Source organism: Miniopterus natalensis, chromosome 17 (genome assembly GCF_054644295.1).
Source record: "Miniopterus natalensis isolate mMinNat1 chromosome 17, mMinNat1.hap1, whole genome shotgun sequence".
In the NCBI taxonomy this organism is placed as follows: Eukaryota; Metazoa; Chordata; class Mammalia; order Chiroptera; family Miniopteridae; genus Miniopterus; species Miniopterus natalensis.
In genome coordinates, this window is record NC_142097.1 from 21282196 (window position 1) to 21418191 (window position 135996).

The following is a 135996-nucleotide window of genomic DNA, read 5'->3' on the forward strand; positions in this document are numbered from 1 at the left end:
TGCAGCCTCATCTCCAGCTTTCTGATCTAAGTTGCCCACCGGTAACTTCGAGCTCTTTGTGATTCCTATATAGACTCACTCTGTGCCTTAACTTCGACCATTCCTTCTACCTGAAATACCCCCTCCTTTTTCTTGGGAAATTTTTGCTCACCATTGAGACTCGGCATGAGCATTACCTGCTTCAGGAAGCCTTTCCTGACACCCACCAGGCTGGGCTAGATGTCCCTCCATGTGTTCCCATTGCCATCTGCTGTGTGCCTGCGCCTGTCATTGCATTACTGTATTGTATTGTAATTTTCTGACTACTTGTCTCTTTCCCTTCAGTAGACTGTAAGCTCCTCAAGGGACTGCATCTTCTTCCTCAGTGTACCCCCAGCGCCCAGCACAGGGCCCAACACCCAGCAGACCCAATGCATGCTCCAAGAATGCTGTGTTATAAGAGCCTGCAGTTCTCTGGAGTGTGACAGGACACTGTGAAGCCAAGACCTTACTCATCCAGAAAGCCTCAACCTGCCATCAATCTCGGGGTTTTGAGGCTTTTTATTGGGTGTGCATATAAGTGATTGTTACATCTTTTTGTCTTAACTATTTTGTCTGATATTAATATTACATGTTTTGTATTGACCTGGATATCTCTTTTTACCCTTTATTTTCAACGTTTCTGTATAATTTTGTTTTGTCTGTTTTAGTCACTATATAGTTGGATCTTTTAAAATCCATCTGATTGTCTGTGTTTTAATAGGTGGACTTAACCTATTCATGTCTGTTGTGATTAATGATATATTAATATTTCAACTTATCTCTGCCACCTTAACTTGTGTTTCATTTTATACTTACTGTCCTTTTTCTTTGTTTCTTTTTTCTTTCTCTCCTTAACCTTTTATTAGAGCAATCAGGTTTTCTATTTTTCCCTTTTTACCCTCCTGGTTTAAAAACTCTGAATTTGTGTTTCTATTCTTATAATTAGTTACCCTTAACTTTTAACATTCACATATAGCTATATTTTTTCTAATGAAGTGTAAACATTTTGATATGTAAATTCCATTAAAGGCAAGGTTCTTATCACTCTCTACCAATGGAACAACCACTGCACCCTTCTTCCTTATGTATATTGTCTAGAACTTAGTGTTTTAAAATGGTTTAAACAATTTTTTTTAACATTCAATTGTTAATTAAATTGACTAGCATTTATATTGATTCCTGTGCCTACCATTGTTTCTTACATCCCATTTCTTCTCTGGTTTACTTTTCTGCTTGCCAAAGCACATCCTTCAGTGGTTCTTTCTTTTTTTCTCTCCTTTTTTTTTTTTAACTTTTTTATTGAATTTATTGGGGTGATATTTTCAGTGGTTCTTTCAATGAAGGTAGTGCCATCTTTCCTAGAACTCTTGTTTGTATGTGTATAGTATGTGAGTTTCTTTTTAATTGTTTTAAGAAAATGAAATGATCTGTTAAAGCTAATCAAGTTAAAAATCATAACACCCCAGGAGCATGTACTAGTGTAAGTCCACTAGAAATCTGACCAATTTTTTGCTGATTCAGCCCTTACTGATGACACTCCTCATTTTTAGTTCTTGTGCCTCCACAAGCTAAGAAATTATTACTAACAGTGAGTAGGTCCTGTGGGTAAAATAAGGATAGTAATATCCACATGGGTAGTAATACTGCTCAATTCCTGGTTGTTCCAGGTACCTCTGCCAACAGGCTTTTATTCTATAAAGGAACTGAGGATCCTTGAGTCCCACAGGAAAGGGCCAGGCATTTCCTAGCTTTATCCCTAACCCCATGTTAGATGCTCTAGTTGTATAAATTGGCCTGATCTGTTTCTGCAGGTAACATCTTGGAAGCTTAGTTTCTTCATCTGTAAAATGGGAACAATATTACCAACCTCACAGGGTTGCTGGGAGGTTCATCAGTAATGTAGATAAAGCACCTAGCACATACACAGCACATAGAAGACGTTTGATGACTGGTCGTGGTTTTTACAGTCCATGGCCCTCAGGAGACACTCATTGAACACTTGTTGAATGAGTACAGGAGCCTACTACAAAAGGTTTCATTGAGGAGATAGGTCTAAAGGATAGGTGAGATCTGGACAACTGTTAATAAAGAAAGAAGGCACTCTCTATGGGAGCAACAGGGTAGCAAAGGAAAAGAATCTGAGGCCCGCCCATTGCTGCCCATGTTCAGGCCAGAGAAAGGAGCAGCCTGGCTGGAACAGAAGCTGGGCTAGAGGTTTGGGGAGGGCAGGCAGGGCTGAAAGGGAGCCAGGGCTGAGCGTGCATGGGGATCTCTGTCTGCCTAGCCAGACGACTGTTTTGCAAGGCCAGCTCGCTCTGCCTGGCACTGGCCCTTGGTTCCCCTTCCTGCACAGCCCCTTGTTTTTGAGAGGCACAGGCTGGCCCCGTGTGGCCTAGTGGCCAGGCAAACTGGGGCTTAAAAGAGGAAGCATCAGAATAAGATTGGTTTTCAACTAATATCTTATTAAGGAAGTTGAGTCATTCTACTTCTGCTCTTTGTCCCCGCTGGGCATTCAGAGAAGGACAGATTTTACTTCCAGATGAAATAGTCATGAGAGGGATTTGCCCTGGTCTGCCCTGGCCCCTCAGTGGACATTTTCTTTTTCCTTTTTTTTTTTTCTTTTTTCTTCTTGTTGTTAATCCTTACCCAAGGATATTTTTCCATTGATTTTTAGAGAGTGGAAGGGAGGGAGAGGGGGAGAGAGAGAGAAACATCAATGTGAGAGAGACACAGAAATTGGTTGCCTCCCACGCACGCCCCAACCAGGGCCGGGGATCTAACTTGCAATCCAGGTATGTGCCCTTGACAGGAATCGAACCCAAGACCCTTCAGTTCACGGGCCAACACTCTAACCTCTGAGCTACACCAGCCAGCGCCTCAGTGGACATTTTCAAGATGACTCTGTAAGATGGAGATTTTTATCTCTTTATATACAGAGAACCAAGAGCTCAGTGTGTTGAATGGCTTAAGTAAGGCTTGACACCTTGTTGATATGGTGCTGAAACAGAGAAGTCCCATTGTCCTTGTGGTGGCATTTATGGGCCTGGTGAAGGGTAAGGGAGTGAACTTGCATTTTGCATCTTCTATTGGCCAAGCAAACCAGTTGGCATTTCTGTACTCTACCTCATTCAGTCCTCAAAATAATTCCAAAGACGCTAAGAAACTGGGTGGCCTGCTTAAGCTTGAGCATGCAGGCTCAGGAGGCAGCAGGATGGGGTCAGCCCTGCCTCTGCAACCTGTGACTGTGACTGTTTCGGTAGGCTACTGAGCTTCTCTAAGCTTCAGTCTTCACATCTGAAACTGAAATTAATAATGGTAGGTGCTCAGTAAATACTGGCAATTATTATTCTGAATTGGAGTCATCCGGCCCTCAAATAATCCCAAAAAATCGGTGGCATTTTGGGAACTAGAAGGAACCTCAAAAGATTTCCTAGGCCACTGGTTTGCACACTCTTTTCCTTGGAGACCTAGGATTCTGCAGAGGTCCTTGTTGGGTGAAGAGAAGGGAGGTATGTAGGACCCTTGCCCACCTTTAGCAGAGCCACTTTCTAATGTGAGTTACATATCAGTTGCTTGCTTCTAGTTCTTTTATATATTGGGAGCTGAGGTATGATTTCATTTGAGAAAAATGGTCCCACTGTTTTTTTTTTAAAAAGTTGCCAAGGCTAAAACCCTTATCTTCTGGTTCCTAGTCTGGTGTTTTTACCGTACTTATTAAAACAGGGAAGTGAAATATGATACATTTAAGAGAGGCTATCAACGCTGAAGATAAAATTTAAAACATTATTTTTGTACCCTCCAATTAATAAAAAATGTATTTAAACTATACCCCATTCCTGTCTCAGAATCCTAGGAACAGAAATTTTGCTGTTGAGAAAACATTGCTATCATAGCCTTAGACTTGAACTGTCCAATAGAACTTTCTGCAGTTTTAATTTTCATTGATTTAAATGTAACTAGCTACATGTGGCTAGTGGCTGCCATGGCATCAGAATCATCCAGAGAACTTGTCAAGGGTACACATTCTGGGCCCACTGCCCAGTGACTGGTTCAGTAAGTCTAGGGTGAATGCATTTTAAGAACTCATCTGATTATTGTAACTTGCAGTCAGGTTGCAAATGGCTGCATTAGCTGGGTGCCCTCTTCCTTGGGGTGGGAGAGCAGAGCCAGCATCAGGTATTTAGCCCTGGTCTTGATCTTCTGGGGTATTACAGCAACCTTCTGGGGCATGTAAGACCCTTGGAGAATGTGATAAAAGCTATGGGAAAAGATACAAACTGTATATAGTTTCTTGGGCTCACAGACCATCCTGAAGCCATCCTTGAACCCACGTTGAGAACTTCTCACCTTGCATGGAAGACCTTTACTATCTGGTAAGGGACCCAGGTTTGAGTCTCAGGGTCCAAGAGCCTTGTCTACAGCAAACTTGTCTTACAGATCTGCCCAAGGTTTGATCTAGTATCATCCCAGTCAGTCCTACCCCCAGACCTCCCCAGGAGCTCATCGAGGCCCCAGAGAAGAGAGAACAGGCAGTGTACATGCATCAGGCCCTAGAAGAATACTGAATGAATTCCACCCCCTTCCCCTCCGCTTTTGTTTTCATGGCCTTGAGGGTGAGCTGAGTGGATCTGGCTATTGCTGCTGCTCGCATACATCCTCAGCTCTGACAGAGCAGAGGCCTGAAGGCATCTGAGGCGTGAGTGGAGCTGGGGAGAGAGTCCAGGCTGAGTAATGGGTCAGGATTTTGACCTGCCTTCAAAGGCAGAGCCATAACTGCTCCCACTGAGTCCTCACTCTCCATGAGCTGCAGGAGAGAGAAGAGGCAGCAGAGCTGTGGAACTATGAGCTGGGGTGACGAGCCAGAAACCAAAACCCAGGGCAGGGAAGGCCACCTGGCTAGCAGTCCCAGGCTTAATGCAGAACCTGTTTTTGTAGACCAGACCAGTATAGAAGTGGGGAAGGAGCATGTGTGGGTGAGAGAGAGAGAGAGAGAGAGAGAGAGAGAGAGAGAGAGAGAGAGAGAGAGAGAGAGAGAGTGTGTGTGTGTGTGTGTGTGTGTGTGTGTGTGTGTGTGTGTGTGTAAAAAAGCTGTTAGGCCAAAGTGTCCTGAGAATAGCCTCTTGAACTTGGAGTCTGTCCGTGAGGGCCTGAGTCATGGTCATGTGGCACGGGAAAGCCAGCCACAAGAGAGCTGTACAGTTCCCAGGCCGTGATTTCGTGCCCTGGGAGGTGAGGGTCAGCCTGTTTTCCCCGTGCCCTTCACAGGTTCAGCTGCCAGCTGCTGGGTTAGCTTCTCAACAGCCTTCTCGTTCCTCTCCGCCTGCCAGGCTGTTGGTTGAGTCACCAGGGAACTGCAGAGGCCCTGAGCTCGGCTGCCTCCGCCTCAGCTTCTCGGGGCAGGGGAGCTTGATGTGCTCATGGAGGGAGGATCAGGGTGCCTGGCCAGTGACGCTCCTAACCACTAAGGTGAAAGGATGGCTGCTGGTGGTGAGAGCTCTAGCTCAGGATGAGCCATGTTAGGCAGAGACGGGCTCTCTGAGCCCCAGCACAGCTAGATCTCTAACAGCTGGGTGCCCTCAGCACAACCATTGACCACTTGGCCTCATTTCTCTTACTCATCAGATGAATTCTCTCTTCATCGCCCACATTCAGGATCATCCTGTCTCAGAAGACCATCCTCTGATTCCGTCATTCAGTCAACATCGATTGTCTCCTCTGTGCCTCTCTGTGCTATACCCCATGGGCACCAACCCTCCCTGACCAGGGAGGACTATGAGTTCCCCCCTCATGTTTGCCTATAACCCAGGATACTTGGGGAGTGGGCAGCACAGCCGACAGCCTGGGATTCTAGGTCCTGGCCCTGCTCTGTCACACAGTCTGGGTGACCTTGGGGAAGTCACTGCCAAATTAGACCTCAGTTTCTTCAAGTGAAAATGAAGAGGTTAAAACAGTACTATGGAAGTTCCTGTAAGCAGACGTCTTAAGACTGTTAGGTTTGGAGGTTTGGGTTGTTTTTAGGATCTTAATTCCCCTGGTAAAGAACCTGAGGAAAGTAGGAGGTACTGTAGCCCTAGATTAATTCCTTTTTGGAGGCTGCAGGGGTTAAGGAGGTGTGGGTGGGAAAAAGGTGTGGTTACAAGGAAAACAGCCTGCCTTGGAGGGCTTTCACCTAATTGAAGCTAGAACACCCCTTGGACTTCTTAAGTCATCAAGTACAATGAGGTCACCCATTCAGCTTCCTCAGTGTCTAGCCTTCAGGACCAAACCCAGGCATGCATGCTGAAAGCTGGAGCCACTCTGAGTTCAAAGCTAGGAGGCCCTTGAAGGCACAGATGTGAGGATCAAATTAGTGACCAACACACCCATCCCCCTCACCCCACCCCAGTCAGACTGGCTCAGTCTTTGTTAGCCACTGTGGTGAGGAAGACTCAGTAGGAAGGTATCAGCCTGATGTTTCCCAGCTTCCGACTGTCTCATTTTAGCTGGATAGGGCGATAGGCCAGAGGCGTTAGAGGTTTGGCATCGTTCACAGGGTCTGTCTTTCTGCCCAAAGAGTAAATGGAGGCAGGATCCAGGACGAGCTACAGCAGGGAAGACTGCATCTGTTAGTAACAGCGTTAAGACCTGAGAGCACTCATTACAGACCTATTTGCATCTGGTGCCTCCTCAGGCTTTATCTACAGCAAGTCAAGACCCCATTCCTTGGGAGTTCACAGCCCCAGTCTTTAAAAAGTTCCCAAATGGTCACAGTGTCAGGATGGTACTGTTGTGTTTCAGGGCTGCTGGTGATGTAACCCAGAGAGGTGAATTCTTGTGCTCTGTCCTCATATTTCTAGAGATGTAGGTTGGTGTTGGAGGCTCTAATGTAAATTCCACTACTAATGTGCCTGAAAAAAAAATGATACCTAGGAGAGGTTTTCAGCAAATGAGCTTGGACATTACAGAGGGAAGGATGTCAGTTTTTACTGGAGAACCACAGATGTTTCTTGGGACAGAAGCCAAGTGCTGGTGCTGCCATTTGCATGTTGAGTTTTAGACATTGTAAGATCCCATATGTACATACACATATGCATACATACACATGCCCATGCACACATGCATACATATATTTACCTCCTGCTAGGGAACAAAGCTTTATTCTCTCCTGTTGGAGAAAGCCACTGCGGACAGTGTAGACATGTCCTCTAAGAAGACAAGGCTTGAGCAGTCAATGCAGTGACTAATGGTTTTGGAATATAGGATCCACCACCCTGTTCTGGGCAAGCAAAGTTTGCCATAAAACAAACAACCGAAGATTCAGCCATTATTTATAAAAGCAAGAAAGAACCAACCCAGATGTTTGTGCCACGGCTGTCTGGCGGGGGTGGGCTGGAAGCCTCGTTGGGCAGAGTGGAGGAGTCTGTCTGTGGTGGTGTGCTGGTAGGGCTGGGGGCTCACAGCTCATGCGACCAGCGTAGATGCTGAGAGGTAGACTTCTTTGCCACTTGGGACATTTGGAGGATAAGCGCATGTGACCTAAAGAGGCAGAGCCATTTCCCCCTGCTTTCCTCCCACCCAAGCCTGGCCGGGGCCCCTTGGGGTCTGTGAGTGACCCGCTCTGTGTTTGGTCTCTCCCTCAGGGTGAGCGTGAGCCTGGGAGATGGCAGTGATGGAAATGGCCTGCCCAGGCGCTCCTGGCTCGACAGTCGGGCAGCAGAAGGAGCTCGCCAAAGCCAAGGAGAAGACACAGGCAATGGGCAAGAAGCAAAGCTCCGTCCACAAGCTTGAGGCCGTGGAGAAGAGCCCCGTGTTCTGCGGGAAGTGGGAGATCCTGAACGACGTGATTACCAAAGGCACAGCCAAGGAAGGCTCTGAGGGAGGGCCAGCCGCCATCTCCATCATTGCCCAGGCTGAATGTAAGGGACCCCAGGTTGGGAGGGGTATTAGCAGAGAGGGCAGGTGGGTGGGCCTATAGGTGGGTGCAGTCCTTCTGCAAGGGTGGCTGGTGCAGGTGAGGGAGGTCAGGGTGACCATTCTGTGTGATTCTCACAAGATACAACTGAGGGGTTAAGCTAATAGTGAGTGTGGCGTGGCAGCTATCACAGTGCAGGGGAGCGAGACATAAGGGGGAAGAAGCGGCAAGTGGAGGCTTTTGCTCACTATAATCAGAGCAGGGAGGGGAGCTGGAAGGCAGGAAATCATGGGCTCCACAGACCCTGGAGACTCTCTGCAGGATTGTCAGGCAGGCCCTTAGCCTTCCATTGTGACCTTGGGCAGCCTGAGCATCTCTGGAGAGGCCCCAGGCAGGAAAGGCCAGGTCTCCTGGAAAGCCCCTCTGGGGCTTGTTCTCTTCCATCCCAGGGTGGCCCCACCCCAAAGAATGAACACCTGCTCTTGGTCCTGCTGGGCAAGTTGACGGGCCATGGGCTGCTGCAGGGTGAGGCCTGGCCTGGTGCTTTTTGCTTCCACTTACAATACCTCCAAAGGACTTGAAATGATGGCTCCCACCAGAGCCTGAGAAACTCCCTGGAGAGCTGGGTTGGACCGGGAGTCTCCTCTCTCCTCCACCCACCCTCCCTCCAACCCAGGAGGTTTCTTGGGGCAGAGACAGACAGCTGGCGATGACATCTTCCCACATATACACATCCTTCCCCTCATCTCCCACTGCCTTCTGTCTGGTTTTTGAGGAGAGATGAGAGAATAAAAATTGATGTGGAGTCACATAACATAATAATATACACGTAAGCGCACATATACATATATATGTAAATATATAATAGCTTACATTTATTGAGCTGTTATATGTGCCAAGCACTGTGTTGAGGGTTTTGTATAGTTTATTTCACTTAAGCTTCACAGTAAGTGAAATGAGGTGGGCACCCTGTGACCTCATATTATAGGCATGCCCTCTGCTCGTGACCCTTAAACTGGGAGTGTAGGGTGAGACAGTCAGTGAGAGGAGCAGGCGTGGGGAAGGAGGTGAGCCACTGATGCAGAGGGAGGTGGTCTGCAGGGGCGGAGGAGGAGGGGTCTGTAGAGCGCCTCTCTCCTAAGAGCTGAACTCCCTTTCCCCATCTTCTCCCTTCTGCTTGTACAACCCCTTTTCCTTCACTTAAAAGGTGAGAATAGCCAGGAGTTCAGCCCCACCTTTTCGGAACGGATTTTCATCGCTGGGTCGAAACAGTACAGGTAAGGAGGTGAGCCTGAGTGGGACACAGGGAACTGAGCCAGCGTCTTCCCGCCCCCAGCTGCTCGCCCAGGCCGCTCCCCGGTGACCCCTGGCTCCCTCCTTCAGCACCTGCGGCGCAGCCCTTGGAACCCGCCCAGGCTTTCCTGGCTGAGCTGCTCTCTCAGCCAAATAAGCTTTTCAAAAGCTTTTCACAGCCTGTGGATGACTGCCTCTGGGTCACATCAGCTTGACATTTTATTTCTGTTCTCCTTGGAGTCCTTGCTGCTCCCCCTCGTTTCCCTTCAATAGGGAGGTGCAGGAATAGGAGTCACTTTTTCGCTGGTGTGTGACCGTAAGTGCAGGCCCAGAGGGGCTGCTCTAACTGTGGGAGAAACCTGCAGTGTCTTTTCTTCTGTGAGACACACCCTGGAGGGGTGAGGGTTTGGAAATTTGGACAGACTGATAGCTCTGTGGCCCTGTAGGAAGGAGGCCAAGCCAAGCTCAGGCTGTTCCCAGGCTCCCCATCCCCAAAGATGACTTTTGGCAACTGAAAGTTGAACCTGGAAACAACTTCCTCCTCTACCACCAGGCGGACTTTTTATCATTGGAATTTGGAAACTGCTACTGATAAAGGTTGTGGGGAAGGCTGCTGCCCTTGAACCCAGAAATGCTCAGTGTTTGGTCAAATTCCATACACTGCCCCCAGTGCCTTTTGCCCAGGGGAGAGGGTTTCTGATGGACCCACTTCTATCAGCTGTCTGAGAAGCATGTAGGCCTCTAGCAGCCCCCCCAGGACTAAGGGGAGTCTGTCCCCTTTGTGGGAGGGTGGCTGAAGCCGTGGTCTGCTCCACAGCTGTTTGGCAGCGGCACTTTGAGAAACTGTTGTCAGTGCCTTAATACCGGGCAGGGCAAGAGCCAGTGAGATTCACGGTGGTGGGAGCCTCAGGCCATCAGAGAGGCCAGGCTCTCCTAGTCCCCAGTCACCAGCCCAGGCAAGATGTCTTTGTTTCTGTGGCTTCTCACGTTCCCATGACTACCAGGCATCAGAGGTGACCAGTCTCGACTGTCCCTTTTTCTGGAGGTGACAGAAACAAACTTGTCAGCTAGAGCTAAGAATGCCCACCATGAAGTATGACCCTCCAAGTCACACGCCACCTTCTGGGACCTCCAGGAACTGTCCACTTTGCAGAGCAGGGAGAGGAGTGTGTGTCCAGAGGAGCATCCTGTCACAATAGTAATATTGTTTATTGGAAGCTTACCTTTGGGGCCGGGCACCGAGGTAGGCTTTTTAAATGGGTGGTTTCCTTAAACCTCTCCATCTGCATGGCAAAAAATACTACACCCATTTTATAAATGAGAAAATTGAGGTTCCTGGGGGTTTAGGAATGTTTCCAAGTTCATACAAGTACCAAGTAAGCTGGGATTTGTCTATGACTCTAACTGCAGTTACCTAAGCAGTTGACTCCTCGTGCTCAAAATGCGTATCTGTCCCCTTTTTGACAGCCAGTCTGAGAGCCTTGACCAAATCCCCAACAATGTGGCCCATGCAACTGAGGGCAAAATGGCCCGCGTGTGTTGGAAGGGGAAGCGTCGCAGCAAAGCCCGGAAGAAACGCAAGAAGAAGAGCTCAAAGTCACTGGCTCAGGCAGGAGTGGCCTTGGCCAGACCCCTCCCCAGAACCCCTGAGCAGGAGAGCTGCACGGTCCCTGTGCAGGTGAGACCCGCCATCATCCCCAGAACCGGCTCATGGGCCTTTGGGACAGCGCCTGTGCTTTGGCCCTGGCCCTATATCCTAACGTTAACCTGTGCTTTCCCCACAGGAGGACGAGTCCCCACTTGGCACCCCATATATTAGAAGTGCCCCCCAGTTCACCAATCCTCTGAAGGAGCCAGACCTTGGCCAACTCTGTTTTAAGAAACTTGGGGAGGGCCTACGGCCAGCACTGCCTCGATCGGAACTCCACAAACTGATCAGCCCCTTGCAATGTCTAAACCACGTGTGGAAACTCCACTACCCCCAGGATGCAGGCCCCTTGCCCCAGCTTGCTCACCCCTTCCCCTACAACAGACTCCCCCATCCCTTCCCATTCCACCCTCTCCAGCCCTGGAAACCTCATCCCCTAGAGTCCTTCCTGGGCAAATTGGCCTGTGTAGATAGCCATCAGCCCCTGCCTGGCCCTCCCCTGGGCAAACTAGCCTGTATAGACAGTCAGAAGCCCCTGCCTGGCCCACCCCTGGAGCCCAGCTGCCCACTTCGTGGCACTCATGAGAAGTTTTCTGTGGAGGAGTACCTGGTGCATGCTCTGCAAGGCAGCGTAAGCTCCGGCCAGGCCCATAGCCTGGCCAGCCTGGCCAAGACCTGGTCGGCAGGAGGCTCCAGGCCCCAGAAGCCCAGCCCCAAAACTGAGGACAGCGAGGGAGTCCTGCTTACTGAGGTAAGTAATCCCCCAAACACACATGCACATGCCACTACCACGCCACCACCAAGTCCAGGGTCAAGGGCAGCAGCTGGGAATTGGGGGGGGGGGGGGGAGACCTGCTATGGCAGAAGGGGCATTGCTGGAAACCTGCCAGACTCACTCTCTAGTTCCCACCCTTTAGGGGGATGGTTTTCTCTCTTTATCAAAATCACTCATGCATGTGATAAAAAAAAAAAAATGAAATCATAGCAAATAGCTTATCACTGATGAAAAGTAGTAGTCTCCCATTCAACCTCCAGGCTCACTTTTGTGCCTTTCTAGCTATTTCTATTTTTAGTTCTGGTTGGTTACCTCATTATTGCTGAATTGTGTATGTGTGTGTGTGTGTGTGTGTGTGTGAGAGAGAGAGAGAGAGAGAGAGACAGAGACAGAGAGAGAGACAGAGACAGAGAGAATAATACATATGCTCAGAAATAGAAATAAGCAAATACCATCTTCAGAAGCTACCCCATGACCCCCGATGTGAAACATGATTTTGCCCTCCTTCACTACTCCCTTTCTTTCCCCTTCTCCTCTAGTTCTCTAACTAGATGACTTTCAACTTCAAATGACTTTCACACACTTAAGTTTCTGGGATTTGTCCCATCCATCTTTCATGTTATCCCTCAGCCCTGCCCCCTGTGCTGTCCTTCCCTTTCTACCACCTGTTAGCTCCCGAGTTACATTTTCTCATTGTCAAGGTTGTTAACAGTTCTGTTTCTGTCCCACATCCACAAGTCTGGGGGTTTTTCATCACAAGGGCCAGCTTGCCTCGGGCAGCACATGAGGTCCTCCTTCGCCTTCACTTTATTCCCATGACTCCCTCTCTGGGTCCTGCCCTCCCAACCCCCAGGTCGATGGTGTCTTTGCTTGTGAGGGCTCAGTCCCAACAAGCCGGCAAGGCCCGCCAGCTAGAGGGCCTTCCTGTTACTCTTTGTCCCTCTGTGGCCCTGGCCACTGAAACTGGCCTCTCTCCTGCCAACTCCAGAAACTGAAGCCGGTGGATTATGAGTACCGGGAGGAGGTCCACTGGGCCACGCACAAGCCCTGCCTGGGTAGAGGCTCCTTCGGAGAGGTACACAGGATGGAGGACAAGCAGACTGGCTTCCAGTGTGCTGTCAAAAAGGTATGCCAAAAATAGTGTCAGAGCTCCAGGGGCTGGAGAGGGAGGCCGGGCAGCCTTTGCACTCCCTCTGCTTTCCTTTAAGGTAGTCACAGGGCGGCGTGGGTCTAACTTGCTAATGGAGCCTGGCTCTCCCAGCTGCACTGGGTCAGTCTCAGTCACCTGTTCCAGCCTAGGACTTGTACTTGGTATGTTTGTACGTGAGAGCGAATCTGAGAGCATGCATGTGGCCTGGGCCACTCCTCGTGCCATGGCCAGGGCAGGTAAACCTAGAAGATGGGTGGATCACCATTACATTCATGTGGGACTGAAACCCCTAACCACATAGTGGGGCCACTCCGCACCTGGCCTAAAGGTAATCGCGACAGCAATAGCCTCTGCCTGAGGCCATGCATGTAGGGAGTCAGATCTGGTTTGACTTTGGGCTCTGCCTCCTGTCGCTTAGGTATAATAGGTCCTGGGAGGTGGACATTATGAGGAAATGAGACTTAGCAAGAGACCCAGGCTTGTCTGACTAGAGTCTGCCTTTGAACCACTTTTTAGGGAGGGTGGGGAGGAGGACTGGTGGTCCTAGGATTTCAGTTAGAGACACAGGCATGATTCAACTCTCCACTCCCTCATCTCACCGATGTTAGAACTGGAGACCAGAGAGTCATGTGCCTTCCCCAAAGCCACACAGCTGGGCCTGGAACTGAGGCCTCCTTCTGTCAAATCACACACAGGCCCACCAGCCTCACATTCACAGACCTGGGAAGTGTCAGCCCTGTTCCCCTTCTGCCACCTCTTCTCCTCCTTCCGGCTCTCAGCTCACCTTGACTGGAAGCCACCTTGTCTGTGGCCCAAGGCCAGCATCCAAGACCTCTAAAGCCAGAAATCAGAAACATGTTTGCAGGCCATTTTCTTGGCCTGTTGGCAAGGTGAAATAAACTACCTCAGAGATGGACCTTGTTTTCAAGCGGCTTTTGTCAAGGATTCTGATCCCCAAATGAAAAGAAACCAAATAGCCAGACCAGGCCCCGTGCAGAGTGGACATCAGCTCTGCTGCTGTCATGGGTGCCTGTGGCTTTAAGGGGTGAAGATTCAGATTGTGATGTTAATGAACCTGACTTCCCTGGCTCGTCCATGGGACAGGGCGTTAAATTCTAGAGTCTGAGCCTCGGGCGATGGGACAAGAGAGGGGACTATCCACAGGTATTACCCCAAACTTCAGACATACTGTGTCAAATAAGCAAGGTCTACCCTCACCAACCCCCACTGACCAAAACATGTGCGGAGTTCTTGCCAGCGTGGGTCACCATCTTCCACTGGGATGCCAAGGCCACGTGCCTGACCCCCTCGGCTGCAGCTCCCTCCCCAGGCCATCGGAGAAGGCTCAGCTGTCCCTCCTGAGAGGGTGTGAAGTGTCCTGGAGATGAATGGCCAGTGCTGGGAGCTTAGTCACTGGGCTTCTCAGCTGTTCGCCTGCTGAGGCTCTCAGAGTCCCAGGCAACAAGGTAAACAACCCGAATATAGCAGAAGAGGACACATACCCCGTTTCTCACCTCCCCGAGGCAGTCAGGACGGCTCCCACCCATCCACTCAGCACTCCTGCTTCTGCTGGAGCCCACCAGAGCACCCACTCTCCGAACTCTCCTGCTGCCCAAGGCCTCAGTGGGGATGGCTTGCTGGCAGCCCACACAGCTGTCCTTGACCAGGCAGACAGCCCTTCCTTTCTCTCCTTTCTCTCGAGGGGAGGGGGTAGGGCAGGCAGCGGGATCCTTTAGGATGTTCATCTGAAAGATCTGAGAATCAGTTCCCTGCTAAGGGAGTAGGATGGGGGTGTCAGGGATCAGAGGTCAGGCTGCACATAGGGTCAGAGCAAGTCTGTGCACCCTCCAGTGCTCCCCGGGGAGGATCCAGTACCTAGCGAGGACAGCACTTCCTTGGTTCTCGTTCTAGAACATCCATGGCCCCAGGTTAGATACTGCTTGGTCATGAGTCCGGGTTTAATGTAGAGTTTTTGGGTTTTGGTTTTTAAGGTTTTGTTTGATCTTACTGTTAATTGCAAATAAATACAGGTTTATTATAAAAGAATTCAGATGATAGCCAAAAAGCCACAGCCTCCCTGTTCCCTGGCCCCACTCTCAGAGGCAACTAGTCTTTGACATAAATCTTTTTAGACTTGTTATGCATATAAAAACATGTAGTTCTTTCCTTTATTTAAATGAGATTGTACCCTAGAGATTGTTCTGTACCATGTCTTTTTCATGTAATAGTATATCATGGACAGATTTCCTTACTGGTGCGTGGGTATCAGCAGATGAATAGGAACCGTGAACTCGCGCGCGCATGTGATAGATGGATGGATGCGCACACGTTTATGATGGGGAAGGGTTCGTGTCATTAATCAGATTTTCAAAGGAGTCTGTGGCCCAAAGAGAGTTAAGAACCATTCTTTTGAGAACATCTGGCTCAAGCATGGAGTTCTGGGAGCCTCCTTTTGACTCTGCCGCTGATCTGCGATAGCCTGGCCTTGGCCAAGTAAATATCACCTCACGGGCTATTGTAAGATGCAAACCATGATTAGCAAGTGCATAGAACAGTGCCTGGCGTGTGTAAAGTGTGCATTAAATATTAAATATTAAATATTAGTTCTCATTAACGTCATCATCCAAGCCAGCCCCTCACTTTCAGATGAGGACACTGAAGTCCAGAGAGGGGAGGTGGGCCACATGGGCAGCTGGCCTGGGCTCACAGCCTGTGTGTTCTCCCCCACCCGGCTCACTCGGGACAGCCCTTCCAGCTTGCTCCCCCTGAGCTGGCATAGATTTCTAAAGCATCTTGTGTTTTGAAGAGTCTCCTTCAGCCTCCTTGGGTTAGGTGGGCTGGAATGTCTTTAAAAGTTAAAGCAGAGATTCCCAAACTTTCTTGGTTCACAGCTCTTAATGTCTCAGTAATTTTTTGATGGCCCCCGGGCCAAAACAAGTACCTAACAATTCCATTTCTTAAGTAATTAGGTCCAATAATGTCTTTATCCTAACAACTTAGTAGCCATTTGAATAAAAATACGTATAAGTTGAAATTTTTTTCTTCTGTTCTTACCATAATTACTAATGGGATGTGGTCATTGTTGGGTACTGCACGACTTCACAAACTTCAAAAGCAGATTCAACACCATCACCTTTGTTTCCTGCTTCACATGTTCCCCCTGAAGCTTGTGTCACGGCAACCCCCAAGAACCTAGTTTCATAAAGATATAGCATCAAAAGGCATGCTATGCAATCTAGTGTTGAAAGTGAACTGTCTCAAACTAGCAGTCTATGCGGTGTCCAGCAACTGTACATCACTGCTGTAACCCTCAAAAGTAAAAATATCCTGACATGCCCTTCTGAGTTCTCTGTGATGCCCCAAGGTGCTTCGGCTAACAGTTTGGGAAGCAGTGAGGTTACAGACGTTTGCTAATACAAGTCCCATTGGTGAATTAGTTCCAACTCAGGTTCAGAGCTGGAAACACTGACAGAGTCAAAGTTCATGCGAGTTGATTAACAAAACCAGATATTCTTTATGTAACCAGAAGAGAGACATTTTCCACTGATAGGCAAACGTCCAAAAACCCCACATCGTCAGAGCTCCTGTTTGCCAAGTCAGCAGGTCTCCAAAGAAAACTGCCAGGACCTGACTGATTTTTTCCAGGCTGGTTTTGCTACCCCTCGCGCCCCCTGGTGGTACTTCTCAAGGCAAACGTGAGCGCCCCACGGAAAGGAGAGCAAGTCCATTTAAGAAGTCTAAGCATTTCTTTTCATAAGCTGCTCTTATCTGAGCTGGAGGGAGGAGGTGGGAAGCTAGCATTTCCTGAGCACCCACTGGTTGCTGGGCCCGGTGCCGGGTATCATCCCTCCAAATCCTCACTCTGCCCAGGAGCAGATGCCTGTTCCCACCTTTCCCTTATGGAAACACATAGCTTAGGGGAACTGATCTACCTTCAGAAGTAGCTGAGCCAGGGCCTCTGCCCAGGATGTTTGTATCCAGGGTCTGTTTCTTCCTGCCACAGCATACGGGTCCCTGCAGAAAGGAGTGGGTGTTCTCAGGCCTGGGAGGGTCCTTGGCCAAACCCCTCCCCAGAAGCCTTTCCTGTGCCCAGATGCTAGGGAAACAGCTGCAAACAGAGTAAACAACAGTGCGCTGTCTACATGGACATTTTAGTCCTCAGAGGAAAAAGACAATCATGAGGTCAGAGGAGTGCTGAGGATTCGGTCGCACTGACAGTCAGAATCTTGGCAGATAAGTCAGAAATCCAGCATCTGAAGATTAGTTATGGGTGTTGATAAATGAGAGGTCCTGTGTCCTAGAAATTGCCCAGTCATTTGTGCTGGGGTAAAAAAAAAAATCTGTGTTTGGCAAATTTGAGGGTGGACAGCCTGCCAGGAGCCTGGATAAGAATCGCAAGTTTTTGTGTTTTCGTGCATGTCAGCCCTGCAGAACTTTAATCAAGTCCTGGGAGTTGCCCCTCACCCCAAGGGTACACAGTTTAGTTTCTGAGGGTCCCATAGGTGCACCAGGCCATCTGGCCTCAGAATTGTCACTGGGAACATCAACGGTCTCTGTGCAGGGAGCACCAGGGGTCCTGGCAGGATGATAGGGAGCCAGCCCTGGTCCCTCACCCTGACTCTCAGCCACCTCTGGGCCTTTCAGGTGCGAGTCGAAATGTTTCGGGCAGAGGAGTTGATGTCATGTGCAGGACTGACTTCACCCAGAATCGTCCCTTTGTATGGAGCAGTGAAGGAAGGTCCTTGGGTCAATATCTTCATGGAACTGCTAGAAGGTAAGGAGCCAGGTCCCACTCTTTCTCCCTCAAAATTCAAAGCCAAGGGTTTCCCCAAGTCTTGCGCAGGTTGACCTTGGTCCCCACTCAATCCATTTTTAACCTCTTGACCCTGTGACATTGGCAGGAAAGGCCTGCTTTTCCACCACCTGCCCTTCGAGGGCCCTTGCCCCTGGCTTGGAGGCCTGGAAGAGCCCCATGTAAAGACTGGCCATTCGTCTCCTAGGTGGCTCGCTGGGCCAGCTCATAAAGCAGACGGGCTGTCTGCCGGAGGACCGAGCCCTGTACTACCTGGGCCAGGCCCTGGAAGGGCTGGAATACCTCCATACCCGAAGGATTCTACACGGCGATGTCAAAGGTGAGCCCTGGTCCCCAGCAGGCTTCTTTCTCTCCCCATCCTGCCTGATTTCCTCCCCAATCTGCAGGGGCTCCCTGGTCCTCTCCAGGGGCAGGACCTGAGTAAGGCTGACAGGGCTGTGCCAGTGGGAAAGGGAAGTGTTCTCTAAGCCCTCAGCCTGGCACTATAGTTCCAGTGGGCACCGAGAACTACAGATTGAGCTCCTACACACTGGTGACCACTGGCGGAGGGTGGGGGCAGCAGTGCTAAGTGGCAGCATCCCCAAGAGTAAACTCTGCTCCTGTCCCCTAACTCTTGGAACTCCTACCGGCTGCCTGCCTCGAGCCTGAACTGATACCCTCCTCCCTTCCTCCATGACTAATGAAACTAATCAGAAGCAGCAGCTGCCACATAGGGTCAGCCAGAAAATTGCGTCACTGGAGGTCCAGGCTGGGCTGGGGCCTGACGTGACTCACCTGTTCCTCTTCTTCCCTGGGGTGGCCTGGCAGCTGACAACGTGCTCCTGTCCAATGATGGGAGCCGTGCAGCCCTCTGTGACTTTGGCCATGCTGTGTGCCTTCGACCTGATGGCCTGGGGAATTCCTTGCTCACAGGTAAGCTGCCCCACACTGCCCCTCCCCACGATGACAATGGCCAGTAGCCTTATAAGCGTTAGCCCTGTGCCTTCTCCTGTACCTTTCATAACAGCAATCAGAGACGTGAGCACTTTAAGTCCACCAACATACTGCATTCCCGCAACAACCCTAGAGTAGAATAAGGCTTTTGTTGTCAGGCTTAAATGCAATAATGCATGTCAGCTGCTTGTTTCTGATGTTCCCTTTGCACAGAGAAGAATGGAAAGACTGCATGCCTCACCCTAGGTCCCAGGTCTTCCAGGAGCTCCCATGGCTCTATCGCTCTTGTCTGGCCTCTCTGGGGGAGCTGTGCTCCCAGCCTGTGACCTCAGCCTTTCCCCCCACCTCTGAGAGTACAGTTTCCGGAGGCACAAAGGCCTGGACTATGTAGCTGGAGAAATATCTGGTTTTAACTTATATTTTTCTGATTATGAAAATAATCCACACCCATTGTAAGATATTTTGCAACTACAGAGTTAAGTGGTACAGAAGGGGAGGAAAAAAGGAATTCTCACCATTCCTCTTGCCCAAAAAGATAATCGTGAATATTTTAGATAATTCCTTCCAAGTCTTTTTGGTCTTTTTCTGTACATAGTTAAGGCCATTATAACCCAGTTTTGTGCCCTGGTTTTTTCATTTATAGCATTAAGCATAAAATGGTTTCATTTTGACCACTGGAGAAACCACCTTTTGGAAGTACTTACTTGTAGTTAAAGGACTCTGATGGTGATTCTAAAGATACAGATTGAACATGGACGCCTGCCCTCCACTCTAATATAACTTGTTGTTTTCTTATTACAAAAACAATTTTTTTTTCTAATACGTTTGCAAAAGTAGGGCTAAGCAAAAATAAAAACTATACATCACCAGAAAAAAATACTGTTTGCATCTGGTATCAATCCTTCTAGTCTTTTATGCACATAAGTTTTCTTGTTTGTTTGCTTTTTCACTTACTAAAATTTCAGGAACATGATATCATTAATTTGTCTTCTACAACCTAATTTTCAATGTCTAGGTCCTTCCCCATTTTTTTTTTTAAATATACCTTTACTGATTTCAGAGAGAGGAAGGGAAAGGGAGAGAGAAAGAGATGGAAACATCAATAATGAGAGAGTCATTGATTGGCTGCCTCCTGCACACCCCCCACTGGGGATCAAGCCTGAAACCTGGGCATGTGCCCTGTGAATGGAACTGTGATCTCCTGGATCATAGGTCAATGCTCAACCTCTGAGCCATGCCAGCCAGGCCCTTCCCATTTTTAAAAAGCACTTTAAGGATTTAGTCCAAAGGGCAGAGTGCATATTTGAATGATGTATTCTTTGTACCAGTCCCCAGCAGAACCCCTGACGTAGCTCCTCCCCAGCAGGTTTGATATGGAGGCTTTATCTATTTAAAAGCTCTTTAACAAAGACAAATTTAAGGCATCTCAGGAATGGACTGGGTGATCACTGCCGGAGCTCTTGCCTATCAGAGGTCTCAGGTGACTTTCCTGTCTCCCTCACCTCCTCAGGGGACTACATCCCTGGCACAGAGACCCACATGGCTCCTGAGGTAGTGATGGGCAAGCCCTGTGATGCCAAGGTGGACGTGTGGAGCAGCTGCTGCATGATGCTGCATATGCTCAACGGCTGCCACCCTTGGACCCAGTACTTCCGAGGACCGCTTTGCCTCAAGGTCAGTGTCAGCACCTGAGACAGCTGGGCCGCAGGGCCCTGGCTGTAGGCTTGAGGTGGCCTTGCATTTTGGCTGCTCTTCAGTGGTAGATGGGAGCAAGGAACAGGAAGAAGTCTCATCATAAATATGGGATCCTGACTAAAATATGTGTCCCCCAAATCTGAAGGTTCCTGGCAGGTCAGAGCTCTCCTACGTCCACACCCTGGGCAACTTCTGCCTGCCTCTGAACAGGCCGGGCCTGGAGGTCATGGCGTCTTGCTGCCTGGTTCTGACCTGTCCTATCTGACCCCTTTTCTTGGAAAAGTCTCAGCCCTCACTCTACTCCAGGCCGCTCCAGTCATGACCAACCCCAGCACAGCAGGGTGGGGTGAGTGGGGAGAAGCAAGAACAGAAAGCTGGGTGCTTGGATATGAGGGGAGGCAGGCCTCACATGTTGCTTTTTGACCCCCAGATTGCCAGCGAGCCTCCGCCTGTGAGGGAGATCCCACCTTCCTGCGCCCCTCTCACAGCCCAGGCCATTGAGGAGGGGCTGAGGAAAGAGCCTGACCACCGAGCATCTGCAATAGAGCTGGGGGGGAAGGTCAGCCTGGCGCTGCAGCATGGTAAGAGCCCTGAGCTGGCTGGAGGGACAAGAGAGGCTGCGGGGTAGCGTAGTGGTCAGGAGCAAGGTACTCAACCTGCGAGAGCCTTGGCTTCCCCACGTAGAGCATTTGAGTGGGGAAAATCCAAAAGTTAGTAGCACTAGGTACTGGTGGGGATGTGGGACAGGAGCTCTTAGGCTCTGCTGAGGGCACCTGGTAGCACTTGGGCAGACATCTACAGACCCGTGAGCCACACTCCACTCGGGGGTATGCCGCCAAAGGAATTCTCACCAGATCCCTAAGGGGACACTCTGAGGACACACACTGCAGCATCATTTGTGGGAGAGGAGTTGGGTGCAGTCGTGTGTCCCTCCCTGGGAGGGGGAGAGGCCAAAGGTCGGGGATGCCCCATGGAGCACCACACAGCAGTTAAGACAATTCCATGTTCACAGAGAAACTTGGTTGGTTAAAACTGTAGTACTGGGTGAAAGACCAACAGAGAGGATAAAGCACGATGCCTTTTTTGTAAATTAAAATATCGATAAATAAAAACAAACACTTTGTAAGAACAAGACCAAACCCGAAATCACGCATTAAATGTAATGGAATGTTCCAGGGTTGGGGGATGGGGCAGGGGAAAGGCAGTGGTTATGGAAATGAGAGGGGGTAAAGCCCTGGCCAGTTTGGCTCAGTGGTCAGAGCATCAGCCCACAGACTGAAGGGTCCCGGGTTCGATTCCGGACAAGGACACGTACCTGGTTGCAGGCTCGATCCCCAGCCCTGGTCAGGGTGCATGCAGGAGGCAACCAATTGTGTTTCTCTCTCTCTCTCTCTGTCTCTCCCTCCCTTCCACTCTGAAAAGCAATGGAAAAAATATCCTCAGTTGAGGATAAAAAAAGAGGGGGTAAATAAAACAGGAGAGGGACCTTGCATAGCCCCTGACCCCAAACATAGACAGACATTGTAAAGATGGCCTGGGGGCGGAACTGCCCCCCCAACCCCAACCCCAACTCCAGAGAAATGGTGCCTGGGGAAGCCTGGCTGGAAAGGAAGGAGTAAGAGAGACAGAGGGTCAGGGAGGCCAGTTGAGCTGGGAACTCTTGAGTTGGTGTTACCCCAGAACGGTTTTTAAATCTTCTCTTGACTGTTAATATTAATAAAGTCCTTCTCTTGAGCCAGTTCGGTCACTTTTAAATCCGCTACTGTTACCTAGGAAGAAAACGGAATAAAACCCAGAAATATTGTCTTATTCCCATTATAGGAGGCTACCTAATGGAAGAGGCCTCCTCTGGAGACCACACACTGCCCTCCTAAAGTGTGTCCCTTAGTGAGGCAAGAGCCCTCCCTCCCTGCTCAGGAAAGGCCACCTGGCCTGGCCTAGAATGTGCTGGCCTGTGTCCACTTCACCACGTGTGCTCTCTGTTTTATAGTGGGAGGTCTGAAGAGCCCTTGGAGGGGAGAGTATAAAGAGCCAAGACATCTGCCGTCACACCAAGCCCATCCACCGCCAAGCCCGGCCCACTCTCACCAGATCCTTCAAGCCCAGCCGAGGGAGCTCTCACCAGGGACCCCAGGGACCCAGCCAGCTGAGGACAAAACAGGCGGGGCCCCCAAGCTCCAACCTCCTCTACCTCCAGATCCCCCAGAGCGAAACAAGTGTCCAAGCCTGAACTGGGCCAAGGAGGAGTCTGGGATGTGGGAACCCTTGCCTCTGTCCTCCCTGGACCCAGCCCCCACCAAAAACCCCAGCTCACCAGAGCGGAAGGCGACCTTCCCGGAGCAGGAACTGCAGCAGCTGGAAATAGGTATGGGTGCTGTGGCCTCTGGATCCCTGGGCTCAAGCCTGGGCCCCACCACAGCCTTGGATTCCTCCTCTTTCTAGCCAGTGTGGGTTCTCTTCCAGCCCCTTCCCCATAGATCAGCTCCTACAGTCTGTGCAGGAAGACCCCTGACAGCACAGGCGGACCCCTCCCAGTCTTCCACAGCCATCTTCTGCTTCTTTCTGCAGAATTATTTCTGAATAGTCTGTCCCAGCCATTTTCTCTGGAGGAACAGGAGCAAATTCTCTCGTGCCTCAGCATCGACAGCCTCTCCCTGTCAGATGACAGTGAAAAGGTGAGTCAGCAGTGGACTAGGCGCCAGGGCACAGAGCAGGTGGCTTTGTGTCCAGTTGGTGAATGGGCTGTGTGCAAGTAGTGGGTAAAGAAAGAGAGGGTCATGGGATCACCCCTTCCTTCCTGGGGGGGTCTCACTGGGGCAGGGGGTCTTGGTTTCTCAGAGTGAAACAGTCCATCTCCAGCACAGCTGGGCATTAGGGAATGGTTTGGCTACTGGGGATGGTGGGGAAGGAGGCTTGGGTCTTGGTCCCCATAAAAATACTCCTCACCCTCTTCCAGCACAGGGGCCCCTCATAACCTCAGCCCCCTCCTTAGCCCCAAAAGTGCCCAGTGGAGCCATGCGCCAGCCTAGGACAAGAGCAGTTGCTCACCACAGGGGAGGGCCCAGGGCCCCTTTGCCCCAAAGCAGACCAAGGCCAGAGATGGTGCCCTAAACCCAGGGCCCTGAGTCTGTGCCCACCCTTGTTGTTTCAGAACCCGTCAAAGGCCTCTCAGAGCTCACGGGACACCCTGAGTTCTGGCGTACACTCATGGGGCAGCCAGGCCGAGGCTTGCAGCTCCAGCTGGAACATGGTGCTGGCCCGGGGACGGCCCACTGACACGCCAAGCTATTTCAACGGTACAGCCCAACACCCACCTGCTCAGCAGCCCCAGCACCTGATCCACCTGGGACTAGGGAGCCTGAAAGGTTTCTGTCTCCCTTCCCCTGGCACATGGAGAAGGGAGAGGAAGGCACCTGGCACCCAGAACTTGAAGTATTTGGCCATTTAGTCAGTTTATAGCAAAGGCCCTGATCGCCCTTTCCTGGTGGGGCAGAGGGACCATTGCCCCTCGTGGGCTGCTGATGGAGTCTCAGAAGTCAAGAGTCAAGAGTCTTGGCCTAGAGTCAGGAAGCTGATCAGTGAATGTCTTCTGAAGGGAAGAGGAAGAACAGGACCCCATGAGCATTGAAATCAAGAGCTCAGCAACAAGTGTGCTGGGACCCTTCTCTGGGATTTGAAGTCAGAATTGGAGAAAGAACACATATAGAACTTAGTTTTCACGGTTGGCTGCATAAGTTATGTTGTGATTTCAGTAGAATGAGGGTTTCATCAGCTCACAGTTCCCTGGCTGGCCCTCCCCAGGGCCAGTGTGACTCATGGCATCAAGCCCACACTGCCTGGCCAGGGGCCTCTCCAGCTCAGGGAACATTACAGTCTAAGTTGCCTGCAGTCTAATTTAAGAATCTTTGTTTCCAGTTCCTTTCTGCTTTGCATGCACGCTGGAATACTACTTCCCTATAGAAGCCAACCTTAGCTCTTTGCTTTGTGTAGACCAGATTCTGGAGTTGACGGAAAATGGCCAGGAAAACCTAGCAGGTGTATAACCTTAGGGCCAGTCATCTGTGCAGCTTCCTCATAGCCAACCTGCTTCCCTCTACTTAGGGCTCCTTAGGGAGCCAACAGCCGCTTTCCTGACTCACACCTTGCTTGCCTTCTAGGTGTGAAAGTCCAAATACAGTCTCTCAATGGTGAACACCTGCACATCCGGGAGTTCCACCGAGTCAAGGTGGGAGACATCGCAACTGGCATCAGCAGCCAGGTAAGGGGCAGGTACACACTTAGGGGCAGAGTTCCAGAAGCCAGTGCATCTCGCCCAGCCCTCCTAGGGAAAAGCTTCTGAATAAGTAGAAATGGCCCTGTAGAGAACAGTTGGCCTTGGCTGTCCCCCAGGGTCTCAGGATAAGACTGACAGTGGTGATTGAGGGGTTCTCAGGACCCACACTTGTACCAGGTGAAAGGCTGGTAGTAGTGCCCTCAGGGCTGACTGCTTCACTGGAGGGAGGCAGCTCCCAGTGCTGGAGGAGACTGGCAGCTTTATACTTCTAGGTAGCTCCTGAGACCAAGGCCACTGTCTCAGGCCCATTGCTTTGCTCTGCCCCAGATCCCAGCTGCAGCCTTCAGCTTGGTGACCAAGGACGGGCAGCCTGTGCGCTACGACATGGAGGTGCCAGACTCGGGCATCGACCTGCAGTGTACCCTGGCCCCAGATGGCAGCTTCGCCTGGAGCTGGAGGGTCAAGCATGGCCAGCTGGAGAACAGGCCCTAACCCAGCCTTCCACCACCGGCTCCACTCAGCCAGAAGCAGCCTTCCTTCTCAGTGCTCAATGCTGCTGCGGAGACACAAGCTCAGGCTGCTCCCAGGGATCTCAGCAGTGGGACCAAGGGCAAAGTGGGTGCCAGCAAAATGCCCCCTAGGATTTCCCACTGGTGTCCTGCCTGGCCCACCAAGAGAACACCCTGTGCCCACGTGAGGAGAAGGAAGGCAAGAGGCCTCTTCCCACGGGGAACAGAGAGGGTCTTCTCTGCCCTGGTCCAAACAACCAAACAAGCTGGCCTGACCCCTTTGGATCAGTGACCACTTGCTGGCAGTCAGGGGAGAACAGTTTCTGGCCCAGTCAGGGATGGGTGGGCAAGCCCCTCGGCCTCTAGGCAGGAATGAGGGTGTTGAGTGTCTAAAGACCCATACCCAGGTCCAGTACAGGGCCAGGTAGGCAGAAGGTGTGCCCGCCTTTGGGTAAACAGGGGGCCCTCTGACCCCGTTGCCTGGCCTTGCCTGGCCATTGAACCCTTTTTAGACCTAGGAACTCTTCAGACAGAGTCAGGGAGGGAGGAATGCCTGACCAGGAAGTCTCCCTGGGATAATACACCACACTTTAAGGTGTTGCATCGTAGGTCCTGCGCTGAACTCAGCAGCTTCAGCCAAGGACCAAAGAAGGTGTTTAAGTGATACGGTTCTCAGTCCCCAAGCAAGTGGCCTTTTGCTGCTGGCCACCAGTCTTCCCCAGAGCAGCAGGCACTGGGCCCCAGCTACAGGCCCAGCACCGCCCCTGACTAGCTGGCACTCAGTTCCCTCTAGTCTGTGAAAGTGAGGGGTGAGTGACAGGACCTTCCTGATAGGAACTGTCTTAGGACAAGGCATGATAGATGGAAAAGAGAGCAGCAGATGTAGGTGCTGCTGTTACTCGAGCCACAGCTTTCAACATCTTACACACCAGCTTCCCAAAACACAGCTCAGGCGTCATGCCCACACTGACCCCACCCTGCCCCCGGTCATGGGGCACTGCCAGCTGCACTTTGCACTCTGATGACCTCAAAGCACTTTCATGGCTGCCCTCCAGAAGGGTAGGTCACTGGTTCTGCATGAGCACAAGCAGACTAGGAGATGGGGTGAAGGGATCAAGTCTTGACCTGTCTCCACATATGTGATCCCTTCACGCCTCCAGATTTAAGATGAGCCTCCCCCACCCAGTTCCTCTCCATTGTCCCAGTCTTCATGGGGGAAGCTTATCAGGACTCATGTAGCATTAATCAACTGTGAATCATTGGGGGTTGAGGGGCCTGCTAGTCTCAGCCCCTGGGGAAAGGGGGTATCCCCTGAGATTCCTCCTTGGGAAAAGTTTGTCCCTATGTCTTGCCAAGGTGCTCTCTGTCCAGCTATCTACATGGAGCCATACCACTCCCCAGGGAGAGACCCCGGTCCCCAACACATGAAGAACTGCAGCCTTGGTACTGCAAAGTTCAAGATATAGAGAACTCTGTAAGCAATAAAGTTGAAGTGATGATACATATTTAGGCCATGGCTGTTTCCACTCTTGTCTGTTGCTTGCAGAAACTTGGATCCTAACAGCTGCCACCCTGTGCCCTCATGGTGGGATCTTGTCAAGTCTTCCCCTTGTTTAGGGCAAGGGCGGTTTTCAGCCCTTGAGTGGGGCTGCTTTTCCCACCACTCCCAGTAGGTACTTCCAGTCCTGCCTCTGAGCTATCCATTCAGACCAGTTAGGCAAGATGCCCCACCTGGTGGCAGCAGGGAAATCCCTGCCATACACTGCCAGGCGGAGGGGAGGAATAAGTTGATGAAGAAAAGGCCCGGGCACTGACCAGGGCATGAATAGCTGGGGCATACCACATGCCCAGAACAAAGACTGCCCCACCCACTGCTCCTGTCCCTGGGGCCAGGTTTCCAGAGAACTGAACTGGGGGTAGGTCTGGACTCCCAGCCCTTCCAGGCAGCTCCTGAGGGCCTGCATGTGATCAGGGGTGACTTGGTGGTCATGGGACAGGGGCCTGTCTGAGGGTGGATGCCACCAGCACCCAGGGTGCCTTGTCTCATCTGGCTCCACACCCCCTGAAGCTGTGCACAAGAGTGTGTGTGCGGGGACATACCTGCACACCTTGGGGTAAAGACCGAAGGTCCAGTGGGTTCTTGGAGGGGTCCTGGGTACACGGAAAGGGCAGCAGCCTTGTGCCAGTGTGCCCAGGACAGGTGCAAGGGCCAGTCCAGGAGACTCCAGGCTTACCCGCTCTGCAGTCCCGCTGCCCTGGGCCTGCTGCAGAGGAGCAGAGCCGCCCGAGGTCTCCAGAGGAGCCTCTGGCTGCTGAACAAGGGGGGGGGGCCATCTTCTCCGGAGGTCGCCCCCCAAAGGCCGCTCCTACCCACGCGCCGGAAATCCTGAAAGCTGTCCCCTGCTCGGTAGGACTCGCGGCTGGGATGTCACAGAGGCAGCGACATCACAGGCGCAGCGCCCACAGCATCTCCACCTCCCACGCACAGTCCCCAGCCAAAGAGCACAGCGGAGGCGGAGGGGCAGCAGCCACCAGCCCTCCCCCCGCCTCCCCGACAGAGCCTCCTCGGTCGCCTCCTCGGTCTGCATGGGGGTGACAGGTGGGAGCGGGCGCGCGGCGGGGCGGGGCGGGGCGGGGCTCGGAGGGACGACCAGGCGCGAACGGGGCGGGCAAAGTGAAAGTGAGGGGCGGGGCGCGGAGGGGGCAGTGTTGGCCCCGGGTCCCTGCCCCTGCTAGTCGAGCCCGGGGCTCTGGAGGAAGGGCGACCCCTCCCCGTCCCGCGGGGGTGGGGCGGCTGCTGCCCCAACTCCCACAGCCCTGGCCCCGCGCGGTGCGGCAGCGTGCGTGTGCACCGGCACCCACGCACACCTTGGGGTTAATTTAAGGCCGCAGATTCGGAGGGCTCTTTCCCAGGGGTCCTAAGAGCAGTAACCTTGTGCCCAGGAAAGGACTCATGAATTATCCAAACCGCTGACACCGCTAAAATCACGTCCAGCTGTCCCTGGAGGATGCGTGGAACTTTTGCAGAAAGCAAAAAGGAATCCACTTCAACAAACGTTTAATGAGCACCTCCTTTGTGCTTTGCGCTCTTCTCTGTACCAAGGAGGAAAGATGTTTGCCCCTCAGGACCCTGAGTCTCCCAGTTTCGAATAATCGGGACTCAGATCCCCAATGAAATCAAGACTTTTCTCTCAGGACCCTCTCTCCCAGGAAGACCATGGGCCAGCATTAAAAAATGTACCAAAACCAACAACCAGAGAGCAGCTCCTCTCCTTTCCCAAATCTGTTGGGTAGCAAATTTATGCAGACACTTTAAGTCATTCCTGAAACATTTATTGCACCCCCTTCTGGGTTTATTCTTATGCTAGCTAGACCCTGGGTCTGAAGAGTTGACTAAAAGTTATAATGTAGGCCAGCAAAAGCATCAGCCTCTGGGCCCACCTCCAGCTCCTGGGTCTAAGGAGCGCCAGGAGGAGGTATTGCTGCAGCTACCTTCTTGCCTTCAGCACCTGACCCTTCCCAGTACCCGGGATGACAAGGCTGCTACCAGGGGCCAGGAATGGTCAGGGTTGAGCCCCAACTAAGCCGAGGGCTCAGGCTCTTCAAATCTCCCAGGCCCACCCCACTGAAGAAATGAGAGGTGGCTTGGCCCTAAGTAAAGTCACAGTGTATGTATCCAACTTGCCCTTTTCCCTGACCAACAATGACTTATACTGGATATTTTCCAAGTGTGACTAAGTTGCAAAGGTTACTCTAATGAAAGATAAAGATACCAGGAAGCATAAAGGCATTGCATTTATTTTTGGATAAAGACTGCACAAAACTGTACCCAGGCGAAAAACAGTTATTCGGTTGAGTGATAAAAGCAAGCATTGCTACTGACAATGGGAAACAGTTGAATTCACCCGAAGACAAAACTACTTTGATAAATCTAAGTGTTATGAATGTGGGTGAAGAAATAGAAAGTGGCAATAAGGGGAAGACCCTGCTCTTGAGAGCCTTGGTCAGGCCAGAGCTTTCCAGCAAGCCAAAACCAACAAAATAATGGAAACCAGTTCAGGAGGCCCCTGCACATCTGGTGATTCAAAACACCCAAGGATTAAGAGAAGCACATTTTTCAGTGATGAGCAAGAACTTAGTGATTAAAACTATATTATGTAACTATCGTTAAAATTTTGTTTTAAATCTTGGAGCACCGAGTTCAGTTGGAACTAAAGATTACTTTTAGAATTTAAGCATAAGAATACTTACAAATAATTTTTTCCTATAAAGTAGTTCATAGGAAATTGAAAAGAAATCTTAAAGTATCATGTTTCTCTCTTGCCTTAGCAGAGTATTAAAAAATCAAGATTTGCTAATAACCAGTAATCTTGAAAAGTTTATTTGAAAAAAAGAAAACAATACTATTATAGTAATACTATTGTCATTCCAAGAAGTAAGATACATATTTAAAAGATTTGTTTGAGAGTTCATTATAAAAGTTTATTCATGTCTGATTAGTTTACATGAGGACTTTTCAAATAAATTTCATCTGTAAAATAACTTCATAAAGACTATGAAAAGTTGAATGATTTATTGTTATTAGAGGTTAATAAAATTTTCAAGAGAATTTTGGTTTAAAAAAAATTTTAAATGTGCATTGGACAGCTAGGTATGTCATAGATGGCACTGGAAATTTGAGTTGGACTTTCATGTATGTCTAGGATTTTGCCAGAAAAGAAACTCTGGGTATTGGAAATCGCATGTGCAAAGGCACTGAGGCATAAAAGGGCCTGCCATGCACTGGAGTTTCTTGGGCTTGGAGCAAGGCAAGGAGCTAGATACTAAGAGATTTTTTAAAAAGAAGGAAACAGAGATCAGATCAGGCAAGATATTTGAGGTCACCCTAGAGTCAGGATGTGACCAGAGGCAACTGTGATGCAGCAGACTCACTCTGGGGTCATTGAAAAAACCAAGATGGAGGGAAATATGGTTGCAATGGTTCCGCTAGAGGCCTAAAGAGATTTCAGAAAACAAAGTGGTTAGCATCATGGGGTTTGGAGTTTAGTCAGGTCTGTGTTCAGATCCTGGCACTGCTCTTATAACTGTGTGACCTTGTGCAAGTTTCCTCATCTGTGAGAGGAGAGTCATGACCACTTGTGCATAGGGTGACCGAAGATTGAATGTGTGCAAAGCACTCAGCACTGAGTAAGTCCTGGATTTGCGCTGACTTTGGTGTTGAGAGATGAGAAGAGGCAGTGGGGGTGGAAAAGGGGTTGTGCATAAGGTCAGCATCAGCAGGAGGAAAATCAGAAATTGGGAAGTGAGAGAAGATCACAAATTACCCAGGCTTCTAATTTGGGTGATAGGATGAAGGATGAACCAGAGAGAGGGGAGAGAGAGTTATAAAGAGATGAGAGATTGGACAGGAATATAGGTCAGACATGCAGAACGACATTGGCCACTCTATTCTGGGCCCACAGAATAGGATAAACCGCAGGGTTTAGCCGCGGGGGGATAAGGAATTCATTTCTTTGCACAGACTTTTGCTGAGCATCCCCTTGTGCCATACTCTGTGCAGGGAATCGGAGATGCAAACTGAGCAACCCACCCTACCCACCTCTAATTGAGGGTCAGCAAGAGGCCATGCACTCAGATCCAGGTCTACAGCGGTGGGGTGGGGTGACTGGAAGAGGAGCCCCCAGACCAGGGCCATGAGATGGAGCCTGGAAAACCTCTAGGAAGAAGTGAGCCCTGAACATCACCACCATAGGGAACAAGGGAATTCCAGAGAGAGGCGACAGCTCAGGCTCTGACGAGGGAACCGTGGTGTTTTGGACAAGGTGAAGCTGAGGGCCCCTTAGGGAGAATACCTAACCGGTGACTGCAGTTTAAGTCTAGAGCTCAGAAGCGGGAAAAGGAAATAGAGATTAGCGGGTCTCCGGTGGTTGTGGCCAAAGACTTGAAAACTCCAGGGGGCCAGGGACTATGTGTGTCATCACTGTGTCCTCAGTCCTTAGCACAGTGCCTGGCTCATAGCTCAGGCTCAGTATTTTAACTTTATTAAATATGTGCATGTGGTTAACTAGTACTGAAGAGCTTATTCAGTGATGAAAAGCAGGAGTCCCCTGCACCACACCCCGTCTCCGTCCTCAGAGGAACCGCGGTTTGGTTGGAACTGGTTTTTCTGCCCACTGACCACCTTATCACTCTACCAGCTCTCAGGCCCTGTCTTGGTTTATCAGTTCAAGACGTTACCACCATCCTGCTCCAATAGCCCCACCCTCCCCCACCTTCCCAGCAGTGCTTTTAGATCTGCAGATACCTTGGTAAGTTTAACATATTTATGTCTTTGTTTTTCATTAACTTTAGGCAGTATATTTTGACATCCACATAGTAAGATGAAGTTCTTAGTGCCCCTCCATTCCCTTCAGCTTTCTTCCCTGCCTTTCACCTCCAAGACTCTAGCCTGTATTTTTATTTTTTAAATATCAAGGTTGGCAGCATTTCCAATTGTCCCATACCCATAATTATGTTTTCTAAATTTTGTCTATGTGTTGATCCTAAAAATTGAAAGTTAATAACCAGGGTTTACATTATTGTGACTACATAACTACTGTTTACTGCAGAGCCAGGAAAGTTACCATGATTACCTTTCCTTTCTCATATAGCTTTTTTGTGTTTCCTGGAGTTTCTAGTTGCCTTTTCCTTGTACTCTTTTGTTTTATCAAAGCCTTGGCTTTCTTTAAACTCTACATCTAATCCACTACTCTATCAGGTTTTCTTTACTTCAGATGGTCCAGGGTCCATCTTCTTACAACTATGCGAACTGGTCGCAGGTCTCTATATACAAATAACATCCTGGGACTCAGCTGCTTTCCTGGGGAGGGGGCGAGGGGGAGATACACAATTTCCTTCCTGGCTCTCTTGTTTTACACCTTAATTTTGCTTAATCCCCCCCCCCCCCCAAAAGAAGTACATTTTCTGAGTCTTTTCACATCTGAAATGCTAGTTTGGCTCAAAATACAATTCTAGGTTAAAAACTGTTTTCTTCAGAATTTTAAAGACAACCGTTGCTGCTAACTCTGTCCAGTGCGATTCCCCTCCCCCCGTAGTAGGTGACTGGTTTTCGGACTTTGGAAGCATTTAGGAATTCTTTACTCCTGGCGCAATGAACTTTCACAGCAAGGATCTTTTGATGTCTATTTCTGGGCATTCGGTGAACCCTTTTAAGTCAATGACATTCTTAAGCTAGAGAAATTTTCTTCTGTCTGTTCTTTAGTCTTTCTGGGTTTCCTTTCTAGAATTGGACTTCCGATTGATCCTTTTTTCTCACATTGTCTTGATATTTTGTTTCCACTTTCTAGGAAGATTCTCGAAAGTGTTTTATATTCCAGTTCTATTTACCAAAAAGTTCTTTCTCTAATTTCTTTTTTTTTTTTTAATATATCTTTATTGATCTCAGAGAGAGGAAAGGAGAGGGAGAGAGAGAGAAACATCAAAGATGAGAGAGTCATTGATCAGCTGCCTCCTGCACGCCCCCGACTGGGGATCGAGCCCGCAACCCGGGCATGTGCCCTGACCAGGAATCAAACCCCAATCACCTGGATCCTAGGTCGATGCTCAACCGCTAAGTCACACCCAGCTGGGCTCTAATTCTTTCTTAATTGCTTTCTGGATGCAATTTTATATTATTGAATATTTTCATCTCTGAACCTCTGAAGATGAGTAGCGTTTTCTTTAAGCTCCCTTCTGTTTTCCAAGTTATTCCAGAGTCGCCTTTTCTCTTGGTCTGTCACTTGCATGTTGGCAGTTTCTTCAAATGTCTGGTGATGCTCGGCTGTCTGTGTTTAAGAGTGAAATCATAAAAAGCTGACTGGGAGCCTGTGACGGCAGGGCTTATACCTGGCAGGTGTCACTTTATGGTGATCAGGCAGGAGCAGGACACATCTCTGGTTCAAGAAGATCAACAAAATTGATCAATTTCTAGCCAAAGTGAACAGGAACAAAAAGAAAAATGACCGAAATTATCAGTATGAGGAATGAAAGAGGTAACATCACTACAGACTCTACAGATAAGAAAACGATAATAAGGAAGTATTACAAACAACGAATGCCAATAAATTCAACAACTTAGATGAAATGGGCAAATTCCTTCTAAAAAATGCAAACTTCAAAAGCTCACTCAAGAAGAAGTAGATATTCTGGAGATAGTGGTGGTGGTGGCTGCACAAAAATGTGAATGTACTTAATGCCATGAATTGTATACTTAAAAATAGTTTAGATGGGCAACTTTATGTTATGTATATTTACCATGATAAAAAAGAAGAAATAGGCTGAGTAGCTCTGTATCTATTTTTTAAAGTTGAATTTGTGATTAATCTTCTCCAAGGAAACTCCAGGCCCAGGTTCACAAGCTTCACTTGTGAATTCTACCAAAAGAAGAAATAATACCAATTTTACACAAACTCAGAAAATTAAAGAGGGAATACTTCTCAAGTCATTCTATGAGGCCAGCATTGCTCTAATATCAAAACCTGACAAAGACATTACAAGGAAAGAAAATTACATACTAGTATACCTCGTGAACATATGTAAAAATTCTAAAAAAAGAAAAATAGATAATACATCATGGTGAAATGAAGTTTATTCCAGGAAAGCAAGAGTGGTTTAAAAATCACTTTTTAAAAATCAATGTATTTCACCAAAAAAAAAGAATTAACAGAATAACATATGTCAGTATTCATATGTTAACGTATAACATGTTCTATATAATATATAATATGTTACACCAGAATATAAAATAAAAACTATATGATCATCTCAATAATCAGAAAAAGCATCAGACAAAATCCAACATCCCTTCCTAATTAAAAGCTAAGTAAACTAGGAATAGAAGGGATCATTGTCAACCCGATCAAAGGCACCTGTGAGAAAAACGACAGCTAACATCATATTTGATGGTAACATCACGAATGCTTTCCCCCCACACTCAGGATCAAAGCAAGGATGGCCGCTCTCCACTCTATTCAGCATTGTACTGGAGATTGTTCTCCATGCAATAAGGCAAGAAAAGGAAATAAAGAGACACCAGGTGGGAAAGGAAGAAAAGTAAGGCTGTCTTGAGTTATACACATTGTTTATTTAGAAAACGTTATGGAAGCTATGAAAAAAGCACACACCTAGAACCAAAAGGATTTTAGGACAGTTGCAAGATACAAGATCAGTACATTTCTGTATACTAGCAACCAGCAATTGGAAACTGAAGTTATTTCTCATACTACAGAATGTCACAGAAGCCCCAAGTTGAGTCAACCTCAGACTTTTGCTTTCAACCCCCAGTGCTGCTGTGAGGTCCACATCATAATCGTTTCACCTCCTATCCACACTCAGTTGCTGTTCGTGGAAGGGTTAAGGCTGGGGGGTGTTGATTCAATTGCCAGGGAAACTTTGTAAACAAGAAAGGAAGGTTGTGGGGTCAGAGGTCTGGGAGGAGCAGTGCCTGGGCAGATGGAGTTGGAGATGAAGAGAGAAGTAGGGAGGAAGTCAAGGGAGCGTGGAGGGTTCTGAAGAGACCACTTAGCTGCCCCTGGGAGCTTGCCCATGGTGGCACACCCAGCCAGTCAGCTAATCCCATGGCCCAGGCTGAACTACTCACCCAAATCCTAGTCCCAAGACCAGCCATGCAGGGATCCACCTCAGCCTCTGCATCTCTGGGAAGAGGCCACAGCACATTCCAATCCTTCTGATATAATCCTGGGAGCAATTTTTCTCAGCCAGAGCCAAGGTTGTCACTTTCTGACACACTCCCAGCTCACGGGGACCCAACTTGCCCATTGCCATGATGACCTCACCATGGGGAGGTCCACTACCCTGGGGAGCAAAGGATGGGACAGCCTGGTGCCTCCCATCCCCAGAGGATGAAAAAAAACTTCTGCAGTAAAAAATACAAGCCTCCAGGGAGGGACCTGGGGTGGGGGGAGCTGCCCCAAGGAGTCGGTCTCCTCTGTGGAGGGATACCAGAGCTCATAAATCACCAGATCCGTGTCAGCATCAGCTCAGAACAAGCACCTGGGTTGAGAACCTGGGCCCAGAGTCGGGGATGGATGATCCCAGGGTGTGATGAGGTGAGAAGCCAGGGAAAGAGAGATGGGCTTCAGGATAAGAGGGGCTGGGGTTAGGTTGAGTGGCAGATCTGCAGCCTGGCAGGAGAGAGTGGAGAAAGGGACAGAGGAGCAGGAATGGAGGGAGATGGGGAAGGACCCCGCACAGTTCCAGGCTTCTGGGTAGGAGAGCATGCAGGGCAGGGCATTGAGTTTCCCACCTGCTGCTCCCCTGCCCTCACCTCCTTCTCCCTGCCAGGTGCCAATGGATTTCCCTGCTGTAGCAAGGATTCGGTGGACATAATGGAGACACAGTGAGAACCAGTCCCCCATCATCGGAGGACCTCTCCCCCACCTTCCAGGACCACCAACCCTTACCCCCTGCCACCACTGCCAAGTTTTCATGTACTCCCCCAACCCAGGATCTCCCTCCATCTTGCCTGTTTTCAAAATCTCCCCAAGGGTAGTATCCAGGCCAAAAGGTCATGGCGGGGGTGGGGGGTACCGCCCCCTCCAGCTTCTGCCTCCAGTCATCAACCTTGGGGGGACTAAGGGGTAGTGGGGCACACCAGGGATGTGGATGGGGCCTGGCCCTTAGCTCCAGCTTGCTCTAAGGACAGAGCTGTCCAAGTTGGGGGTGGGCAGGTTCCTAAGGAAGGAGAGGAGGTCTAGGCCCAGGTCGCATGGCTGAGCACTGAAGGCAAGGGGCCGAGATGGCAGCACACTGCTGTCAAAACTGAGGGGACCCCGCGCACGCGCGCACACACACACCCCTCTGCTTTCCACATCTGCCAAGCTGGGACTGAGCAGGTTAGGGGGCAGGCAGTGCCCTGGGCTTCTCCTTCCATGAGGAGCCACCTCCTGAGCACTGGTTCTCCAGGTGACCTGCATCAGCTCACTGGAATGCTTAGTTAAAACGAAGAGTCCTAGGCCTCGCCTCCAACCATCTAAGGGGGAGAGGGGCAGCGTGGCAAGCTCTCCAGGCACTTTCTAAACTCACTGAAGTTTGAGAACACAACTCCAGAATTCCTGGTGGAAGCAGGGACAGCCAGGGGAGTGGACAAGGCAGGGGGCCAGTTGCTGTATAAGGCAGGGGGGCCTTGTGGGCCCCAGACATCCCTTTCCCCCTAAAGCCATCCCACCAGCCCCATGGAGCCCTGTCACCCACTCTGTCTCCTCCTGCCTTAGGACTGACATGAACCAGCACCAGTTCCAGGGCACACAGGAATGGCCCCAGCCTACGCAGGAGGAAGATGAACAGGAGGTAGCAGTGGGGGGGCCCCCTCTTAAGGAGAGGCGGTGGGGGAGGGGCGGGGGCAGGGCTCCTGGAGGCCCATCTTCCCTAAATTCTGACTAGCCCCTGCCCTTGACAGCCTTGGGGCCCTAGTACCAGACCAGCGTTGGCCTGCTCACACACACCTGCTCACGCGCCTCCCTGCCCCAGGCAGGTCTCTGCAGAGGCAAGTGCGGGGGAGGAAGTGAGCAGAGCGTGGGCAGGGAGCAGAGCAGGGAATGAGTCCCAGGGAGGGCCTGAGGGGCAGGGGCCTCCTCAGCTTTCAGTTGAAAACTTTTCAGCTGGAGAATGAATTGCTAGAGCTGGATCCCCCACAAAAAATGGACGGGGACCTAGACACAGAACTGAACCAGGAGACCATCGCTGTGCCGCCGCTGGAGTGCTGCTCCATCCTCAAGTCTGACACCAAACTGGACTCCAACTTGAAGGCCTGCAATGAAGACCTGGAGGAACAGAAGTGCAAGGAACAGTCCATCCAGCCCCCCACAAAGGGGCAGCAGGACACCCACCAGCCGAGTTCGAGGCTGAACTCCATCCACCCAAGTTTCACCGACGAGGAACAAGTGTCCCCCACCCATCGCTCCATCCTTGTGCAGACTTCCAAGCACCTCTTCTGGGCAGACAAGCGCGTCCAGGCCTCAGAACACAGCCTGCTGCAATGGAACACCAGCAGGCAGCCTGGCAAGCATGGCACAGGTAAGACCACCAACCACCTGAGACTGGAGTCAGTCCCCAAGGACACCCCGTGCTCCGAGAAGCAGCTCCAGTGCCCCAGCACCCAGCCAGAGCTTTCAGACACAGGCTCCCCGCAGCCGCCAAGCACCCACTCGCCCTCCAATCTCCCACCAGCTATCGGCCTAGAAGATCTGATCAACCTCGCATCTTCCTTGGCCATAGCCTCCTCCAGCAACAGGGACTTGCCCAATTTGGGGAACATAATAAAACCTCCACCCCAGAAGGCCGAGGAGCCTTCCACGGTGCCGGTGGTGGAGAGTGCCTCCCCGCCGCCTGCCAAGGAGGAAGCAGAGCAGGAAAAGCTCTGTGAGTTGCTAGGGAAGCCACCAGAAAAACCACTGGAAGCCGGGGAGCCGCAGAAAGCTTGCAAGCAGGAAGACAAGAACTTCCTTCACCCTTACTTTGACTTTAGCAAGCCGGGGCTCCAGAAGACTGCCCTTGAAGGGAAAGTAAAGTTTTTCTCCACCTCGGCCAGGCCCTCTCCACCGAAAGGAGACAACATCAAGTAAGTGAGGTCGGCACACAGCTCCCCATGAGAGAAGGCTGGGTGGGGGGGCGAGTGCACTCCCCACACAGTTGGGTGAGGGTGGGGAACAGTAGAATGGGGGGCTGGGTGGGGGATGGGGTGGATTTTGCTGGCTCAACCTCAGTGACCTCATAAAGGCTGCCGGAAACAAGGTTCCAGTGGGCTGAGGTGGAGTGCCAAGGCCAGGGCTGCAGGAGGCCTGGGGACCTTGGAGAGTGAGCACTCCAGGGCTCAGGCAGGGCCCTGGGTTCAAAATGGGAAGGGCCATTCTAGCATTAGGAAGCTTCTCACCCAGAGGCCAGGTGACCTCTGCCTCATCGGAAATGCTCAGGCCAGTGTCTGCCCTGCCGAGAACCTAATGGCTCCGACCCATCGAGTGGCAAAACAGGGGACATGGTTCTCCAGCACCCCTTGCTGCTTCCTAGTGATGAATGGACACAACAATGTCAGCTGCCCAATCAGTGTGCAGCAGGAATAGGCCCTCTTACCCCAGTGTCCTCCTCAGAGTGGCCTCTGGACTCATCCCTCTTCTGTGACCCTCCCACTGAGGCCCAAGTGACACTCTCTCTTTTGCATTGCAGCTCAGTGCCGGGAACCAAGAAACAGAATCCGTTATTGCTGAAAATCCATTTTAAGCTGTTGCCCCAGCCTGCCCCCAGAAAAATGACTAAACAAAGCCAATAAAGGCTCCAGTGCTGGCTCCCAGCTCAGACATTTTGTGCAGAAGTTCCTGAACCAGTGAGCTCACCTGGCTGCGAAGTCCTAATCTCAGTTTTTTAGGGATGCCACCTCATTTTTTAGCTATTCCAGTCCCACCTGCTCACTCCCCACAGGGAGTTCCACTTCACTCACACCATTCTAGCCTCCATATCATCAACAGACTCAGGACTGGTCTTGGGGAGGCCTCAGTGCCCTCTCTGAGGCTTCAGTTTCTTAGATCATAAAATAGGGCTTCCTCTTGGCCTGAAGCCAGGGACACATTGGGATCATCTGAAGAGAGTCTCCTGGGGGTGGGGCTGGGCAGGCAAGAAGGCGACTCTGAAGGGAGTTCTTCCTTCCTTCTTCTCTCCATGGGGAAGGCCTGGCATGGGGAAGGGACAGTGTCCAGGGGCTTGAAGGAGGGAAATAATGAAGCTGAAAGATTGGCCCTCCAGGAGGCCACAGCCTTGAGTTGGAGGTACCACAAAATGTAGGGGAGAGCCATGTGTAATAGTGCATGCAACACACACACACCATGAGCTGACAGGCACTCACATAACACATCCACACAAAGACAGAGGAAGCACGATGCACACATGCCAGTGTGGCTCAGCGGTTGAGCCTCGACCTAGGATCCAGGAGATCGTGGTTCGATTCCTGGTCAGGGCACATGCCCGGGTTGAGGGAGTCGATTCCCAGTTGGGGGCATGCAAGAGGCAGCCGATCAGTGACTCTTATCATTGATGTTTCTATCTCTCTCTCCCTCTCCCTTCCTCTCTCTAAAATCAATAAAAACATTTAAAAAGAAACCCCTTTGACATTTGGGGAACCCAATGCCCCCCAAAGATCATGCCTTGATATTGGCAGAGGTCCCTCAAAACAGAAGCATTTTATTCATCAGTAATTTTCTGTGCCTGCTACATGCCATGTGCCAGCAGGGCTCCTACAGCCTCAAAGCACTGTAGCTCCAGAGCCAGACTGCCAGAGTTCAAAGCCCAGGATTGCACCTACTGGTGGTGTGACCTTGGACATAAGTTTTGAATGTTATTCATACAGACATGTCCAAACATGAGTTTTGGACATGAGAATTGAATGGGCACTAAACAAGTTCCAACACACAGCAGCCACTGTTGTTCTTTATATTAAAAATTATAATGCCCAGGGGGTTGGAGTGACCCAATCCTCAGTCCCATCTGAGCTACAGTGGACAGATCTCAGGGTTACTATGTATGCAGTTCACCTTGTTGCCTGCCCCTCTTCCTGCCCCCAGCATTCCAGGATATCTTCAAACTGTTCCGCTCCAGCCCAATAGGCACTGTGGACATGCGCAGCATGAAAGCTGCCCTGTGCACCATGGGTATCCAGCCCATAGATGTGTGAGGCGCTGCAGCAGGCAGACTTGGATGGTGGGTGCCCCCATCTCTGCCCTCTCATCTTCTCCCACCTCTAGCCCACAGAATCCCTGGCCTAGTCTATTTTAAAGTTTCCTCTTCCAGGAAGTCTGCCCTGATCAATATGCCTATCCCATAGCCTCCAAATATTTCTGCTGTGTTAATCTTCAGCCTTACTTGGTGCTTCCCCAGGGCAAGGGCTATTTCTCCTCCACTCAACCAGGGCTGACACTTGGCTAGAGGCAGGACTGGCTTCTCTAATGCCTAGAACTTCTGGCAAGCCCCTAGTATAGGCCTTCTGCACAGCACCCCCTCCTGTCTCTTCCCAGGTGACGGAATTATAAGCTTCAAAGACCTCCTGGGTATCTTCACAGACAGCTACCACCTCGCTCAGTGCTTGGGTGAGTGGCAGGGCCTGTGGGGCAAGATGGGCCTGGCTTGAGGGAGGCTCCTCCTTTCCCTCCCCTGTGTTCTTTGACACCAGGCCAGGTGAGGAAGCAGGGTCTGTGACCCCCAAGGCCTGCAGACCCTGTACTTAGAGACCCTGTTCAAGCTGATGAGGCAGGGCTTTGTGCCCTACAAGCAGGAGGGATGAGGTAGGTGGGCACAACTATATCCGGCTACAGGGCCCAGGATGGGTTCCTTAATGTTCCTGCCCCAGAGATGGGAGCCCTGAATTCTGGGCCTGTTTCCTGGGCCCTAAAACGGCCCAAGGCCAGAAACAAGTGGCTTCCTGTCCAGCTTTGGTTTCCCCACCTGTGAGATGGAGAGGAGCGGTGGAGGCGGTGTCTGAGGCGGCTGCTCCACTTTTCTCCTTCAAGCTGCTACTCCTAGAAGCAGCGGGCTCTGCGGCTGAGCCCAGGCTGCGGGGCGCGCGGTCGCCGGGGCCTCACCTCGTCCTGCCTGGCCCAGCGGCTCAGCGGCCTTCCCAGCACGGAGCCCGCACGCTCGCCGCACAGAGCGTCCCTTGGTGGGGCTGGGAGGACCCGCGGGAAAGCGGGACTCTCACTCAGGACCCGCTCTCAGGACTGGCCCTCCTTCCCCTCGCACGGACTTTCCCACCCTAGGTTCGCGCAGCGCCTACTCGCAGATGCCCAACCTGGCCGCGCGGACGGACGTGGCCCGAGCACAAGAGTCCGACTTCCCAAGACCTACCCCTCCCACCACCCCAAGCTCGGGGCTGCCCCGGGGCCTGCAGCGGAGGTGAAAGGCGGCGGGGGAAGGGAGGGAGGCGGGGCCGACGAGTGGGGGCGGGCCCTGCAGATAAGGGGCGGACCATGCTAGGGGCGGGGAGGGGAGGGAGGAGGGGAGGGGAGGGGAGGAGGGGAGGAGAAGGGGAGGGGGGGGAGGGAGGGAAGGGGGAGGGGAGAACAAGGGCGGGGCAGACAGATGGGATGTGACAAGCCAGGGCGGGACGGGGGGGGGGGGGCAGGCAAAGAAGAGTGGGAGCAGGACTCCGAGAAATGGGGACAGGGCCGGCAGAGACGGAGGTCCAACAGTCAGAGATGTGATCTGAGGTCACTCACAGACTTGACTAAGGACAGGGCAGGGTACCCAGCTAGGAAGTAGGACTGGTGGAAACGGGACGGGGCGGGCACAAAGGCGCCCTGAAGGGGAGCTAATCCGGCGTCTCTAACCGCACGACGGGCTGGACGCTCGGCCAGCGCCCTCGGCCTCCAGCAGGATTCCAGGACCAACCACTAGAGTATACTCTCCCCTCGAAGTTGGCTCCCCCCCCAGCTCTAGTGCAGAAGCAGCCCTTTTCCCCTTCTCCTGCCTGTTTGCAGATACCGGCTATGAAGAACATGTACAAGTAAAGCGTTTGCTGAACGAAACAGGCTGCTGTGTGGTGGGGACATGGAACGGATGCAGATCTTTTGCAAACATCTTTATTAATCTTGTATAAAAATAAGGTCCATAGAGAATCCCCGCAGGTTGGGGTAGGAAGAGGTTGCACTTTATAAGTTACAGGCCAGGCTCCCGCTGAGGCTAAGTACAGTATGGCTATTGGGGGGAGAAGGGTGCTGCAAGCAGCATTTGGGGGGAGGGGCCGGGGATACTGTCCCCTGGAGCAAAATGAGAGTGCTCCGGTCCATTTGAGGTGAGCCCACCGCTGGGGACAGCAGCAAAGGGACTGCCCGGCCCAGCCGAGCTGAGGACCACCTTCTTCGAGCCCCGGCTTGCCCCCTCCCCTACCCCCCAGAGTCCATCTGCGGAAATAGAGGCTACAGCGAGAGGTCCGAAGTGACCTGCATGGGGGGTCCAGGAGGTCGCCGGCGAGCGCTGCGGCGGCCTGTGTCTGTGCGGATATAGGGCTGGTTCCGAAGATCTGGCAGAGAGGAGACGGACACATTTACCCTTCAGAAGTCTGCCCAGGGTTGGGACTACCACTCCAGAGCACAGGCCTTACCCTCCTAGGGACCCAAGCTGTATGCATGTGGGAGGGGGCTTGTGTTTACCAGACCCCCTCAAATACATCCCAGCATGCATGTCCCAGGAGCAGGCAGCAGGACTCAGTCCCCCCAAGGACCTGCAGGGCTATGAGCAGCCACTGGAATCAGAGGCCAGGCCATCCAGGTACCTGAGAGCTAGAGGGGGATCTCCTCTCCCAGGCTGGCCTCACAGAGGAGCCTGGATGTCCGCTTGCCAGTGCGGGCCGTGAAGGGCACCGTCTTGAGCACTGAGGGTTAGGAGGAAGGAGCGAGGAGAGAAAAGAAAAAGAAAAAAGACAGACAAAGTAGCAAAGAGGCAGTGAGGCAGCCAGACCCCCAGGATGGGGAGGTAGATGGACAACAGCATAGAAGTAGACCAAGGACGAGACAGTCCTGGCCAAGTCCTCACCTGTGATGATATCTTCAATGGCCCCATCACGGTCACTCTCATAGATGAGCGGTTCCTTCTGCTGCTTCCGTTTCAGCTCAGAGATGAGGTCCATCTGTTGCCTCCGAACCTTGGGTGGGGACTGGGGGGAGGGGAAGGGTATATAGCTCCAGTTCCAGGATCCTCTCCTCCACACACCACCAAATCCTGTCTGTCTGGTCCCCCACAGCAAGCCCCCAATGGGGGCTTGAGTTGAAGGAACCCATTCCCATCCCAGGCTACTTGCAGGGTCTGTCAGTAAAAATGAGAATGTGTGCCCAGCCCGCATGGCTCAGCAGCTGAACACAGACCTAGGATCCAGAAGATCTCGGATCAATTTCCAGTGAGAGCACATGCCCGGGTTGCAGGCTCCATCCCCAGCAGGGGGCGAGCAGGAGGCAGCTGATCAATAACTCATCATTGATGTTTCTATCTCTCCCTCCCTCTCCCTTTCCCTCTCTGAAATCAATAAAATATATATATTTTTAAGTAAGGGTGTGGAGGTGGGCCACCCCTTTGGGATGAGAACACTAAGCATCCCTGCATCCCAGGGTCAAGTTCAGCGGCAGCTGCCTACCTTGGATGCTGGGGGTTCCCCTCTGCCTGGAGTTTCAGCGCCTGCCTCCTGAGAAGCTGCTTCTTTCTTCCATTGCTCCACCTCCTGCTCAGCTTTCTGAGGGGTCAAGGTTGGTCTCCATGAGCTGAGGTCTCCCTCACCTATCCCACTCCCAAGACAGAAGCAGCCCCACCCCTCCCACTGCCCACACAGATAGGCTTCGGTGTCCTTCAGTGGTCCCAACTTGCCTACCAGAAACACATACCTTGTAGGCCTTGATGAAGCGGCTAAAGAGAGAAAAGAACATGGAGGGAGACGTGGTCTTGGGGTTTTCTCCGAAGTACTCCACCACAGACTCGTAGGCCTCCTGCAGACACAGCCTGTCAGCCCCTCGGAGCCCAACCACTGCTCTGTACTCCCCCATTAAGATACCAGCCACTGTATCTCTGCTGCTCCTGGCAGGTGGCCCCTCACTTCTACTCCATCCCCCAAGGTTTCCCAGCTGTGGCCACATCCCTCCAAGCCCTGGCTACTGGACCTCACCTAGGTAGCCTGTCTTACCCCCCCACCCGACACTCCCCACCTCCAGGGCCCGGCCTGCCCCAGCCCACCTGAGCTGTCTTGCTGTCTGCCAGTAGCTTATCCATGGTAGGTGAGTTGGTCCTCAGGAACTCCTTGAGCACCACGCAATCATCCTGCCGCACAAATTCCCGCTGGGTCAACTCCAGGCCTCGCTGCAAGGATCGCACATCCCCTAGGATGCTATCCAGGGACACTGGGGGATGGGGCAGTAGAGAGGCAGGGAATCAGAGAAGCAGCATTCCTGTCCAATTATATCCTGTCGTTGCCTTGCTATCTCCCAGCCCATATCAATCCACAGGGCTGAGCCGCTCCCCCAACCCAAGGATGGGGGTACTGCCCACCCATACCTGAGCCTGCCTTGTCCAGGAAGTGCAGGTCACTGTGGAAGCCTGTGAGCTGTGGATACTTCTCAGCAATGACCTTCACCAGGTAGTGCAGCAGTGTCTGCTTTCGGTCAGTAGACTTCATCTCCAGCAGCTGCAATGACCCGTTTGTAAGCCACAGGCCACCAGCCCTCCCCCACCTCCCAGGCCAAGAGAGCCCTTCTCTCGCCCCTCACCGCATCCAGACTCTGGAGCCGGAACCCATAGGCTGCTCCACGCTTGCTGCTGTTCATGTAGTTGCCGAAGGCCAGGACAATCTAGGAGAGTCAGGGGAAGAGCCCAGCAGGGTAATGAGCTGAGGAAACCCCCAGAAGTATAAACTGCACAAGAAAAGGTGGCAAAGAGCAAGCCCACACTCAGCCCAGTCCTGCATGGGCCCTTCAGGTCCATGACACATGAACATGCACGTGTATGTGTTTGACACATGTGCACGGCTAACACCATGGCACATCCAATTCTGTTCTCTGCTCTTCCTACCCATAACTGTGCTGCCAACATCTCTTCCCAGGCTGTGGAGTCACCACCTTTCTAACAGCCATTTCTACTGCTTCTCTGGACTCCACGGAGCAGGTGTGGGTACTCTGCTAATCACACAGTAACCCAAGGCAGGGCCTGAGGTGTGATACTGTTTACAGGGTGGGGCAAAAGTAGTTTACAGTTGTAGCCACCTTTGAATACAATCATTAATAAATAAAAATGCAAGAATAAGCTCTGAGAGGTTATTCTTTTGCCCCACTCTGAGAGTTCATTCTTTTGTACATGGCCCTCACTCCCACCCTGAGCCTGTATGTGAGAAGTGGGACTATTGTATTTGTTGCATCCTAGGTGTGCAGGGCAGGGCCTGAGTCTCCCTCTAACAAGACCCAGAACAGGCAAGGAGTCAAGGGTGGACCCTACGTCCCAGACCTTTGTCCTGGGCTCTTACCTCCAGGATCTGGCGGAGTTTGTCAGAGGACTTAATGGACATCGAGGCTGCGATGATGGCATTCAGTTGCTGGGGGTGGGATGGGGAAGGCAAGGTAAATTGAGGCTAGGTGGGGGCAAGCCCATAAGAGGCTCAAGTACTCCCAAATATCCTCTTGGAGCCCAGGCTTGGGGTGGCCTCCTCCCTCCTCAACCCAGGCCGCACCCACACCACTCTGCCTGCCCCGCCCACACCGGCATGAGCAGCTGGACGGTATCCGGGAAGTTGCCCAGGAAGGTTAGTGTGGCCATGCGCTCTGGCAGGCGCGGGATGCGGCTGAAGCGCAGCATGAACTGGTCCTCCTCTGACAGCTCCTCCAGCGGCCGCTTCTCCTGCTCAAAGCGGGCGATGAGGGTGCGCTCATACTCCGTGGGCAGGAAGCGGGTCAGCAGCTCTAAGAAGTCCAGGCTAAGGGCCTGGAGGTCATACCTGGAGGCAGAGGGGTAGGTATCATTCCACACCCACCAATTCTTGAGAGTAGGACTATCCCCTCCCCTTCCTTGATTGAATAAATGAACTTCAGCATTTGCTATTTGCCAACAGTTTCAGGGAACAAGAGGTAAAAGTTAAGGAAAGTTGGCAGCTGGGAAACCTGGGTCCCCATCGCACATCAGTGGCAGATGTCCAGTTGTAAATGCCTGAGCCTGAGTGCCCATAGCTGGGCAAGGAGGCAGGGAGGAAATGGGAACATCTCAACCTGGGCATGAACTCACAGTATTGCCTCAGTTTCTCGGCCTAAAAATGGGAACAAGGTTCCCCATCCTACTGCCTGGCCAGGGTTGATATAAAGCTTGGTGGGCTCTGTCCCATAGTTGGGGCTCTTTTACTAGGACCTGCCTAACTGCCCTGGCCTAGCAGAAGGGCTGGGCTTCCCACAAGCCCAAGGCAGAGGTACTCACGTCTCGATGGCGTGGCAGATGCGGTCAGCCCCCAAGTTGCCCTTGCGTAGGGTGATGGCCAGGTTCTTGGCCCGGTTGGCCTCAATGAGTGTGGCTTTGCTGGGGGCCTTCTGGGCTGCCTTACCCTTGAGAGCATTGAGGTCCAGGCTGGGACCTTGGGACTTAGTCTTAAACTGCTCCTCAAAGTCACTCATGTCCAGTTCCTGAGGGTGCAAGGAGAGGAGGTGGGGCTGGGTGAGCTGGGGTCGAGTACATTCCTGGCTGAGCACTGTAGTCAGTGCTACAGCCACCTATCCAACCCTCACCTGGCCACTGGCAGAGAAACAAGCCAGTAATTCAGCTTGACCACAGGCCCTGATGGGGGATACAGGGGGAGCACAGGGAGTGTTGAGGAGAAGGAGAAGCAGTACCCAACTCAGGGGACCCAGACTCCAAGCAGTTTAGCTGAAGGAGAGCTGAATTGGCCAGGGTTAAACAGGGGAAAGGAAGGGCATTCCAAGCAGAGGGAACAGGCTGGAGGTGAGAGAACACATGCCTTTTGAAAAACTGAAAGTGGAACTGGGAGGGCTGTTTGTGGGAAGGTGGTGGAGAGGGGCCTGAAAGGAGGAGAGGCCAGACTTGTGGGAGGGATGTGCCGCCCCTCTGCAGGGATGGAAAAGCCTCCAGGGGAGTAAGGATACACTGCCAACTAGATTTACTAATCCAGTTTGGCTTAATGCCCATCCCTGGGCCTCCATATCCTCATCTGTAAAATGGGGTGGCAGAGATGACCACTCCTAGTGCCCAGCATGATTCAGCAAGTCCCTTCCTCCTTTGGTGCCCACACTGGCAGCAAGCCATGCCACACTCACCTGCAGCACCTTCTCATCATTAAGCTCAGTGAAGACAGTGCCCGTGATCTGGCTGGGTTTCATGGCTACCCAGTTTAAGAGTGGCATTCTGAACTTGGTCTGGATGGGTTTCTTGGCCTTCACTCCTGGGACAGGGAGAGACTGGTGAGTACTGAGGCCATAGAGAATGGAGTGGCTGGAGGGAACCGGGGCCCAGCGAGGCCTGACAGGGCAGGCAGGAGGCATCAGGAGAGGGTCTCGGAAGGCGGGGAGGCCAGGGCCCCACCCTCTCTCTCCCCCAGCTTTGGGTGGTCCACTCACCTGGGCCCATCTCTGGGCCGGGCCCTCCAAGAGCATCAGAGGGACCTCCCGGAGGCGGTGGGGGTGGCGGAGGCACCAGTCCATCTGTGCCAGGAGGTGGTGGTGGCGGCGGCGGTGGGGGTGGTTGGGTTCCTGGCAGTGGCGGCGGCGGTGGCGGTGGCTCCGAGGTGCCTGGGAGGGGCGGGGCTGGGGGTGGCACCGGGAGCGGGGCTTCCTGCTGGGAGGGGAGGCCGGGCAGTGGGGGGGGCGGGGGCGGGGCCGCTACTCCGGAAACTGGCTCTGCTAAAGGTGGGAAAGAGAACCGAGAACAAGGAAGGGGAGGTGAAGGTGTCTACTTCTGGGCTCGGGTGGTCTAGTCTCCGCCTCCCCGCCATACGCATGCGCACTGGTCCCCCGTCCCACCCACCCTCACCTACCTGGGCTGCGCCCACAGCCCAAACCTACCCCCCCAACTCTTCCGGCAGGTGATGTCCTTAGGCTCCCTCTCCAGGCCCGGGTCCCCCCACCCTGCCCCACCCAGCCTGGAGTTCCTGCGCACCTGGGCTGGGGGAACCCGTGGGCACTCCCAGAGTCGGGGCATCAGTGCCGCTTGGAGTTGCCACAGCAACTGGGAGGATCTCGATGGAGACGGCATCCCCGGGTCCCCGCAGGATACGGATTAAGCCCTTCTCCTCCAGCTCCTCCACCTTCAGCTCTAGGGCCGAGGGCCTTGCCAAAGCAGGGGCAGGCACTTTCTCAGGCTCAGGTGGACGCCTGGAGACGCCCATGGCAGTCGAATCCCTGAACCGCTCCTGCAAGCCCCAAAGGAAGGGTCAGTGCGCACCAGCAGGCCTGGCGCTGAGCCCCATCCTCTTGCCAGGGTGGAGGTAGGTATCAAGCCTAGAAGCCCCAACTGGTCTGTTCTTGGGAGCCCAGACCACCCCCGGCACGGCCCATTCCCCAGCCTCACCCTCAGGGTCTCCAGCTCCTTTCGGGCCTGGCTTAGCTGCTTTTCCAGCTCAGCGATCTTGGCCATGGATTCGTTCTCCGCGTCCCGAAGCTTCTCTGTCAGCTGTGGCACCAGGCACATAGTGAGTTCCCACCCGCTGTCAGGCACTGGCACCACCGGTGAGGGGGTGGCATCAGGCATGCCTGCCTGGAGAGCTGGGGGAGGCTTCCTGACGTACTTAGCCCAGGGTGCCGGGTGGGCCCAGCCTGGCACTTGAGCCCAAGTGGGCGAGGCACTGAAGGCACTAAAATTCTCTCAGGAGGGAAATCCAAGGCACCACTGAGGGGTGTTGGGCCAAGAGGAAACTGAGCTGGGAGGGGCCTCAGACTTGAGGTTCCACCCAAGTCATGGCCTGGGGTCTAAGCACTGGGAGAGGAGGGTGCCTGCCTTCCTCAGAGGTCCAGCACAGTGTAGATGCTCAATGAACACTCACTGAGAAAGGCACTCAGAGGATTTAGGATTTAGATTCAGGTCAAACTCAGGAGCCAGGCAGCCATGCCCAATTCACACCTAGAACCAGTGTTAGGCCCAGTGCCTGATGCTGCTGTATGGACCTGTGGGCCTACTATGATCTGGGCCGAGTTCAGTAGCAGCTCTCACCAGGGTCACCTGCTCCTGCAGCTCCTCCATGTGCTCCAGCACAGCATTCTTGGTCTCAGTGTCCTCCAGCAGCACGCCCACATCAAAAACATTGTCCAAATATGCCTGGATCTGCACCTGCAGCTTGTCGCTCTCTGTGAGCCGAAGCCTCTGTCTCCCAGATGGAAGGATGGGTGAGGCCTGGTGTGAGGGATCTTTCCAACACCTCCCATCACCACCAGAGCCCAGAGGAAGGGATCTGATCCCTAGCCTGTCTTTTTTCCTTTATTTTTTATTGAGATATAATTCACACACCATAATTTATTATTTTAAACTGTACAACTCAGTAGTTTTTAGTATATTCACAAGGTTGTGCAACCACTACTACTATCCAGTTCCAGAACATTTTCATCACCCCCCCCCCAAAAAAACCCTGTCCCTATTAACAGTTATATCCCATTCTCTCCTCCCCCAGCCCCTGGTAACTACCAACTCACTTCTGTCTCTCTGGACTTACCTATTCTGGACATTTTATAGAAAAAAATCATACACTATGTGGTATTTTGTGTCTGATTTCTTTCACTTATCATAAAGTTTTCAAGTCTCATCTATGATGTAGCATGCTTCAGTATTTCATTCCTTTTTTATGGCTGAGGAATATTACATTTTCTGTGTGTGTGTGTGTGTGTGTGTGTGTGTGTGTGTGTGTGTGTATTACCCTAGCCTGCTGTTAATCCTGGCTTAATAAATCCAATCCCAAAGACCCTGCTCTTCCAGGAAGCCTCCCAACGGAATTAGAGAAGAAAGCTGCAGCTTCTCTGCTCAGGCCAGGAAGCACCAAGCCCTTCTGCCCACCTTCCTCAAGGAAAGGAACTCCCCCATGACCTGCACCCATCCGGAGTCAGTCAGTTCTCACTTTGGCCCAGTATCTCTGCACTCCCCATTATGTGCTCCCAGAGCCAGACCCAGGGCCACCTGGAGCCTATTCTAGGGCCTAGTTCCATGGACTGGGTGTCTATTACGTGGCAGACACCATCCTATTGAGAGTCATTATCATATCTAAGATTCTCCTATTCTACAGATGGGAAAATTGAGACTGAGAGAAAAGAGACCTATCCAAAGTCACATGGGCTAGGAAGTGGGAGAGCCAGGATTTGAACCCAGGTCTGCCTGACCCCAACACCTATGATGCCAACTACTGAGCAATGGGCAAACGGTTAAGTCCAGGGGACAGTGCAGGGCTCACCTCCAAGTACAGGTCCAAGCCCAGATGGGTAAACTCATATTGCAGGAAGACACGGAAGTTCATGTTCTCCACTGAGTGTACCACGATGTTGATGAATTGCATGCAGGCCACCTGGGGGGTGGGGGACATGAGGTCTATGATCCTCTGGGGGGTGGTTCTAAGTGCCTTCTGCCCCCCTCTTACCACTCAAGTCTGCCTCCCTTTGCACATTTCTCACTCCACTAACCCAGCTTTATTCCTATCCACATTTCTCCCCATGTCCCCTCCCTCCAGCCTCCCCCTCTCTAGCATCTACCCCTCCCCCACCAACCATCAGTCCTCATACTTCACAGTTGCGATACCCAGATGCACCTTGCATCTGAGAGTGACCCAGCCCAAGCTGGGCTCCTGAGCTCACCATGAAGTCGATGTTGCTGTCTTCGTTCCTGAAATATTCCATCAGCTTTTCAAAGCGGTGCTGCTCCCCACACACCTGGGCGGGGAGAATGGCTGTCACTGAGACCCCAGTGACACACCTTCTACGTCATCTTCCAGCTGCCACCCTTGTGCCTCTATAGGCTCCTCTCAAGTTAAATCTAAGTCAGGCCATGTCACTCTTCTGCTCAAAACCTCCATTCCCTCTCGATCTCTCACAGCCTTCCCCCTGACTCCACTCTGGCCACAATGGTGTCCTGACACATTCCCACCTCAGGGCATTTGCACTTGCTGATCCATCTGTCTAGTGTGCTCTTACTTGAGATAGCGGCCATGCCAAGTCTCTCGCTTCCCTCACAGCTTTGCTCAAATCTCACCTCTCATTAGGCTTCCCTGACCACCCTGCAACCAGCTCTCCCTACAGCATCCATGACTTTTTCCCCTTGGCATTTATCATTTTCTAACACACTATTTAATTTGCTTATTTATTATGTTGGTTATTATCTGTATTTCTTTTGTTCACTGATCACTAACATATCTCAAGTGTCCGCTCTGTGCCTAACACATAGTAGATGCTAATATTCATTAAAAGAATGAATGCCATGTGCTGCCTTCTGTGTCATATTCTCAAGCATTTACTTCTCATGAGCCCATTAACCAGATTAGTGACCCAGAGTCAGCAACCCTGAGATGTATGGATCAAGTCTAATTTGGATATGGCAAGGCTGAGCGTCAGAGGGTCAGCAAATGCACATAGTTGTCCCTGTTGCCGTCCCCCCATGTGACTCTACACCTCTTCAGAGCTTCCCTGTCCCAGGCTGTCCCCACCCTATATTCCCCAAACGTCCACCCAACTTCTCCCAGCACAGGCCACAACTGCCAGTATCAGGGCTCTAAGCAACACTAGAGGACAAGTACATCTTTGAGTGGGGCCTCCAGTACCTCCTTGAAGTTGTCAAAGGCTTCAAGGATGATGTCATGTCCCCCCCGCACCAGGCACACAGCAGCCAGCAGCTCCAGCACCAGAGCCTTGGTTCTGGGGAGAGAAGGGCAGGTTGCCTAAACAGTAGTCCTAAGAGTGGGGGGACAGAGTAGGCAAGGGGTTAAGTAGCAGGAGAATCTAGATATGCAGAAAGGTTAGGGGCCCGGACTTCACCTGGGGTTCTTGTTGTTGAGGCTCAGAGCAATCTCATTGACACAGGCTGGGTGGCTCATGACGAGGCTGAAGCCAGACTGGGGAGAGGAAAGAGTTCAGCTCCTCCAGGCAGACCCCCAGAACTGCCAGCACCCTCCCACCCCACACTTCTGGGATTGCCAGTGCCATACCATTCTGGTCTCTAACTGCCCTCAAGCTTAGGAAGTTCTATCTACCCACAACCTCTTCTCAGGCAGCCAAAGTCTGGTCCCTCTTTTTAAATACCTTTTTGTCTATTCAAAAGTCAGTGTCAGGACTCAGTACCTTGGACACAGTGAGTCCTCAAAGCCTGGCTGAGTGAGGGAGGGCCAGCTTCACTAATCACTCCTCCCAGTGACATAACCCAGGGCTGCTCCCCCATGGGCCTGGTGTCTAGCCTTTCTCGGTTGGTATGCCTAAGCCCCCACATGAGGCATACCCATGTTCCCAATCATGTCCAGGGTACTCTAGGGGACCTGACCAGGAAGGGTCAGAAATCCGGGCTTCCCCTCAAGACTGTCAGCCTCAAGACCCCGAGCCAACAGCCCAGATCCCCAGGTTCTCCAGTGGGGGAGAGGGTGGGGGCACAGTTGGTCCCAGAACCTCAGCAGCTGAGGCAGCCTCTGGTGAGAACTGGCCTGGCTGACCCACCTGGTAGTTCATGATGGCACGCAGGCACATGATGCAGACGTGGACATCATCCTTCTGGCTGACGATGCGGGAATTCCGCAGGGTCTTCCTGCTGTGGGCCGGGGTCAGCCTGGGGGGGGGGGGAGGAGGCAGCAGGGGTCAGAGTCCCAAACCCTTCTTCCTGGTCCCCCACACACACTCCCATGGCCTCTGGGATAAGAGGGGGGCACATCTACCCAACCAAAGAGGCTGGCGTAGGGCAGGAAGGCCTCCTTGGGCCCTAGGCCTGGGGCCTGGCATGCTGGAGAGGATGTGAGGAGGGCGGGTCAGGAAAGTAAAGACCCTTCACAGCAACTTGGCATTAAGAAGGGTCACTGCGTTGGGATGGAGAGCCTGGAAGCGTGGGAACGGCCGCAGAAATGCTCTCCACAAGGTGGCGCTTCCAGCCACATGGGCTTATCTTCCATCTTGAGAAGCGGACTCGAAATTCAGAGGGCCTTGCTCCAAAGCCCAGCTCACCACTTACGGGGCAAGTTATTTAGACTTCCTGTGCCTCAGTTTCCTCATTTGTGCAACAAGAGTGATAATAATAGCACCTCCCTGATATGGTTGTTGGGACTATGAAATGAGCTCAGAACAGTGCCTGGCACATAGTAAGTGCTTAATAACTCTTGGCTAAAAATCGTGATTTTTTTTCATTGTTGCAGATCTTGCCAATTGTGACTTCCACATCACAATTGCGACTCTTGGTCCTCTTGACAGTTATATCACATATCCGACAACACTATGAGGTCCCACCTCCTCCCTCTGCCTGCCACATTACCCTTCTCTCATCATTGCAAAACTAAGCCTCTGAGTCTTTGCTCATGCTGTTCCTTCTGCCTGGAATGCCCTTCCCTGTCTCCATCACTACTCGTAAAGCTCATATCATGAGACACAGTTCCAGTACCATCTCCTCTGGGAAGCTTTCCTGATGCCCCAGGCAGTGGCCGCCTCCCTTCTCAGAGCTCGAAGTCACACTTCCATGACAGTCTGTCACACATTGTCCCCTACTAGACCAAGGGCTCACAAGTGCAGGGTAATCTCTCTTCTGAACACCTGCTACCATGTCTGATACATAGTAAATGCTAAAAAATATTTGTTCAGTGAATGAATGAATGAATGAATGAATGAATGAATGAATGAATGAATGAAGAAACATGTTATGAGAGTTTGGGTCTTAATATGAAGTGAGTCCCCTAGACCCAAAGTAGGAAGGGAGGAAACTGGGCATCCACATAAGGCTCCAGGACCATCTCCTTCCTTCTCCTCACCTCCCAGCAGGATGCCCTAAGTTAGGGTGGGGTGACCTATCCATAGCAGCTGAACCCAGGAGCATTAATTGAATGCCTCACCCCACCCACCACCACCCAGGAGACCACCAGGCATGCACCTGCCCCAGGCAGCTACATACCGGGGAGAAGGGGGACATCTGGAGGCAGCAAGGAAGAAAACAGGGAGTTATATGGGTAGAAGAGGGTCCCACTGACCCAAAAACCTCCTCCTTATTCCAGATCCACCCAGATTCCAGCCTCTAGGTGCCCGCCCCTGAAGGCTTATTAACACACCAACGTCCCGAGCTCTGTTTGAGGCCCTTACTCTGATCCCCAATGCCAGGCTACCCCTCCCACCATCCCTAAGAGCCCAGAGTGAGGCTGGGTGGGTGCAGCAGTCTAGAGGTGAATTCTCCATTCTCCCCGTCACCCCTCCATGGGCCCACATACTTGATGGTCAGGTGGCGACTCTTGGGCTGTGACGCCAAGGACGAGGGTGGGCCCTTGCTGAGATCTTCCACTGACTGCTCCAGGGGCTTGCTCTTCTCTGAGTTTGGGGTCCCATTGTCTGTGCTCTCCATGTCATACCTGGGGGTCAGAGTGGGGTTGGATGCCAACACTGCAGAGGTATTTAAGAGAGGAATGGGGGAATCGAGGGGAGAAACAGTTCTGTGGGAGAGACTAGAGGGCAGGAGGAGGCTGTGTTCTTGGCACTGTGCTGGGCATAGTAGGGGGAGAGAGGATGGTGGAACAGAAGAGTAAGACACCAGGTCCCAGCTGGCCTCCCCAAGATACATCCCTCCCTATCCATGGCAGGCCTTCAGGAAGAGGCATTGCTCAAGGCCAAGGGTAGGTTCCAGGGTAGGCTTGGGCTGCACTGTGTGGACATGACCAGAGGAGTGGCAAGGCACAGGAAAGCATGGATCAAGACTCCGAGGAGCAGCATGAGGGCAAGTGCAGGGGGCTTACGTGACAGAGCACTGGGCAAAAGCCAGATACTCGAGGAGCACATCCAGGCCACGGTTCTCCTCGTTGAGGAACTCCTGCACCCACCTGCAGGACACAGGGCTCCTTAAGTTCCAGTCAGGAAGAAGGTCCTGCCCAGAGCGGGCACACAAAACAGGCAAGGGCCCCTGGGGTGCACTTTCCCCAGGAACACACCAAGCAGCTCCAGTCTCAGACCCAGTGGTGCTCAGGGATGCTCGGGGGCTCAAGCAGGACCCATGACCGAGCCATGCCTCAAGGGGCAGGCAGAGCATGGGTAGGAGAGGAAGCAGGGAAGCTGTCCTGGACACCCACCCTGGAGGTTGCCCACAGGAAGAGTGATGTAGGCAGGGGATTAAGCAAGGGAAGCCCCAGGGGCTGCCTGGAGGCAGAGCTCTCCCAGGTCCTCCAGAGGGAAATCTGAGCCCTTGCTCACCCAATGTGGTTTGTCCTCAGGGAGATCTCCAGCTCCCGCAGCACCTGAGTGGACTCCTGAACTCGCCTCTTAAACTGGGGGTCAAGAACAGAGGAGTCTGGTGATGAGACCCAGCCTCCCACAGGCCCACAAAACCCTCAGGCGGCAGCCAGCCCTCCCCCCATAACTGTCCTTTCACGTCAGCCTCCCCCACCACCTCCACACACCTGCCCAACAGAATAAGCATTCTCAGGCTAAGCATACTCCCCCGTGCACAGACACGCAGTGTGCACACACATACCTCCATATACAGACACACAGCATACACACATGTACCCAAGGACACAGGGGACACACACATTCTAACATGAACACCCCAGGTACACACACACACACATACATGCACATCCAGACACAAGCACCCTGGGTACACAAATATAAGGTACCCACACATCCATACACAGACACGTGGGGTACACACACACACACACACACCCTGTACATAGACTCAAGGGTACACACACATCCATATGTGAACACAAAAGCACACACTTGCACTTCCACGCACAGACACACAGGGCTCATGCACCTATACAAGTACACACATGTGTGCTATGTAAGCACACAAGGAATATGCAAAGGAACCTGTGAAAGTGCCTGACCAGGGCACTCTCAGTCCCTATGAACACATATGCTCGCACATGCACCACACAACCACAGGAAAGTTTATACACACAGTTACTCCAGCTGCCCAGAGCTTGGAAGGTGCAGGGGGAAAGAGATGGAGAAAAAGGGGGAAATGTGTACCCCCAGGTTGGACATCCAGTCCGCTGCTACCTTTCGGCTGACCCCACCAGTTTCCAGGTAGCACTTCAGCTTCTGGATATAGGCTGTGGGGGGGTTCTTGACTTGAAACCGCTCCTAGGGAGATGGAATGAGGTGTACAGGGAACCAGCCAGGGCAAATGACCAGCCCTTGTTCCAGTGTCCCATTCTCAGTTTTGACCAGAGATCCCAGGCTGCTTAAGACCCCTGTGAAATACCAAAGGCCCAACCAAACAATCATCCAGGCCACTTCCAAAGACCCCAGCCCTGGGCCTAGCCTTTCCTTCCCACTGTGGCCTCATAGGCCCAGCCCTTGGGATGGAGTATGGAGGAGTCAGTCCTGCCACACACCCCACCCTGGGAGGAGGGGACTCAGATCGGCCAGTGGGGGGCAGTCTCCCAACCCCGCCCACCCTGGCCCACACCCAGCCCACAGCTGGGAGTACTAGGAAGAGGAACACTCCGGAGGGGCCTTATGAAAGGGCCCAAGTCCTCCGAAGGCGGAGGGCTCCCTCCCCAGGACGCTACCCCAGCTGTCCATTCACCTGGGATGACAGGTGTAGGCTCATCTCCTGGGCTCCTGCCTCTCCCGCCCCACCCAGCACTCCAGTAGCCACTCCCACAAAGAGGTGGGGGCAATATCAAAGGCCTCCTACCCAGAGAAGCTCCCATCCTTCCCAACCCAAACCCTTCAGAAATGCCCAGCCCTCCACCTCCCACCTCTCCCAGGCCTTTGCGCTCCAACCTGAGATGCCAGGCCATGTGGCAGGGACTCCTACTACAGTCTCAAAGCCTCTGGTGGCAGGTGCCCACCCTCTCCCTAAGGCCCAGCCCTTTCCCCATCCCCATCCTGTCCTGTCAGCTCCTCCCATCCATTAGCAGCAGCTGAAGGCCTAGCCCTGGCTCCCAGGGGAGACTTCCTGCTCCCCACTCCCTACTTCCAGCCTCCAGGCCACAGGACCGCCTCCCTCCGGCACCAAATCACTGTGGCAAGAAGGCCCCGCCCCGTCCCAGCAGTGGGAGGGGTCCTCCTGCTACCATGGACAGCAGCCCTTAAAGCTGGAAGGGCCAGGGCAGCCAGTGAGCCACGAAGGTGGCAAGCCTGGATCCTGACTGAGCACCACAAGACAGGGGTTCTAGTCCTTACTTCACCACTTAGTAACCAGCTGACTTTGGGGAGCTGCTTGGTTGACACAGTTCCTCTGGACCCCAAGTAAAAGGGGTCCTGCCCACCACCTCCTCTGGAGTCAAATGAAGATGTCCAACCCTGGGGTTACCCTTTCTCTTCCCCCACCCAGAGCTGGAGGGTCCACAGAGGCTGCTCCAGGAAGCTTAGCAGGAGGACGGTGACACAGCCCCACCCAAACTGGCTAGCGCCTGGACTAGCCCTTGCCAGCTCTTCAGAGAACAGGCCCAGCCCTGCTCATGATTCATAAGGTCCCCAGGGAGGCCCATGTCCAAGAGAAGGAGATTCCAGAGTCTTGCTGATGCTCCCAGGTCCCCACCACCCTCCCCAGATGCTACACTGGCCTCTGGGCTGGGTCTTGGCCCTTTAGACAGTATGGCAGAGCCCCCTCTCCTGCTAGCCTCAGTCTGGCCAGGGAAAGGTGTCCCAATGGCATAAGGGTCCTGGTACCCACCTGGTCACAGATGAGCTCCCACTTCTTCTCGTTGTCATACTGGCTCAACAGCTGGACCTTGTCCGGGGGCAAGTTCATACAGTTCTGGGGAGGGAGAGGACAAGATAAAGCCCCTGAGCCTGGTGCCCCAACACATGGGGAGGGGGACACGGGCATTTTCAGGGACTCCACTAGGGGCCAGCTCCCTAGTAGGCCCACCATACACATGAATCCCCGTCACCCTCACCCTGGGAGATAAGTAACACTAGCCAATGAGGAAACTGAGGCACAGAGGTGGAGCACCTTGCCCTGGGCTCAAAAGCTAGAAAGTGACATTGCCATTTGATTCAGAGTGTGCCTGACTCCAGGGCCTGAGCTCGGTCTCCCCACCTCGCCTCCCTGACACACCTGACATGCAGGCAGGAGTGTAGGTTCTCAGCCTAACTTCCTGGGACCTCAAGCACCTCTGGGCTCGTCTCCCCATGTGTGATAAGAAGGTACCATCCCTGCTCCCACGGGGGTGAGACGCTCACAGGCCCACGTGTGGCCACACGCCGCCAGAGACACCACGTGTGTACCATCCCGGCCCAGGGCACCAGGGTCTCACAAACACCAGAAACTCTTGCAAGGATGGCAGGCAGCACCCTTCTTCCTCCCTCTCCAGCCCCTCCCACCTCCTCACTTCTGGAAGGAAGGAGGTGGAGGCAGGCCCAGGGAGCTGAGGTCAGAGGACAGGGAGTTCCAAGCAGATGCATCATGGCTATGGGGGTGGGAGGGGGGGATTCCAGGAGAAGGTCACCCAGCCACAGGACCTGGGGAGAGCAGACAGCACGCTGGGTCTGTGGTGCTGGTGGCCAGGCTGGGACTCCCCTCAGGAGCCAAGGTCCTCCCCAGCAATGAATGACACGGGTGCGCGGTCCCTGTCAAGCTCCTCCCCCACAGGGCGTGCATAGAGTCCTCGCTGGGGCTGTGGAACCACCAGGTGTGACCAGCACTCGGGGCTCCCTGGGCCCCCAGGACTTAGCATGTCTTCCTAATAGACCCAGAAGATGATGCCAGTTCACGTCAATTCAGTAAACCCCACGTTTATTGAGAATCTACTCTGTGTCAGACCCCCAAAACAGTTCTTGCCCTCAAGGAGCTCCAAGTCTCCTCAGGTGATATGAGAGGAAGCTCCTGTCACCAGCTCACGTGGCCCTGAGAGGAGGCCACAGCTGGAACAGAGAGGGGGCCTCACCCACCCAAGGCTCCTCAGCCAACATCCTCTCTGGAGTGCTGGGCCTAGTTCTCTGGCTCTAGCCAGGCCTCATCCTAAAAATCACTGCCTTTGGTCAGCCCCAGACCACAGGAAGCTGGGTGCTCTCAGCCCCATTGCCTAAGCCTTCTGTCTGGGGCCTCAGTTGAGAGGTGAAACTGACCTTCCGCCAGCCCCCCCCACCACCGGCTGGGCATGGGGATACGTCATTCCTCACCCCCGTTGTGAAAGTGAGCCCTGATTGAGGAAACTGCTGCTGTCTCATGGCCACCCTCCCCCAAACCAACTACAACAGCCAGACCAGAGCCCACCACCTTGGGAGGGGCTGCCCAGGAAGCGGCCTTGGGGAGGGTCCTACTGGGCAAGGGAGACCTCACTGGTACCATTCTCTCCTTCTCTCCCTCTCTCTCTCTCTCCCCCCCATCCCTCCTGATCTATCCCCACCCCATAGAGACCCAGGGTAGGGCAGGGCTGAAGTGATGGGGCAAGGATGAGGGGGAAGGAAGAAGCCGGAGGAGGGGACAGGGAAACTGGAGCAGTGGTCAGAACCAGAGAGGAGGAAGACGGCAGTGGGGGAAGTTTAGGGGGTGGCTGAGCCTTAGAGGGGAGACCCACTTCCCAACATGGGTCTTTCCGGGCCCTCACCCACCCTGGGCACCTGTTTGGTTCCCCGAATGTCCCAGTGGCACTTCTAGAGGCAGCAACTAACCATAATAATGACCCCAACAATTGTGGGAGCCAGCTTTGCTCTGAGCCCTGCACGCAGATGACCACTGTCCACCCTCACCACCATCACTGGTGCCACTATTGTTCCCATTTTACAGGTGCAGGCACAGATTAGTGACCTGCCCAAGGTTACGAAGCCAGTAAGAGGGGAGCTGGGCGGGCTTTGAGCCTAGAGCTGACTCTGAACCAGGGCCCTGGTCCAGTCCCCTAGGACAGCCCCATGGTTATTAGTGGGGAGGGGGAGGCCTCTGCTGGAGCTGGCACATCTGTCCTGACAGTGATGGAGGACATGGTGCCCCTTTGCCCCTTCCCCACCTGGGCCTCCTCAGACCCCTAGGCCCACATGCCAGCCTGCCAGACGGGCTAAATTTAGGCTCCGAAATCAGAAATAGCTCTGACAGCGCTGAGCGCTAATTAGCAGCTGTTCCTTGGCTGTGCCCACCGAGGAGACAGGCACCCTAGGGAGCAGGAGAGGAGCCAGTGGATGCCACTCACTCTGAGTGGGTGAGACCATCCTGAAAACTAAGAACAGACTCCCAGACCCGGGGCCCCAGCAAGGAGGCAGCGTTATAGGTTTGAGCACTGAGAGACAAGTAGAAGTTAGGCTGACAACTGGAACAGGAAGGGCAGGGACAGGGAAGTCCAGGTGTGTGTGACTTGCCTCCTGTGAGGGGGAAGAGGGAAGGAGCAGCTATGAGGCAAGACCCAGCTCTGGGCCCACCAACCCTATGGCTTCTTTGCTCCTTGAGCCTCAGCTTCCTCCTCCATAAAATGGGCACGCTTCCCTCCTGCCTCATAGGCTCACAGAGCTCCTAGGAGCACCTGTGAGGAGCTGTGTTCTGATGTGATTATAACACCCTTTGGTGATGCACCACAGTGAAGAGGCATTTCATGGATTGCGGGGATGGAGAGAGTTCATCTATGACCGCAAGGTGAGGGATCCTGTGGCAAGCAGAAGTTAGTGAAAACATCCAGACAAAACAGACCTGTCTCCAAGGCTTGGCTGAAAATTAACTGATTCTTCGGCACCCTTCCCCTGCTGCCATTGATGCTTTGGGTAAGAGGGAGGAGACAGGATTCATCTCCTAGGGTATAGCCAAGAAAAGGAGCTGGTTTCCCAACATTTCTATTAGAATGTGTCTCCTCCTTCCCTGCCCCTACCTCTCTGAGTGCCAGAGGGTCGTCCAGCCCTGCTCACCCAAGGCCAGCCCCTTGCTGGTTTATATCACGCCCCCCACCCCCACCCCCAGCCAATGCTGACATCAGGAGGCGTCCCAGGAGGCTGAAGGAGCTCAAGCTACATCTGGACAGAGCCACACCCTCCAGTTTTACTTTCATTTGAACTGAGACTAGTTCCAACCCACCTGCCCAGCCTCTCCCCTTGAGGCCTGCCCTTCAAGCCCCAGGATGCCCCTGAATTTGGACACCAGCCCCAATCTCAGACCAGCCCTGCAGCGGTTCCATAGCCTGATGAGCCTAGAAGTGGCCCTGTCCCCCAGTCCCCACTTCTCCATCCATCTCCTCCATCCGCCTCTATCTGGCCTCAACCTTTGTTTTAGAGTTCTCAGCGTATTTCCAAAAACAATCAATTTTATCCACTTTTTAAAATTCCGGTATATAGATTTTTCTGAGTCCCTTATAAGCAATCCCAGGCTTACAGGAGAGGGTTGTGGGGTAACCCAGGCCTAGGATCAAGTGCTGATAACCCCAAAAAGCTAACAGCTTCTCCCATCAGGGTTCAAGGGTCCCCACAGCAGGGGCAAGGACAAGCAGGGTGACAGCCAGGGCAGCAGGCACTGCCCATAAAGTCAGATTGATAGGAGACATCACAATAATAATTAATACTCCCAAAACACTCAGTGCCAGGCTCCATTCTAAGTGCTTTACATCTATTACCTCATTTAAACCTCAACAAGAAGCCCACAAAACTGATACTATTACAATCCCCATTTCACAATTGGTAAACTGAGGCACAGAGAGATTAAGTTGCTTGTGCAAAATGACCTGGCTGGCAAGCTGGTAAGAAAATCCAGTTTCCTCTGAAGGAGCACTGAAGACTATGGAAAATGTGGGTCCTGAATCCCCAGGGTCTTCTGCAGACAACGTGGCCCCAGGCCCCCTTCTGAGGAACCAGGAACAGCCAGCCCCATTTCCTGCCACCCAGCACCCTACGCTTCCTGTTGTTGCCCACACTGAGCTCTTACTCACTGGGGAACCCCCCCCAACCAGTGCACCCTCTCTCAGAGGGAAGTGGAGGCCTCCCTACCCTCCTCCACATGTGCACACAGCTACCAGCTACCGTTAGCACCGCCACTGCCCCACCCTCCAAGGGAGCCCTCCCTCTCGTGGTTTCCGGCCACCAGGCAGTTTTCGGTGTAGGCTCCACTGTGCGGACCTGCACAATGCCAGAGAGGGCAACCTGGCCCGGGATGGCTAAAGACAGCAACCTTGGTTGCTCTTGGCAATGGGAGTGGGGAGAGGGGAGAGGCAGAGCTGGGCCCTTTCACCTAGAAGGGCGCCAAGATGGAACCGCCCAGACCGACTCCATCATCCCTCCCTCCCAGTGGAGTGTTTACTGAGCACTTGCTCTGTGTCAGGCACCCTGCTAGGCACTCTATTTGATCCCCTCAACTCTATTTAATCCCTTCAACAGTCCTAGGAGGTTGGCATATGCTCTTTTTACACATGAGGGAAACTGAAGCTCAGAGAGGGTAGATAACTTGCTCAAGGTCACAAAGTGGCAAAGACAAAATTCAACCCCTGTGCTTCCTGACCCCAAATCCCAGGGAGCTCCTCTGCCTTTCCCATGAGTAGCCCTGGCCCCTCTCAGAGGCAAGAGGCCCAAGCTACCTTCCAGGGCTCCATGTTCCCAAGAAAAATGCAGAGGTGGCCCCAAGAGCAGCCCCACCTGCTCCTGCCCATCTCGCCCAGCTCTTTGCCAACTGGCCCCAGATGTCACTGTGAATCATGTCTACCACATCCCTGGGTTCCAGGGTCAGCATGTGCCAGCCCTGCCTGCTGGGAATGTCATCCCACAGCCTCTGCCCAGCCCAACATCTGACCACATGGCCACAACTACATTGGGATCCTCTGTGTGAGACACCCCAGAGATGGGAGGCACGGGGCCTGAGCCACCCCACAGCTACATGCCCCCCATACTTCATCTGCCCCACCCCAGAGGAGGGAGCTGGTCAAGGAGACAGCACCTCAGTCACAGGCCCACAGAATGGAGATATCACCTCTGCCCTTTACCACCAGCCCCAGCAGAGAAGGGATCCAGCTGAAAGCAGGATCTCAGCACCCACACCCTCCCTGGGGCCGTCCTGACCTCTCCACACAGCCTGGGGAAAGGCCCATGACCTTGGGCACATGCTAAGGGTACTCCACGATGCTAGGCCCCATCAGACGAATTCTTCTCCAAGTGGTCCAGCCTCCTCTTGGATGCCCAGCATCACTCTTGGCCTCAAGCACAACATCCCGGGCACCTGCCCTTGATCCCATTGCCCCAAGATTACAGGCTCCTCCCTGCTCAGACAGATCAGGGATGTGCTATGCCTGACCATAAGCAGGGCACTTCTGGCAGGTCTGGAAAGAGTGCCTTACCATCCCAAACCCTAACCCTGGCAGGGAAAGGCCTGAAGGGGCCGGAAGACACCCAACCCTGGGGATGGCATAGGAGAGGCGAGAGCGTGGAGCCTGGCGGGCGCTTTCCCACCATTGCAGCAGGCCCATGTCGCTGGGCAGCCATCACTCCTCAGCTGTTGCTAAGGCAGCAGCGGGAAGCCCTGGCTCAACCTGCTCTTTCTCCCCACCTCCATTGTAAGCAGGAGCACCCCTCTCTCTTACAACCTTCTTGGAAAAGTAGCCCCCACCACCCACCTATGCATAGGAGAAAGGCTGCCCATGGGAAAGGAAGAGCAAGGGCCCTCATCTCCTTTCTGGCTGTGGGCCGTGGTGGGGGCACCACTCCTCACCCACAAGATGGGTCCCACAGCCAGGAGCTGAGGAGTGGTTTGGGGTTTCAGGATCCTACTCCCTACCAGGAATGAAAGGGCTGAGCTTAAGTGAAAGGAAGAGGTTCCCTGGGGCCAAGTGACTAGATCCCAAGGGGAGGGCTGTGCTTCTCCCATCGGGACTGGGGGTCTCTCCAGGAGGTGGTCCATCACTCTCAGCAGCCTGAGATCCTTCTCTTAGACATTCACTAAGGACAGGACTCAGCTCTAGCCGTGGAGGCAGTGCTCAGATGAAGGCATACCCTGCAATACCCATTGCCAGGCCTGTGGGTTTAGCCAAATCTTTAGCCCTGGGCAACCTCAAGCAGACACCAAGCTGCCACCCCAGGGTGGAGCTCATCAGGCCCCTGCTGGTGGGGAATGAGAGGAGCCAAGTTCTTAGCCAAGCGACCTTGGGTTGAGTGCATTCTACCTATACAGGATGAGGGACAGGCTGACCCCTCCCCAGGAAGAAGAGGAGATGTAAGCACACTGGGGCTCCTGGGAGCTGGAGTGGTGCTGCCCTAGATTTCTACCCAGCCACCACCCTTTCCCACCAAGACACCCTCAAAGACACATTTGGGGCCTCCACCCTCCACACCCTGGTACTTAGGAACTCCCAATGGCGTTTAGTGTCAGACTCAGCCAATCGGAGCAAAGGCCAAAAAACGCCATCAGGGCAATCAAGTCCTACACATGCATCAGAACCTCACCATTTGACTTCTGGATTTTCCACTGGTCTGAATTATTCACATGGCTTCTCCTCATTAGTGTATGTAACAGAGAAGGAATTGGGGCCTGGGCCTCACCCTGAGAGCCAGTCCCATCCCCATCCAGTGATACACTCTTGGGGAGAAAGACAGGCCCTGGTCCCCCCAAGCAGGCTGGCATTGGTCCAGGGATCCACCAGCAGCTCAGGCTCCCCAGATGGCCCCCAGACACGGTCTCTCTTCATTCTCCCCCCTCCCCATCTGCTTAGCTCAGCTCAGCTTTGCCAGGCCATGGGTTTGGAGAAAGGGGAGCAAGTGGAAGGATGCGGTAATCATGGCCTAGCCTGGTGTGAGGTGTCCCTCAGAGTCCCTCCCTCTCCCATAATCAAGCAAGGTGCCTTCACAAGGATAGACCACACCCCACCCCATAGCTCCTCCAAACCCCTCCCGGCCTTTCTCCTGGGAGGGGGCAGCAGCCAAGATTTCCAGGAACTGTTAGGAGGGGCCATGCAGAGGATCTGGCAAGTACAACCTAATAGTCAGGGGAAGGGAAATGATGTCAAGGAGGTAGAGGGGATAAGCATTAAGACTGCCACCAGCCAGCATTGCTCTGCTGTCTGCGCCTCCCTGGGGCCCCCACCCTCAGACCTGCAGTGCCAGCGGCTCAGGCTGGGAAGTGCCTCAGAAAAAGCACTCCCTTATATGCCTGTCACCCAGTGTCCAGCAAGGGGGCTGACAGGAGACAGGCCATCAGGCAATTAGTTAGAGAAGGGAGCCTGGGACAGGGCTAAGGTGGGGAACAGGAAGTGAGAATGAGTGACGCTTTCTCCTTACCTCTGCCTCCCACCAGGTCTTAGGGAGCCCTGACTTTGCTCTGGAGCCCCCACCCACCAAACACACCCTGATTGCCTCTAGGCTCAGCCTGAGCTGATGGCTCCCTCCCCAGTGGCCTACTCCCCAAATGCCCAATTCCCCAGGGGGCAAGTGACAGTGGGCAACATGGGGTTCTTCCAGACTGCTCCACACGGAGCCAGAGTGAGCAACCCATCCTGACAGCACCCTTCCTAACCTTAATCCCTTCAGTGGGTGGGGGGCGGGGTGCCCAAGATAAGGACCCACAGGCAACCTCTCCCGGATACAGAGGCTGAGAAACACAGACATCCCCTCTGTGTGATCTGACAACCCAGCTCCCAGCAGCGTAGGCACCAGCAAATCAAGACCAAACCCCTCAACTCGGTCTCCAGCTCCTAGGAGTTAAAATGTAACCCCTTCCATCTTTGACCCTGAGAGGCAAGCAGATGCTCCAGACCTGAGCCTGGTGTCTGGGCCTGTGTGCAGTGGAAAAGGGAGTGTCCTGGGAACCCCTTTCCGTGCTCCATTCCCAACTTGCTCACAGGACATTTTTGCTTATACCTTTAGACCCGAGAGCGCTGGGGGACAGGGGTGTCTTGGGGAGGGAGGCTGGGTGATTGAAGAAGAAAGTTTTGGGGGGAGAGTGCTAAGTCACTCCTAAGAAGCCACCGTCAGTCCCACCCCGTGGAGGGCAGCCGCTGGGCTGGGGATCTCCAAGCGGTACCTGAGCCCCCGGGGGCGGGGACGCGTGCCAAGCTCCTGCCGCCCACCCCACCCCACCCCACCCCCGTCCGCGCCCTGCGCGCGGCAGGTCACACTCACCAGGACCCGGTTAAACCTTTCTTCCAGCTCCTCGGCCTCGGGCATCGGCTGCTTGGGTGCCGCGGGCTGCTTGGGCGAAGGTGCGGCGGGGCCCGCGGGCTGCTCTGCGCTGCCGGCCGCGTTGCCCATGGTGGTCCCCACCCAGCCGGCCAAGCGCCTCCAGCCTCGGAAATCCAGCTTTCCGGGGGGCGGGGGACGAGGCTCCCGGCCTGGGGGCGAGGTGAGCGGCAGCTGGCAGCGGCGGCGGGGGCTCGGGGATGCGGGAGCTCGGCTCAGCGGCGCGCAGGGGCCGGGGCGCGGCGTCCCATCGCGGCGGCCCGGTCCAAGAAGCAGGGCAGCGAGCTGCGGGGTGGGGGGAGGAAGTCAGGCTGCAGGCCGCCGGGGCCAGAGGGTTGGGCCGGGGGCAGGAAGCTGCGGCGCGGGCTCCCCCCTCGGCGAGTGTAACTTCTGCTATCGCTCCCGGTGCGCGCAAACCGCTTCTCGCCGCCGCCGCTACGCACCCAGCCCCAGGGGGGCGGGCTGGAGGGAGGGGGCGGGCGTGGGGTGCGGGCCGAGGGTCGGCTGCAGCCATGGCCCGGCGGGGAGGGGGCTGCCGACCCGGTTCACCTGCCGCAGAGGGGGCGGCCGGTGCCGCTTCACCTGCCGGAGCGGGAGGCGACCGAGGCAAGGCAGAGGCGGTGGCGCGCAAGGCAGCGCCTCCGGGTCCTAGAACCGCAGGCTCCGTCTCGCTCCGAGCCTGGGAATCGGCTGGGGGGGGGGAATGGGGTCACGGCTGGGGGCCGCAGGGGCCAAATCTCGGAGTGGAGGATTGTCAGCAACTGTGAGCGCAGCTTGGAGACCCGTAACAGGGCAGCACTGGGGCGCAAGGGCTGCGTCCACGGTCGGGTTCCCGGCTGAGAAGGTGGGAACCCCCTTCCAGGCCCCCCACCCCTTGTTTCTCCCCTCTATTTAGCCCAGAGAAGAGCTGAGAACCAGAGGGAACCATCTGCAAATGAGAACCCCAAAGCAGGGCAGGGGGCGCAGACCCAGTCCAGCGGAGACCCCTCCCCCATTCCTGAGACCTGTCCCACCCTGGACCAACTCTGCGCGGGTGCCAGCATCCCCAGTGGTTTTCGAATGCGAGCGCCCTCGGAAAAAGGCAAAATTTCAGACTCTGGGGACCACCAAGGCGGTCTCAAGGAGAAGCGTGGGGGTTGGGAATGAAGAATTAAAGCTTGCATCCAGGCTGGGAAAGGAACAGGCACTGCAGAGGGGGTGGGAAATCTCCTTGACGCTGGCACCTCCAGGGACCTAAGTTAGCCTCTCATCTTGAAGAATAACAATCTCTGATGTCTGGCAATTACAGGAATACTTCCAGAGGTCTCCTTTCGTTAATCCTGACAATAACCAGGGGAGGTAGATATTTATATCCTCATTTTAGAGATGGGGAAACTGAGGCTCAGAGAGGTTAAGTGACTCGCCCAAGGGCACACAGCTAATAAAAAGCAGAAACAGGCCTCCTTTCTGTTTACCTTCAAAATCTACACTACCTTGGAGCTGCTGTCCTGGTGCTCCACTGCCGCTCTCATCCAGGATGGACCAGAGGATGAGAAAGTATTGGGGGGTGTAGAACCCCAGGTCTGGGTACAATCTCCAGCCTGAATTTGAAGCTTTTCTCTTTCAGTTGCACCTCTTGTACCCTATTTAGTTTGTGGGAACCCCCAGTTGGTCCCTTCTTGCACTACCAGGGCACTGAGGAGAGAAGAACCATTAATGAGCACTGGTTTTTCTCTAGGCCAGGCCAGAGGCCATAAGTGTCCCCTTCCTTTATCAACTTATCTTCCTTCTGCCCTCCTTCTCAAATTAAATAAATAAATAAATAAATAAATAAATAAATAAATAAATAAATAAATAAATATCCCTGACAAGAATTTAAATAGGATCTGGGAAATTAACCATCTAATCTTAAGGAAGGCCGTGGAAGGAGCCAGCCCCTTCTCCCAGGATGCCCTGATGTAAACCTTTCTTCTGCCAAGGTCATCAGCACCTCAGGTGGGTGAGAGATGTAGTCACCTATTTCCTGTCCCAGTCAGGGACCCACAAGGTAAGACAAAGCAGAATTTTCCTTGGACATGCTAAGAAGGTGATCCGTTCTGTACCCACTGTCCTCACTCCAGCCTAGAACAGACCAGAGTCTTGCCCTTGGGTTCTTGCCCTTGAGATGAGCTAGGATCTCTTTCTTTCTTCTTTCCCCTTTTTCTTTTGTTTTAAAGAATTTAGTCCCCTATCTCCTCAATGACTACCTCTTCCCATTTAACAACAAACTTCCACTTAGCACCGGCCATGTGCCCAGCACTGTGCTCACTCCTGGAGGTTCTGTGGCAGGTGAGAAGAGTCCCTGTCCTTGAGTTGCTCACAGCCTAGCAAGGGACAGACTATAAACACATCTGGGACAGTACCTGCCACTAGTCAAGCCTGTGGTGCCAGGTGTTCACGCTTCCTTCCTCTTGCCCAGAACCACTTCTTTGAGCAAGTAGGAGAAGGGCAGGAGTTGTGCCCGCAGCTGAAAACCCAAGCAGGTTGGGGAGCCTCAAATGCAGTAGCTGCCAGCCTGCACCATCAGCACCATTGCCAACCACCTTTCACCCCTGGTGTGGTGGAATTCAGGCTGGGCTGTGGGACCTCTTGTATGGAAAACAACCAGGCCAGCAAGACCACATTGTCTCTCTCTTGTGCTGTTCAGAATTGTGAGGAACCAAAAAAAAAAAAAAAAAATGTGTGGGGGGGGATTTAGTCAATTACTACCTAATCAAATTTGATTGGTTTGGCAGAACTTATCTTTCCAATCAATCATGGTCCACAGAGGAAGAAATCCTAGAAGGGATGCTCTGTGAAGTTCGAAGCCCATGCTTTGGTGGGTCTGTGCTTCCCCCTGCTGGGCACAGGCACTATGACAGCCAAGATAGGGCGAGGCCTCCAGTGGCCTGAAAGATGGAGTCACATCGTGGGTGACATTTCTGGACTGTTGTCACCTTGTCACCTCCAATGCAGGGCTTGTGCAGCCACTGGGTACACTCAGAACTCTGGTGACTGAGCAGGTTTACTCAGGAATCTCCTCCCTCCCTCTCCTTGCTAGCCATTACTCAGCTGGTGCCTCTTCAAAAATAAAAATAAAAGGTAATACATGTGCACAGTTAAAAAAAAAAACAGTTGTATCTTTCCAGAGATAGTTTGGGTATATACAAGCAGTGTGTATATGTGTGTGTGACTGTGTTTTACACAAATGATCGCATACATTCCACACTGTTCAGCATCTTGTTTTTTCACTTAACAATATATCTGCCTTTACAAAATATATTTAGTCTCCCATCATATGGGTGTGTCGCAGTTTATTTTATTATCCTTCACCTAGTGGATATTTAGGTTGTGCCACCCTGCTGCCTGCAGGATATATCTTAGTACATTGCAATCATGTGTGTATCTGTAAGACAAATGTATAAATATGATGTTGCTGGGTCAAAGGTTATGAACTTTTAAATTGTGGATACATTTTCATGGAATTGCCCTCCAAAAAGTTTTCACCAATTTGAAATCCCCAGCAATGGATGGGATTGCCTGTTTCCCCACTAACAGGAACATTAGCAGGCCTTTTGATCTTTGGTGAGGTCTCTTTCAAAGTCTTTGTCACAAGGCAGGTGATGATCTGTCTCTTTCTCCAAGGCAGAGACTCTGTCGTCTTTGTGTTTTTCCATCCTTGCGTCTCCAGCACAGGACTTAAATATTGAGTGAGAGAACAGGACTGCATTTTGGCAGGCCTGGAGGAAGGAGAGTAGATGGTTAAGTTTGAGGCCTATGCTTAAGGGCCACTCTTGTTTCCAGGCCCTGGTCAAGCCTCACCCCCAAACCCAAAAGCCCTCCCTTTGCAGGACCCTTCCAGGTTCTGAGATCAGAGGTTGAAGGCCCAGATTCCCAGGACAGCTCACACTCAGCTCTCCTGCATCCCAGGGATGGGCCTCATCATCACTGAACTGCTGAAAGACCGGAAATTAACCAAGGGTCTGGATGTAGGGCATCAGTGAAACCAGCATCCAACAGAGCTTTCTGCAATGATGGAAATGTTCTCTATCTGCGCTGTACACTAGCACAGGTAGCTACCAAGCACTCAGAATGTGGCTAATGCAACTGAGGAAATGAATTGCAAATTTTAATTAATTATAATTAAGTTCAGTGTAAGTAGTCACATGTGGCTACTATACTGGGCAGTGAAGGGTTAAATCAACACAATGCAAAACTATGCAGCTGTAAAAAAAATTTTTTTTTAATGAAGATGCCAGGTACTGATGTGGAGAGATCTCTAGGATATATTTTGAAGAATAATACAGTGCAGATCAGTATATATATAGTGTGTTATCTTTTGTGTGAAAAAAGGAGGTGGAAATAAAAATAAATGTTCATATTTGTTTGACTTTGCATAGGGAAAGTAATAAACGTAGTAACTTATAATGTGCTGGGGAAACAGGGTAGACAATGCAGTGGTGGGAGCAAGACTTCTCAATGCATTTTTTTCTATACCATGTTGATTTTTGAACCATAAGCATTTATTACCTATTCAAAAGTTAAAGTAAAATAAAAGCAACTTGAGGAAAGTAACCCCACTACACTGTCCTTTCTGTAACCGACCAGAGGGCAGCCCAGGGAAGTGACATAGACAATACTTCATGAACCACACCTCAGGTGACAAAGGTGCCCAAACCTGGCTGTGCATCACAATCAGAATCTCACAGGAGGTGGGGTCAGGGAAGTGTGCCCTTTTTGGTCCCCCAGGTAACTCTCAGGCAGACACTGAACTATCCTTGTCAACACCTCCCGTTGAAGAGAGGACAAGCTCCTAGAACCAGGCACATGTCCCTTCCCTGTAGACAGCAAAGGTCATTGAAGTCTTCTGAGCACCAACACCGTAGCAGGTGCAAAAGTAGGCACTTTCCATGTGTCCTTTAAAGCTGGATAGCAGCCCTGGAAGGCTGACCTCTTTTCTGTGCCCTCTGATTTCAGTGCCCTCCTGAGTGACTGATTTACCAAGGCCACAGAGCTGGTAAATGTCAGAGTTAGGATCCAAACCCAGTCATAAAGCCCCTGAGCCTCAGTCTTCTCATTCTGAAAAAAATCAAGATAGTATTTCATAGAATTGTTTTGAATAGTAAATAAAATTTCACGTAAAGGGCTTAGCAGAAACTTTTATTTCTAGCAATAAGGTGGACTCTATTTCCAGAGAACCCCTTCTGATACAAAGCAACTAAAAATGCTAGATAAAAGATAAAATGTGAGTGTGGGCTATTTTCCATGCAAGGCTGAGCTGGGAAGAAAAGAAAAAACCCCATAGGTGCAAATCCAGAAAGGAAGGAGACAAAACCTGGGTCTTCAGAAGGTAGAAGGTAGAAGGGTGAATCAGAGACAATCCCTCCTTCATAAAAGTCAAGGGTGTCCAGAAGGTGATATCCTTGGGTAAACTTGAAAAAAAATTGACATGCAGAGAGAGATGGCAAGATACTTCCCTGCTTCAATTTATCAGGAAGATAAAACCATTCCGTAGTTGTATGTAACTAATAACAATGACTTCAGAATCATAAAGCAGAAATAGTGGGGGGGGAGAGACAAGTCTGCCAATGTCAAGGAAGATTCAAATCACCTCCCTCTGGAATTGGTGGTTTAAACAAAAAATTCAGTCATGATGTAGAAGATTTAAACAATGCAGTTGACAAGCTTAATTCAATTGAATATTTTGAATACTCTAGTTAATAGTAGGCAAACACACTTTTGCTTTCAGGCACACATTTACAAATGTGACCACGTATTGGACCATAAGGCACGTTTCAACCAATTTTTTAAAAAATCATGCAGACCTCATTATCTGACAGCAACAGAATTAAATTAGAAATCAATCATCAAAAAGACAACATAAAAAGAAAAGACAACCCCAGGCATTTGAAAATGTCAAAATTCACTTGTCAAAAATTCATGGGTTAAAGAACTCTTAATAAAAATTAGAAAACATCTAGAATAAAATATCAAAAATCCTATGTATAAAGTCCTTAGCACATGGTGCCCTAAAGTGGAAGTGGTGGTGATGACAATGAAGATGCAGAAATAGCTTGTGTGCGTGGGAGGAGCGTCTAGAAGACAAACTTGGCAGCAGTCGGTTCTGAAGTCAAAGGGGTAAATACTGAAGGACTGAGTTAGGTAACAGTCTGGGAGGGGAGAACCCAAAGCATGAGTTACAAAGCACAGCCCTGTGAGTTGGGGATTGTCCTGGTCCCATTTTCCTAATGAGGCCACTGAGGCTGCTTATGGGAAAGTAACTCAAGTCACCCAGATAGAAAATCAAAGCGAAGATTCACACCCAAGTTGGCCCTCAGGCTTTTCCTGACCTTGAGGGGACAGCTGAGGGAGGTGGGAATGAGCTCTTTGGTTAACACCAAATCTTAATTTCAGATTAAGTGTCATAATAGCTGAAACAGTCTGCCGAGAAGGCATTTAGTCCCCTCTCAAACTCTGGGGTGTCTGGCTGAGCCGAGAGGCCATGAGCAACAGTTGTTACCTTTGTTGGTCTGTCCATCCATCTTTCTCAACCAGCTCTGTTACCCCAGCCAGAAATGAAAAACATGATCTTTCCTTTCAGGGTCCTAAAGCCCACATAAACTAGGGCAGATAAACCCCATGTAACCAGTGACCAACTGAATGGGGTTCCCAGGTGTCCAGACCTGCAGAGCTAAGAGGAGAGGGTGGACTGAGAGAGCCCCTGAGAGTAGAACCCAGGCCCACCTTCCAGGATAAGGGGCACAGAGCCTAACTCCTGGCACACAGTAGGCATTTCATGAATGCTGACTGAAGGAGCATTTATGGAAGACCTGCTAAATACCAGGCATTGTGCCTGTGAAAGGCTGTCATTTAGTTTAATCCTCACGGTAACAGGCTGATGTTGGTGTTATTAACTCCATTTTTTACAGATAAGGAAACCACCGCTCAGAAAGGTTAAGTGACTTGTCCAAAGTCGAGAAATGGCAGAGCAGCCCGACCAAGGTTGCATTGACCTATGCACCAGATCAGGGTTCAATTCCTGGTCAGGGCACTTGCCCAGGTTTCTGGCTCAATTCCCAGTAGGGCGTGTGCAGGAGGCAGCTGATCAATGGCTCTCTCTCATCATTGATGTTTCTATCTCTCTCCCTCTCCCTTCCTTTCTCTGAAATCAATAAAAACATATTTAGAAAGAAAGAAAGAAAGAAAGAAAGAAAGAAAGAAAGAAAGAAAGAAAGAAAGAAAGAAAGAAAGAAAGAAAGAAAGAAAGAAAGAAAGAAAGAGGGAAGGAGGGAAGGAGGGAAGGAGGGAAGGAGGGAAGGAAGGAAGGAAGGAAGGAAGGAAGGAAGGAAGGAAGGAAGGAAGGAAGGAAGGAAGGAAGGAAGGAAGGAAGGAAGGAAGGAAGGAAGGAAGGAAGAAAATGGCAGACCAGCCCTGGCCAGGTGGCTCAGTTAGTTGGAGGGTGATCCTGTACACCTTTCAGAAGGTGGCAGGTTCAATTCCCAGCCAGGGCACACACCTTGGTTGCAGGTTCCATCCCCGGTTGGAGCAAGTACCAGAGGCAACCAATCAATGTTTCTCGCTCTCTCTCTCCCTACCTTCCTTCCTCTCTCTCTCAAAAAAATCAATAAACATATCATTTGATGAGAATTGGAAAAAGAAAATGGCAGAGCAGAGACAAGAACCCAGGTCTGGAGGGCCCAGGGGCCTACTGCTTCCCCTGGACCAGGGACAGCCAGTTTTCAAAGGCCTCCCTCCTGGCTGGCCAGCCAACCCAGCTGCCACTGTGACGAAAGCCAAGATCAGGGCAAGGCCTTGAGCAAGCAGCTGAACCTCTTCACTCATTATTTAGTAACAATTTATGATGGGCCAACAGCTTTCCAGGCACTGGGGAAATCGAAAATAATCAGACCCGGGCTTGCCTGGGAAAAGCTCACAGCCTAGAATGGGGGCGTAAGGGGAGGTTCTGGGTGCCACAGGGACCACGGAGGAAGATACTAACTCCAGCCCCACTCCTGACATTTGTGGGTCCAGGGCCAGAAGTCAACTGGGGCCCGCTTACAATTCATCTAAACATTTAAAAGTTATAAATCATGCCAACAAAAATAAATAAATTCTATCCTCTTACTCTGGCAAATATACCTTCAAGAGGACCCAGAAAACCAGGTTCAAATAAAAAAATTCTAGGACTCTGCACTGGGACATGACAGTTCAGGGAGAGCACCCCCTTCTTCTCCCGCCCCCAGCTCTGTCCGGCACTAAGAGAGGCCATGATCACACACACACACACACACACACACACACACACCAGGTCATATATCCAAGCCCCAGCCACACCACACAAACAGCACCCTCACCTACCTGCACACCTAGGGCTACGCACATCAGCTGCACAGTCTGCCCTTAGGAGAATAAACCTGAGACATAGATTGTGCGGGCCCTGGGCAGGGAACCTTGAGATCCCAGGTGCCTAAGGCATGGCCAAGTCCCGTGCTGTCCAATATGGTAGCCACTAGCCACATGTGGCTATTTAAGTTTTTATTTAAACTATTTAAAATCAAATAATATTAAAAATTCAGTTTCAGTCACACTGAGCCACATTTCAAGTGTTCAATAGCCACATGTGGCTAGTGGCTACCATATTGGACAGTGCAAACAGAACACATGTCCGTTACTGTAGAAAGTTATCTTGGGAAGCAGTGGTCTAGAAGGTGAGGCAGGGCTCCCAGTGGGCCCATTGCCCTGTGAGGGGATATAGCTGGAGGAGGCCAGAGCTGGACCCCTCTTGCCCAGATGTAAAGGCGGAGCTGCCTGAGGATGTCAGGAAGTCTTCACACAGAGGGTGACATTTGAGCATTTGACCAAATTGGTGGAAGGGGGTGGGAAAAAAGAATTGCGAATGTCCATTCAATCAGAAAGAACAGCATGTGCAAAGGTCCAGTGGCAATGACCTGTTGGGAGAAATATGACAGCTTTGGTATGAATGGAATGAGGGGTGTGAGGCTAGATGGGGAGGGTGGGAGTCTGGAAGGATCCACAAGCCCAATTCTCAAGGTCCTGGGGGACATGTTAAATATATGAGACTTGAGCCTGGTGACTGACAGAGTGAGGGGGGCCAGGAGGGACATGATCAGCTGAGGGTGTCGGAAAGAGAAGGAAGAACTGAAGACCATTTAGGGATTTCAAAACAAAACTCAGATCAGGAAAGAGAAGCAGAGTGAGGGAAGGCATGGTTTTGATGTAAGGGTGAAAAATAGCTCATGTTTGGAGTGCAGGTGACAGAGAGGTGGTGGGTCACAACGGGGACAAAGACCAAGGAAGAGTTACAGATTGTGAGAAAAGTAAACGGTTGCATTTGTGATTCCTGGAAGCTGAGGGACATCCACTGGGCCAATCCAGACAGGAGGGTGGAGATTCAGGATTGCCTCCTATGTTGTTGAGGAAGAGAGGGGATGTTGAAGCCACCAGAAAGCTGAATGAGTCCAGACACCCATCTGAGGGCAGGAACTGGGAGGATGTCTTCACTCGGATGTAGGACGGCACAAGAAAGACCAGGACCTGCAGATTTCCCCAGGAAAACCACCTCCTGCAAGGCCACTGCCAGTGTGCCCAGCAGGCACAGGGGAGCGTCCAGTCGTCCACTGGTGAGGGAGGATGGGCAGAGACTGGGGAAGCAGCCTGGCCTTGGGAGGTTTTGGGAGAAGGGCCAGTCCCATGCTCTGAGAGGAGGTCAAGAGGGTAAGGACTCTGAAGATGATTGAGTTGGGCAATTAGGGTGTCCCTAGTGGCCTTCAAAAAGAATAATGCTTTCAACAGGAGCTGCCGAATTTCAATGGCAAGTTTGGTGGCAGGAGGGAGAAAAGGAGAGAAACTGAGGGGCAGAGCCTAAGCCAGCCCTCAGCAGAGAGAAAACACACACATAATTAATGGTGTTCTTTACAACCTGTGTTGAAAATCTGATTAAAGTTTTTACGGATAACTCAGGGATTAATCCTTAAAGGTTCAGGAGTCCCGTGAACCCTTAAGGTGGAGAATCCCACCCCAAGGACATAATATCACTTATGCAATATTCCCACCAGGGCTGTGCAGCCTGAATACGTGTAAGGAAACACCAGGCGAACCCAAAACGAGGAGCGCTCAGTTAAAATAATAAAGGGGGTTCCTACTCTGAAAAAAATGTCATGAAAGATGAAACAGATAAGAAATTGCTCCAGATTGAAGAAGCCTAAGGAAACATGACAATTAAATACAAGGTGTGACCCGGGTCTGAATCCTACACAGAGGAGAAAAGTATCCTTAAAAGACCCTTATTGAATCAGTTGATAAAATGGGAATATGGACAGTAGATTACATAAAAGTATTGTGTCTATTGTTAAATTCCCCAAAGTTGAGAAGTCTGTTGTGGTTATGCAAGAGAATGTCCTTGTTCTTAGAAAACACCCACTGAAGTATTTTCTGGGAGTAACTGGGCATGATTGTGGCATCCTCTCAGTCCAGGAAAAAAATATATTTATATATTTTTATTTAACAAGTGGTGAATCTAGGTAAGGGGTATATGGAGCGTCTTTGCATCGTTTTTGTAATTCTGCTGTAATCTTGAATATTTTTTTCCAAATAAAGTTTTACAAAACAAACAACTACCCAGCCCAGAAGCCTCTTGAAGTTGGGGACCTTGATCCTGCTCTTTTCTCCAAGCGCTGGCCCCGGACTGACCCTGGGTGTACAGGGCAAATTTAGGGGAACAGGTGTCGACCGGAAGAGCCGAGGCCCAGCGCTTGGGGCTGCTCACCGGCCCAGGACTTTTGCCGACCTGACACCTGGAGCGGCCTCCAGGGTGATTCACCCGCGGGGCTCCGGGGAAGGGAGAGCCCCCCGCGGGGAGGCCCGGCCAGCAGGTGCCGCTGTTGAGCCGGCCCGGCAGCCTGGGCCGGGCCTGCGGGGACCTGGAGCTGCTTGGCCTGGCCCGCGCCGAGGCTACCAGAACCCAGCCCTCCGGGTCGGTGGGCAGCCTGGCGCGTCCCTGCCGGGGTGCAGCTTCCCACTTCCAAGCCCTCAGCACTCCCTCCCCACCTCGGGCACCCCAAAGCAACCCCCACATCTGACGCCTGGGGGAGGCGGTGACAGGATAAGCAGGAAGAGACTTCGGTTCTTGGCCCTAGAGTCTAAATAAAACATTACTCCTACCCCTTTCTCCCTTCCCTCTTTCTCCGCCTTCCCTCTTCCCCCTCCCCTCTCCTCCCCCTCCCCTTTTACTCCTCCCCCCCCCCCCCTCCTCCTCCGAGTCCTCTCCTCCTCTTTCTCCTCTTGAGCTCACCAGGCTTTCAAAACAAACACACACCTCCTCCGCCCATCCCCAGCCTGCCTGGGCCTTTCTCCAAGAGTTGCTGCTCCCAGACTCCAGTCCTTTCTGCTGGGTCCAGGGATCAGGATGGAGGTGGGGAGAGGACGACAGTGTGCCGAAGGGGTGGGGAGGTGCCCTGTGATGTTATTTCTTCCTGTGCAGAAAGGAGTTGGTCTCACAGCCCCTCTGCAGTGGAGGGGGCTGGGGTGGGGGTGGGGGTCTTCCCTCCCTGGGACGGTGGAGCTGGCCCTTTACTCCAGCTCTCCCCTGCTCCCCCTCCCCAGACTCAAGATGGAAAGGACCTAAAGAGGTCACTTCGTCCCTCCCCCTGGCTCCAGGAAAGACCATAAATGTATGAAGTTCTTTCACCATTCCTACATGTTCACCAATTTCTTCAACAACCCTTCATTGAAGATGAGCTCTGTGCAAGGTACCAGGAACTTTACCTAATGCCAGCACCTTAAATCCTTACTAGGACCGTTGGAGACAGGCGCTATTTCTCTAAGTTGACTTATCCAAAGATCCAGTTCAATCCAGTGCTCCTCTGTGACTCCTCCTGACTCACCCATTGGGGTTGATCTCATTCAGTTTTGGGGCCACCACTGTTCCTCACATAATGACTCAGTTACTGCATTTGTCTCACCTGCTTCCAATGATCTGTCTTCATGGGTCTCCCACCCCTAGCAGACCGGGCTCCAGGCCACAGCAGGGGGGGACAGTGAAGCCTGGGGGCCCTACTCTAGCCTCACTATGTGACCTTGAGGAAGTGCCTTCACTTCTTCAAGTTCAATTTTCTCATCTGTAAAACAGTGATAATGGCAATACCCTCCCCATGGGATTACTTGATGATAAAAATAAAAAGATGCATATATAGTGCTTAGCACAGTGAATTTGACTTTGAAAAGGGAAGCCCATCCCCACCAGAATGAATAAAATGAAAAAAAGAATGCAAAGCCAAGTGTTGGCCAGGGGTGTGGAGCAACTCTCATATTCAGGTGGTAGAGGGGAAAACCACTGAGCAGTTCCTGTGAAAGATGCATACAGGATGACCAGCAATTTCACTCCTAGATACATGCCCAAGAAGAATGTGCTCCAAAAGCCACGTAAAATGATTTCCATAGCAGCACTAATCATAAATAACCAAAAACTGGAAACAATTGAAAAGTCCAGCAGCAGCAGAATGAACTGATGCATTTTAGTATATTCATGCAATGGAATACTATATTGCAATGAAAAAGAATGAACTACTACTGCAAGCCTTGGGGAGTTCTGGGGTTTGGTCAAAACAGATTGCAGGGCATATTTGACTTGTGCAAGAGAATAAACTGCCTTCAGCTCATTAATTCTTTGTGTGCAAAGAGATGCCACTAATTGCAGACTCCTTTTATCTGGTTGTTAGGCCTCATGTGGATTGCACCTTCTGAGAAAAGCTCTTCTCACCACTCAGAACCCACAGAAGCATGCCCAGCTCTGAGAGGGGCTTCTAGGAATGCAAATGAGGGACTGACTCTATAGCCATAAGCGGAGTTAGCTAAATAATAAACACACAGGAGGGGAGGCATAGGCTTTGGGGATTTTATTTTTTTCCAGTTAATCTTAGAGAGAGAGAAAGAGAGAAACACTGATTTGTTGTTCCACTTATTTATGCATTCATTGGTTGATTCTTGTATGTGCCCTGACTGTGGATAGAACCTGCAACCTTGGCATATCAAGATGCTGCTGCAACCAACCGAACCACCCAGTCGGGGATTTGGGGATTGTTTTGAAGGAAGAGAAACAGGCCCTGCTTCTATGGGAAACTGATTATTCACATGCCTCCAATCAGAGCCAGTGACAAATGCTGAATGAAACTGGTGGTTGAAGCGGGGAGAAGCCCTCTGGTCACCCACCCCATCATCTCACCTGTCTGCACAGCAGCTTCTCACCCGTACTCACGCACCTTAAAGTAAGGCCTCTATGTGGCAACACTGCTGAAGGGAGTGGCATACTGTACCCTGTGATAATAAAATGACAACTCTCTTCAAAAACACTCTCCATCACACTTTACATTCTTTTGCCACCAGCATCCCACCCCCGCCAAGGAAGGCGAAATCAATTAAACCATTATTCATTCATTCATTATCAATTTAATATTTAATAAAGCCCATTTGTGCCAGTCGCTGTGTTAGATGCTCTGGTGACAAAGATGGCTGAGATGGTCTCTCCCTTTAGGATCTGAGTTAAGCTAACAGATAATTATGATTCCATGTGATTAGGGCAGTGATAGGGGGAAATACAGAAGCGAGGCCCCCAAGGAGAGTGGGGTTGGCTGCTTATCTACAGCCCCAAACTCCCCCTTTCACTTCCCGGGCAGATTCCCAGCTTGCCAGCCATGCCCAATACATGCTGCCCAAACTGATTCCTCTGACGTTTTGCCCTGCTGATCTCTCTGTTAGTGACACCTTTTCCCCACCTTCAACTGATTGCAAATCCCTGCTCCTCCCCCAAGATTCATCTCAAAATGATAAGCCCCCAATTCAGGTGGGTGGTTCAACTGCGAGGATGCAATCAGGGAGGAAAACCCTAGGGATTTTTTTTAAATGGGAATTATTTTTAATGTTTTATTTCCTAAGCAGGAATTTCATTCCATTATTCTATATGCCTTTCTGTGTTTGAAGTATTTCATCATAATATATTTTCAAAATTGATCCAGCTCCTGCTACCACCTTTCCTTGTCAAGAATCAATCTCAAGCCCTGGCCAGTGTGGCTCAGTTGGTTGGAGTGTAGTTTCATATACCAAAGGGTGGCAGGTTCCATCTCTGGGGGGCTTGTGGGAGGCAACCAATCATTGTCCCTCTCTCACGTCTCTCTCTCTCCATTCCTCTCTCTAAGAAATCAGGGAAAAACATATCCTCAGGTGAGAATTTTTTAAAAAATCAAGCTCAAAAATTCCTTACTGTCAATCAAAAGAAACTTTGTGTTTCTAAAGATGCATGGAAATGATTGCCACCAATCTAGTATCCTAGTTCCCTCCAGGGTGAGAAATGCAATTGGAGAGTGATATAAAGCTGGGGCTTTAACAATAATCGTGTTGCTATTTCTTAAAGTGGGTGGTGGGTACATGGGTGCTTGTTTTATGTCTATAATATTACAGAATAAATTAAACATTTGAAAAAGCAACTCTTTCCAGAGAGGGACAGGAAGGAAGAAAAAAGGGAGAAGGCGATTCCCTTGGACAAAGGAGAACACAGAGGTGGCTCTCTGCTAGGCCTGGAGGGCCCGTTGAGTAGTAGGTTGGACTTGAGAGTGCAAAGCAGAGAGCAGCAAAAAAAGACACAAGGCTGTGTCTACCTGTAGTGAGCCATATGGTGGTGGCTAAGAGCACAGACGCTGGAATTGGGCCATCTGGGTTCAAGTCCCAGCGCAATCTTTTATTAGCCCCATGACATTGGGCAACTTCAGTTTCCTCATCCTAAAAAATGCTTGTGGGAATCAAATGAGATGAAGTGTGTGAAGCTTGCATTGGGTGGTATCTAGCAAGTGCTGAATATTGTTACTACTTGTGTTATTACTCATTAGTCGCATGACCCTGAGCAAGTCACTTCAGTTCTCCAAAACTCAGGCTCCCTATCCGTGAAATGAGGATCTCTTCACATCGCCCAATTAAACTCATGTGAATGAAAGCTCAGAGTGATTCATAAGCAAAGGTTAGTATTAAATAAGAAGCTATAGGTTAAGCCCTGGCCGGGTCGCTCAGTTGGTTGAGCATGATCCCCTTCTCTGAAAGGTGGTGGGTTTGATCCCCTGTCTAGGCGTGTATGGGAGGCAACCAACCAATGTTTCTCTCTCACATCAATGTTTCTCTCCCCCCCCAAGGAAAAAAAAATTTCAGTAAAAACATATGCTTGGTTGAGGATTTTTTAAAAAGAAGCAGCAGCTATAGGTTAAAAGACCAGAAGAGGGGGTAAGCTCCACGAGGGCAGAGACTGTGATATCCCCAGTGTCTAGAACTGGGCCAGGCAAAGCATGGACACCCAATGTCACAAATTGAATTGTATATCCCTCAACAAAAAAGCTGCATTGAAATCCTAACCCCCAGTGCCTGAGAATGTAACTTTATTTGGAAATAGGGTCTTTGTGTAGGTAATAAAGTGAGGATATTACGTTGGGCTCTTATAGGACTAGTGTCCTTATAAAAAGGGGAAACAGCCCAGCCATTGTGTCTCAGTGGTTGAGCATCGACCTGTGAACTAGGAGGTCATGGTTCGATCCCTGGGCAAGGCACATGCCCGGGTTGTGGCTCAATCCCCAGTAGAGGGCGTGCAGGCGGCCGCCGATCAAGGATTCTCTCATCATTGATGTTTCTCTCTCTCTCCCGCCTCTCTTCCTCTTTCTGAAATCAATTTTTTTAAAAACATATAAAAAACTTAATTAATTAATTAAAAAATCCTTTAAAAAAATAAAAAGGGGAAACAAACACACAGAGAGGGAAGATGGAGAAGTGGAATGAGGAACCTACAAGCCAAGAAATGCCAAAGATTGGCAGCAAACCACCAGGAGCTAAGAGAGGCAAAGGCGACTCCTTCCCCTATGGGTTTCAGAGGAAGCATGGCACTACCCACACTTTGATTTCAGGCTCCTAGCCCCCAGAATTGTGAAGCTATACATTTCTGTTGTTCCAAGACACCCAGTCCATAGTACTTTGTTACGGCTGCCCTTGAAGACTAATGCGCCCAGTAAATATCTGTCGGATGAACAAATGATGCTGTTGGTGATCCCACTGAGACATGGCATCTTGGCCAACAGAGAAGGATAAGTGTCCAGGCAGGCAATGGGGAAGGTGTCTGTCCTGTTCTGCGGTGGGTGGGGAGCAGCAGTGGGCAGCATTTGAACGTGGGTAAGTCAGTGCCAGAATCTGTGCTCTTAACCTTTACACTGGAGAAGCCCAGATGGCCCTGGTGCACCCTCCCTGCCCTGGCCGGCAAGTGGTTTCCTCCCTCCCTAATCTCCAAGGTGAGTGAGAAGAAAGGAGCAGGGGACAATCAAGAAGGCACTAAAAAGGGAGGCAAAGATAGCATTTGATTCTGAAACTCCTTGTAGACTCACACACAGCATTTGCACACAGATGGATGCCAATAGCAGGAGGCCTGGGTAAAACCCCCAGCTGGAGGCCCCCTGCCCAGATGGGTAGAAGTCACCATCACACACACACTGTGTGTGGGTGGTGGTGCTGCTGTGGCAATGAAGCAACAGCTCTTCACCAGGCAGAATTTCAGAATCTGATTGCCGGAGGGGTCCTCAGCATTTTTCTGGTCTCACCTCCTGCCCTTCCTCGCGGGCCCTGGTACAACCAGGTCAGGCGTCTCCAGAGATAGTTTGACCTCTAGTTGATTGGTGGGAATTCTTCCTTCTTTAACCTGAGCTCTGCTCATCCCCTGGTCTGGCCACCAAGGCTCACCGAACACCCTGACTCTTTGTATGGCATCTGGGAGTCCTCCTAGGGATGTGGGCAAAGGAGAGACACCCACATGTGGGACTCGGGGCCACACACACTGGGCAGAGAGAACATTGGAGCTCTTAGAACTCTGCTTCTCAGCCCTTGCTGCACAGGAGCTTTCTTTAGAGAGCCTTAAAAATTCCAAGGCCCGGGCTGTACCCCAGAAGAATTAAATCGAAATTTCTGGGGGTGGCACCCAGATATCAGAATTTTAAAAATATTTCCTAGGTGATTCCAATAGGCAGTCAAGTTGAGAAGCAATAATTTATTGGACAAAGGATTTCTGCAAAGAGAGGGAACCTGGACTCCAGCTGGATGGAAAGCAGCAGGAAAGCAATCATATCAAAAGGCTTCGTGAAAAGAAGAATGGTAGCTGCCAGGGACTGGGGGGAGGGGGAATGGGGAATGATTGTTTAATGGGTACAGAGTCTCAGTTTGAGAAAATTGAAAGAAAAAGGCTCTGAAGATGGATGGTGGTAATAGTTGCACAACAATGTGAATGTACTTAATGCCATTCAACTGTACACTTAAAAATGGTTAAAGAATATGAGACAGAGTCATAGATTTAGAAATATATTTCATCCAATCTAAAGATAAGATATTGAATTAGGCAACAGAAAGACAAACAAGTGGGTCTTAGAGCAAATTAATCCTGAAACATCGCTGGAAGCAAAAAATGACAACACTGAAGCTGTCCTACTTCAGGTACATCCGGCACACGGTGAGAAGTCAGGGTTCTTTAGAAAAGACAATAATGCTGGGAAAAAGACAAGGCAGCAGGAAAAGAGGAAGAAAATATGAGATGGATGGGCTTCGTAACAGAAATCACAGGCATGAGTCTATAGGAGCTGAGCAGGGCTGTTGGGGACAGGATGCTGTGGACATCACTCATTCATAGGGTCGCCAGGAGTCAGAGCTGACTCAGCAGCACATAACACACATATAAAGACATAAAGATATGCTTTGGGGAAGGGATCTGGACAAGCTGCTTTTAAATGTACTCTAGAAAAAATTTAAATCTAAGACTATCCAGTAATCTTTAGTAAAAGGGTTATGAGAGAGAATAGAGCTATCAGATATTAAAGCATATTATGCAGCTATAATAATTTTTTAAATGCGATTGGTTTATCAATAAATGAGATAGAGAACCAGTAGAGTAGGAAACTAAATGAGATAGCCAACTGGTGGAATAGAAAACCCACAAAAGCATATGTGAAGGTAGTTTATCATAAACATTGAATTTCATATCATAACAAAAAGAATTTTTCAGCAGCGCCAGGACCACACTTGTGTAGCCATTTGGGGGATTAAAAAGAAAGTCCTCAAGCATCTGGAGCCCAGGGGAGGAGGGAGGAGAGGCAGCTGAGAAGCATTGCCCAGGGAGGCCAGGGAAGCCAAAGTTATCCATGGGGGATCCTGGGAGTGGGGTGAATCCAAGGAGGGGTGACGTCTGGCTGATGTGAATTACAAGTGAGGACCAACTGTGAATTACAATTGGACTAGGGGCCTTTTCCAAAGGCCCAAGAGGGAAATGGCTGAGACTGGGACTGGGAAAGAAAGGAAGGAAGGAAGGTCTAGCTAGAAAGGACAGTGGAGCCCGAGGTCCCAATGGTAAGAGGGAGAGCCAGCCGGCCAGCCACAGAGCTTGGTTCCAGGTGCTATTGTGAGGGAGCCTGAAGCGTCCCCTTGTCCTCACATGCGGTAAAGGAGTCCGAATGGCTGACTGGGGGGGTGTGGGCCTGAGGAGAATCCCAGGGAGGGCTGGAAGGAGTAAGAGCCACAGGAGATTATGGGCCCAAGGAGACCCCTTTCCCTTCCTTTTTTGAAGAATGGTGGGCTGTGGCAGAGATGGGCTCTGGACATCCGTGGGGCTCATAATGTCCCCCTCACAACTTAGTCTCCTTGGGAACTTCTTCTCAGGGCCACTGGGGCCAGGACAAAGCAGGAGAGGGGGCCCATGAGGCAGGACCCTGAGAGCAGATGCCCTGAGGGCTGATCTGGGCGTCCCATCTTGGATGGAGTCCAGGGAAGATCTCTGGAACAGGTGGTTTCTGGAATGTCCATGCTCACAGGCAGCCAGTTCACAGTGGCCAACTGGGAGCAGCTGCTCAGCCTGTCCCCCTGCCAGGCACAGCCTGTTCTGTCCCCTCCATTTCCTGGGTCCACAAAGGCCTTTCTGTTTGGGGGGCAGGGGTGAGCGTTCAGCCATGGAGAAATGGGAGAACTGAGCCCCACCCAGGTGAAGGCAACAAGTATCTCCTTCTTTGGGGGAGGAGGAGCCATGCTTTCCACACCCACCTACCCTAAGGGTTCAGGTCCAGGCAGCCCCTCCGCCCCCACGAAAGCTGTCATTCTAGGGAGGCCAGTAGAGAGGGCAAAGTGGAAACCCCCTCCAAAAGATAAGGGAAGGTGGGGTGAGAGGAACTTCCACCTTGGAATGGAGCTAGCCACTTCACCATTAAGCAACGCCCCAAAAGTAGTAAAATTTGAGAGCACCTCTTATACAGCTGACACTTTGCTAAATCCTTAACTTATCTTTTTGAAGGCAGGAGGACACAATGGTCAAGAGCTCAAATATAATCAGAACTGGTTGCTACAGGCATTGTGTGGCCTTGGGCAAGTTTCTCAACCTCTCTAAACTGAAGAAGTTTCTTCATCTCATGCCCTCGACCCCAAACCTCACAGCAATTCCCCTGGGGCCACCTTGACTTCCTGGACCTGGCAGGGAGGAGCCAAGAGGATGGGGAGGTGTTATATTTTTCAGGCCAGGTAACACAATCCCAGACAGAAGCCCCCTGACGAGGGACAGGCCATAGAGAGCTCAGGATCCTGGACTGGCCTAAGTCCCCACCAGCTTGAACAAAGGAGGAGAGGAGGCCCCTGAATTAGAAGCAGAGCTGGGATAGCTCACAAGTGTCTAGACTGCTGTTCTTCTGGTCTAGTACACCCTCCACATAGGCCCTCAGGGGCCTGTGTATTTTTCTGACACAGGCTCCAAGAGACCAGTCTTTCCCCCTTGGCTCTACCACCAGAATATCAAGAATACAGTGGTGCCTCGGTTTTCGAATGTGATCCATTCCGGAAGACCATTCGAGTTCGGAAACGTTCGAAAACCGAGGGATCCACAGCGGACAGCCAGGCCTCAGGATCTTGTCCTCAGCGGAAGCCGTGTGGCATGATCCACTTCCGAGGCGTGTTGGAAAACCGAAGCATTTCCTTCTGGGTTTACAGGGTTCCAAAACCGAAATGTTCGTCAAGGCAGACGTTCGAAAACCGAGGTACCACTGTAACTAAGTCCATAGAGACAAAAAACAGATTGGTGGTTGCCTGGGTTGGACAAAGGTAGGAATGGGGAGTAATTGCTTAATAGGTACTGGTTTCCTTTTGGAGTGATATTGTTGGAACTAGATAGAGGTGGCAGTTGCACACATTGTCAATGTATTAAATGTCACAAAGCCCGGCCAGTGTGGGCCAGTGGTTGAGCATCGACCTATGATCCAGGAGATCATGGTTCGATTCCTGGTCAGGGCACATGTGGGCTTGATCCCCAGTGGGGGGAGTGCAGGAGGCAGTGGATCAATGACTCTCTAATCATTGATGTTTCTGTCTCTCCCTCTCCCTTCCTCTCTATGAAATCAATAAAAATATATTTTTTAAAAAAGGAAAAAAAAAGCCACGGAACTGTTTGCTTTAAAATGCTTAATTTCATGTTAGGTGAATTTCACCTCAATTAAAAATAAGGGTACCGGCCCTGGCTGGGTAACAGTAACCCAGTTAGTTAGAGCGTCCTCCTGATACACCAAGGTTGGGGGTTCGATCTCAGTCAGGGCACATAAAAGAATCAACTAATGAATGTATAAATAAGTGGAACAACAAATCGATGTTTCTCTCTCTCTCTCTCATCAATAAATTAAAAAAAAAAAAAAAGTGTACCTGTGGCTAAGAGATTAAAGAAACAAGAAGAGTGGACAAGTGCCAAGGGGGGGAGGGAAGGTGAAGGAGGGGGTAAGGTATGAGGCAAGGAGGACTTGGCAGTCTTCATTCAGCCTCTGAGCTGTTTGCTTCCTCTCAGACTTTAGACTGGAAGCTCCTGGGGGTGGGGGCAGGGACCTCATCTTTTTAGCTGTTCTTAATTTTCAGAGCAATGCGTCATCATGGGTATATGGATCTTTTAAAACCTCTGGCACCAGTGGAATGAAATTGAACATGTTAAGCAATAGGAAGATTACCCACTGCCAACACCAGGGAAGTGAGGATGTCACTGGGCTGAGTATGTGTGCCACCTTTGGGCAGCAGGGGGCTGCCTGAGAATTCCCAGGGCAGAGAGGGCCTGCCAATCACCCCTTACAGGCCCCAGTGCCCCTTGCGGGCAGCACCCACTGGAGTCTGGGGGGGGAAGGGATTGGGGGAGCACCATAGCTCCTTTGTCAGACCCAGGAAGGAGAATGGGGCATCTACAGGAAGCAGGGGGGTGAGGAGTTACCTCCGGAATCTATCCCCCTACTTCCCTCCCCTCCGCTTGCACAGCTCCTGCACATGCTCAATGTGCCCACAAATTGGGTTGGCTGGGGGAGGGCATTGACTGGCACCCCCACTTAAAGGGACAGTGCGATCCTTGCCTGCACCCAATAGGGGTAATGGGACCTGGCCACCCTCTTTCCTCATACTGAATTACTTCACCTCAGAACCCCCTTCCCCACTTCCTGGCAGCTTTTTCCTGCCTCTCAGCTCCTTGATTCACCCCCACTACCTCTCCTCATTCCCTGACCCTATTGCAGGCAGGGTGGGAACATAGGAGTTCCTACCTGAGGTAGGGGGGTCTTGGATGGCGAAGAAAAGAGGATCCCAGGCCAGGGTTCACAGTGGGTGGTAAGAAGCTTCTGCAATCACTCCTGTGAAATATCTGCCTCTCTGGGCCTCCCTCCCCTAGCCCAAGTGACTAAGAAGGTCCTGGAAAGCAAACGAACACGAGAAAAGTAAGGGACTGGGCATTTGCTCTGGAAAGGCCTGGGAAAGAGAAGGGAGTGTGTCCAAGCCCATCTTCCCAGCTGAGGGGGCTATGTGTGTTGGAGACAGGGTGCTGTAAATTGGAGCTTACATCACTGTGGTGGGCGGGGAGAAGCTCAGGCTCAGGACCAGTGCAGAGGGAAAGGGGGGAGGCAAAATGAACCTGCGCCTGGCTACCACCTGTAGCTGAACTGCCTCTCCCCAGTACTGAGACTGAAGACTTCCCAGCTCCACTGGGGTGTAGGGGGCACTGAGGTCAGGGAACGAGTTGGGGAAAGGGGGTGACACTGACTTCTTCACTGATCCCTTTCAGCCCCTCCTGACACTTTCCCAGCTCACACCTTTTCTCCTTTGTTTTCTTCTTGCCTCACTCTGTCCCCCACCACCTTGGGAATATTAACCCACCTAGGTACGACCCTGACCAAGAGCCCTTCAGCCATTGTGGGGCGCGGGGGGGAGGGGGGGAGAAGGGGTCTGTGTCTGTGTATGTTTGTATGTGTTGAGGGTGGAGAGGGCCAGCTGGCAGCTTTCCTGTCTCCAGGCTCCTCAGCTTCTGGGCCAAGAAGGGCTGAACTTCTCAGCTGTCCCCTCCCCTGTGTGAAGTTCTTGCCTACTCAGGGACAGCTGGCCCAAGCCACCTCTTGACACCCCCCCACACCTACCCCCTAGCACCCACACCCATCCCCCCACACTTCAGCAGCCCTCTGGAATCTTCTCTTCTCTCCTAGTTACTAAAACACACACACACACACACACACACACACACACACACACACACACACAAAACATACACCCCTCCAGGTAAACAGCCTTTGTCCTGGCCCATGGCCTTCCCCCTCCCCTCCCTGGAGCTCCATGCTGGGGAATGCAGAAGTAGGGAGGCTGCCCAGCCTGCTCCCAGGAGCCTGTGGGTCCCTGGCTAGCACCCCACAGGGGAAGGCAGGCGTCAGGTCAGCATTCCTAGAGTTCTAAAAGCCACTCCCTCTCTTAAGCCTTGGGTTTCCCTTCTGCAAAGTGGGGACAATCATTTCTCTAGCCCTTCTTGACAGAGCTAGTAAATGGAAGGGCCTAAAACCCCTGGCCAGGGTTCCAGGGGCAGACCCCACAGAGATGGGAGATTTGTTCTCTCAAAGCCCATCCCTTCCTAGAATCCGTTCTCGCCTTGCTTCATTGTAGAAGTGCTGGTGAGGCCTGGGTGTGGCAGAGCAGAAATGAAAGTTGTTCTGGCAACATACAGGGTTCACCAACATTTCCATCCAGCAGGGGTGTGCGAGCTCTTTTCAGAGCCCAATACTGCTGGCATGCTGGTGGTACTGCATCACCGTGGCTGACTCAGCTCTCTATTATGTGCAGATAGGTGAGGGGCTCACCTCAGACGGAATTAACCATACAGGTGATTAGGCTAAGAGGAGCAGGATACACAGGGCACCAGGCAAGCTAAGCCACCAACTCTACTAAGGATCGATTTACTGCCCCCCTCTGCCTCTTGAGCTGATTTTCCACCCGGAGAAAACTTCCCGAGCGCTTACTTGCAAGTGCCCTTCCCCTGGCTGGGAGATGTTGGGGATGGGGGGTTATCAAGGACAAAGAGATACAAGGAACCCAGACCTCATCGAGCCCAGCCCTCTAAACTGTGGGGAAGACAGGGAGAACACAGGGAGGCTGGGAACAAACCCTGAAGGAACCCCTGGACTTGACCTTCTCCAAAAGTCCCAGCCCTCTCTCCTCTGGGGAAGCTGCCAGCTCCTCCCAGAGATCTGACATCTTAAGTCAGATCCTGTCTGAGCCCAGAGGCTCTTAACTGAGCCCCTTCCACCTCTACACCCCCTCTATAAAACCTTCAGAGCAGTCTGACTGCCCCCAACACACAGAGCAGAATCCAGGCATCCTGGAGATCTTGATAGGTTCCCAATGCAGAGGTCTGCTGTCCTTTTGGGGTTGGGGCAAGGGGGCACTAGGACCCCAAGTCCCAAACCTCTCTGGGATGAATATGCTTATTAGAATCTTGAGCCCTAGTGAAATCAGTCCCAAACAACTTGCATTTAATTTCACCAAAATCATTTATTTTCTCTGTGAAAAATGAGATGACATCAAAGAACAAATTGTAGAAATGACAAGGTGGAAGTCAAGCTGTTCTCAGCGGTGCTGAGAGTGGTTTTCATCTGCCACCTTCCACCCTGAGACTCAGCTGGCCTAAATATGTATGAAATGGAACTGTCTCCTTGGGTTAACCTGGTTGAGGGGCACCCCTAGGTGCCCGGCTCGCCACTGACAAGACTGCCCTCTCGGTTCCACATCTCATTCTCCTGCCTAAGCCGCTGGTTCTCTGTCCGGAGCCTCTCTACCTCCGCAGCCAGCTCCTCGACCTGGTAGCAAGACTGCTGGCTGGTGCACCCCTGCAGCTGCTGCAGCCTCCTGGTCTCTTCCTCAGCCAGCGACAGCCTCCGCTCCAGATCCAGGTAATCTTGCACCAACTCCTGCTTGCTGCGGCCCTGCAGGCTTTCGGTGTGGTAGCGCTCATAGGTCTCTGAGAAATCCCTCTGCTGGAACTCACCAGGAGCTTGGCCCTGCCCACCACTGTCCCCTGCCTCGCTCTCCTCACTGGAGCCTGGGTGGGAGGTCCCATGGGGCACATCCAGGTCAGGTTCCTCGGGGTTTCGATCATTCATCAGGAACTGGGTGGTGTTGTAGGGCGCCACAGCTTGGCCCTTGGCAAACATCTCCTCTCGGACCCGGGAGGCCCTCTGGCTCTGTCTCTCATCCCGCTGTTGCTTTTCATCCCAGCTCAGCTCTAGGTAGGGCCGCCAGTGCCGCTTGCGCTTTGAAGGCCGCCTGCGGTGCTTCTTCCGGCCCAGCACTGACTCCACAGAGTAGGCCCTGGGGCTCTGGGGCCCGGGACCCCTACTATTCCAGCCCAGGCCACCGCCAGCCCCGGAAGGATCTTCCTCCTCTGAGTGGCTCTCCACCCGGGGTGTCAGGGGCAGGGAACCACCAGAGTCATGAGGTTCAGGCGGTGTTTCTGGGCTCTCAGAAGAGCCAGAGGTCTGAAGAGAGAACAAAGGAAGGATGGGTCAAAGCCAGTCTGTTCCTGGTGGTGGAATCCTTCCCTCTACCCCCTCCCCACCCCCACCTAATGCTGACCTTCCCACACCCAGCTAACTTGGTCCCTCTCTAGCTCTCACTCTTCTGCAACCATTTGTTTATGGCTTACCTATCTACAGTCTGTCCGCCAACAGGCCCCAAGCAAACTCAGAACTGTGTATTTCACTCTGTAATTTCAGTGCCCCCCACCATCAGAAACACCCATGCTTCACTTAATGTTCTGCTGCCATTGTCTTGAACTTCTTAATTTTTAAAAATTCTTACCCAAGAATATGCTTATCGATTTTAGAAAGGGGAAGGGAGAGAGGAACATCTATGTGAGAAAGAACATTGATTGGCTGCCTTTTGTATGTGCCCCAGCCCAGGATTGAAATTGCAAATTAGGTATGTGCCCTGACCAGGAATTGAACCCACAACTTTTCAGTATACAGGATGACATTCCAACCAACCGAGCCACAATGGCCAGGGCCTTCTTAATAATTTTTGAATAAAGAGCCCTTTGCACTGAGCTGCACAAATTATGTAGCTGATCCTGCTTCCAGCTATTTGGATAGCTGACTCTTTTTCATCCTTTATTTAGGGCTTTGTTCCAATGTCACCTCTTCAGAGAAGTCCTCCCTGATCACCCTAACTAAAGTAGCCCTCCTAGAGGATGGAAGCAGAAGTTGGAGCGATGTGCTTTGAAGATGGGTCATAAGCCCAGGAATCCAGGTGTCCTTTGGAGTGGGAAAAGGCAAGGGAACAAGAATTCTGAAAGAGCCCAGCCGGGCGTGGCTCAGCGGTTAAGCATCGACCTAGGATCCAGGCGATCAGGGTTCAATTCCTGGTCAGGGCACATGCCCGGGTTGCAGGCTGCAGCCGATCAATGACTCTCATCATTGATGTTTCTAGCTCTCTCTCTCCCTCTCCTTTCCTCTCTCTGAAATCATTGAAGATGTATTTAAAAAAAAAAAAAAGAATTCTGAAAGAGGGGCAGGAACAGGTCTGGGTGCCATCTATCACAGTGGTCTTTTATAAAAGCTGTATCATTTTATCACTATTCTGCTTATTTCCCTCCAATGACTTAAAATAAAATCCATGTGCAACAGGCCTTCCATTCTCTGGCCACTAATCACCTCCAACTCTGCTCCCACTGGCTCCCCATAAAAAAAATAAAATTAAAAAAAAATAAAGTAGCCCTCCCATCTCCCTTCCCATTGACTCCCTATCATGTGTCATAGTTAACACCCTATATCGCATTTAGCACATTACCATTTACCACCTGACTTCCTCCTATAAGAATGTGTCTTGTCTGTTCAGTTCACCACTGCGTCCCTATGCACGGCCCAAGGTAAGTACTTAATAAATATATGTTAAATGGCATAAAGCTCATAAGGGAGGAGTACCCAAGAGATACTGGAACATAAGATTCTCCTTTCTGTCATTCCAGGGTGAATGAGCTGGAGTGCATTTATTCCAGGCATAAGTTGGTATCATTCATCTACATGAGGAGCAGGACAGAGGTCCTAACTAGGAGAGGAAAGGTCAACCTCTAATCTGTAGCTGAGAGAATTCTAGAACTTATCTAAGAGGTGCAAAGGATTCTGTCAAGAGAGTGTGTGTTCAGGGCATCTGGTTATCTCTGTCATGGTGAGGGAAGGAGTACTGAGTAGAGAATGGAGAATGAGTTGCTCTAAGTTTGTGGTTTGGAGAATTCTAATAATAACTACTACCACTGATATGTTGCTTTACAATTTACAACATGGTTGAGACATCTGAGCATGGGTCCATACAAGCATAGGATATGTATATTGGGGGATATATGCAGCCCTGTAAGAGCTGGAGGAGTGTTACATGCATTTTGGAGACCCTGAAGAGAACTTCAGGGAAAAGGAGATATGTTGGAGTATGTGTGCGCATGCATGCGTTGTATTGGTTACTTCACCTGAAGGGAGATCAATTAAGAGTGATGGGCCTTTTCTCCATCAGTGTCTTAGGTCAAATGACACAGAGCTCTGCCCCACCTGGGAAGAGGCAGGCTGCCGGGAACTCTGAGGAGGGGTGGCTTGTTTTTGTGTGCACAGTAATTCACCTGCTCCCAACCCTCAGCAAATGCTCACTAATCATCTTTCCCCTAACCCAAGCCAGCCCTGCCTCTAAGCCCCACATGCTGCCTCCCTCCTAAAAGTTTCTCTCTCTACCACCATTACTACTGCAGGTAAGCTGTGTGACCTGGGTAAGTCATTTGCCCTCTCTGAACCTTCTAGCTCTGGCATGCCAGGAAATCCAAATTAAATAAATCCAGAAAACACTGGAAGTGGCTAGGTAGGGTGAGTCTGAGGAGCTGAGTTCCCTCCTCAGATATAGGGAGCTGTGGACTAGGCAAAAATAGGCAAGGTGGGGGCAATAAGAGAGAGCATGGTCTGGGAAGGTTTGGGTTCCTGTTGCCAGATCAGAAGGTGACATTCTAAGGGTTTCATACGATCTGTCTCTCCATCTCTCCTGGGTGATATCCCACCCACCACTCCATCCCAAATAATGAACCAATTGCTCAAATTCTTTTCCCTGCTTCTGAGTTGGTTCTTAGGCTGGACAAAATGTAAGGCAGGGTTCTGTTGTTAGAAGGCCCCAAGTTTAAACCCTGGATCTGTTGCTTGCTGGCTGTATGACTCTAGAAAAGGTATTTCAGTTTTTAGAACCTTAGCTTCTGTGAAATGGAAATAAGAAGTCCTACCTTGAAGGGCTACTAGGATGTCATTAGATAGCACAGATTTAGCATCTGGCATATTAACCAGTGCATAGTAGGGACTCATTTAAAAATAGTGGTTTCCCAAATCTGCCAACACACCTGCGACACGAAACCAGGATCCCAGATGGCAGAATCCATGTTCACAGCACTCGGGGTTGGGAGGGTGAGGCTTACCTTCGCCTCCTCCATGGCTGCTGATCACTCTGTATTATAGTCCGTCTGGTTCAGAGTGGCCACCTTCTTCTGTTCCAAATCTCTCGGCAGATGCCTTTAACTAGTGACACCTGCTTTAAATAACAACAGAAACCTAAGTGCTGACGGAGAATTCTCAGGGAGACTGGCTGCCCAGGAATTTTTTACCAAGGCAGCAGCAGCCATTTTGTAGCACCAGATCTCACACCCTCATTTTCAAATGAGGGCCCTGAAGGCTGCCTCCACATCCTGTTTTTCACACCTCCAGCCAGCAAGGAGCCAAATGGGGATTAAGAAACTATCTTCCCAGTCCTGCTTCTCAGGCTCCAGGGCCAGGCTTACATCCTATACTGTTCTCCTGTAAGTCCCTGAGGCCCAGGCTGGCAACTAGGAAGGTAGGACTAAGCTTTGTTCCCCCAACAACCAAGTGGGAAAGAAGACTCCCTGGGGAGACCAATATACATACAGCAATGACCTGGAGAGACTCAACAGTGCATTGGGTCAGGGGGTCCTTTCCAGAGGCATCAATCTTAACTGCAGCCCCCCCCCCCCCCAACTCCTCCTCAGGTTGGGCTCCAGAAGTCAATGCCTCAAGAAACATGTCTGGGGCCTGGGCTGAGCCTGGGACTGAGGCCTTTTCACCCACAGGACATGGCCTGCCTGCCTCCCTCCTTTCCCTCAGGGCGGAAAACAGAGGAAGGGGGAAGTCTTCACATTACTTGCAGCTGGGAGGGAAACCTAAGGATGGATTCCTTGGACGAGAGGAAATGGTCGGGAAAAGAGGTATTGCAAAGGCGGAACTGACCTATTTGTTGTCAAGGGCTATGCACACGACTGTATCTGTGTGTCTTTTTGTGCAATCGCCTGTCTCTGCAATTCCCAAGGCTTCAGCCCTACGTCTGGCTGCAGTTGCAACAGCTCACTCTGGTCAAGCCGCTCGGGCACCAAGGTTGGGGGGAGGGAACAGCCCTTACAGCGCGGTGCCTGCTGGGGACTAGAGTCTTCTAGCCTGGGAAGGCCGCCCAAGATCCTGTCACGTCAACAGCTACCCCGAGCGCTCCAAGACCCATCTACCCTGCGCGGGAGTCGGCCCGCGCTCACCTCTGCCTCCTTTGATTGGTCAGCTCGTCTGCCAATATTTTCGCTTTTGTCAACGTTTGCCGTGCGGAAGCACAACCGGATCCGCCTTCCAAGCTCAATTAAAGAGTTCATTGATGGCGTTAATCTTTACTAGGCGGAAAGTAGGTCCGGCTGGGAGGGGAGGGGCTGTGGCCGCGGAGGGATCCGAGGCCTTAGAGGAAGGCGACGAGAAGGAGCGGTGGCCGCCGCCGCCATTTTGGGCTGGGAGGAGGCAGCGGAGGGACTCGCTGCACAGTGAGAGCACCCCCTGGGGGGTGGTCCGGGCATGGGGAGAGGCCGGGCCGAGTGGGCTGCCTGAAGTGGCGACGCCGGGAGACGGCGGGAAGTGGGATCGGGGGTCTGCGGGGTGAAGGCTGGAATCTTCCCGGCCGGGCCTAGTCCTCAAACCGTCCCGGCAGCCTCGCAGCCTCGCCTCTTACAGAGGGCGGGGTTCTTGGGTAATTACCGCGTGTTTCCCGAGACCCCAAATTGGGGAGAGATCGGGTGAAACGACTATCTTCTGCTGTCCTTCCATGCGGCCGAGCTCTGCCACGTTCTTTCCCCAGCCCCATTCGGCCTGGGTATGGCGGCGAGGCCCAGAGTAGCGCGACCCCCGCCCCCTACTTCGACGGGCGAGGTGGCGAAGACGCCAGATTCCAAAGACTGGCGCCGCAGGGGAGGTTGGAGGTCGCAGCCCTGGTTGCGCGTCCCTCTGGCGTAGCAGTCAGCTGGAGGCTCCAAAGTCAGAGATCCCGGTGCACCCACCGTTCCCCACCCCCATACACCAAGGCCATCCGCGGCCCGGGCTCCGAAACAGCCTTCTTCCTAGTGTTACAACCCAACCCTTGATTCCCCCCTGACCCGCTAGGCAGGGGCATGTAGAAACCTTCACAAGCCCAATGCTTGGAAATCTGAACGCTCTCCTCAAGGTTTATCCTAACCAGCGCCCTTTCTCCGAACGACCTGACCTCGCACGTCGCCAGCCACTTTGGGAAACTCCAAATGTGTGTTTTTCCACTTCTCTTGAAAGTTTACACCAAAGGGGTATGGGGTTTTGCCCTTTACAGGGTTAGGACACAAAATAATTTAGAGTCGTCAGGGCTATGGGAATAAAAGGGGAGTGGCCCATTTCGGATGCTTCGGGAACATCTGTTTGCATTTTGAAATCTGAGCCATAACTTCTACCAAAACTTTTGGAGAAATGTCTGCCCTCCTAGAGGGAAAAAACGAACGAATTCCAGTGTAATCTTTATAAGACTACAAATTCATTCCAGCTTAAAGAACTTTTATCCCACAAACTAAATTGGGGAGTATTTTGCCACTGGTACATTGTTACTAGGGAACCTCTCTTTTGAAATTCCAAGTAATTGAAAATCTCTTCTATAGATTCTAGATGCTACCAAAATAGAAATTGCAGTTTCGAGTTACTTCACCTATATGGAATTTTAGAGGTAGGGGAGACCTGTTCTGAAAAAAAATAAATTCTCAGCCTTGCGTTACAGCTATAGTAGCTTCTTAAAGATTGAAGTTTGATGTGAAGTTCTTTTTTTGAATTGCAGATTAAACCGTCTTGTTTCCCACTGCCAGGAATCTAAATGCAGGGAGATTTATAGCTCAGGGATATCTTAATAATTCTTTTGCTAAATGTCAGTTAAAATTATGCCTAGGTAGATTCTGAAGTAGTGGAGTGACTGGGCAGTAAACTTTCTCTTTGAGGGTTCCTTGTGATAAATCTCATTGCCAATTACAGATGGTCAAATCATTTCTAAGCCTTTGGCCTTAATAGCAAGAACCTTGAAAAGTTATTCAGAACTGAATCCCTGCTCCTCCTATATATAAAGTAAATGTTAAAAAGTTGTGAGAGTGTCAGTTCCACAGCTTTATTCTCCCCTACCCCCCAGGTATTCTCAGAGAAAGTCTTAGAACTGGATTGCAAAGATATGATCACCATTGATTCCAGTTCTTAATTGAAAATTTTAGCCACTTAATCCTAAATGAAGCTTCAGTATATTCAATTCATACTGTAGGTCGACTTTTGGCTTATGTCATGTTCATTTCACACTGTTCTTCAGATCAAGAGAAGATTTGAGTTAGGAAAAGCTGACACTTGGTAGGAGTTAAGTTAAATAGTCATAGGAGCTGAAAGGAGCTCTGAAGATTATTTTTGTGGTTCTTCTGTCAAGAATTTAATGGAGGAGCATCCCAGACTCTTGTGATTCATCCTCCATTTTGAAGTAATCTAGTCAAACCTTTGGATGTTACTAAGTAGAGAATACCAGGTGCAGAAATTTGTTACTAATTTATAAAAATGAAAGCTTATCCTCTTTAAGGTTGACCTCTAAGCTTTTCCATTCCTCGATAAGAAAAGTTGGAAATAGAACCAGTTTGGTTATCTACTGAACAAACACAGGACTGGAAATAAGGAACTCCAAGTTCTATTTCTGTGCGTACTGCCATGACTTGGTTGGCTTGACAAGAAGCCAAATCCTAAAGATTAGGCCAAACTATTTTGTTGCTGAGCCTATTGTTCATCTGATGTTGAACCAAAACTTCGACTTCCTTCTCAGCTTTCTCCTTTCAGATGAGTTGCTTTGTAGTTTATGACAAATTCTACAGTAGACTATCTTGTATATGCTTCCATAGTTTCCTTTTTTTAATTTATTTTTTATTGAGTTTATTAGGTATGTCTCAGTTTCCTAATTTGAAAATGGAATCAATGCTACCTTTCTCATAAATACTTTGAGTAACTATTCTTCCGAAGCCATCTAAACATTTATTGGCTATAACTTCGTTATTTGGGAACATTAGAACTATGCTTCCAAGGTTATTTGTAGTAGTTGGAAGGCCTGCCTTAACTGAAATGCGCCCATGGCAGTACAGAGGGTGCCCATCCAAATAGGCTGAACGAGGGTCAGTTTCTCAGGGTACCAAGCAGTTACCACGAAGTAATGGACATTTTACATTTGCCTGATGCCAACTCTTGGGAACTGGTGGCTATGTGTGAGCAGGATTCATTGATTCTTTGCAGCAGTCCTCTTCAGGCTGAAGATGCTTGCTATTTGATTTCCACAGTTAATCGATTTTTTATTCTTTGTGTTTAGATCTCACCATCCTCTTTTGTCTTTCTAAGCTGTTCAAATGTTTGCTGTTTTGTTAAGTACACTTTTAGTGATAACTAGAGCAGAAGGTAGAACTAACTGCTTAGACATTCCCTTCCAACCTCCAGTTTGGCCTTCTGCCTTTGCCTGAAAGTTGTACTGGAGTTATCCAGATACACAGAATTACATGTTAAGAGCAGTCTTTAGAACTTCAAATTAACCTCCCATGTCTCTATGGAGGTTAGGACCAAGTTCTGCTGAGTAGTTTACAAGAGCAGGAATGCTACCATTTTCTCAAATTCTTTTGCACGAAGCACTCTAAAGCTCCCACGTTTTCCTTCAGGAATATTCTTTTTGCTCACCACAGACCCAGGGCTTTTTAACACTTCACACAAAGCCAGTGAGTGTGTTAAATAGAATATGACTTCAGACGAGTTTTTACAATTCCTTTCTGAATGTTTGCTCTTCTTAAAAAAAAAAAATGTATAAGCCAATGTAGCTGCTCTTGGTGCTATATTAAAAGATCACACTATTTCAAAAGACCGACAGTTTCCTGTAGCATCTCAGCCATTTGAAAGAATTTTGATAATTGAACTGCCTCGAAAAGAAAGTTTATTCAGGAGGATTTGTAAGAGCTATAGCATTGATCTGTCTAGACCCAGCCTTTGTTTTTTTCAACAAGAGATGGAATGAGATGATAAGCTTTCCAATATCCAAAGACAACTGGCAAAAATTGGCCAAAGTTTGACCGTTTGCCTCCTAGACCACAGATTTTGTCCCATTTGCAAAGTGTGACTATTAACGCATTTGTCAGCAGGCGGCTGTGTTCAGGGCCTGAATTTGACATTTTTTTCCCCCTTAAACATGTTTTTATTGATTTCAGGGAGAGGGGGAGAGAGAGAGAAACATCGGTGATGAGAAAGTATCATCGATCAGCCCAGTTGGCATGGCTCAGAGGTTGAGCATTGACCTATGATCCAGGAGATCAGTTTGATTTGCGGTCAGGGCACATGCCCAGGTTTCGGGCTTGATCCCGGGTAGGGGGTGTGCAGGCAGCTGGTCAATGACTCTCATCGTTAATGTTTCTCTCCCTTCCTGTCTCTGAAATCAATAAAGATAAATTGGGGGGGGGGGAATCATCGATCAGCTGCCTCCTGTACACCTCCTACTGGGGATCAGGCCTGCAACCTTGGGCATGTACCCTGACCAGGAATGGAACCATGACCTCCTGGTTCATGGGTCAATGCTCAACTACTGAGCACACCAGCTGGGCAGACATTTTCTTTTAAAAATTAGTTTTCATCCTAGCATCAATGATTTATACTTTATGTGAGAAAGAATAGTAAAGTGGAACTTTATTCCAATGATCTTGTCAAATGTGACAATTTTTTACAAAAATCAAAACATACATATGAAAGTTTACCTAGTTAGGTGCAAGTACTGTCTTTACCCTAGCCAACTTTTCCATCACCCTGTTGTGAATATTTGTTGCCAGCTGTTCTGGGTGTAAGTGGCTAGGGGGACACCTGTATTATATTACCTAATGTTTGACTAAATATAGCCAGTTCTTGATCTTCTGAAGGTAAACTATTGGGCTGTGGATTTTTATTTTTTTTATTTCTTGGATTCACTCTTTGGTTTCTCTAACTTTTGAAGTCATTAGGATAAAATATATTTATTTACATTTCCCCAAGCAAAAGATTTTTGTATTTATATAAAATTTATATTTTTATAAATTTGAAAATTAAAAATACCTATCAAGTTGTGGGTTCAATCCTGGTCAGGGCATGTACCTGAGGCAACTGATTGATGTTTTTCTCTCTCCTCTCTCTTCCTCCCTCCCTTCCTCTCTCAAAAAGTCCTCAGATGAGGATTTTAAAAAAATCCTGATCAAGTGGGCAACTGCTGTATGCATGCATAGCACATCTTCATACTAATTTAATCCTTTTAATAGTTATGTAAAGTAGCCATAGCCCCATGTTGCTGATGAAAGAGGCTCAGAGTTTGAGAGCGAGGTCCCGGATTGCACTGCTAGTATATGTTAAAGGTATGACTGGGACCCTAGTTGACTCCTAGCCTGGTCTAATTTTTTTTTTTTTTTTTAAACATATCTTTATTGATTTCAGAGAGAGGAAAGGAGAGGGAGAGAGAAACATCAATGATGAGAGAGTCATTGATCGGCTGCAGCCCGCAACCCGGGCATGTGCCCTGACTGGGAACCGAACCCTGATCGCCTGGATCCTAGGTCTACGCTTTTAACCATTGAGCCACACCCGGCCGGGCGCCTGGTCTAATTTTTACCATGTTTCCTCTCTTTAGAGATACCTAGTTTGTTTTTCAGAACTAAACCAATCTGGAACTCCCTGGCTTTTTCTCTTCAGACTGAAATCTAAAGGGATCTATTTCTTGAGAGCCTCTTTTATGTTATAGGCTAGTCTAAGAAAAGTGTTCCTTACTCAAAGGAGAATTAAGCTGTCCAGCCAGCTGTCTCAAAGTTTGGGAAGCACTGGCTGGATACCAAGGCCCCAGGATCAGAAAGGGAACAAACTGAAATTGCTAATGTGTAAGCATGGTCTTTTGTGCAGCTCAGTTGAAATGTTTGGCAGGAGGACTTTAGTGAGAGACTAGAGTGGACTTGAGGATCATTTGTCATCACAACCCCCATTACTATAGGTAATTCAAGAGTCTTTTGCCCTGAGAGCAATATGCTAGTCAAGTGTTTCAATATTGAAAGTGTTGATAGAAACTCTTATTTCACACAAACCTCATCAAAGAATATAAATGCAATAAATATAGTAAAATGTCAGTGCTGCCCTAGCCGGGGTGGCTCAGTGGTTAGAGCATCAGCCAGAGGACTGAAGGGTTCTGAGTTTGATTCTGGCCAAGGGCACATACCCAAGCCTTGGTCAGGGTGTGTGCAGGAGGCAACCAGTGGATGTGTTTCTATCACATCAATGTTTTTCTCCCCCTTCTACTCTTTCTGAAAAGCAATGGAAAAATATCAAGTGAGGATTAAAAAATAATAAAAAATAAACAAACTGCCAGTGCCTTTGAAAGCAGAATTCAGGAAGTCATATACATCAAAGTAAATTAAATAATGAGAGTTACTTAAAACTATTTGTATATTTTTTAAAACTGGACTGCCTTTGTCTCCTAAGAGTAAAATGTACCATTTTTTCTGATGTAAATATTTTTATAAAGTCTATCCAAAACTAATAGTAGGGGAAACAAGATTCTTATACATAAACCCATCTTAAGAAGAGGTTCTGAAATTAGAGGTTATCACTGCTGCATCCTAGTGCAATCAAAATGAGGCTTCTGCTCTGTACTATAAAGCCAGAGGGCAGTGTTGCTGTCCTTCCACCAAGCAGCCGGGTTTCTGGGACTGCTGCATGATGTCATAGAAGAAGAAATATTAAAAACACGAAGAAAACTATTTCAAATTAGACATTTAATGTAAATTTTAGGCCAAAGGAAAAACTGATCATACATTGTCTCCCATGGTCCATCTACCAGAATAGGGCAAGGGAACAGCTCAGTCCAGCTGAGGGCCCTGAGTCAGTCTTGACCTGCATAATTTCCTTTGATTCATTGATTTGTATATGCTCCTTATACATCATAAGTTCCCACCCCCTCCACTATTTCATTTACCTACAAAAGGAAGCGTCATAGTAGGAGGCTTTTTTCCCTTTCCTGCAGGGGTTTTTAAACCAAGTTTGACAACCTTGTGAGTCTCTTGAACCCTTTCCCTGGAAAAATGTACATGTAACACAAGTCTGCATATAAATTTATGGGGTTTGTGGGCCCCAAGGCCCCCTATGGTTTCTAAGGCCCCAAGTTAAAGAACTCCTGTGCTAGTGATCTGAGTAGTACAATTGCCCTAAGGAAACAGGACAGGTGTAGATGGGCTGACAGGAGGGAACAATCATAATTTCTTACTATTTTAATTTGGGTGCAGAAATTCCCAGGGCCTCCCTGCATTTTCAAGAGCAGAGCTATTCAAGAATTGCTGCTACCAGCGCAGTTTAGGAAACTGAGAATAGCAGCTATACAGGGAATATGTGCAGGGTTCCCGCTTGGACCCCAAGGAGTTAGTTCTTTAACCAGAAGCTTTATACTTGACTTGCAGTAAGGGGGCATTTCTAATTTTAGTCAGCCCTCATGGAAAGGTGGATAGCTCCTATTCCTTTTTGGTGTTGGGAGCACTTACGTATTGGACAATTAGGGTAAGTTCTTAGAATGCCCTAAACAGTCGTTTCCTCCGTAAGTCCAATATCCCCTACCTCTAACATTTTAACATAAAGAGCTGCCCCGAAAGGTTATCCAACCATTGCTTGCGCTAAGCAGTAGGTTTACCAAGAGCCTCTTCCAGGCATCCAGGAACTCCTTCCAGCCTCAAAGGGGAAGGGGTGGGGGAGATGGAGATTACTAAAAACCTACTTGTAGGAATGAAATGAGGCTGTCAGTTGTCTAACAAACTGCCAAATTAGATTTATATTTTTGTTTAATAGACTTATAAATGGCTACTGAGAAGCAGAATTAAGTTTTAAGCTTCTGAGTGTAGCTACTTTATACTCCCCAAACATCCAACACTGGCTTATTTCTCCAACATCAGGAAAGAAAACCAAGGCACTAGAAAGCAAGCACACTTAAATTTGAAGCTATTTAAATCTTTATATTTTGTCAACTATATATTGTAGCACACTAAGATTAATTCAAGGGAAAAGTCGGCAAATTGAAAATTCTCCCATTAAAGATTTTTTTCAAACTAATAAATTTAATGATTTCTTTACTCCCCCAGAATGTAATCGCATAGATCAGTACTATTTTTTAATTGGCTCTAGAAATCACACTTAAACTATGTTACATTTACAAATATTAAATTTATTATAACTAGAATGAATTTAATGGTTCTCAGATTTGGCCACCTTATAGATCCTTTTAAGGAGAGGATTTTTAACAGAAAAATGCATTGTAACTTGGTCAAATGACTTACACTTAAGAAAAAAAAAAAAACTTCTAAAAGGAAAAGTAATGCATCCCTCAGTTTCACATAATTAAAGAACAGGAGAAAGCACGCAAGCTACAACATAGCTAAATTTACCAAACCAACCAAAGCCGGGGGGATTTTCTTTTCTGATTATGTGTCATAAAAAGGTCCACTGTCTTATATACACATGTATATAATGTTACATTCCATCACTGTAAAAAGTCCCCTTTGCCCCCTCCCCCCCAAAGTTTCAGTCTAGTCTCCAAACTTGGACAGCGGTGCTCGCTCCTGCTGCCGGTGCAGTTCGTTCTCCGTCAGCAGCTGGAGGTTCTCGGCGCGCAGCCGGTCTAGCTCCAGCTCCAACTCCCGCACACGCGCGTCCTCGCCGCCACCCAAGCGCTTACTTTCCAGCCGCAGCCGGTTATTCTCGTCCTCCATGCGGGAGAGGCACTTCTCCAGCTCCAAGTACTCCTTGATAAGCTCCTGCTTGCTCATGTTCTGCAGGCTTTCCGCGTGGTACCGCTCGTAAGTCTCCGAGAAGTCCCGCTGCAGAAACTCGCTGCCGTCTCCTCCCATCCCGTCGCTGCCCCCATCCTCCTCGCCAGCCTCTTCCATAAACTCTTCATCGCTGGTGTCAGATTTGGCTGCAGCCCGCTTGGGGTAGAAGCCGGTTTTGAGATCCGGCTCCTCCTGGTCGTGATCATCCATGAGGAACTGCGTGGTGTTATAGGGCGCGACTGGTTGGCCCTTGGCGAACATCTCGGCTCGAATCCTCGAAGCTCGCAGGCTCTGTTTCTCGTCGAACTTTCTCTTCTCCTCCCAGGTCAGCTTGTAGTACGGTTTCCAATGCCGCTTCTTCTTGGAGGGGCGTCTCCTATGTTTTTTCTTGCCCAGCTGTCTCTGCTGCTGTTTCCACGACTCCTCACCTCCAGTGGCAGGAGCCCCCAACTTGCTGGCTTCGGAGTCGTGGCATGGCTGGGTGAGCGATTCATTTTCGGGCCTCGGCTCCCCTCCCGCCGCCTGTGGCGATGCTCCGCCAGCGGACAAATCGTCTCCATTCTGGCCCTTCTCGTCTGCTTCCAGGCAGCTAGGTTCTGGACAGACCTGGGTCTGCAAAGGAGGCGGCTGGGGTTCCAGGCTCCCTTCCCCCTCCTGCCCTGGACGGCCACCCGACTGGGGGGACGCTCTCGATTGCCACCTACTGTCCTCCTCCGGCACCGGCTCCTCCGCGCCTGGGGGGCGATCGGGGTTCCGCTCTTCATGGACAGCATCAGCACCTGTACAGTTGCTAGTTTGAGGTTGGTGCTGATATTCCGACACGAGTGGCTCGGCCATGGCTAAAAGAGTCCTCTTCTCAAAGTTTGAAGAATTTTGGCTGTTAAGTCCTTGAGAAAAAAGGTTTTTCTTTTCTTGAAAAAAAAAATGTCCAACAGAATCCACTTCGGCAGTTCCTGCTGAGACGCCTTTAGCTTGTCCTGTCAGCAAACTCTAATTGCAACTTGGGGGAGCTCAAGTCAGTAAAGGGTTAAGCGCCACAGCGCGACCAGCTAGCAGGTCCAAAGGGGTGCAGCAGCAGAAACAGTGCGTAATGTGCGGAGGGGGTCGGCCTCAAGCCTCCCCGCAGAGCGCCCCCACAATGGAGGAATTGGTGGGCTAGGAGATGAGGTTAAGTCCAATGGGTTAAACCCAGCCCCGAAGGGGTTAAAAGTACCCGATGACGCTGCCTCCGAGGGGCCGGACCCACAAAGGGTTAAGTCCCCAGCCGCAGAGCCCACAAGGGGTTAAGGTCCCAGAGCCGCCACCTCCCACTTCCACGAGTGTCGCTCCAACCCGCGCTCCCAGTTCCTTAGGCCGGGCCGGAGCCTTATCCGAGGACAGACAAACTCATCTCCCCTTTGGCTCGATGCTCTGCTCAGCTCAGTTCTCCTCCGCCTCCTCCTCTTTTCCTCCCTCCCTCCTCCCCCTTCCGACAGCTCCTCTTCCGCCTCCTCCCCCAGCTTCCTCCCCCAGCTTCCCCTCCCAGCTTCCCCTCCCAACCTGCCTCTCCACCTGCCAACTTCCAACTGCTCCCTCCCAGCTCTCTGCCCGCTTTTATATAGAAGCTTGGCCACCCCGCCCATGCGCATGCGTAGCGGGGTCCCCATTGCTGGAGGCTGGGACTCGTAGTTCCCATCTTTCGGGCCCGCCGTCTTCACGCGCCTTGCGACGTAGCCAACCCCAGAACGCGTAGGGGGCGTTTTCCAGGCCACCTCCCTCCATCGCTTAGCCCTCGCTGGAAAAACGTGAGTGACCATTGGTCAACAGTCACACGTATCTCGGAGGAAGGCAAACCAATGCAGAAAAGGTGGGGCGGGCTCTGGACCATACCATTCTGCCTGAGGAATACGAGAAGATTCGAAGGTCTATGAGGGCCCACACAGAATATTTTAATGAAAAGGTGCGTCTTAAAGCATGTTATCGTATTCTGTCCTCAGCGGAATGGTTCTAAAGGTCATAAATATTTGTTAACTGTAGCAAAAAATGGTTTATTCCTAAAAAGTAGTTCCTAAGGTGTAAAAGAAAATTAAATCTTATAAAGAGAGCTGTTGGCCCACGGCTGGTAACTTTCGATTGTTAAGATTACAGAAATGGTTTCAAAGCGTGTCGGTAGTGCCTGAGACTGACGTTTGCGGATGGATATTGTGACACATTTTGTAAAAAAAATGAAAAGCGCATGAAGAAGTAAACAAATGAAAAATAAAAAGTGCCGTCTTAAAGGGACAGTGTGACTGCGTTAGCACAGCAACCTCGGACTAGGCCTCACAGGATGAGAAGGCAGGTTCGAGTCCCGAGTGACGTCTACCCTCGGACTGGCTTCCAGACCTGTGGGCGAAAGTGACCGAGCCCCAGCCCCAGTGTAGCCTTTCAGGGCTACCGCTGCCCCAGGGACCAGTGCAGAATGGTGGGCCGAGACAGCCTCTCTCCTCAGCCGGGATCTGGGAAGCGCTGGGCGGGCGCCAAGGACTCCTTGGAAACCCGGGGCAAAGAGGCCTCCCCGGGGCCTCAGCTTCTGTAGAAGAAAATGGCCTCTTAGGGCTGACTTGGTCTGTTCACTTAAAAGCCCACCAGGAGCATTTCTTGAGATGGACTGGGGAGTCCACGCCAGCAGATGAGCCTCGTTGTTGGGGAGGGGTCGAATTAATAATGAGTTTAAATAATCAACCCTGGCTCACTGAGAGAGAAGGGAGGTATCATCTACAGAGGCTCTTCCTTATCAGTGGGCCCTGGGCAATACTCGGATGGAAGCAGAGCCAAAGGCTTCCCTAAGGAGGAGGCTTTACCCAAAAACGGGGACAGGGGGATTCTGGCCCAGGACTGTGGGTAGACTTATGGGGGGGGGGGGGGGGAAGGCTTGTTCTTGAGAAAATTCTCCAGATTCTGAACAAAGGACAGGGCCTGGGAGTAGCCCAAACCCTTGGTCCTAATCACTTAGGCCTAAAATCTGTTCTAATCCTAACTTCTCCCTCTTGCCACACACCCAGTGACCCATTCTTATTATTTCTTCCTTAAAAGCAATGGCTGACATTCTAACCGCTTTTCACCGTATAATGTGCTTTTACCACAGAGCCATTTGACCCCACCACAGCCCAGCAAATAAGGATAGAAATTATTGTCTCCATTTTAGAGCTAAGAAGTCTCTAAGACTCAGAAATTAAGTGACTTGTCCAAGGTCACATGACAACTAAGTGGCAATTCCAGCTTGTGTGAAGGTCTTTGTGACCCCTGTGTTTCTTTGTCGCAAACGCAAAATTCCCTTTTTCCTCAAGGACTCTGGATTTAGTTCTTTTTCATTCCTAACCGCCTCATCATAATTTGGGCTCTTATTTCTTCATTTAGCAATTTGTTAGGAGGGCACAATGATGAATAATATGTCATCCTTGCTGCTTGTGGACTGTATAGAGAAGCCATCAAACCACAGTGAGCCAAAATGACAGGGGACAAAATCAGATAGGAGCTGTGAGCCAAGCTGCTTAGGAGTTGATGATTGTGTACAGGTTTCAAGGGGAAGTGATTTACTGGCTGTCTCTGAGGGATGAATCGTTTTCAGGCAAAGTGGCATAAAGAAGGGTGTTCTATGAAGAGTAAGCATCGTGTCCAAAGAAGGGATTTGTCTGGGAATTCAAGAGAGGTTCTGTGACAAAGTGGTGATGGCATGCCCAAAGGGAGAGGTAAGCAAGAGTGCCTCTGGGGCACAGCCAGATGTTTTGAAATTGAGCATCCCAGCTTTTCCCTGAGCTTCCAAGAACTCAGGTCCATCTGAAAAGCCTGCCTTCTGTGCTGTTTCATCAGGCAAGCAGGAGACTCCTCAGAGCAAGCACTGCCCCTCACACTGGGAGTCAGAGAACTACAATTTGTTACATTTTCAGACTCCAAAGGACTCTTGGGTACCCTCAGTCAGGGGATTTGGAAGGTATAGCTGAGCCCAGCCTCAGTTTACTGGGCAGGACTCAGCTGTATGGGCTCATTTGTCATATTGGGGGAGGGGTGCCCAAATTAATAGTTTGTAGAATTCTAGAATGCTATCAAACAGAAGGCCAGGTACCCAGCTGAGTTTTAACCCTTTGCCAGGCATTTTATATGTCCTGGTAATTTAAATCCCAGGACTGCCTTATGATAAAGAGATTATCATCCTTATTTCACAAACAAGACAACCCAGGCTCAGAGTAATTAATATCTTGTCTTGCCCAAGTCACACAATTAATGTTTGCAAGTGGTGGAGCTGGCTTCTGCCCCACACCTGCATCCCCAGCACCAATTCTGTCTCTCACTGCCCTGCTGTTGCCTCTGCTTATAACCCTGGGCCAGCTGTGGAGCAGCAAGGCCCATGTGTCTGTTCTGAGGGATACTGCCTTGAGGACTGAGGGTCAAAGAGTGACCTGGCTTCCAGTGGGGCGAGTGATGGCTAAGCCTGGGAGAGTGGGCAAGGCCAGGGGTTGACCCAGGTAACTCAGGAGTTGAAGGGTCTCCAAGGAGGGGCCTTCAGAATTACCTCTACCTCACCCAGGGGCAGGAAGGTCCTGGGGCCCAAGTGGTGGCAGCTACAGGGGGCTCAAGGCTGCTACAGCCCTCCACAGATGGGGACATAGCCAGTGGGCTCTGAGGCATCAGCACTGCCTGGACGACAGGGCTGGTGCTGACCAGAGGAAGGCCGAGAGATTGCCAGGTGGTGAGAAAAATAAATTCAGTGCCCCAGCAGCCAGTGTCACTGGGAGGTCCGTACCCACTCAGGTGTTCTGCCCACCCCTGCTCCCCGCGCAGGTCCCCACCCACACGCCTAAGGGCAGGGCGGGGGGAAAGGCTCCCACTTGGTATTGGACTTCCAGAAAGTTCCCTGGGAAAGTCCGACCGCGAGGGTCACGGGGAGTGAGCATCTGAGAGGTAAGCGAGCAGTGGGCACTTCCGGCCCGGGAGTCTGGACCCCAGCCCTATGTGCCCACGCAGAGAGCAGGGAGCGGCCACTCTCGCCTTCTGGTGGTGACAGAGCTACGCCAGGCTCCCGCTAGGCCCCCGACGGGGAGGGGCAGGGAGGACTGGGCCCTTTGCCCCTACCCCCTTGCGGGTGCAGCCCCTCCCCTTCCCCCAACGCTCCAGCTCCACCCCTCTGGGGACATCCCCGCTCCCCTCCACTTTTTCGAAAGACCCCCGGCTCTTGTTCCCTTCATTTGTCCGTGGAGGAGGGACAATCTTCCTCAGAAACACCAGCCGCTGGCCTCTCTGGCTGTCCGAAGGGACATGGGTGGGGGGAGCAGGAAAGAAACTGTGCCTTGCACACTCCGGACCCGATTTCCGCCTCACTTTGTAGACCGCAGAAGATTAAGGTTTTATTTTATTTAGTGAGACATTCATTTGTAAGTGAATCTTCAGTGAAGAAGTCCTGAGTATAAGTGGGGAGAGAAAGGCTAGCAAACTCAGCTCACGCCCCTCCCCCGGAGCCTGCTCTCTCTGCCTTCCCCCAACTTGGCGGGGCCTCCCGGCCCCCTCCCATAGCCTCCCAGCCAACCAATCCCAGGACCCGGCCCAAGTCCCAACCTGTCCTAGAGCTGAGCCTCCACTGGGAGAGGCTGAGTGGGAGAAGAGTCAGGTGACCCAGGGTTGGGGAGGGCAGAGGCTGAGCCGCTGCAGCCCCACCCCGAATCACTGGCCAACCCAGAACCCAGGATGTGCACCGCACTGCAACCTTCCGAGGAAATCTGGGATGGTTTGGGGGGTTGGGAGGTGGCGGAAGCATCCTTCTGAGGCTGCAGGGAAGGGTAGGGTCTTATTTGCGCCCCCCCACGGGGGGGGGGAGTGCTAAGGCAAACATTAATTGGTAGTGGTGGTGGGTGGGATTAATTCTGTTCTCCTAAACCCTAGGAAGGCTAAGGGGCACAGATCCTCCTCCGTTGGCTGCAGAGACTCCTCCATTGAAAGTCACCTCTTCTGGGTCCGAAATTGTCTGACGAGCCATTGGACAATGAAGGGCCACAGGAGGAAGAAGAGCAGCGTAGGACCTGAGAGCCTGAGGAGCCAAGGCCGAGCGCTGGACGGAGGCCTCTGCTGCCAAGAGGGAGGGAGTGAGTCAGGGGCCAGTCCAGGCCTCAGCATAGACTGAGCCTTCCTTAGAAACCTGATTCCAGAACTCAGTAGGAGCTTCTACTTCCTTCAGATTGTGAGAACTGGAACAGAAAAGCCCCTACCCCCATATCTGCACCACTAGAAGGGAAGGGATCCTGGGGTTCCTAGTGTGTCCCTGGCAGATCAACTCCAACTCACTCCCACATCTTCCTCCCAGGGCAATCCCAGGTGCCAAGAAGGCTGCAGCCTGGAGTCCCTACTGGCTACTAGGCTGTTCACCCTGTTGGTGTCGCCTTAAGACCCTCATATTGTAAAGGATGTGCCACATAATTCAAATGACCCTGAGTGCTCAGATTTTAGTCTTCAAATATTCTTTGCTAAAAGGAGCTAGGGCTCCGTGGAGAAGTGGCTGATACCAGGTCTGGAGCAGGAAAGGTAGAGGTGAATGCGGGACATCTTGTGCCAGAAAGCAAGGAAGCTTTTAAAGATTAATGAGGTCATGATAGGACCCAACTTTAAAGGGTCTCCACTGACCAAAGTCGTGACAATCTGAGCATCAAAAAGAATGATTGCAGTTGATTGAAATATTGAATCTTTAAAATCCATGAGTCCACACTGATACTCAAAAAAAAGAGAAAGTTGGAAATTTGTCACCATTGAGGTGGCTGTTAAATCAACTCCTTTTTTTAAAAATAAAGAGAACTGCCTGGCCGGGCGTGGCTCAGCAGTTGAGCATTGACCTAGGATCCAGGAGATTGAGGTTCAATTCTCGGTCAGGGCACATGGCTGGGTTGTGGGCTTGATCCCCAGCTGGGGGTGTGCAGGAGGCAGCCGATCAATGACTTTCTCATCATTGATGTTCCTCTCTCTCTCCCTTCCTCTCTGAGATCAATAAAGATATGTTTAAAATAAATAACTAAATAGAATTAAGCATGCATGCTGCCTTTTCATAAGGCACTGTATTTCAGGGAAATCCTAGATGATGAAGGAAACTACAAAAAATTAACAGCTAATAAATTTTAAAGGAATAATAGAATTTAAAAGTAAACTTTTTTTGCAACCACTAAATAAATTATTGATTCAGGATTATGTATTAATTGTTGTCAAAACCTGTGTGACAAATGGAGTGGACAAGGAACTGGACATTCCCTGGCTGCAAGAAAAAAAACATGACTTTACAATGAGGGGACCAGACTGTCACCCCTTTATTCATGCTAGTGGCCCATGTTAGAATCATTAATGGCGGGACATTGATATGTGTCCCCTGATATGAAGGACATTACCTCGATGAAATCTGGCCATGTAAATTAGCCACCAGAATGTAGATAGACCCAAAAAGTGGAACATTTCTACAGGACCACTGGCCAAGTCTCATTAGCAAGTCAGTAGCAAGGAAAAGGGACTGGTCTGGATTAAGAGTCTTAAAAGGACAGAGGAACCAGATGCAGCAATGTGCTCTTGGACTGGACAGACCAGCTGGAAAAGGCAGTTAGGGACAACTGGAGAGATTTGGATTGGCTATTTAATGATATGAAGGAATTCTAGTGTGTGATAAAATTAGGTAATAGAATGTTCTTATTTTTAGAGATGCAAACCCAAGTATTCCAGGGTGGAAATCTTTAAAATCTTCAGCATATAAAATTAGTGAAAGGTAAACAAAATTTAAAAAGCCTGGGTGGGGTGTGTTGAAATGTTAGCCAGTGTGGATGTGAGGAAATTCCTGCCACCCTGGTTGATACTGTGCCAAGGGGATCTAGGGGTCACCTAAATGACTGCCTACATCCAGCAACTCAGCCCTCGCCTGCCCCCACCACCCCAGGCTTCTCAAGAACAGACCCACTCAGAGTTAGTGGTGGGTGCTAGCTTTGGAGAGAGATAGATGTAGGGCCACTCCCAGCTCTGTCACTTAATACTAATACTAATAATAACAATGAACTCCGTTCCAGGAGGTCTTTGTGTGTGCTGGATACTGGGGAAGTACCTACAAGCATTATCTCATCCAATCCTCACAGCAGCTCTGTGAGGGTCTTCCAGGCTGCGTACCCTCAGGCAGGTTACTCAGCCTCTCAGAGCCTTAGGTTCCTCATCTGTAATAACGAAATGAAAACCTATTTCATAGGGTTTTTGAGTGAATTAAGTGAGATAATGCAACTAATGGTTTTTGGCACACAGCTGGGGCTCCAGAAATGGCAGAAGTTGAGGTGTAAGGGGCAAGAAGATCTTGGAGTGTGGAAAGGGAGTGAGGAATGCAAAGGCTGAATTCTTTGGGAGTGAACCCTAAATCTGGGAACAGAAGTCCTAACTGAGGGACAACAGGGATCCCCAGCCCCAATGCAAAGGGCAGACACATCCTGGCCCTTCCAACTGTTGGGATTAGTCCTCCTGCTCAGTGTCTTTTCAGGCAAAGGGCGGTAAGGGCAGGAAAAGAGGGCCCTTCCCACTCTCCCTTCCAGGAGGAAGCACTTCAGATCCCCAAATTCCCTGCCGGTGACGTAAGTCACACCATTCTTGGGGGAGGCAAAGGTGTGGGAAGTAGAGATGTGGGGACAAAGAAGTGGCTGGATGAAGAGCCTAGTATAGAGACCTTCAGAGTTCTGCCCCAGTCTCACCCTGGCCTTGGGGGCTCACCTGCTTGGGGGGGACAGGCATGCTCTCCAGGCTTTGCAGTCTTCCCTGGACATCCCGCATGCTCTCCTGCAGTGCTCGAACTGTCCCCACCAGCCATGAGTCCAGTTCCTGGGGCCCTGGCAAGCTGCCTTTCAACCCCTCTGCGGAAAACAGACACACAGGGAAGAAGACTCAGGGGGCAATTCCGCTAGGGGCAGGGTGGGTGCGGGCTGGGGGCAGGGGAATAGTCCCAGGGAAAAGTAAGACTAGGGCACAATCCCCTGTACCAAGTGTGACTTTTGTGCAGTCCATCCACATGGCTGAGTACCAGACTAAAAGGGGTAGCTGTGTGACTTTGGGCAAGTCAGTAATATCTCTGAGCCTCATTTTGTCATCTGAAAGTTAGGGAAAGATGTCTCCCTCACAGGGCGGCTGGCTCAAAGGAGATATTTATGACAGTGCCCTTTATGGGACGTGGCGCACTGGCAGTTATAAAAGGGGATAGTGGAACACATTGCTGTCCTTTCAGAGTCCCAAATGGGAGGCCCAGAGAGAGAGTGACTCCCAAAGCCATGTAGTTGTAGCTATGTGGGGGGCTAGCACTTCTGCCCCAGCTGCCCTTACTCAGTGCCTGGTGGCTCCTGATGGCCCTCAGGGAGAGAAGGCCAGGCAAAGACTTTGCCCATCCAGTGTCTGGCTGTTTGGCAACCCTTCCTGGGCAGAGGCTGCTCTCTCCAGTTCCCAGAACTGGCCTTTCATTTCTGCCCCAAGAGGGGCAGCCAGGGGAAGGCCAGGGCAGTAGAACCATGGGGAAGGGCAGACGGGGGTTAAAGGTCAAGCACTGATTCACCTTTCCCTGTTGGGGGCACAGGGCTGTTTCTGGTGTCAGGCTCTCCTCCAGCGGTGTCCATCTGCTCTGCCCAAACCTGCTGAGGTGAGTCACAAAGTCCAAAGGGAGCAGTAGGAGCAGCCAGGGCACAGTGGGGTGGGAAAGGCAGGGTACAAGGGGTTATCTCACCAGCTCAGGCTCCAGCTGCTCCAGGGAATCACAGAAAACCTCAGAGTCCAGGTCCCTGGTTGGTTGAGACTCTGGGGGGGGGGGGGGTAGGTAGGTTAGTTACAAGAGGGAGGCTATGGAGGGAGGGGAGGAGTGTAGAACTGGGCAGAGACACCTGTTCAGGGGACAATAGAGACACTGCCACAAGAGGCACAGATGGGTCCCAGAAGTGAAGCCCTGGAACAGAAATCCCAGAAATGTCCTCCTGGCTTTCCCTGGAGCATAGGAGGTCTCTGTCTGTGGGCATGAGGTGCAATGGGCACAGCATGGCACCCAGCCTTCTCCCCTTCACCACACGTGGACGTCTCCCCCAACTCTGGCCTGCATTTGGCCCTCTGTCCCTCCTGCCCAGCCACTGACCTGGGCTTGGGGGTGCTGGTTCCTTGGGGAGGCAGGGAGACTCTGGGGCAACCCCAGCATCTCCATTTGGTACCTGCTCTTCGAAACCTGCAGAGACATAGCACTCAGGGGTGGGGCCGGGAAGAGGCTGGTGCCTCCCAGTGAGATCAGATCTCTGCTCCCCATTAGCCACTGACTCTGCCTGAGACCCACCCCATCAGGGGCAGTGGCTGGAGTCCTTACAGGGACATCACCTGGAGCCCTTTGCCCATGGGCCCCCCTCCAACTAAGCAGCCCCCTCAGCCTGAACCTGACAGTTGACTCAGTGCCTACAGAGCACTCATCCTGGGGGCCTGACCTGGGATACTTCTCAGGAAGGTTCCCATGGGCCTCGGCATGTCAGGGATCACCCTGTACAGGGGCTCAAAGTAACCAAACATGTCAGGTGCCACCTCATCCAGAGGCACTGTATCGATCACCTGTAGGGGATAAGGTTTATTGGAGAGTAGCTGGCTCCTTCCCCCCCTGCCCTCCTATCCCTTTGAGCTGGGCCCCCTCCACCAGGCTCCTGTCTCATAGCCTCCACCTTGTGCCTAGCCAGAGACCGGAGACAGGTTGGGGGAAGCGCATGAAGGTGATAATTCCCAAAAAGTGTCAACGTGCAGGAAACATAATGGCGGCAGCAATAGAAAAGTGGGGGGCAGGCCACCTGGCTGGGAACTTGGGGACAGAGAGGAGCCCACAGCCTATCCCTACCTTCTGTGCCACCACCTTCATCTCAGTGATGTAGGCAATCATGGCCTCCTCCCTACTCATCTTGCCCAGGCGGTTCCAGGCATCCCTGGGGGCAGAGAGCTGTGAGAGGCTGGTTGACAGCAGGGGCTTGTTTGCCCAGCTGGTGGAGAGCTCACCACTTATATCGTCCAATGGGATCCCAGAACCCAGGCCGGGGAACAAGGCAGGGCCCCATGGTAGCCTGCTTGTAGTAGCTGTAGAATCGAAGCATCTCTTCATAGGAGGGGCGGTAATAACCTGGGAAGGAAGTTGGGGTGTGGAGAGCAGAGCATCGCCCCCAGCTCCAAGGGGATGGAGGTGGGGGGAGAACCACCCTAGGAGAGGACAGAAATAGTGAGGCGTCTACCAGGGGCAGGAGGTAGAGGGGAACCAGGGGCGGCCCAGGCAGACACTTGTCTGCAAAAACTGAAGGGATAAAAGCGTCCTGGGAGGCAGACCCCAGCCATCTTGACCCCCAAATGCAGGTCCTCGTGCCCTCACTTACTGTTGTTCTTAGGCAGGTTCTGAATGACTCTGACTGCAGCCTGGAACTGTTCCTGGCAGTCCGGTTCTGGGATTTCTTTCTCGGTACCCATCCCCAGCTGCTCCGAGCCCTGGGGCCCTACTTTTGAGCAACTCTGCAAGAACAAGCCTCCGTGTGAGCAGGCCTCCAGGTTCCACTCGGGCACACACCTGAGTAAGCCAATCTGATCCACTTTCCAGAGGGGCAAACTAAGCCTTTTAGAGACCTGAGTGAGATACCCGAGGAGGTCAGAAGCTGAGGCTGAAGAGTCCTTTTCCTACCCCAAGGCAGCTGGGGAGGGTGGAGAGGACCTCGGTGGTTGGGTGGAGAGGCAGGTGGTAAGGGGTCGCAGTGCCCCTCTAGATGCGCATCTCCAACTCCTAGACAGGCGACGAGGAGTCAGGCGGGCGAGCAGTCCTCCCGCCCTGTGCCCCGCACCCCGCACCCCGCACCCCGCACCCCGCACCCCGCACCCCGCCTCGGCCGCCCGGCACTCACCCTGCGGAGACCGCTGCCCGGACGCCTGGGTCCTTTCTCGCCACTAGCCATAGGCTTCCTACTGACCTCCGGGCCCGGTCTGCCCGGAATCGGGACGTAGAGCGAGGGGGAATTTAAGCCAATGAGAGAGCCCGTTTCAGATTCGGCCTCTATGCTCCAGCCACTCAGCGAGTCCCTTTCAAGATTATGCAAATAGTTAGCTGTGCCTCTCGCAATCGGGCGGGGCGAATCCGCGGGTTGGCTCCTCTACCCTGACTGCCGGAGGCGGACGGAAGCGCCTCCTGGTGGACATAGTGAAATAACACGGAGCACTCGCGCCCCCTGGTGGAAACCAGCGTCCGTCAGCTCAACCCAAATCTCTTCAGACGCCTACCAGTCGCTGTAAGTAAAATAGGGAGTCATGCTCTGGTCAGTGTGGCTCAGTTGGTTGAACGTCCTCCCGTGCACACCAAGGTCGCGGGTTGGATTCCTGGTCAGGGCACATATAAGACTCAACCAATGAATGCATAAATAACTGGAACAGCAATTTCTTTCTCCCTCTTTCTCTCTTAAATCAATTTAAAAAAAAGTTGCTAGGAGAAGAATGAGGAAGGTCATTCTGGAGGAAAGAATTGCTGGATCAGAAGCGCAGAGAAGACTCAACATTCAGAAATAATATCCAGAAAGGGATGAGACCCAACCCAGCATGAGGGACCTCTGAGTTGAGGATAACTGAGCGTGGGGTAGAGCCTGGGCCAGTAGTTGGAAAATCTATGTCCTGATGGCACACTCTTGGCAGCTGCTGAGTGGCAGGTGGTGGGTGTGCAATTAGCTCTTCGCTGGCCCCAGGGCACTTGAGGCAAACAATGTGTGCACTCCCTACCACTCTTCATGAACAAATATGCAGGTGTTTGTTTTTGTTTGTGTGGGGTTTTTTTAAATGTTTTTATTGATTTCAGTGGGAGAAACGGGGGAAGAGAGAGAGAGAGAGATAGAGAGAGAGAGAGAAACATCAATGATGAGAGTCATTGATTGGCTGTCTCCTGCAGGCCCCCTACTGGGGATCCAGCTGCAACCTGGGCATGTGCCCTGACTGGGAATCAAACCATCACCTTGTGGTTCACACGTCTAAGCTCAGCCACTGAGCCAGGCGGAGGGGCGCAGGCGGTTTTATTCATAGTAAGTGTACACATGTCACCAGAACCCGCACTCCACGCTCACCTACGGGTTGATGTCACGGACATCTACGTAGCATGCAGCGGCTCTCCTGGGACAATCAAGCAGGTGAGGGTACCAAGCCTAGAACCTCAGAACCCAGCTCTGCCGACGACTGTAGTCTTCTAGCCACCCCACCCTCTCCAGACCAGTCAACTTCGAGACGCTACAACTGAGAGGTTGGCAGCTGGCTGGGTGCAGAGAGAGTTAATCCTATGAGGTCACAGCCAAGAGCCTTCCTATCCACCCACCACTTCCCGCTCCCCCACTCCTCCTGTTCGGGCGGTCCTGCCGTCCGCCTCAGCTTCCAGGGCCCTATCCACTTTCGGAGACCAGTACCCTTGGCCCGGGACAAGCCACCCTGCAGACCCGGCCCCCGCCCCTAAATGGCTCCCTTCTGAAGCTTCCCGGTGGGCCTGGAAATGGTGGAGAGGGGTCCTGAGTCGGCACTGTGTTCAAGGTCCAGAGAAAAGTGCGCGATGGCAACCCTCGCCCCCTCCAGTGCCCCAGTGGAAGTGCAGGTCATTTATGAGGCTGGGATCCGAAGATCTTTTGGCGAATAGGGACTCACGAGCCGGGGGCGAAAGATGAGACTCGGGGGAGGATGGCTCGGATCGGCCCCCACCCCATACTTAAGGGAGGGCCCAACTCCCACCCCAACTCCCACCCCAGCTCCCATCTTGGAATCACCAACCCCTCTCGGCCCGCGCCTCGCGCCTCCCCCGCGCCTTCCTCGGCCCCGCCCCCTCCCTGCGTGTCCCACCTTCCCGGAGTCCCTCCTTCCCGGAGTCCCTCCTTCCCTGAACCGCGTCCCTTCCTCTCTCCCTCCTCCCCACACTTGCTCCTCCCGACCTAACTCCCAGCGCCGCTAAGTTTCTTCGCTTGTGACGGCGGAGAGCCGGGGCCGGGCCCGAGCGGCGCCCCGCTGCCCTGTCCCGCGCGCAGACCCGGGCCCGGCCCCGGCCCCCGCCCCGAGGCATGCTGTGCGGCCGCTGGAGGAGCTGCCGGCGCCGGGAGCCCCGGGTGCCCGCACAGGTCGCAGCGTCCGCCGCGCTCCCGCCCCCGCCCCCGCGCGCACCCCAGGACGGCAGCACCAGGAGGCCCGGGCTGCGCGCGCTGAAGAAGATGGGTCAGTGACGGCGGGGGCGGTTCGGGTGGGCAAGCACTGTCCCCACGGCGCGGCCTGGGAGGCCGGGGTACCCTGGCCAGCCGTTAGCGGGCTTCCCAGGCTGTGGAGACGGCGGCGAGGTATGGCATGCCAGCGCCGTTCCAGCTGGGGGTCGCACCTGCGGTCACCCGAGGTCCCCGGGCCCAAGCTTGGCGCCCAGGATGGCCTTTGTTTCCCACCAGGAGGCGCCCGCGGGGCGTGCTGAAGTGGGCGTTTGGGCGAAGGGTGTGGGTTGGGGGTCCCTGAGGGTCCGGAGCGTGGAGTGGGAGACAGACTTGGTGTGTCCTTCACCCACCTTTCCAACACCTGGTGCCTTTAGCGTCTGCGAGGGTTCCAGGGCATTCCCGGTTCTTGGCCCAATGAGAGCAGTGGAAGAGACTGGCCTCCCAAGCCAGCCCTCCAGCCTAGCAGCCCCACAGGGGTTGCAGCAGCAATCCAACACTGGTAAGACCAGTCTAACTGGTGAGGACATTGTCTTTAGTATCAGAAAACCAGAGTTCCTGTCTCAGATTTGGGGAAAATCCCTGCGCGAAGGGCATGTAACTGTGACTTACTAAGCGTCTTCCAGAGACAGACAGCACTGGGTATTTACATATGTGGTGTCATTCAGTCTTCTTTGCCTTCCTGACAGGTAGATGGTACAATCCCCATTTCACAGATGAGCAAAGTCAAGGAACTTGTCTATGACCACACGGCTAGTAAAAGGCAAAGGCTGGCATGCAGGCTTGCTCCACCACACTGCCACTGTTACCCTCAGCATCTGGGCAAAGTGGGACTGACTAGCTGGTTGAGTGGCTTGAAAGACAGTGGTGTATGTGTGAAAATATTTTGTAAAATGTAAAGTACTGTGAAACTAGTGTATCGGAACTGCTGTTTGTAGAATACTTAATGATTGAAGATCGGGTGCGTGGTTGAGGGAACAGAGGGACAGGGCTGCCCAGGAGACCTGTGTGAATCTTGGGGCAGAATTTAGGGGTCCCTGTCACCAATCTTGCCTTCTTTTTGCCACTGCTCTCTACCCCCTTGTTCTTACTTCTACCTCCTCTCACTCATTTGACCTGAATTTATTGAGCACTATGTTCTGAGCAACATGCCTGGCTTTCTCCTTGTGCAGACATAAAGCATGACCTTTGCCCTCCCTCCATCAATCATGCATGCATTCAACAAACATTCATTGAATGCCTATAGTATGCTCTGCCCTGGGGATTCAGCATCGAATAGGACAGACACAAGCCTGGCCCTTAGAGAGCTGAGTGTCAGGAAGGAGGTCAGACAATGAAGCAAAAAAGCAAGACCAGAAAGGGAGGGGGCAAGTGAGATGCTGGGGAACCAGTGAGGGCCAGAGACTGGAGTAAGGAAAAAGATGAGAGGCAGGTAGGGCCAGATCTTCAAGGCCCCTCCTTATAGAGTTAGGGACTTTCTCTGGAGGGCAGGAGTTGTGCCAAGAAGGGTTGGGCTGGATGAAGGCAGGGGTAAAACAGGGAGACCCATAGAAGGGACGCTGAGGGGTCAGTTGGGCAGATAGACTTGAGCTGGGCTGGCTGAGATGGATTCCAGAACCACCTAGGATGTAGACTGGGGTGGACTGTGCCGTTAGTGAGATTGGAAATGTGTCTCTGGTGCGTGTCGTTCTCTGGGCTAAGGAACACTGGTGATTTGGGGACAGGAGGAGAGCTGTAGGGAGTTGAGGTGCCACTGAGACAGCCAGAAGAGTCAGCCACTCACAGGGGCTCTGAATGCCATGGGAGGGCAGAGGTGATGCCCTGCACACCTGTCTGTCCCTTCATTCCACACACGTTTGCTCAGCCCCATCTGTGTGCCAGGGGCTGGGGCTATGGAGATGAATAACACAGTGTCTTGGCCTCAGGGAGCTCACAGTTTAGTGGCAGGAGACACTTGTAGACAAATAATTACAGTTGAGCCCAGGCTGAGTAAGGCTGCACAGGAGCTCTGGGCACTCTGTCACAGTGACACTGTCAGGAACTATGTGGGTGTCAGAATGTCATCTGACTGCCCTTCCTCCTCACCACTGCCTTGTCCTGCTGAGCGACTGCTGAGAGAGGAATGTCCAGTGTGTGGGGAATGCCCCCTCCCCAGGCCTCACCGATTCCAGGGACAGGGTGGAGAGGAACCCCAGGTGTCACGGGGGCCTAGCTCCTCAGGCTATCAACAAGACCAAGACTCACCAGCAGGGTAGTCCTGAGATGACAGTCTCAGCCATGGCCACACACCGTAGGCTAACAGAACAGATTTTATTTCAGGTCAGGTCAAGAGAGAGACTAGAACAGAGAGTGGCTCAGAGATCGAAGGGCCTTTAAGACCATAGTGGGTGGGAACCAGGACTAGGTGGAGGAGGGAGGAATGGCTGCCCATGTTGAGTGGGAGTCATTTGTGAAGCCTTGGGTCCCTCTCCTGTCCCTGCCCCGGGGTGGTTGCTGGTTTGGCCTGCCCCCAGGAAGCCAGGGAATAGTTGAAGAGTGAGAAGAGGAGCCCAGTGAGCACCTCTGATGGGCCAGTCGCAGTGCTGAGCCTGCATCAGTCCAGATCCTACTTAGTCCCCGGCGCTCCTGAGGCGAAGGTGCTGCTGCTCTCCTCACATTACAGATGAGAAACTCGAGGTGAAGGGGGTGAAGTCGCCAGCCCAAGCCCACACAGCCTCTGCCTGCCTGCTGCCAAAGCCTGGTTTTCAGTGATGGGTCTTTATTGCCAGAATGAATGAATACTAATTAACACCCTTATAACACTATGCCAAGGCATTTCACATCACTCATTTAATGCTCACAATCATATGAGGTATGTGGTACTATGAGCCTCATCTTGCAAATGAGGAAACTGAGGTTCAGAGTGGTTCAAAGCTGGGAAGTAGCCGAGAGAGGATGTGAACCCAGGCAGTCTGGCTCAGAGTCCAAACTCGGGACATAATGAATGAATCAGTCATTTTTGCCTGGGGAGGGCCTCTCCCCCTTGGTGGCCCTGCCAGTTTTCAGGGATGCCCTCATAGGCTTGCCTAATAAAATACAGGATGCCTGGTTAAATGTGAATTTCAAATACACAACGAATATTTGGGACAACTTATACTAAAATACCATTTGTTGTTTATTTGAAATTCAAATTTAACTGGGCATCCTGAATTTTATCTTACAACCTTGTCACACCGGAGCCCCTGTCTGACTCTGTGCCTTTAATGCTCCACCCTGTCCCTAATCCGCCCAGTGAGCAGAGCACTGAGTGGGCAGAATCCTGCTCCCTGTCCTCTCCAGCCTGCACGCACCACCAAGTGCCACAGGGCAAGAGGGCTCTCCTGATGGCCTGCCCAGGATGTCCCCTAAGGGGTGAGTGGGGCTGCCCTGGGTGAGTGCTGGCAGGTGGGAGTCTTCAGAGCAGCCCCCGTGCTGGCAGGTGCCTGGCCTGGTAGTAGAGAGGGCAGGGCATCCCTCCTGGCTAAGCAGGAGCATGCCAGGCAGGACAGGGGGGCTGGATTTGTCATGCCTTGTGCCCCCTTCCTGGCCTCTTCTTCAACTCTGGGGAGCGCTTACACAGGCTTCATGCCTGTTCTGGCCCTGCCAGGATGGGTGCTGCCACCTTCATCTCACTGTGTCCCGCCCAGGGACAGGGGAGCATTATATGCCTTTCCTGACTTTGTTGATTCTCCAAGGAATGTTATGGACTCTGGCTCTGAGCTCTGCTGGGCTCTAGCCCTGGGTGTGGCAGCCAGCAGGGCCAAGGAGGCCATGCTTCGTCCCTGAGGTGCTGGGGCTGCCTGCTGGCTAGAGGATTCGGGTAGGAAGGTGTTTGGGAACCCTCACCAGTTGTGTGTCCCCTCCCAGAGTCTCATGACCCCAGCCACCAGGAAAAGCTGCTCTTCCTCCCCCTCCCCCATTGGCATGAAGCTGTCAGCTATCACTGTTCCCTGCATGTCTCACATTCCTGCTGGAGCCCCATGTGCCCTTCTTGAGTGTGCACTGGCGCGCACACACTCACACACAGCCTATTTTCCTCCCCAAGGTGACCTACCTTCTTTCCTCCCACCAGCCCCATACACACACACAGTAGTGCACACACCCTGTATGTACACACCACCCTATTACCCACTTCACTGGAGACCTATCACTCCTTTCACACCCTGCTCTCTGCATCTTACCTTTCTGTCTACACGCCCTATGAACACACAGCAGCTCCCCCATACTTCCACTGCCAGCCTGCTCTGGCCCCTGCCTGTCCCCTACGCAGCCCCTGAGTCCCTCCCTTCCTTGGGTGGCCCACACTGTTTTCAGCCTCCACAGCTTGCCTTCTCTGAGCTTCAGTGGACCATCCATAAAAAGGGTGGGATTTGGGGGTCATCAGTGATGGACTTGTCCTTCCCCATGAACCCTTCCTACTCTGCCATTGAGGCAGTTCCCTGCCCCGGCTTTGGCCATCGAGACAGAATTGCTCAGGCCTCAGACCCCACACAACCCAAACCGCCCAGTTTGTTTATTTTTTTATTGTTTTATTTTTTAAAATATATCTTTACTGATTTCAGAGAGAGGAAAGGAGAGGGAGAGAGAGATAGAAACATCAATGATGAGAGAGTCATTGATCAAGCCTGCAACCCGGGCATGTGCCCTGAACAGGAATCAAACCCTGATCGCCTGGATCCCAGGTCAATGCTCAACCGCTGCTGAGCCACGCCCGGCTGGGCGAAACCGCCCGGTTTGAAGGTGGTAGTGGGCCTGCCGGTTCCTTACCACCTCCTGGCCCCTCTCTGGGAGCTGAGATAACCAGTCGGCTCAGGGAAGTTGTCTGAGCCCCAGCTGACATTACAGAACTGGGAAGGAAAAGGGCCCAACTGGAGGCCTTGGGACTGAGGAGACACTTGGGTCCCTCATCCCTCCTGGGGCACTGCCTCAGTTTCCTTCTTTGTTATTATTTACTGAGTGCCTGCTGTGGGCCAGGCCCTATACAGAGCACTTTATGTACTTTAGCTCATTGGAGCCACACACAGTTCTGGAGTTAGGCCTCCCCAACTCTCATGCATTCAGCCCCACCACTTACTCCACAACCCTGGACAAGTTAGCCACTCTGTGCCTCTTGAACATATATTTTTTAAAAATATGTTTCTATTGATTTTAGAGAGGGGAAGGGAGAAGGAGAGAGAGACAAGAGAGAAACATCAAGCCCGAAACCCGGGCATGTGCCCTGACCTGGAATGGAACCGGCAACCACACCTGCCAGGGCTCCTTAACATCTTCATTAAGAATTTGCATACCACACGATTCACCCATTTAGTGTGCAGTGGTTTCTGGCTTACTACATTATTACTTTTAAAAAATTGTGTTAAAATATACATAACATCAAATAGACCATTTTAACCTTTTTTAAGTGGCTAATTTGGTGGCATTATTTACATTCACAATGTTGGACTTTCTAAAAACATTCCCATCACCCTGAACAGAAACGCTGTAATATTAAGCAGTAATTCCCTCTTCCTCCCATCCCTCAGCCCCTGGTCCTCTAATCTACTTTCTGTCTCTGATTTTTTTTTTTTTAATTGAAGTGACATATACTCTGTCTATGAATTGAACTATTTTAGGTACCTCATATAAATGGAATCATACAATGTTTTTCATTTTGGGTCTGGCATATGTCACCTAGCATGGTTTCAAGGTTCATCCATGTTGGAGCACAGATCAGATTTCGCTCCTTTTTTGGCTGAATAATATTCCACTGTATGAATAACACCCCATTTTGCTTATCTGTTCATCTGTCAACAGACACCTGGGTCGTTTCCACCTTTCGGCTATTGTTGTCCTCATTTTTATTGCTATTATTTCATGATTATTATTTCAGTCGAGGTAGCCATCACTCTGCCCAGCTCAGCTTCCAGGCAGAGATGGATAGATAGAGAACTCACAGAAATTGCCAAGGGCAGGCAGCTTGTGTAGCTGCTCCGAGCAAGCAGTAATGTGATGGAGAAAACATCCATGGGTTTGGGCTTGGCAGGACCTATAAATGTTTACTGGGTAGCTGGTCAGAGAGCCAGGCTCCTCCCAGCATCTCTGCCCAGGGCCTAGGCACTCCTCCTGACCTCACTCCCTCACTTCTGTCTGTCCTGCCCCTCCTGTCTGACCCCCCAAACCCCTCACTACCCCAGGGTCAGAAGCTCAATGGGGAAATAGAGGCACCAACCCAGGGACTCAGCCCTGGCCCAGTCTAGCCTTGCACCCTCATTCTGTTTGGCTTTTCCACTGGGGGTATGGTTGGGGGGATAGTGTGAACCAAGGGACAGTGTGACCCAGGGGCCAGTGCCAGTTGGGTGGGCAGACTAGAATGTCACCCCTTCCCACAACAGGTTCATAGGGAGCTGGGGCCCCCTCATCGTGGGAACCTGTCCCAGTGGGAGGTGGGTCAAGAGTTCAGGCTTCCTGTCTCCATGTCCTGTTTGCAGAAGATTCTGGATAAAGCAGGCCCTCAGTGACTCACCTCTATTTCCGGCCTTAGTCATTCACTAGCCCCCCTCCTTCCCCAACTCCGCCCCCCCAAGCTATGGGTGTGGCATCGAAGGGCTGGCCAGGTCAGGGGAGGTGGCCGCTGCTGCAGAATCTGGTAGTCGCGGGAATGAAGGGCCCTTTCCCCTGCAGCTGAGGAGGTGGAGGATGGATGGGCTCAGTTGTAGTGGCCCTGCAGGTTTCCCTGACTGTCCTGCCCCCACTTCATTGTTCCTCAGGATGAGAGAATTCAGAGGTTGCCCAGATGTGGCGATAGGGGTCTGAGGGTCTGGTGAATCTCTTGGCCTGGCACATGCTACTTTCCAACTCCCCTTCCTGGCTAGGGGGCACCAAGTGGGCCACAATCTCTCAACCCTGAGAAACCCTTTGGAGCCATTAGGGCCACAGGCTGGCTTCAAGGGGGCCCTTAGCCTCCTAAGGATGGCAGATTTCTCCTCCTGCCCCAGATACCCTGACTTTTCATCGCGGTTGCCCCCAAAGTCACAGGGCGGGTTTTTAAACCCACAGATGCCCAGGCCCCAGCCTACACCTGCTTGATAAGAATCTCTGGGCCATAGGTTTTGCAACCTCCTGTAAGTGATACTGATGCACAGCCAGGGTTGAGAAACCCAGACCCACAAAGTCCACTCCGGGTGAACTATTTTTTACTTAAAATTAGTTGAATGTAAAATAAACAACTAATTAAATTCTGCTCTCTCCTGCCTCCTCTGCCCAGGGTGATGGTGAGGGCGGGGGCGGGGGGGGCGGGGGGGGATAGGAGCAGAAGGGTTCACTGTCACAGCCAAGGGCAAATGTTCTGGATCCTGACCTCCAGGGTTTGTAGTCTGTTTCCACCACTTCCTACCTTGGAATTCCCACATTTGACAAGCTTCTCTGCTTGTTTCCTTGTGTGTTAATACATGAGCAGGGTCTGGAGTGTGTGTCATAGATGCTTTGTAAACATTTTCTCTTATTAGGGAAGGTGGACACTGACCAGAGAGCACCTTGGGGAAGGTGGACACTGTGGGCTGAGGGGTTACATGGGGTTGTGACAGTGGCTAGGCAAATGCCAAATGTCACAGGAGACCATGTTTTCAGCTGGGCCCACTAGGGCACAAAAAGGACACCTAGAGAGCAGCCTCTGGGTAGCCACGGCAGGTCCTGGAGGCTTTGATCTGTGATCCTAGAGCCAGGGTGGCCTCTGCAGTCCTCCCTTGGCTTAGGGAAAGGAGAGGTGAGGAGCTTGGGTTGCAGCAAGAGAGATTTAGGTTAGATAGTGAGACTACTTTCTTGATGGTCAGGGTTTCCAATCAAGTGAAAAGGCTGTAGGTGATAGATTCTGGACTTGAAGGCTGGAGGCCTCAATGGAGGAGAGTGGCAGAAAGGGTGACAGTGAGGCCTGAGGGATGTTCTGCTTTAGGGCCTCCAGAGACCACTACTTGGCAGGGAGGAAGGGCCTGTTACTGGCACACCTCCCGGGGGGCCTGGGTGGGGCACACCCAGCCTCGAGTCAAGCCCAGTATTGGGGGCATGTGCCACTTAGGAGAGAGAGAGGCCTGTGTGGGTTTGAGGAGGCCCCGAGAGGGAGGCCACAGCTCCCCCTGGGAGGCCGGGCAGGGCGGCCCTAACGCGCCTGGGACCCCCACCCCGCAGGCCTGACGGAAGACGAGGACGTGCGCGCCATGCTGCGGGGCTCCCGGCTCTGCAAGATCCGCTCGCGGACGTGGCAGAAGGAGCGGCTGTACCGCCTGCAGGAGGACGGCCTGAGCGTGTGGTTCCAGCGGCGCATCCCGCGCGCGCCCTCGCAGCACATCTGTGAGTCGGGGCGCGGGGCGGGGACAGCCCGCGGGGCGGCTCCCGCCCGCCGCTGACCCGCCGCGGCCCCTCCCCGCAGTCTTCGTGCAGCACATCGAGGCCGTGCGCGAGGGCCACCAGTCCGAGGGCCTGCGGCGCTTCGGCGGAGCCTTCGCGCCCGCCCGCTGCCTCACCATCGCCTTCAAGGGCCGCCGGAAGAACCTGGACCTGGCGGCGCCCACCGCCGAGGAGGCGCAGCGCTGGGTGCGCGGCTTGGCCAAGCTGCGCGCGCGCCTGGACGCCATGAGCCAGCGCGAGCGCCTAGATCAATATCCTTCCCCGGCGGCTGGCGGGGCCGACGTGGGGGCACAAGTCGGTGCGTGGAGGGAGGTGGGCCCTGAGAACCCCAAGCCGAGGGGAGGTAGGGCCCTGGCCTTCCGGGGTCCACAGTCTGAGCCTGAGTCCCTTGCCCCTTGTCTTAAAAACTGAGGATGGGGACAGGGCCTCCTGGCTCTGGGGAGCCCCAGGCCCACGGAGGACGGCCCGCTGGGCCAGTTCCATGGAGGACAGCCTGCTCCTGTGGTCAGGGAGTCCACAGGCCCCTATACCAAGAAGCCCCCAAAGCCTGGTGGTGGTGCCAAACCTGTCAGTTACCTGCCGGCTGGGGGTGGTGCCAAACCTGTCGCTGGTATTTCCTGAGCACCCACACCTGGATCCACTCCTACCTGCACCGGGCAGACTCCAACCAGGACAGTAAGATGAGCTTCAAGGAGATCAAGAGCCTGCTCAGAATGGTCAACGTGGACATGAATGACATGTACGCTTACCGCCTTTTCAAGGTACGCACCTGCCACCTCTCTGACCTCTGACCTCTGCCCTCCCCCTGACCATCTGAGTCATCAGCTTTCGTCTCCATCCAGCTTTTGTGGAGATAGGGGCCTTTCCCCGCAGAAAGGTCACATCTGGGCCTACTTACCCTTTTACCCTCCCCTGAGGCTAGGGGTCAGGATGGGAGTGCTGAGGGGAAAGGCTGGCCTAGAACTTCTCTCCTCCCCTCAGGCAGACCCCAAGGGTAGGGAGGACCTTGGGCCTCCCCACTGCTCCCACATGAGCAGCGAAGCTGTAGTTTTCATTTCTCTAAGTCCACAGGGCACCCTTTGCACAGGCGACCATGTGTGATTTGCACACGGGAGCAAGGAGGAGTCGGCTGACAGGCACATGCACACCCTCCTCTGCTGTGGCACATGTAGCACCTCCACACCTTTGGGAGCACAGACAGGGGCACACAGGCTTGGGCTCTGCGTTCATGGCTTAGAGCACATGGCAGACCTCTGTGTGGATGTTGACTATGTGACCAGCCTGTGACACTGAGAGATAGGAGAGTCACGGCACCTGTACTCCTGGCCCAACAGCTCCACGTGGTCCTCAGTTCTTTGTTGCTCATTGACCCTGGGTATGAATGTGGCAATGTGAGGATGGTAATCACATGGGGTATACACATGGGGTGGGGGGAAGGTGTGGCACAGGGGCTCAGTCCTGCCCACATTTTTCCTCCCACATCTTGATTCTTGGGGCAAGTAATGATACAGAGGGACAGGCACTGAACCCAAGAGACCTTCCTTAACATCTCAGCCCTGCAGGCTACCAGCTGTGTGCACTTGAGTGAGACCGGAGCTTCACTAGCTCTCAGTTTCTCTACCTGTGAAATGGGGGACATTCGCCTTTCCGGCCATGGTAGATGACAGGTGTCAGTGCAGGCCACCTTTCCCAGGGTGTCCCATCCTCTGAGTTTCTCCCTGTGCTTCCTTAGGAGTGTGACCATTCCAACAACGAGCGGCTGGAGGGGACTGAGATTGAGGAGTTTCTGCGGCGACTGCTGAAACGCCCCGAGTTGGAGGAGATCTTCCATCGGTACTCGGGCGAGGACCGCGTGCTGAGCGCCCCTGAGCTGCTGGAGTTCCTGGAGGACCAGGGCGAGGACAGCGCCACACTGGCCCATGCCCAGCAGCTCATCCAGACCTATGAGCTCAATGAAACAGGTGGGGGTCTGACAGATGGGTTAGGGTCAACACAGCCCAGGTCTTGGCATCTGATAGGTCTGATAGTTCTGGGTTCCCAGCTAAGTGGGCTCTGCTATTACTGGCTGTGGGCACCATCTTGGGTAGGTTATCTCACCAATTCCAGACTCAGCTGCCACATCTGTAAAGTGACATAGTAATGTACCTTCCTCACAGAGTTTGGCTGAAGATTAAATGCCATAACTTTGTAGAGTCCAGTAGGTAGACAGGTGTTCATCATTACTAAGTAGAGTAAGCTTTGGAGGCATTTGGGGCCAGACACGGCAGTCCCCTATGTGGCCTGATGCTGTCTTCTGCCCATCCCTGCAGCCAAGCAGCACGAGCTAATGACGCTGGATGGCTTCATGATGTACCTGCTGTCGCCCGAGGGGGATGCCCTGAACCCAGCCCACACATGCATGTTCCAGGACATGGACCAGCCCCTCGCCCACTACTTTATCTCCTCCTCCCACAATACCTATCTGACCGACTCCCAGATTGGGGGTCTCAGCAGCACCGAGGCCTACGTGAGGTACCTAGCGGAGGGATGGTGGCAGTAAAGCCCAGTTTGGCCCCAGTTTGGTGGGAAAATGGGGCTCAATTCCCACTGTGGGCTTCCTGGGGCCCACCTGGCTCAGCATGTCTGTTTCCCTGCTCTGTGCCACCCACATGACACCTTGCCTATCTGTCTGTCCGCAGAGCCTTTGCCCAGGGATGCCGCTGTGTGGAGCTGGACTGCTGGGAGGGGACAGGAGGGGAGCCCATCATCTACCATGGTCACACGCTCACCACCAAGATCCTCTTCCGAGATGTGGTCCAGGCCGTGCGTGACCACGCCTTCACGGTGAGCCCAGCCACCCTCAGTCCTTCCAAAAGGCACCCCTGCCCAGAGACTCTCTCCTTGACCAGGTGCTGCTGAGACAGCTGGCCAATGGGGTAGAATAAAGTTGAGTGAGAGGCTTCCTTCTCCCACCTTCATATTTTGTGTATCACAAAATTTCCAGAAGAAAACCTTGGGGTAGGGAAGGACATTTTAATAATTACTCCCAAAGAGTAAGCCATAAAAGAGAAGCTTGACATGGTATCTACATAAAATTGCAATTTCAGTCAAGCTATGAAAATCTTAACCACCAACAAATGACAGACTGGGGGGCAAAGTTTGCATCCTAAAGACATGGTCACTGTCATTGACATATAAAGAGCATTCATAAAAGAAAGCCATTCCTGCAGCTGCCCTCATCCTCCCAGGTAGTCCACCCCTTCCCCAGGCCCCGTATCTGACCTCTGCCCCTCCACGTACACACTGGCCCCAGTGTGTGTCCCACATCCCTCTGATTCAGTTACCCCCACCCCTCAGTGGGTTCTCCAGACCCCAGCCTTTGCCTGCCTGTCCTGAAGGGGGCTGGGGGCTGCATGTAGCAAGGGTCCTGGTTGGGATGGGAAGAAGGAAGAGGTGAATGACTCTAAGCTGCTGCCTGTCTCTCCCACAGCTGTCCCCATACCCTGTCATTCTATCCCTTGAGAACCACTGTGGGCTGGAGCAGCAGGCTGTCATGGCCCACCACCTCCGCACCATCCTGGGGGACATGCTGGTGACGCAGGCACTGGACTCCCAAAACCCTGAAGAGCTGCCATCCCCAGAGGTGATGCTCCCAGAGCCCCAGCTTAGGTGGGGAAGGATCTGTCTGTGGTCCACCATCCACCCCTGCTCATGCCAGCTTCCTGGTTCGGGACCCCTCACCCCTCTCTGCCTTACCCGCCCCCCCCACTCCTCCCTTCATCTGACATCTGCCACCCTGTAGTGTTATCAGTCTCTTGCTGTCCATCTGACTAGACCCACCCCACCTTCTCACCTGGCCTTCGAGGCCCTGACCTCCCCGCTCTGCCTCACCGCCTCGTCGCAGAGTCCCCGCGAGCTCAGCCATTCCCACCTTGAAGGCCTTGGTTGGCATCATCTGCACCTGGAGCTCCCTTCCTAGCCATCTGGCTCGCCAGGCGCACCTGCCTAGAATTCTAGCGCAGCTAAACCTCCTCTCCCTGTGGCCTTAGGAACTTCCCCAGCATTGTGGCGGGAGGTGGTCCTGCCTCCTTTCCTTCCAAACCCCAGGGTATTTTATCTGGATATGTATCCTTTTATGGCTGTTTGAGAAAACTCTCCTCCTACTCCTGGTCCCAAATATGCAAAAATATGTTGATTCATCTTTGTGTGTGTGTGTGTGTGTGTGTGTGAGATTTGATTTTTTATTAGCATGAAAAAAACATACATATGGTAAAAAAAAATTGAGCTGTACACAATGGAAAATGGGTTTTCTTCCACTTGGGCTCACCCTTGCCCTATTTCACACATAGTTCCCATCTTCAGCAGTTTCTTGTGTGTCCTTGCAGGATTTCCCCATGCATATATACCTCTGTCCATAGCTATCTTCTCTTTCAAACGTTACACATAAAAACCCATGTGATTCCATGTTCTACACTACTTCCTTCATGGGAAATCTTTTTTGAAGACGACGACTTCTCTTTCAACCCGAGCTGCTGCTCATTTTAAAGGCTGCTGGGTAGTATCCTGATGTTTGGAGGGACCTCATTAGCCAGTCCCCTGTTGATGGCCTCATAGGTTGTTTCCGGTTTTTTTCTATTAGAAACCACTCATCTCTGTGTTTCTTTTCCTGTGCCTCGCTGGTGCCCAGCCAGCCTCTCACGCTGGTGGTTGAATGACCGACCCACCAGCTGACATGGGCAAGGGGGCCTAACCCTGTTGAATGACCGACCCACCAGCTGACACGGGCAAGGGGGCCTAACCCTTCCCTGTTGGCCTCTGCAGCGGCTGAAGGGCCGGGTCCTGGTGAAGGCGAAGAAGCTGCTGGCTCCTCGGAATGAGGACGGGCGAATTCTGTCCGACAGGGAGGACGACGAGGAAGAGGAGGAGGAGGAAGAGGGGATGGAGGCCGAAGAGCAGAAGCGGCAGGTGAGTGGAGGGCTGGGCAGGGGGCTGCACCGCTGCAGAGCTGGGGCAGGAGGCGGAGGGAGGGAAGGGAAGAGGGCTCGGGGCTGGAGCTGGGGAACCCCTCTGGCGCCCATCTTCCAGGCCAAGCAGATCGCCCCGGAGCTGTCGGCCCTGGTCGTGTACTGCCGCGCCTCTCGCCTGCAGACCCTGCGCCCCGCCCCCGCCCCGCCCCAGCCCTGCCAGCTGGGCTCCCTCAGCGAGCGCAAGGCCAAGAAGTTCATCCGAGAGGCAGGTAAGATAGCTGGCATCTGGGGGCAGGCCAGTGGGGGATCCTGGTGGGGCGGTATCCTGAAGTTGGTCTGGAGAGGAGATTAAGGAGTCTTTGGGGGCAGTAAAGAGGTCAGAAGACCCCAGAGAGGGGCTCAGGGAATGAGTGCCCAGCATATGCCCAGTACCAGGCCCTCATGCACGAGGAGAGAGGGCTCAGGGGAGAGGGAGGCGTCGGTCTGCCCTCCCCAGGCATACAGCCAAGTGGTGGGGCCAGACGTAGCTGGGTAATTATGACGTGGGGTGATCAGCTGGGCCATGACAGGGACTCGGGGAGCCCAGAAGGGGGTGAGATCAGGGCAGGATTCCTGACCAGGTGATGCCTGAGAAGACACCTGAGGGAAGGATGAGAAGGAAGCAGCCAGGTGACAAGGGAGAAGGAATTTCTAGACTGGAGGAGCAGGTTGCACAAAGGTCTGGAGGCATGACAACTGGGAGGTTCCAGGAAGCCAGTGTGGCTGGAGGGTGTATGTGGGATGAGTGATGAGAGACGGCATATCAGCCTGGGGCCAAGTGTTTGATGTGCTGAGTGAGGAATGTGGGGATTTGGTGCTGGGATGCAGTGCAGGGCTGTGGGAGGGGTCCCTGTCTCTACCTGGACTTCAGCAGCCTCCTCGTGAGGTTCCCCCACCCTCTGGGTCAGAGAAAAGAGGAGCTGGGGCAGGGGAAGCTGGGGATGAGAATTCAGCCTCTTCCCAGCTTGTCCCTGGAATTGAGGGAGGGGCTACAGCCTGACACCAGGTGAGGGATACCCCAGGAGTCTGTCACAATCCCGCCCAAACTCCCCACCAGGGAACAGCTTCGTTAGGCACAATGCCCACCACCTGACCCGTGTCTACCCGTTGGGGTTGCGGATGAACTCAGCTAATTACAGCCCCCAGGAGATGTGGAACGCGGGCTGTCAGCTGGGTAAGTGCTGCTGCAGAGCTGCGAGTGGGCAGGGTGCCACTTTGTGGGGTAGCCTCTGGGGTGGCATAGCAGGCCCCAGCGGTGATAGGGCCACATGGCTTTCCAGGTGGAAAACTGTTTTGTTGATAACAATTATTTTAAAATTGTGAGCAGGGTATGTGGGGAAACACAAACCAGGCTCGTTTGTTCTTGATAGTGTAAAAGTCTCACATTTTTATGAAGGTAGAAGTTAAAAGTCTCCACCCCCATGTGCCCAGTTGACACACACATGCACATATACCCCTGGCAATGCCATGCTGAGCCCACCAAGGGAGGCAAGTGTGGTCCCCTTGGGGTAGGTATAGAAACCTGACCTTGGCTCTGGCCCAGGCCTGGCCCTGAAGGTGGAGGGCTTCTCCAGCATGCCCCACTCAGCCTCACACTCCAGCCTCAATAGATACCAGGTGACAGTGGGGTTTAAATCACCTGGCTCCCATGACACCGCCCCTCACCCCACCCCCCAAGCCGTAGTGGGATCTGAGCAGCACTACCCAGACAGTAGCACGCTGGGCCATCTTTAGAGAGGAACTGAGTCTTCTGCCTACAGGTCTGTCTAGGGGAGAGGTCTGTCTAGAGGAGAGGGCAGTTAGGCCCCTGAAACTGAGCAGTGAGGAGAGGGCCACTAAGAGCCTGTCCTGATCCTGCTGTGTCCACAGTGGCCCTGAACTTCCAGACACCAGGCTATGAGATGGACCTCAATGCTGGGCGCTTCCTCGTCAACGGGCAGTGCGGCTACATCCTGAAACCTGCCTGCCTGCGGCAGCCTGACACAAACTTTGACCCCGAGTGCCCTGGACCCCCCAGAACTACTCTCACCATCCAGGTTAGCCGCCTGGACCAAGCCCTACCCTGGGCTCAGAGCTGGCTCTGGATGTCCTAGCCCACGGGTGGCAGCCTGAAATGGAGGAAGACAGTGGAGGCCTGGGGACTGCTTGGTGGGCAGGCCAGGCAGGGGCCCCAGTGGGGGCCAGGCTGAAGCTCTGCATTCCCCACAGGTGCTGACTGCACAGCAGCTGCCCAAACTGAATGCTGAGAAGCCGAACTCCATTGTAGACCCCCTGGTGCGCATTGAGATCCATGGGGTACCCATGGACTGTGCTCGAAAGGAGACCAACTACGTGCTCAACAATGGTGGGTGGACCCAGCTGGTGGAAGTGGGGTGGGGCAGATAGCAGAGAATACAGGGAGGTGCAGGGCAGAGGCCAGCTGGCTCTGACTGCCATGCCTATCTGTGCCCTAGGCTTCAACCCCCGCTGGGGACAGACCCTGCAGTTCCAGTTGCGGGCTCCAGAGCTGGTGTTGGTCCGGTTCATGGTAGAAGATTATGACACCACGTCCCCCAATGACTTTGTGGGCCAGTTTACACTGCCTCTCAACAGCCTGAAGCAAGGTTGGTGGGATTGGTGGGGATGGGAAGGGTCAGAGGTCCGGGCCCATAGACCCTGTTCAGTTGGGCTGCAAATTTCCTAAGAGCCTTTCCTGAGCGAGGCTCAAGCTAGGGCCCAAGGGATGGGATGTGGGCAGCAGACCTGATGCCTAGCTACCCTCCCCACAGGGTATCGTCACATCCACCTGCTTTCCAAGGACGGGGCCTCGCTGTCACCAGCCACACTCTTCGTCCATATCCGGATCCAGCACTCCTGAGGGCCCGCTCACCCACCCTGGGGTTCTGCGGATCCAGTCTGCACGCCAGGCAGAGGCCACCTCTGGAGTGGAGGGGAGGGGAGGGGGAGTACCAGCCTGCCCACTTTGCCTGCTCACCAGGCTCTGGTTTCAGCCTGGTGCTGAGGGCTGCCCCAGCCTCTCCTGAAGGACAGGCGGTTTATCTTTTCCCTGCAACCCTGAGATGGCCCCAGCTCCCTGAGTACTTGGCCCACCCTGAATTATGGCTTAAGAAGAGCCAGGCCTGCTGCTACCAGGAGACTTGGGGCGTAGGACATATGAACCCTTAGCCCCTCTGCCCCCTCAAAGGAGTCCAGCCACAGCCCTTACCCCTCACCCAGGCACTGGCCACCCCCTAAGGACTCCCTCCTCAGGTTTTCCTAGGCCTCTCCCTCCAGCTTTTGAACCTGAGCTCCCTTCCCTTGTTAAAGCAAGAAGGGAGACCTGAGGTTGGGAGCCCTGGGACACCGAGAAGTAGGTTTTTAGCTCATTTCATAGAAGAGCCCTGAAGAGGACAGTAGAACAAGACTATTTTTAAAAAATAAAGAAGCAAGCTTCCTTTACTACTGCCACCCTGAGCACCTGAGCCACAACCAGGCCCATGAGGAGAGATGGGGGCAGAGTCCCTTGGGCCTCTTCCCCCAGCAGGGGGGGAGAGGATTTGTCTAAGACTGCCAGGGGATGCTGGAGATGCCACAGCTCAGAATAGCCCTACCCCTCCTTTTACCTTAAAGCTGCTGCATGCATTATGACTGTGAGGACACCAATCACAAGCTGCCCCCACCAACCCTTGGAGGAGCCTTGAATGGGGAGGCAGCCGGATGGGCTTCTGCCAGAATAGAACTGTTATGGCCCTAAAGGGGATGGGGACAGGACTCTGAGGGGCCTCAGACAGACCCCCACTTTCCAGGCTCATCAGGGATTAAGGCCCCTGTCAGTAGATAAATCCCAGAGACTTGGGGCTCACCTTCCACCAGCCAACCAGCCTTTTAGATGAAGGCCTGGAGGCAGCAGCTGTTCTGGTCTACCTCTATAGATGCTAGGAGAGTGGGCCGAGACACCAGATGATAGAATCCAGAGAGAAAACCTATCAGAAAGGGGGCTTTCTAGGGTTAAATGTGGATCCCTGGCACTTTGGGTTCCATCAGGCAACAGCACTAATACTGAACAAGGGCAGAGAGTGACAGCAGTTCCCCGGAGGCAGGCCATGTCCTCTCAGGTTGCAGCTCAGGGCTCACGTCCCCTGGAAAGGGCTCAGAGGCACCAGCCATGGGGGGCCTGAAAGGAGCATGGGGTCAGGGAATGGATGAAAAGTTCCAGAGGAAGAGAACAGGGAGTGGCAAGTCCAAAGCAGTTACTCAGGCCTTTCCTCAGAAGCTGGTTCAGTAGGTAGGCAGTGGGGCCTGGTGACCTACAGTGCTAAAATTACCCCTGGTGGCTCAAAAGACCCACCCAGACCCTGGCCCAGAAGGAAAGATGTAGCATCTGGCCGAGAGGGAAGGGGCAGTACCTGCACCCTGCATCAGAGGAGCCACTGCTGACCCAGCCTGAGGGGGCCCGTTTGCTCCCAGCTGTGGAAGCCCAGGATTGGCTCCTCTGCCAAGGTACCTGGTGCTGGCACAGAGCCCAGCTGCTCCTCTTACATGGAGTGAAGCTGGGTCAGTACTGGCTCCTTGCTGGCGGCTGAGAGGTTTAGGGAAAAGAGCCAAGTTTTGCCCTGAAGGGGCAGCCTTGCCAAGAGTCTTCAAAAGTTGCCCAGTGCTGTAGGCATGAGAGCCCTTCCTGCAGGGTGCTGTCACTCAGGGAGAGAGGGCACTCTAGCCCAAGTCAGAGACTCCATCAGTTCCACTGCCACCTGCTGTCCACAGGAAAACCAGGAGGGCGAGGTTTTATTCAGCTGCTTCCTTTATTAGAAACAAGTGAGATGTATCAAGCGGAACAATGCATTTGGTATTTCTTCCCCCACCCTGGAAATGGATGCCCCTCCCACAGCCCAGAGAAAAGCCAAGACAAAAAGGTGAAGCTTCCCTGTTCCGTTCCCAGATGCAGCACCTTGCCTGTAGTCAGTATTTTTTAATTGAATGAAATTGTCCCACAAAGCATCCCTAGGGACTCTGTTCGCAGGCCTGCTTTCACTTTGCAGTAGGGCAAAAACGAAGCCTTGGGTCTCCTCTGTCTGGGGCAGGTGGGCCAGGCCACAGGAAGGCTGCCCCCTGGGCAGGTAGGCACTGGACGGAGATACACTCCACCCCCTTCCCCTGGTCTGACAGCCC

General features: G+C 52.0%; 7 protein-coding genes and 1 pseudogene across 15 annotated transcripts; 4 read left to right on the forward strand and 4 right to left on the reverse strand.

The window, feature by feature from the left end:
• The first annotated feature begins 7582 nt into the window (after window positions 1–7582).
• On the forward strand, window positions 7583–25210 carry MAP3K14 (mitogen-activated protein kinase kinase kinase 14). Its single transcript, XM_016202057.2, has 15 exons — window positions 7583–7916; window positions 9120–9189; window positions 10673–10883; window positions 10990–11604; window positions 12617–12754; window positions 17423–17552; window positions 17779–17910; window positions 18399–18503; window positions 20035–20198; window positions 20650–20800; window positions 22210–22584; window positions 22788–22894; window positions 23371–23515; window positions 24377–24477; window positions 24820–25210. The coding sequence occupies exons 1-15, from the start codon at window positions 7661–7663 to the stop codon at window positions 24982–24984; spliced, it is 2865 nt and encodes a 954-aa protein (XP_016057543.2). The 5' UTR covers window positions 7583–7660; the 3' UTR covers window positions 24985–25210.
• A 3424-nt stretch (window positions 25211–28634) lies between these two features.
• LOC148091252 (zinc finger CCHC-type and RNA-binding motif-containing protein 1 pseudogene) lies at window positions 28635–29260 on the forward strand (annotated as a pseudogene).
• Window positions 29261–35221: 5961 nt separating this feature from the next.
• On the forward strand, window positions 35222–38322 carry SPATA32 (spermatogenesis associated 32). The gene is given in 5 exon segments (XM_016201998.2): window positions 35222–35397; window positions 36272–36382; window positions 36528–36648; window positions 36650–37617; window positions 38220–38322. Coding segments are annotated over 5 exon segments (1479 nt in total).
• Window positions 38323–41603: 3281 nt separating this feature from the next.
• On the reverse strand, window positions 41604–65794 carry FMNL1 (formin like 1). 6 transcript variants are annotated; one of them, XM_087826571.1, is made up of 27 exons: window positions 65666–65794; window positions 57330–57413; window positions 55673–55786; window positions 54887–54960; window positions 54436–54519; window positions 53917–54054; window positions 53607–53624; window positions 52175–52283; window positions 51506–51582; window positions 51292–51385; window positions 50333–50407; window positions 49936–50046; window positions 48711–48860; window positions 48072–48173; window positions 47663–47913; window positions 47123–47421; window positions 46823–46947; window positions 45972–46174; window positions 45267–45501; window positions 45034–45102; window positions 44285–44365; window positions 44073–44202; window positions 43755–43918; window positions 43409–43510; window positions 43165–43260; window positions 42570–42690; window positions 41604–42057 (listed from the first exon to the last, which is right to left on the reverse strand). In XM_087826571.1, exons 1-27 carry the CDS (start codon window positions 65792–65794, stop codon window positions 41954–41956), a joined length of 3339 nt encoding a protein of 1112 aa, XP_087682697.1. In that variant the 3' UTR covers window positions 41604–41953. The 6 variants fall into 6 exon arrangements, with proteins under 6 accessions (XP_087682697.1, XP_087682699.1, XP_087682696.1 ...); XM_087826573.1 differs by having other exon boundaries at window positions 47123–47404; window positions 47661–47913; XM_087826570.1 differs by lacking the exon at window positions 53607–53624.
• Window positions 65795–89534: 23740 nt separating this feature from the next.
• HEXIM2 (HEXIM P-TEFb complex subunit 2) lies at window positions 89535–94746 on the reverse strand. Of its 4 annotated transcripts, none has more exons than XM_016202061.2 (3): window positions 94665–94746; window positions 93471–93655; window positions 89535–90585 (listed from the first exon to the last, which is right to left on the reverse strand). In XM_016202061.2, the coding sequence occupies exons 2-3, from the start codon at window positions 93558–93560 to the stop codon at window positions 89791–89793; spliced, it is 885 nt and encodes a 294-aa protein (XP_016057547.1). In that variant the 5' UTR covers window positions 93561–93655; window positions 94665–94746; the 3' UTR covers window positions 89535–89790. The 4 variants fall into 4 exon arrangements, with proteins under 4 accessions (XP_016057547.1, XP_016057545.1, XP_016057546.1 ...); XM_016202059.2 differs by lacking the exon at window positions 94665–94746 and adding an exon at window positions 94369–94657; XM_016202060.2 differs by lacking the exon at window positions 94665–94746 and adding an exon at window positions 94369–94657 and having other exon boundaries at window positions 93471–93658.
• A 7897-nt stretch (window positions 94747–102643) lies between these two features.
• HEXIM1 (HEXIM P-TEFb complex subunit 1) lies at window positions 102644–104730 on the reverse strand. The gene has a single exon (XM_016202058.2). It carries the CDS (start codon window positions 104103–104105, stop codon window positions 103026–103028), a length of 1080 nt encoding a protein of 359 aa, XP_016057544.2. The 5' UTR covers window positions 104106–104730; the 3' UTR covers window positions 102644–103025.
• Window positions 104731–108550: 3820 nt separating this feature from the next.
• ACBD4 (acyl-CoA binding domain containing 4) lies at window positions 108551–115235 on the reverse strand. Its single transcript, XM_087826051.1, has 11 exons — window positions 115163–115235; window positions 114891–115044; window positions 114647–114779; window positions 114279–114399; window positions 114124–114208; window positions 113726–113846; window positions 113389–113475; window positions 112990–113060; window positions 112822–112900; window positions 111993–112132; window positions 108551–109346 (listed from the first exon to the last, which is right to left on the reverse strand). The coding sequence occupies exons 3-11, from the start codon at window positions 114735–114737 to the stop codon at window positions 109221–109223; spliced, it is 921 nt and encodes a 306-aa protein (XP_087682177.1). The 5' UTR covers window positions 114738–114779; window positions 114891–115044; window positions 115163–115235; the 3' UTR covers window positions 108551–109220.
• Window positions 115236–117334: 2099 nt separating this feature from the next.
• On the forward strand, window positions 117335–134286 carry PLCD3 (phospholipase C delta 3). Its single transcript, XM_087826050.1, has 15 exons — window positions 117335–117485; window positions 125645–125806; window positions 125886–126114; window positions 126495–126624; window positions 127596–127824; window positions 128173–128374; window positions 128542–128686; window positions 129333–129485; window positions 130664–130807; window positions 130928–131078; window positions 131906–132022; window positions 132718–132884; window positions 133057–133192; window positions 133302–133451; window positions 133617–134286. Exons 1-15 carry the CDS (start codon window positions 117335–117337, stop codon window positions 133703–133705), a joined length of 2355 nt encoding a protein of 784 aa, XP_087682176.1. The 3' UTR covers window positions 133706–134286.
• Window positions 134287–135996: the final 1710 nt, after the last annotated feature.

Bases quoted from the DNA above. Each gene is read 5' to 3' on its own strand.
- MAP3K14 (XM_016202057.2), top strand. From the start codon at position 7,661: ATGGCAGTGATGGAAATGGCCTGCCCAGGCGCTCCTGGCTCGACAGTC. The intron at 17,553-17,778 runs GTAAGGAGCCAG...TTCGTCTCCTAG, and splicing joins CTTCATGGAACTGCTAGAAG to GTGGCTCGCTGGGCCAGCTC. The intron at 23,516-24,376 runs GTACAGCCCAAC...CTTGCCTTCTAG, and splicing joins CACGCCAAGCTATTTCAACG to GTGTGAAAGTCCAAATACAG.
- FMNL1 (XM_087826571.1), bottom strand. From the start codon at position 65,794: ATGGGCAACGCGGCCGGCAGCGCAGAGCAGCCCGCGGGCCCCGCCGCA. The intron at 48,174-48,710 runs GTGAGAGCTGCT...CTGGTGCCACAG, and splicing joins TGCAGGAGCAGGTGACCCTG to CTGACAGAGAAGCTTCGGGA. The intron at 46,948-47,122 runs GTGAGTGGACCA...TCCCTGTCCCAG, and splicing joins CGGCCCAGAGATGGGCCCAG to GAGTGAAGGCCAAGAAACCC.
- HEXIM2 (XM_016202061.2), bottom strand. From the start codon at position 93,560: ATGGAGGAGGCGAAGGTAAGCCTCACCCTCCCAACCCCGAGTGCTGTG. The intron at 90,586-93,470 runs GTGTGTTGGCAG...TTCTCTCTTCAG, and splicing joins ATCCTGGTTTCGTGTCGCAG to ACCTCTGGCTCTTCTGAGAG.
- HEXIM1 (XM_016202058.2), bottom strand. From the start codon at position 104,105: ATGGCCGAGCCACTCGTGTCGGAATATCAGCACCAACCTCAAACTAGC.
- ACBD4 (XM_087826051.1), bottom strand. From the start codon at position 114,737: ATGGGTACCGAGAAAGAAATCCCAGAACCGGACTGCCAGGAACAGTTC. The intron at 113,847-114,123 runs GTAGGGATAGGC...TATCCCCTACAG, and splicing joins TGAAGGTGGTGGCACAGAAG to GTGATCGATACAGTGCCTCT. The intron at 113,476-113,725 runs GTCAGGCCCCCA...ATGTCTCTGCAG, and splicing joins CTTCCTGAGAAGTATCCCAG to GTTTCGAAGAGCAGGTACCA.
- PLCD3 (XM_087826050.1), top strand. From the start codon at position 117,335: ATGCTGTGCGGCCGCTGGAGGAGCTGCCGGCGCCGGGAGCCCCGGGTG. The intron at 128,687-129,332 runs GTGAGCCCAGCC...TCTCTCCCACAG, and splicing joins TGCGTGACCACGCCTTCACG to CTGTCCCCATACCCTGTCAT. The intron at 129,486-130,663 runs GTGATGCTCCCA...TGGCCTCTGCAG, and splicing joins AAGAGCTGCCATCCCCAGAG to CGGCTGAAGGGCCGGGTCCT.